At 35.8% G+C, this 144,179-nt stretch overlaps 2 pseudogenes; one reads left to right on the forward strand and one right to left on the reverse strand.

Annotated features, from left to right (window-relative positions):
- Positions 1-6,126: 6,126 nt before the first annotated feature.
- On the forward strand, positions 6,127-73,796 carry LOC148110737 (uncharacterized; annotated as a pseudogene).
- Positions 73,797-110,755: 36,959 nt separating this feature from the next.
- On the reverse strand, positions 110,756-111,673 carry LOC123783274 (ATP synthase F(0) complex subunit C2, mitochondrial pseudogene; annotated as a pseudogene).
- Positions 111,674-144,179: the final 32,506 nt, after the last annotated feature.

A 144,179-nucleotide genomic window follows, 5' to 3' on the forward strand; every position in this document is an offset into this window, starting at 1 on the left:
AGTGGAAGCTCAAACAAACAAAAATATTTGAGTTTCTTTAAAATGGTTTGTGAAACATTTATATATGTTGAAGGAGTCAGTTAAGTAGCTGGAATGTAATATTCTTTCAAAGCCCACAGTGGATGCAACAATCTTCATCTTACAAAAGCAAATTCCACTCAAATCTAATATAGAGAGAAGTGGTTTTCAAATCGAATAATGTTTAAGACATAGTGGAAGGTTTAACAACTCAAGGCAGCATTTGAATTTATCTTTATAAACTCAAATTTATATTCTTCACTAATTCTATTTGGAAATCTGTTTTTCACAGTGGACATTACCACGGTAAATGCGTTTGCAGTGAACTGATTTTATGATATTCTACATATAAATTTTTAGTCACTAAGCATGCTGACTTTTCAGTGCCTGCATATAGAAAGAGAACAAACATATCAGAACAAAAGGGCTGTGCGGTTTCCATTAATGATTATACTTCTCATTGTAAATTTACAAATGGGTATTTTATTTTTGCATGTCCATGCCTAAAACTGTGCCTAGCTGTATAATAGGTGCTCAATATACATTTGTTTATTTAATTTTTGGCGTTTGTTTAATTTGTTTACTTCTTTTTGTGTAGAATGCTCTAATTCTTTAGCTGGCACTAGGAATCTCAAGTATCTATGTGAAGGCACACTGACATGACTCATTTTCTGAGTTGCCAAGTAGAGGGACTGATTTAAGGCAGTACTGAGTTCAAGTTAAATGCCATCTTGGGGAGATGTCTTTTGGTTGTCAGTGATCATTTCCTAGGTGATACTACCCAGTTTTCATGGTGACAGGACACCTGGACACTGTAAGTAGAGGGAGCATGGTTTAAAGGTTTTATATGAATATGCCTCTGTAAGAAGTTTGTTACTCCTGGGCAAATGGAAGGTTCACATCAATATATTTAATTATGAAAATGAGAATTAAAAAAAATAGAATACCCTTGCAACTTATTAAAAGTTGTGAGAGATTGAGAACATAATTTACTCTCCTTTTCATTCTGCACAACACGAAAATGGGCAAATTATATGATACAATGTTTTCCAGAAAAAAGGCCATCAGACAATGAAGGACAGTGATCTCTAGGTAATGGAAACAAACCAATGGTGCCCTACAATTGTACTAGCTTACTCCCTTGAGTTGCCAGGTTGGGGAACAGGGAGAGGGGACCTGGCAAAGGCCAGAGGACTCCCCAAGTTGAGCAGATGAAGATAGAGTTCACAAGAGAAGGTTCAGGATTGGCACAGTTAGTTAAGCAATGACTTTTGGCTTTAGCTCAGGTCATGATCTCAGGGTTGTGAAGTCCAGCCCCACATCAGGTTCTGTGCTCAGCACAGAGTCTGCTTAAGATTCTCTCTCCCTCTGCCCTTCCTCCCTGCTCTTTCTCTCTTTCTCAAATAAATAAATAAATAAAAATCTTAAAAAAAAAAGAAAGAAAGAATTTCAGAGAAATGGAGAACGTTCCCTCAAGTATTCAGATGAATACTAATCAGCAAATGTATGTGAGAAAACCACTGAAAAGGATTAGAGGGAACAATAACAAGACATCCCACAGGGCTTAGAACAGTGCCCGTTCTCACCAGGAAGATTGGAAAACTCATGATTCACAGACCGAAGGGTAGAGTGCTCAGAAAGATTTTGTCTCAGTAATAATGAATAATTACCTCTAGACTGACTACTGTTTTGTTTCTGACTAATAAACCTTAAAAGCACAACTCAAAGGTTTAAACTCTTTCCAAAAAACTTAATTTTGTCCCAAAAGAAATACCAAGAATATTTATAGAAATACAAAAATGCTCAAAACCCAATAAGGTAAGATTAACGATTTATGACATCCACTCAAAAATTACCAAAGATGAAAAGAAACAGGAAAATACAAACCATAGTGAAGACAGAGGCTGAACCTCAACTGACAGATGTTAGAATTAGCAAAAAATGACATTAAAACATTATAACTGTATTCCATTCCATCTAAAATTTAAGGACACATAGAAAAGATATGAAGAAAAAATAAACTTCTAGAAATTAAAATGACACAACACAAGGCAGAAAGTACACTACATTAATAGTACATTAGCTACTGCAGAAAATAAGGTGAGTAAAATTGGTGAAACAGCAATAGAAATAATCTGAACTGAAACAGAGAAGAAAAAAAAAGAACAAACAAATAAAATGAACATAGTGCCAATGAGCTGTGGGACAACTTTAAGAAGCCTAACATATGTGTGGAGTCCTTGGAGCAATAGAAAGGAGGGAGACAAGAGAGCGAAGGGAGAGGAAACAAGATATTTGAGAAAGTAGGGACCAAAGTCTCCCTAAATTTGACCCCAACTGTAAGCCCGTAGATCCAAAACTATCAATGAACCCCAATTACAAGAAATAGGATAGAAACTACCTCAAGGTAAATCATAATAAAATTTCACATACCAGTAATAAAGAGAAGATCTAAAAGCCATCATAGATAAATTATGAACAGAGGAACAAAGACAAGGATAACTGATTTCTGGTTGAAAACAATGCAACACATACTTGTATACACATATTCATAGAAACTTACAACATCAACAAACTGGAAATAACCCCAATGTCCAAAAGAAGTGGAGGGTGGACAGAAGAAAGCCATTCAGAGTCGCAAGGAAAATTCCTAAGGTAATGGATTTCTCATTATCTTCATTGTAGTAATGGTCATGGATGTATAAATTTGTAAAAACCTATCAAACTATATAGTTTAAATATGTGCAGTTCATTTCATGTCAGCTCTAATCTGATGAAGCTGTTAAGATGGAAATGATTGAATTTAATGGCGGAAAAAAAAAATCACCTCATAGCATTTTCCCAAAATATGTATGCAACCAATGAAATGTCAATTAAGGTTAATCCAATTATTGGTAAATATAATTATAGTTAAGAAAACAGGAGATTTTTAAATTTTCAAAACATGTAAAAATATAGATTTATGGAATAATATAATTTTATAGCTGGGAACAACCTGAGAGAGTATCTAGTTTGAAATCCTCAATTCTTGAGTCATAGGTACTAGGGTTTAAGAAAACTGGAAGGGGCCATGTAGGACAGCGTATCTGCGCTTATTATGATGTAGTTACAGAATTGAAGTCCATGGAAGTTTAATGATTTGTGAGAAAACGTCTCCTGATTCACATTCTAGAGCAGTTTCCATTTTTATTATAATTTTCATTGATTCATATGTAATTTTCTTGTGCATCTTTAGTTATGTTTTTCTCAGAACGTAATAGTATACAGTGATATTGACTTTGGCTAAATTAATGCCAGTTGTTGAATTACTATTATTTGTGGGTTGGCAGAAACTTATATGTTTCATTTGGGGGCACATCATAATGTCAGCAAATTTATGAAATTTTATCTCTATTTTCACATGACCTTGAGCCTCACATGTCTAATGAAAAGTGTTTTGGGAGTTCTTCTGTCTTAGACTATTTGAACAGCCACAATTCTTGGTTTAGCCATTCTTTTTCTGGCCCTATTACTTACCCCTAAACTTTTTAAAAACCTCAATTCTCTGTTTCCGGTTTCTCTTCACTTTAATTTATAGCTGTGACACAAATTCCCTAAAGCTTTAATTGTGTCAATCTATTGCTCAAAACCTGGCAGGGATACATTATTTCTTCTTTTAAGTGTTACATTTTCACCTGTTATTAAAGAACTTCCATATTTAGACTCAAATTACCTTTATGGCTTTCTTTATTCCTATTTTTCTTCATGTACTAAATTAGATGCTTGTATATCCCTGAAGGAAAGCACCAGACATTTATCTCAAGTATTTAGAATATCCGTCTTCTTGACATAGACTTGATGAGATCTCACGAGGCTTGACATTCCAGATTAAATATCACTATCCATCATTTCTAACATGTGTCGCCTGTTCATACAAACCACAAGTGATCTCTCCTTTTCTTGGATTTAATTATACATCCTTGCCTTAGAATATGCATTTAATTTTGACTAAAATATCTACATCTGCCAACATATAAATAGAAATAAAATTTAAACTTGGGTTCCTGAATGTTCTGGGAGGGATAGTGAATGTTGCCTGTGATTGTAACACCAGAAGCTACCCCAAAAGGGTGCAGACTACATTAATGCTGAGTCCCAAACCCATAAGTTATTCCCCAGTCTCCAAAAACCCAAATAGTTTATGTAATTCCTCTATTTTCCCTCTTTCTGCTACAAAGTGTAAAATAGAGAAAAGTGCATTTCTGGTGCTAGCAGATAGCAGCAAAAGTTGATCGCAGAACTAAAGGGGAGTTGAGATTCCTGATTATCCATAAAACTGTGTGAAAATCAACAGGTAAAACAATACTCTGTGTATATTTCTTTGATGGAGACTCAGTAATAAAGCCAAGAACTTGAGAAAGTATGGACAGATATTGAAAATGTTCAATTTTTCATATATCTTTTTTTAAAAAAATATTTTATTTATTTACTTAACAGAGAGAGAGACAGCCAGCGAGAGAGGGAACACAAGCAGGGGGAGTGGGAGAGGAAGACGCAGGCTCCCAGCGGGGCATAGAGACTGATGTGGGGCTCGATCCCAGGACCCTGAGCTGAAGGCAGACACTTAATAACTGAGCCACCCAGATGCCCCATTTTTCATATAACTTTGTACAAGTATGAAATACACAATGGTGTCAGAATTAGTTCACTAAAGAGGATGATCCAGACAAGGACAGAATGGAAGCAAGTGTGTTATTCTAGTGAGAATTTTCCTCACTAGAAGACATGATAGGGAATGAGGATGTGTTTCATTTGTGTGTAAAATAGCTCATAATAACTGGCATTTTGCTCTGGACAATGATTTTTTTCTGAGTCATGAGAGTTCAAGGCAGAGAGGTGGGGACAAGCAGTAGTGGCTACTGGTCTTGCTTTGATTCCAGGTCTCCTCTCTTTCATCTACCTACCTCTCACCATAAGAAAGGTATTCTTCATGTGATCCTGGTGTTTGTCCATGATTGCACATTGTCATTTTAAGTCAAAGACCAGAATGATACAGCATATACATTTATTGGTCTATTTCCTCTGTGTGCTTTGTACTTCACGTTGGGTGAAGAACAGGTTGGAGATAACTAATATCTTAAACTTATTTCTCAAAATAAGTATAACACCTTAAATTTCTCTATTTCTGTAAGTTTGTGAATCTTTTATACATAAATAATCTTGTTTGATCCTCATAACAATGTTTAATATAAATAGATGAATTATTTTTATACGCAATTGGCCAATGTTCTGAGCCAGGCCTTGTGCTCAGTGTCAGAGATACAGCGGTGTATGGAATGGATATGGTCCCTGGCCTCATGGGCATTATAGTCCCACACAAAAACTAGAATTATATGCCTACAAACTGTGGTGAATTGGATGAAAAAGGGATAAGGTTCTAGGAAAGAGAATAATAAGAGTGAATTATTTGTTTTCGTGAGTCATGAAGACCTTCCCTGAGAGAGTGATAATGAAAATGAGACACGAAGGACAAGAAGGGTTATATGAAACATTGGGGAAACGTTAGGGAAAAAGCTTTCCAGATCTAGCCAATCACTTTAAGGATGTTTCAAAGTCATGCATCTAGTTAGGTAGCAGAACTTAAATTTAGGAAAAAAAAATTCTGGCAATGATAATTAACATTTGTGCAGCTCTTTTCAAAGTGCTTTCATGTGTATAATCTCATTTAACAATCACACCGTGAGGTGGAAAACATGGAAAATGATTGATAGGTAGAAAATTTGCCATCCTCCTTTGACTTAGATTCCATTATTAATTGTGAGAGAAAAAGAAATCTGAGATTAGATTAAAGGCACCCTGAGTGACACATGAATTGTTTGTAGGTAAAATATTCAATAAGATATTTCCCATTTGAACAATGTTGAGAATGAAAGCATCATGCAAAAAGTCAGAAGCATGTGATTAGAGACTAGTCATTTACCTTTATTGCACCTTTACTGTGTTTGCACTTAGTGTGAGATATTTTAAGAAGAAAAATGACTTCATGGAGAAATAAGTTTTCAAACATTGTAATTCTCTCATTCTCTTCGGGTACGAGGTGCTTCGAGAGCCGTGGGCTTTGGTGCAGACATGGCCAAGACCAAGAACCACACCATGCACAATCGGTCATGAAAATGGCACAGAAACAACAAGAAAGATATGAAGATCTGAATCTCATAAGGGGTTAAACCCCAATTTCCTGAGGAACATGTACTTTACCAAGAAGCACAAGAAAAGGGGCCTGAAGAAGATGCAGGCCAATAGTGCCAAGGCCATGAATACACGTGCCAAGGCTATCAAAGCCCTTGGTAAGCCCAAAGAGGTTGAGCCCAAATCCCACAGGGTGGCAGCTGCAAGCTCAATCGACTTGCCTACATCGCTCACCCCAGACTCAGAAACATGCTTGTACCTACATTGCCAAGAGTCTCTGGCTCTACCAGCCAACAGCCAAGGCCCAGACTTCTGCTGCAGCTCAAACACCCACAAAGACTCCATTGTAGAGGCTTCCGGCTGCTGATGTGAGGATGGAAGGCCTGGTTTGACCCTTGGATTTCTGTCTGCATGGAGTGGCTGTCTTCCTGTGCTATTTGTACAAATAAAACTGTGGCAGGATATGTCCAAAAAATTCTCAAGATCTTTCAGTGAAGACTTCGTATATACACATGCATATTTGAATATTTCTAGGCAATGTACGTGTGTGTCTCTAAGCATTATATACTATATATGTGCAAATGTATAGAAATAAATAATATTCTTCTACTTATTTTAAAATGTATCTATATTCAACTGATTAAAAATGTTTTAATTAATATATTCTGTACCAAATTTCTCTCCATCTATTAAAAATGACAATACATACTAGTTTATCTAAAATGTTGCTAAATAAATTAACAAATCTTAGTAAAACCTCTGACTAAAGAAACACCATTAAAGTACACTATTATGCTGAAACAACTGTATATCCATGTGCAAGAAATGAATCTAGATGTTCACCTTATACTCTTCACAAAAATTAAGTCAAAATGGATAATAGGCCTTAATATAAAATTTGAAACTCTAAAACACTTAAATGATACCATAGGAAGAAAACCTAGATGACCTTGACTATAGTGACCTTTTTAGATACAACATCAAAGACACAATATGACAAAGAAATAATTGATAGCTAGACTTCATTAAAATTAATGAACTCAATAAAATCTTCTGCTCTGTGAAAGACAATGTCAAGAAAATAAAAAGACAAACTTCAAACTGGGAGGAAATATTTCCAAAAAAATATCTGTTAATGACAGTTATCCAAAATATGCAAAGAACATCTAAATTCAATAATAAGAAAACAAACATCTAGATTAAAAATGAGTCAAAGACTAACATATATCTCGCCAATGGAGATACACAAATGGCAAATAAGCATATGAGAAGATGCTTCACATCGTATATCATGGGGAAATACAAATTAAAACAACAATGAGATACCACTACACCTTTATTATATTGGCCAAAATCCGGAACACTGACAATAGCAAATGCTGACAAGGATGTGGAGCAAGAATAACTCTCATTCGTTGCTAATAAGAATTAAAAATGGTGTAACTACTTGGGAAGACAGTTTGGAAATTTCTTACAAAAGTAAACATACTCGGGGCACCTGGGTGTGTCTGTTGGTTTTGTCCAACTCAGTATCAGCTCAGCTCATGGTCTCCCAGTTGTGGGATCAAGCCCTGTATTGGGCTCTGTGCTGATTGCTGAGTCTGACTCAAATTTTTTCTCCCTCTCCCTCCCACTGTCTCTCTCTCTCAAATAAATAAATAAAATTAAAAAAAAAAAAGAGTAAACATACTCTTACTATATGATCCAGAAATCAGGATCTTTGTTACTTGCCCAAAGGAGTTGAATATTAATGTTCATACAAACATCTGCACACAAATGTTTATAGCAGCTTTATTCATAATGCCAAAACTTGGAAGCAACTGATATGTTCTTTAGTAGGTAAAAGGATAAAAAGACTATGGTCCATCCAGAAAATGGAATTTTGTTAAACACTAAAAAGAAATGAGTTATCAGGAGATACAAAGATATAGAGGAAACTTAAATGTCTACTACTAAGTGAAAGAAACCAAGTCTGAAAAGGCTACACACAGTATGATTCTAACTATAGAATCTAACTATAGTATTCTGGAAAAGGCACAATTATGGAGACAATAGAAAGATCAGTGGTTGCCAGGGATTGTGGTGGCAAAATGAATAAGCAGAGCACAGAGGATTTTTAGATCAGTGAAAATATTGGTCTGTATAATATTGAAATGATCGGCATATGCCATCATCCATTTGTCCAAACCCATAGAAAATACAACAGCAAAAATGAACTCTAAGGAGGACTATGGATGCTGGGTGACTGTGGTGTGTCAATATAGGTTCATCCTTGGTTAAAAAAAAAAAATGTACCATCCTGTTGAATAATGTTGATAAGGAGAAGAGTATGTATGTGTGAATACAGGGAGTATATGGGAAATCTCTATGCCTTTCTCTCAATTTTCTTGTAAACCTAAAACTACTCCCCAAAAAAATGAAATCTCTAAAAAAAAATACATTACTGAATTTCAAAATCATCAAGCTGTGTATTTTTTGAAGTTATTCATGTACTTAGACTTTCAAAATGTTATTTTTGTATGAACATTCTGTGTATTTTATGCTCAAATGTAGAATGCACACCTATCCATTAGATTGCATATGTTTCTCACATACCATCCAAATCATCTCCTTTTCTACACCCTTGAGCTTTTATGGTCTTTTCTCCACTCAGGAATAGAGTGGTATTTTAAAACATACTGAGCTTGCAAATCAAAACCACAATGAGATACCACCTTACACCACTTAGAATGGCTAAAGTTAATAAGACAGGAAAAAAACAAATGTTGGCAAGGATGCAAAGAAAGGGGAACCCTCTTATGCTGTTGGTGGGAATGAATGCAAGCTAGTGCAGCCACTCTGGAAAACAATATGGAGATTCCTCAGGACATTAAAAATAGAGCTACCTTATGACCCAGCAATTGCACTACTGGGTATTTACCCCAAAGATATATATGTAGTGAAAAGAAGGAGCACATGCACCCCAAGGTTCATGACAGCAAGGTCCATAATAGCCAAACTGTGGAAGGAGCCGAGATGACCTTCAATAGATGAATGGATAAAGAAGATGTGGATCATATATACAATGGAACATTACTCAGCCATCAGAAAGGATGAATGTCTACCATTTACATCAAGATGGATGGAACTGGAGGGTATTATGGTAAGTGAAATAAGTCAATCAGAAAAACACAATTATCATATGGTTTCACTCATATGTGGAACATAAGGAATAGTGCAGAGGACAACTGGGGTTGGGGGAAAACTGAATGGAAAGAAATCAGAGAGGGAGACAAACCATATGAGATTCTTGACTCCAGGAAACAAACTGAGGGTCATGGAAACGGAGGTGAGTGTGGGGATAGGGTAACCGGGTGATGGGCATTAAAGAGGGCACGTGATATGATGAGCACTGGGTGATATACTCAACTAATGAATCATTGAGCATGCCTTGGCTAATTGAATTTTTTAAAAAATTGCATAAAATTTATTAAAAACATATGCATAAAATGAGTTAGAAGATTACCTGCATGCAGATGTGTAGAAATGCTAAGTATGATTGGTTACTTTAATTGTCGCTATGATATTTAATTGCCAAGTTCAAAATACGGTGCTGGCAGCCCACCTCCCTCACAGCAAAAGCTAATGTGTTTCAGGGGCCCACAACATCATGTTCTTTGCACTCGTATTTCATCTCTCACTACTTCCTGCGTGCACACTCCACTACAGCCAAGGTGTCAGCTTTCTTTCATAGAACACACCACAAGTTCTCCTATCTCAGGGACATTATACTTGCTCCCCCTGCCTGGCTTGCACTGTCCTTCTCTTCAGAACTCTGGTCAAATGCCACCTGAGCAGAGATTTTCTTCACACTATTTAAAAGTTGAACTCACGCTCTCCCCATCTCGTCTCTTCTTTTACTCTGTTTTACTATACTTCATGATGTTTATTGCCATCTGACAAATAATTTTATTATTACTATTGTTATTATTAGTTTTACCTCTACTGTAATATAAACACATGAAGTCAGGGTTTTTGTCTATCCGCGTGTGTGTGTGTGCACGCACATGTGTATGCCCACATGCTATAATCCTAGTCTAGGGGAAAGTGGGTGCTCAGTAAATATTTGTTGAATGGCCAAATGAATGAAAATATTACAACAATGTGTTATAGAAAGAAATTCTGATAAGTTTTAGTCTCATAGTTGATACCTATCTATATAAATAGCTTTTTTTAAGTAAGACTAAGACCATGCTAGCGGTTATTCTAGCACTTTCCCCTGGGGTAACAGTGATGTAGTCAGCATTCACAGTGCAGAAGCAAACAGTGAAGTAAAGAGGTAAAGAGGATTTTACCCAAGGTCTTCTTTTGTGTAATTCAACTTAATGGTGTTGAGTTTTAGAAATGTACTCAATGTTTTATAGAGAGATACTCATACTATGCCTTTTTATGCATGAAAATAAAATATAGTGTATTCAAGTTAAACAGAAGAAAAAGACATGACAGATAATATTTCAAACGATATAGAAGAAGCATAAGATACCAGCCTGGAGCAGGAATGAAACCCTCATTTGGTCAAGATGGAGATCTTTACTTAAACATCATTCATCTCCTATTACAAGGAGTTGCCAACACTAATAAATACAATGGGAACAGCAGCCTATTTTCAGAGAAGTACACCCATTCATGTACTTTTTAATTCCCCAACGAAGAGGAAAAAAATCAGACTATTAGACTGGTAAAGGTCCTGTGAGGTCGCCAACAATCGCTCATTAGCAGAACAGGAAGCTGACACCTAGAACCATGAGAAAGACACATGAGGGGAGGAGCCAAGGCTAGCTTGCTGTTTGCTCCCGGTTATCAGTCCCCGCCACACCACTGAGCCCTCATTCTCATCAGCATGCAGAATAAAATTACAAGTCAATCAAAATAAATCTGACAAGTGATAAATAAGTATGGGCAAGGGCAAAGCAGTTTGTATCAGGCAACAAGAAGATAAACACAATAATTCACAATAAACAGAATAATAAGAGTGGCTTAGAAGGAATGGTGATAAATTCGCACATTCAGAAGTGCCAAAAATGTTCTTGTTTGGGCAAGTATCTGTTGATCCTAATCATTTGACATCAAAAGTTATTAATTTTTACAGTTTTAGGTGGCCCAAAAGCTATCTTCATATTTGGATAGGCCTGTTTGCTAAAAACCTTATGGCGAACTTCATGGGTTTTTTGTTTTGTTTTGTTTTGTTTTTTACTTTTATGTGTAAAGTTAGCTTATAATAACTGACATAAATATTTATGCTTGAATTCACATTTATGGAAATGTCTCCAGTGTAATTGGAGATAAAATGAAGAATCACAAGAATATAAAGTGCATTTTTCAACAGATCTTTTAACAGTAAATCTCGGAAGATTTGCATTGAATATTTCGCTTGATTGTAACAGAATGTTTGTGGCTAGATAATCCTTTAGGGCTAATCATCTCTTCTTTAAAAATATGAAGCAGAAAGCCTAATCCTTGTTTCTTCATGTGCCAGCTGTTTGACCTCAGACAAGTTACTTGGTAAATCTCTCAGCAAAATCTTTTCTCCATACATTAAATGGGGGTAATGATAACGTCTATCTCAAGGAATTGTGATGAGGATTTATTGATTTAGTATATATATGAAGTACTTAGAACAATGCCTGGCACATGGTAAGTACAGTTACTACTATTACTGTTACTACCATTACTGTTGGAAGTTCTTGTTTCGGCCATTCACGGTACTGGGGAATACAAGACTTTTATTCAGTTATTCAGAAGTTTTGTCCCTCTACTTTGCTTTACTTCTAAACCTAGACTCTCTCTTACATCAAAGAAAGGGAGCCAGAAAAGAAAAGGAGGACGATAGTAAGGGTAGAAAGAGAAGGAAGAAGAGATGACAAAGAGCAAGAGGAAGTAAAAGAACTGCAAGAAGAATCCAGGCAAGAATTGGGAGGAGAGGAGGGGCAGATACAGAGAAGGCAGGAAGGGGAGAAACCCAGAAATGCATTCGGAGAGTAGCCAGATCTCTCTGTTAAAGTAACAGGACCGGTGTCTCTTTGGCATCCTAGCCAATGGAAACTCAAAGCAGGTTCTCTGGTTTAGCATGGGTTTGACCCATATGGGCTCAGATTGGTATCTTTAAAGAATGGGCTGCAAAGTCCTCCAGCTTTCAATCCCTGGAGGAGGTGACACCAAACTGTCACTTCCCAGGACTGCAAAGGAAGCTACAAGTCCTTCCCTTCTGATGCCTTGTATGAATGTCAGTCCGGACCAGGGGACATGTAAAAGGACTATCACTGGACTCAACCGCATGGTTAACTATTTTCCAAATTGCCATGCTAAGTGAATTGTGCTTACCTGGAAGTTTTATCAAGATTTGCAAAATCATGTGGTATATGGAGGGGGGAATCATAGATTGTATTATGGTTTAATAGCTGGACCCAAATTTCAAGAGTTACATGCAAAATGAGTCCAGATGCTAGCAGGAGGAATATCTGATACATCATGTAATTTTTAAATAATTGCATTTAATCTGAGATAAAAATATGTAACACTGTAACATAATGAGAAACACTCACACACCTTGGAAAGAGACGATGAAAGCAGGAAATCGAGGAGCTTATTTGCAGGCATGTTGATTCATACAGATGAGGTACTGAAAATAATTACATAGAAATTCAGGAAAAAGCATAGGCATTGTGAGAAGCTGACATTTTGAGATAGACATATATTTTAAAAGACTGACATCTATTAGATTAGAAATATCTATAAATGAATTAAAATTGATTTCAACAAAATTTTGGAGATGATGAAGAACTACAGAAATAAATACCATGTTAAATTCAGAACAAGCTTTATTTTTTTAACTCTTTTATTTTTATTTTATTTTTATTTTTTACAGCTGAGAGTAGGAAGCAAAATTGTAGTTCACTCTTAATTATAGAGTTGCAAAAGCAATGCTGTAATTAGAGCTGTGAAAATTGTCTGGCGACAGATTTTCTTTGTAGTTTGAAGGAGTGAAAAATCCTATTGATAGTATTTGATACGAGTTTCATCAAAGTGCACTAAGGGGATACACTAACTTCTTAATACTTCTCCAACACTTTGAATGTGGCAACTGCTAATTGTCATCATTTTAGTATGTGGTTGCCACTTTTAAATATTCAGGCTTGCGTTTATAAAAGGTTTACTGCTTTTCTTTTTTATATATCTAGAACTTCACATTTAGATTAGAGAAGTGAACAGGGTATAAATAACAACTGATCCCTAGAGTCAAAGCCTTTAGACCCTAATTTTTATATTGCGTCAAAGTTACTCAGTGCTTGTAGTAGACTTTGAATGATTTGTAACTAGTTATCATCCAATCAATTTCCTGATTTCAACAGAGCTTACCCAAATAATGTAAGACGGATAGCTAACAATCTGTGATCTCAAAGTCTTTAAGAATGTTAATGGCAGCCTGTTCCGGTGTTGATTATTTTTGAGAGAATGGCTAATTCTCTAATCTATTATAATGTATTCAGTGAGTCGACTAAGTGGAACTCCAGAAATAAGATGAACTTAATTTTTTTGAAGATGAATTTAATTTTGATTTAAACATTTTGATTTTAAAATTAAATTTGTTGATTTGGTCCTCCTAGTTTTATTAATGTAAGCTTAAAAATATGGAGATATATTTTTTTCCATATCTTCTCAGCTTATGATGCAAGCAGGAGGGTATTAATTACGTTCTGGTCACATACTAAAGTTTCTGAAAATGAATGGCTTCCTTTTTCACTTTCTCTTCAACATTGTTTAAGAAACAAGGAAGAATCAGTGAAGGCATATTTGTTTTATATTAAATAAAATTAACTTGTGCTCTCTTGGAAATACCAATGAATTTTGTCCAACGGGTCTTATCATCCTAGTCAAATATATTTTTTTAATTAAAATGTCCTTGTCTTATATAGAAAAAGGCAAACCAGAGAAAACTTATCAAGTTTTCCCTTTCAAAGTTTTTTTTATTTTTTTTCAAAGCTTTTTTTTTAAAAAAAAGATTTTATTTATTTGAGAGAGAGAGAGAACATGAGTGGGGGGGGCAGAAGGAGAGGGAGAAGCAGGGAGTCTGATGTAGGACTCGATCCCAGGACCCTGGGATCATGACCTGAGTGAAAGGCAGATACTTAACTGACTGAGCCACCCAGGCACCCCTCAAGTTTTCCTTTCAAAGCACACTTATTAGAAAATTATTATGAGGGGACAGATATAAGTAACACCACATTAAACTATTCCAATAAAAATATATCCCAAGATATATTTGATAATATTTATTTATTTTATTTATAGAAATATGGGCATGGAGACATCTGTGGTTAAGGTAACATGATTTTTCTTACCCTGTGGGATGGTTATACAGGGATTTTTTTTTAACTGTATTAAACTTCATCAAGCTTATTTTTCTCTGTTATGCATACTTTAATAAATGATTTAATTTTAAAATCTTAATGGTGTTCAACATAGCTGCTTCTACGCATTTCTATGTAATTATAACCACACCTCCAGTTATTTTTGGAAATAGTTCTTACGTCTGTTTTATATCTTTGCTTAATTTGTACCATTGCCTCTTTCCTCCCTGCTAAATGGCAGCTACCTTGAAATCCTCTGAAACCATAAGACTGACTAGAGGGGCATGCTTTTTTAATCTATTTATCTATGTATTTGTCACAAAACTGAGTGCCTTTCACTTGCTGTGTCTTCAGGGGCTTTTATTGCTCAAAGCCCTCCCTACTCTCCCCTTTTTGGTTCTTCTCTGGGGTCTTTGTTGTTCAAAATCTTTTTCGGTCTCATATTTTGCTGTTTGGGCTGCAGGAAAAATTGGCCTTTCTACCCTGGGAAGAGCTTAAGTTCTGGGGTCTCTACATTGTCCTCAATTTGTTTGCAGAAGAGCTGGTTCGTTCCCCACCTCATTGCTTTCTGGAATATCATGTGGAATCAAGAAGAAGCCAACATATGCCAAATGCTGACTCTTTTTTCAACATCTAGGATTATACACTCAGTAGGGAGTTTGTAAGCCTTCCATTTATCTAAAACTTATCTATTATCTTTCTGCTGCTTTTCCAAATGTTTTGCTATGGTGTCAAAAGGATTTTCAGCTTTCCTGTTGACTAAATCTCTTTTCCTGTTGCCCAGTAACTGACAGCTGAGCCAAAGTCATGACTTTTATTTATTCATTTTTAGCTCTACAGCTTTAGCATGGCTTTTACACTAAATTTCTCATGTAAAAGAGGAATCTTTTTCCTTTTCCCTTTTATTTTTTTTCTAGTACTTACCCATAAAAGTTAAATAGAGCATAAATTCTTGTAATATGTCTAGGTAGTTATTTGAAAAATGACATATAGTATCTATTCAGAGATTTTTTTTTTTAAATCTCAAGTCTTAATGCTAAATATCTTACTAGCTGTGGTTTAGGAATGTGGTATATGTATAAAGGAAACTTATTTTATTTTTAGACAATAGTGATTAATAGTGATTCCTTGACATTTGTTCATAAAACTTTTAATTGTAAAAATACTCTTGATTTTTGTCTTTTGTGTTTAACAAAATTAAATTAGTCACACATATTAGTTTATGTAAAAGAAACTAAGAATTTATTTAGACTTACCCACGTAGGTGGCAAGGTGTATTTATGCTGTGTTAGAAGGAAAACTGGGGGGTGCCTGGGTGGCACAGCGGTTAAGCGTCTGCCTTCGGCTCAGGTCGTGATCCCGGCGTTACGGGATCGAGCCCCACATCAGGCTCCTCCGCTATGAGCCTGCTTCTTCCTCTCCCACTCCCCCTGCTTGTGTTCCCTCTCTCGCTGGCTGTCTCTATCTCTGTCGAATAAATAAATAAAATCTTTAAAAAAAAAAAGAAGGAAAATCTATATGACATTTTAAGAGAAAATCTAAGTATGTCAATAAAGAAGATGATTTTGCAAAACTTATCCCACAGAGAAGCACATCAAGCCTTTTAAAGCAAATGTCAGGATTAGTTGACAGAATGAAAGATGTCACAGAGGTGATTTATTATTTTTTTCCTTCTGTTATTACAAATAAACCACCTACAATCACTGGGTAAATGAAGCAGGTACGTGAAATCAAATATATTTTATAATTGAGAAACCGAGATGGTTACTCTGTCATGTTACCTTAGAAATGTTTCAAAATCAATTTCAAGTGCCTATTTTTTATGAAAACAAAAATAAATTAAATTAAAACGTGTAAAGCAACTTCACAAGTTTAATGAGCTTGATGTAGAGTTCCTGGAATTCAGTGACTTTTGAGGGCTTATTAGTATTAAGAATGGGCTTGAGGCAAAGTTAAGAAACAGAAATAATGCCCAAAAAAGAGGGGGAGGTGGTGGGATAAGAGAAATAAAGCTAAAAATTGAAAAAGATTCATTCAAAAAGGCACCATTAACTAGGTCTAATAGGCAAGAACTATAATATATCAAACCTAAAAACAATGGTTGGGATGCCTGGGTGGCTCAGTCATTAAGCGTCTATCTTCTGCTCGGGTCATGATCCCAGGATCCTGGGATCCAGCCCCGCATTCGGCTCCCTGCTCATCTGGAAGCCTGCTTCTCCCTCTCCCATTTCCCCTGCTTCTGTTCCCTCTCTCGCTGTGTCTTTCTCTGTCAAATAAATAAAATCTTTAAAAATAAATAAATAAACGAACAAACAAACAAACAAGAGAGAAATACAAAAGCTGTGTTTAACATTTTTTATTTAATTTTCTTTTAAAATTTTATTATTTTAAAAAATGTTCAATGACTAGGTTTCAAGAATGAGTCACCAATCCTATAGATGCAAGGCTGAAAGCAAAGGATTTTCCCAGTCGAGAGCAATAGCATTCATTTTAAAAAGGATCTTAAATACGAATAGGCATGATCTCACAAGAGGCCATTCTCACTGCCTGTCTTCTTCCCTTGCAATGCTCAGAGAGGACATGCCTGAGGCCACAGCGAATGAGCGGTCCTACTTCATGACTTAGAAGGAAACTCCTGGACTGTGCTTTCCTATTCTCCAATTATAAAATTTTGGTCATTAAATTTCCCAACCTTCAGCTTTCCTCATGAAGATATTAACGACTCCATTTCTGGGTGTTTCTGAGAACCAAATGAACAATTTATCACTATACTAGAACATACCAGCTGTAACCAAACTCATAAACAAGTGAGATGCATCAGATGAACAGAAAAAGACTATATTCTCTGTCCATATCAACACAGTCTGTCCTGACCCAGGGGTGAAATCTAGGAAAGCCTTACTGGTCATTCTCAGATAATGAAAAAAAAAAAAAATCCCCTTCAGAATTTCAAGATTCAAAACTACTCTCATTTCCTTAATTAAAATGTGTGTTCCACACAATGGCCAAATTTCGGAGTTTACTTAGAGTTAAAATCATTTTTCTTTCCTAGCACAGACTTGGTTATGGCCGGAACTTGAGATGGAAACATGGAAATGGGGTGGGGGTGGGGGGACAAAGAATGCAATTGGCATCTTCTGTCTTGAGAAGGCCTGCTCCTCCTTCACCTTCCTAAGCTACGACCCCCACTGTGTCGCGGCAAAAGTGAGGAAAAGGGCCAGGATACTGAGAGGGTCTTACTGGCCGTGGTTAGAGGAGACACACTGGGGGCTTGGCAGGCATTTATGGGAAGAGCTTCATTCTTGGAGAATGTCTCACTCTCTCTCTCCATCCCACCCTTCCTCTAGATATTCTGGCAGCAAGCCCACCTGAAACACAAATATTCTACTTCTTGTTGGTCAGAGGATAGCTGTTTCCCTTTCACAGTCCCTTCCTCTGCTGTAATGGGCTACATCCTCAAACTGCTTGCTCCTTAGGATTTTTGCTAATATTGAGGTAGATACCTACCCCCTTCCGATTGCCCACTGCAAACTCCTGAGAATACTTATAAAGTCCTCACCATGGCCTCTTTGGAGCCCTCTTCATTACTTTTCTATAAGGAGGAAGCACACAGACAACTCTCTCCACTAAAATTCCCTTTCTTATACTCTACTTGTCTCTTGATGTTTCCAGATTCTTCTATAGGCTGGAGCTGGGAGTTAGCTGTAGGTAACACATTTAGTTGTATACATTTGAATAAATAATCTAGTCTTTGGAGGCGGTGAGTATGTTCTAGTTACCTATTATAGTCTAACAAAACTTAGTGGCAATGACAATTTATAATTATTTCTTAGCATTCTGTGATTTTTTGGCTCAGCTGGAGAATTCTTGTTTGAGATCTCTCATGGGTTTGTGTCAAGTAACAGCTCAGACTAGCATTATCAGAAGGCCCCGCCAGACAGGAAGCAGAAGCTGCCAGGGCTGTAAGGGACCGTATCTGGAAGTGAATGAAATTTTATTGGTTATAGCAATAATAAGTCCTGTTCAGACTTGATTAAAGGGGTAGAGGGGTGGATGCCATCTTTGCATGCAGAAGTCACAAGTTGAAGAGCAAGTGACATGGGAGATATTGTAGCCATATTTGGCAGATATTTGGAAAATACAATCTGCCATCGAGTACTTGCTGCTAATATCCTTGAAGCATACTTGGAGCAGAAACTTTTCAGTTTAAGTTCCTGACATGTAGTCATTCAGAGGATGTTAGTTACCTATTCGTCCACACCATCCACATTTTACTATATCTTTCATGATGCTAAGATGATTTGATTATCCTCTTAGTTACAAACCTTGTGAGTGTCTCAAAGGGTAGAAGTCAAATTGTTCACAATATTTGGAACAAGTATCCCATGAAACATTATGCAGGAGGAAATCGTTTGGAATGGAAGAGAAGAGAAATTTATTTTCCTTTATCCTCAGAGTTTAATTTATTTTCTTGAAAATTAACATGCATTTTTGGTGCAGAATGTTATGAATTCTAACATATACATAGATTTGTGTGGTCATGACTACCACAATCAGAATTCAGAACAATTTCATGGCCTCCCCTGCAAAACTGTTTTCTGCTATCCCTTTGCAGTCACACCCTCCCTCAACTCCTCAATTTTAGCAATCCTTAATTCCTTTTTCCCCCCCTAGATTTTATTTATTTATTTGAGAGAGAGAGAGAGAGCAGGGCAGAGGGAGCAGGAGAAACAGACTCCCCACAGAGCAGGGAGCCTGACCCAGGGCTCAATCCCAAGACCCTGGGACCATGACCTGAGTTGAAGGCAGCCATTTAACCGACTGAGTCACCCAGGTGTCCCATCAACCCCTAATTTCTTTTCCATCATTGTAGTTTTGTCTTTTTCAGGATGTCAAATACATGGAAGTATATAGTATATATATATATATATTATAACTCTTTGAGACTAACTTTTTTTACTCAGCATAATTCCCTTAAGATCTATCTGAGTTGTTGTGTGGATGCCTAACTCACTCCTTTTTATCTCGGAGGATTAGCTGGTTGTATGAATGTAGCACGGTTTATCCAGTCCCTTGTGGAAGACCTTTGTACCGTTTCTAGTTTTTGACAATTGTGAATAGAAATGTTATGAACATTAATATACAAGCTTTTGTATAAACATTAAGTTTTAATCCTTCTGAGTAAATTTCTAGGACTGAGATTGCTAGGTCATGAGGTAAGTATAGATTTAAATTCCTAAGACACTGCCAATCTCTTTTCCAGGATGGCTGTCTCATTTTTGCATTCCCATTAACAATATAAGAGAGTTCTCATTGTCCTCACCAGTACCTCCTGTTATCAGCAATATGTATATTATACAAATATATATATAGTAATATATCATTTTAATGAGTCTATTAGGTAAATAGTAGTGTCTCATCATGATTTGAATGTGTAATTCTTGAATATCTAATGATGAATATAATTTTATGTACTATTTTACATTCATTTATTCTCCTCAGTCAAGTGTCTGTTCAAAGTTTTGTCCATTTGTTAACTGAACTGTTTCTTTTCTTTTCTTTCTTTTTTTGTTTTTAATATTTTATGTATTTATTTTAGGGAGAGAAAGAGAGCAAGAGGAGGAGCAGAGGGAGAGGAACAAGCAGACTCCTGGCTAAGCACAGAGCCCAAAGGATGCGGGGCCCAATCCAGGACCCTGGGATCATGGCCTGAACCGAAATCAGGAATCAGACACTTAACCGACTGAGCCACCTCGTCACCCCAAGAGCTGTTTATTTTTTTAATGTGGAGTTTAAGTATTTTTTATATATACTAGATACACATTTTTCATTAAACATGTGATTGGCAAATATCTTCTACCAGTTTCTGACATTCTTTTTTTTTCTATTAACAGTATCTTTAGCAGAGCAAATTCTTTGACCTTGTTTAAGAAGTTCTTGCCTAACCCTATGGCATAAAGTTTTCTTCAATGGATTTTTCTTTTGTTTTATATTTTAAACTAAAATTTATAATTGATTTTGAGTTAATTTTTATATAAGGTATCAAGTTGAAAATAAGGTTCTTTTTTTCTGTACATTTAACTGTTTTAACATCATTTGCTGAAAAGGCAAACTTTTTTTCCCATTTATTTGCCTTTATACTTAAAAAAAAATCATTGGTCATATTTGTTTGGGTCTGTTTCTGGACTCTGTTCTGCTCTATCAACCCATGTGTTTATCTCTTTACCAAGTCTGTACTTTCATATTCACCATAGCTGTACAGAGAGTCCTAAATCTAGGTAGCCTGATTCCTCCATCTTTGATCTTCCTTTATTAAAATTGTTTTGGCCAATCTACTTCTTATACCAGTTCATTGGTATTTCCATATAAATTTTCAAGTGATCTTGTCTTTATCTACCAAAATCTTGCTGAAAGGGAGTTGATTATAATCATGATAAATCCCTAGAACAGTTTAGGGAGAATTGACAGCATTAACATGCTGAGTCATCTGATCAATTTCAGATTGTATCCTGCAACCTGGATCCAAAGTATAAAAATTTAAGAAAAATGACAAACAATATGCTAAGTGAAGTAACTAGAAGAAATTAGTTAGTCCTTAACTCTACTTGATTTAGTCCTAAATGTATATTTAGTGCATATGTCATCTATATATTTAGATAACCTGTCATGCTTTCTTCTTTTTAGGATCTTCCTTACAAGGAGGATTATATGAGCATTGTTTTTACTATGTAAATTATAAAATTAGATACCTATTAAATTTGTGTTAGAATTAATGTACTGTCATCTTGTTATAGCCTGGTGATTGCTAGGAACCTCTGGCCTCTGCAACCACCACATCTCTAATAATTGTAGCCAGTAGAGTACAGAGAGGCTTAGCTGTCTTCATTTTAATTTTACTTCTAAACTTTTATCATTATCTCTCATCATGTCAAGCAGGTGGAATGAATAATAGCTTCCATCTGCGACATTCAGTGGCTTATGAAATTCTAAGGTTGATTTAGAGTGATGCTATTGGCCCACATCCCATATGTTATTGTGTGGTTCATAATAATAACACTGGCTTATCATTTCTCATCCCCATACAAGATTTAATCTTATAAAATCATACTGCTGCTGTGCCATATGGACAATATAATTATGCACATTTCCATTTTGTATTTCAATTTGCAACTGTGAGTATTCTAAATTGTATACTCTTCTAATCTGCATGTGTATCCCAAATATTAGTAAAGCTATGTTTAAGGTGCATTTAATAATGATAGCAGGCTTCTATCTTTAGTGATGGTTCATGTGGGAGTATTTGAATAAAGCTGGCATGATTTTCCTTCAGAGAAACTAACAGCAGTTAGTAAGTTGATTGATCAATTTCTGGTTCCTGACATTTTGATCCATGATGTGAGCACAGGATGCTTACTTACCATCTGAATCTCCTGGGGACTTAGAACACTACTCATCAATGCATCATTCTGGTGGGAAGGGGAAATGAGGCAGCAGAGGAATAGAGAAAGCCAGTTAATTGTGGGCTCATAAAAAGGTTTAAACTCTTAGTTCTTGGCAGGGAATTAATAAGAGGAAAGAAGAAAACAACCATGGATCTGTGTTTCTGAATAATCATATTCTGCTCATCTTGATTCAAATAACACATAATTATGGATTTCCCTTTCCCTAACAAAACGTGTGCACACACACACACAAATGGATCCATCTGAAAATTTAATTCATGCAGAATTTTGATGTACTTTCGTTATGTCTAATAACATATTGATTTAAATAAGTCATAGTAGGGTGAATATCACAAGACCCAAGGTTTCTTCTTTTAGAGTTTTTAAATTTTATTCTCTTTGATCTTTACGGATCATAAAAACCTATGAAAATTCTTTGGGTCTCTCAGAGCCCTGAGAAACTGGTTATCTTGCACTGTTCCACTAGTTTTCTTTGATGGCTTTCATGTCTGGGTTCACAAAATGTTTCTGTCCAATTTCTTCCTTTAAACTTGAAGCTTTAAATTTATCATGCAGCTGCCTTGGTACTACCCTTCGGAGAAGAAAAAAAATAATTCAAAATTCCAGTGAAAAAAGTTGTGGTTTAAATTATTTTCTTCTAGTAAAATCAGTATAGTTTAAAGCTTTAAATCTTCTTAATTATCATTCTTTTTCTCTTCTAAATTGATCCATATTTTTCTTACTTTTTCTTTTATTTGATTTCTGTAATGTTCCTGTCCTGTCTAATGCACTAAAATTGTCATATTAGCCAACCATTGACTTGTTCATGTCTTCTCTGTATTTGCAATTATCTACACGGAATTTAATTTTTAGTTAATGTTACTCCTTAATATATAAAGAAGATCTAACTTCCATTTTTTTAATTCAAAAATGTATCAATTCCTACTAATGTCACTATTATCTTTAAGCCAGTGCCTTAGATTCTGAAGTATCTGTGTATGCACACACATGCGTGTGTGCATGTGTGTGTATGGTTTACAAGTGATCCGTTTCTAAGAAGACTTTAAGTAACCCATGCTTAGAACACATTGTTGATGGGGCACCTGGTGGCTCAGTTGGTTAAGCATTTACTTTGGCTCAGGTCATGATCCTAGGGTCCTGGGATCAAGTCCCACATTGGGCTCCTTGCTTTGCTCAGCAGGGAGCCTGTTTCTCCCTCTGCTTACCCCTCACCCTACTTGTGCTTTCTCTCTCTCTGACAAATGAATAAGTAAAATCTTTTTTAAAAATCTTTAAAAAAACCACATTGTTGGAAGGATAAGTAAATTAAGGGGTTAACCAAAATGAAATACATTTATAGAAAACAGAAGGAGTAAATGTTTCTAAACACTTGAAGATAAATTGATAGCTACAGCATGGCACTGAAATTTATTCTTAGTTTTCTTGGAACAAAGGAGAAGAGAAAACATTGGATTATAACCTTTCATCTGGAAGCATATGTATACATCCACAAAGACAAGATATCTCTATATCAAAATCTGAGGGAAAACAATATCCGTTCAACAAGCCTGTGATAAGAACTTATTTTTAAAAGTTATTTGTCATCAAAGTACAGATCTGCCCCTCAAAAATAAGACACTTGAGGTAAGGCCAATGTGAATGATAAAAATATAGACTTATTTGAAGACCCTACATTCCCCTGGGGGAAATGAAGGGTTTTGGCAATCGTGATTAGACCTATAGCATACCAATATTAAGATTAAAAAGAAGAATAAAAGCAAAACACTTAACAATTACAAAAAATATAGATAAAAGTTATTCTAATTCCTGAGAACTCACATCAGGATTATTGACAAAGTACCGAGCTATGGCAGTCAGAATACACATTCTAAGGGCGTTGAAGATTACTAAGCAGTCAAAACACAATGGTACCACTTAAATAGACTTTTTGGACCAGCCCCAGTGACATTCTTTAAATTCTCCAAATGAAAGAAATATTTTATAAGTTTGATTGAAAAAGAAAGTACAATTAAGAATCATCATGTACAAATCTTTTTTTTTTATTTTTTTTATTATATTATGTTAGTCACCATACAGTACATCCCTGGTTTCTGATGTAAAGTTCGATGATTCATTAGTTGCGTATAACACCCAGTGCACCATGCAATACGTGCCCTCCTTACTACCCATCACCAGTCTATCCCGTTCCCCCACCCCCTCCCCTCTGAAGCCCTCAGTTTGTTTCTCATAGTCCCTAGTCTTCATGCTTCTCAGATTCAATACGCGAGAAACAAATAAATCATAAAATGGGCAGAAGATATGAACAGACAATTTTCCAATGATGACATACAAATGGCTAACAGACACATGAAAAAATGTTCAAAATCATTAGCCATCAGGGAAATTCAAATCAAAATCACACTAAGATACCACCTTACACAAGTTAGAATGGCAAAACTTGACAAGGCAAGAAACAACAATTGCTGGAGAGGATGTGGAGAAAGGGGATCCCTCCTACATTGTTGGTGGGAATGCAAGTTGGTACAGCCACTCTGGAAAACAGTGTGGAGGTCCCTTAAAAAGTTAAAAATTGAGCTACCATGTACAAATCTTCTGATCCCAGCAGAAAGTGCCTGAGTTGAATAGGGCCGAGTAAGAACAATGGCTGCCAATGTGGGTACAGGTCATTGAGCAGAGGACCATGGTATCTGCAGAGGAGAGCCTGCCACGGTGTTCATAGCTATTGGCTTGCTACAAAGGTGATGCTTCCAGAAGCCTATTAGAGCATAGTGGTAACATATGCTGGAGTATTTCTGTCTCCTGCCTGCACTACATAAAGGAAAATATGCTTTTGGTTCACACACTTGTGTAATGGGAGTCCTATGAATATAATTTAAAGTCCCCATAACTATGGAATACGGGAATGGGGAGTTGAGAGGGGAATTTGAATGGTAGATTGCTATGATTGCTAGATTGCTATGATTTGCATTTGCAAGTTTCATTATTCTCATTACACCTATAGTCTGTTGGAAAAGCGTTCAACCAACTTTAGCAGGCATTATATCGTGCAAGAAATAAAGGTTTATTTTAGTTAAGAAATATTTATTGAGCAACTCACATATACCAAGAACAGTGCTAGAAAATGCACCGTCTCTACTCTTACAAAGCTTCATTTTGAAATGTGGGACAAACCGATTAAAAAAAAAAATAATCCCATGATTTAAAAATGGGATAAATGTAATGAAGGCAAACCTGAATAAGAAAATGGCATGATGATAGAAATAATGCAGTGGGAGATTACTTATATAGGTTTACTTATATAGGAGATTACTTCTATAGAAAGCAATGGCAAAAAGGAATCATCCTTGTAAGAGAAATATGTGTTTGTGTACATGTGTATGTAGGCAAGGTTTGGAACAGAGGACTGAGAAGAAGAAAGACTGCAATTTGCTAAGACGACACATGTGTGAAGGCCCGAAAGTAGGCACAGCCATGGGTAAGGAACTGAAAAAGGACGGTGAGCGAAGAAGGACAGAGGAATGAAGTGGTGCAAAATCCAGTTGGCTTATGACCGAAGGCTGGCATCACCAAGTTCATTTAGGGCACGATCATTATCAGTTATGTTCAACTGCAAAAGATACTGAAACATTCTGCAAATGATAGTAGTATAATCCAATTTATTTTTTTTAATATTATGATGGGATTTTGAGAAACAGCAGCTATGCCAGTGTAGTTTTCTTTCTTTTTAAAAAAATTAATCAAATTCCACAATAAAAAATACAGAGTAAAGAAAAGAGCAAAAACAAAACACATGGACAACATGGATCGAAAATTAGTTCTGGCATGTGAGCTTCTCTATACTCGACATCAAACGTAGATAACGAATGAAGAAATGGGGAAAAAGTAAACTCCACTAAGCCGAGGTGTTGAGAATAATTATAAAGAAATTGAAAATATTTAAATGCCCTGTGTGAAAGGTTATGTGCAGTCATCCAAAGGCGAACAATTTCTTAGTAAAAGTATTTTGATAACATTGGGCAGATGTTTTATATATAAATTTTACTAGGGATCGTGGAAGGTCTTTACATCAAAAGTTGTGAGATCTTTGGATTTCACAATCTAAGTTAGTTTTGTAGAGATAACTTAAGTGCATCATTTAAAAATATCTTAACTAGAGTTTTAGGAACCAATGTGGACAGATTAATAGACATCCTACAAGGAAATCTCTTCACTCAGAAGATTGTATATTAATTAGTAACTTGATAGCATGTTCATTTTGTACTTTGAGCATGTCTGGTACATTTATTATCAAGCAATACGGTGATTCAGCTCCTGACTGGAAAAAGAGTCATAGAATAATTTAATTAACTGAATGTTAGGAGAAAGAATAATATCCAAATTTAATCAAAGATTACAATCATGTACCTCACACTGAAATGTCTATTTTTAAAATTTTTAATAAATCTTTGAGAAGTTTCTTATATGGACAATTCTGGATTCTATATTGGATTAAAAGTTTTTAAAATGAAATGAGATAAAGTTTTAGATATAAGAGCAATGTCATATTTTTAGGTATTTGGGGTGCCTAATAATAAGTGGGCACTGATTTACGTTTAATGGGATGAAGCTAGTCAGTTTACATGCTTAAATAGATATCTCTGAACATCTATGTTATTGGACATAACCAAACCCAGAGTATTTTCTCCAATATCCAATTCCATTGATCGTATCCACTTATTTAGATCACTGCCTAAAAATACAAACACATCACAGGTTAGCTATTAGCACCCAGTAACAAACCTTATTAATCACATTAGCTAACCATAAAAATGAAGATCATTTGGAAATAAAATTGCTAAGCACTTAATTTTTGCTCCATATAATGCTGGTTGATTGATGATTCAGAAAAATCTCTTACTTTGTATCCTGTTACTTAATGTGACAAGTCCCCATTATTTCTTTTGGCTCTCTAGTGCTCACTTCCTCTCCCGTCCCACATCCCAGTTATTTTATCATGCTTCCTAAATACTCTTTTATCCACTTACATAAAAGACACATTTTAATTTCCACCTCCTTTATTACGGTTTCGCCCTACTCTTTCCTTGAATAACTATTGTTTTCCCAGTTAGATTGTGAGTTGTTAGGAAATACTAATCACACTTTGTATAATTTTCATGTGCACCTGTGAGCTTAGCCTAGCTATGTATCCACATGTAGATGAATGTTTTTGGAAAAATCGAAGGAGGGTGATAGTGTTGGGACATGTCTGCCACAAAGAGTGAATGTTCTTGGCCCATCCAAAAGGCTCAGAAGCTTTAGGTTCTTTGAAAGAGGTTGAATGAGGATCAAAAGCATCAAAGAAAACGTTTTCTTGGTTCAAATTTTTCTTATGTAACACAAAGGAAACAAAATACATTACTGTTAATAATATTGATTATACTAAAATTAGCCTAACGGCTTTATTGACTTTTACTTTATTAAAAATGAACTAGAAAACTTGCTCTCACCCCTCCCTTTTCATCAACCTCTCCATTGTAATAATAGAATAAAAGCAGTAGGACTCTGAGAGTTTCTCTAAATCTATTTTCTTGCATTCAATGGATCATCTTGTAAAAACTACTCAAGAGACATGCATGAGGAATTACAATGAAATTGATAAGTAACTCATGGTTATAATAAAAAATACAACAGTATTAACATTATTGGCCCAAGAATGAAAATAAATTTTGTTACATAATTCATGTTGCCAATCAGGAAGTGGCACCCACTATAATTAAAAATGTTCCTTAAAACTAACCATAATGTAGAAATCTGATGGATATCACCTTAGCAAAGCGATTAAGGTTAAAATTACCAACAATAAGTCATGTTGATACCATGGTCTCCCTGATAGGATGGATGAAAGGGTCCTTCTCTGTCATATTATCCCCAGTCCAATCATGAGAAACAATCAGACAAACTGGAATTGAGGGGTACTTTATGAAATACCTGCCCAGTACTCTTCAAAAGTGTTAAAGTCTTGAAAGACAAATAACAACTGAGAAAATGTCACAAAGGGTTATAATGGCAAAAAGCAAGGTAGTATCTTGCAGTATTTAGTTAAAAACTAATGTCTACATAAAAACCTGCACATGGACATTGATAACAGTTTTATTCTTAATTACCAAAACTTGGAAGCAATCAAATGTCCTTCCATAAGCGAATGCATAAATAAACTGTGGGGCATCCAGACAACAGAATACTATTCCGCGCTAAAAAGAAATGAGCTACCAAGCCACGAGAAGACATGGAAGAAATTTAAATGCATATTATTAAGTGAAAAAAGGTACTGTGAAAAGACTGCATACTGTATGGTTCCAATTATATGACATTCTGGAAAAGGCAAAGCTATGAAGATAGTACAACTATTAGTGACTGCCAGGGGCGGGGCAGGGAGAGGGGAAGAGGAGGAATGGCTAGGCAGGACATAGAGGATTTTGAGAGCAGTGAAACCAGTCTGTACGATCCTACAATGGTGAATAAGACATACATTTAACAAAAACCATAGAAATGCACACCAAGAGCAAACGGTAATGCAAACTCTGCATCTTGTGTTATATGATGGACCAATGTAGGTTCATTGATTGTGACAAATGTGCCACTCTGGTGGGGCATGTTAATAATGGGGAGGCTATGCATGTGTGGGACCAGGGAGTATATGGGAAATCTCTCTACCTTCCTCTTGATTTTGCTGTGAACCCAAAACTTCTCTAAAAAGTTAAGTCTTAAAAAAAAAAACTGGTGATATCTATGTAAAGTCTGATTACTTAGTTAGGTGTAAAATGCTAACGTAAAATTTTTCATCTTACTAAAGGAACCATGGTTATGTAATAAGCTAACATTAAAAGAAGCAGTGGGAACGGTATACAGGAGCTCTGCACTATCTTTATGACTTTTCCATAAATGCAAAATTATTTAAATATAAAAACCTCAAAAAATAAAAAAGCTTTAAATAGACAAGAAAAGGCATTATTTATGACCTTGGTCTACCCAACAACAAAGATATCATTATTATAATATGTGCCATCTATATTGAACCAGAGAATATTGAGATAGAATGAAAACTATTGCAATCCCAAGAAATGTTTTATTAAAGAAAACTCATACAACTTCATAAAGAGTCCCATGTTATTATAGATATCTACAAAGTGGTACTTTGGAGAAATCTCTAAAAGCTCTGGTATCCTCTCAATAGTTCACTGTTACTTGTTACTCAGTGTATTTACACTAGTGCTGAGCCACTCTTGCGGCTAAGTTTCAGTCCAAGGCAAGCCCAGGGTTTCCCGACCTCATAAATGTGCTCATGTCAGTGGTTCTGCCCACTGCCCAGCTGTAGTCCTGTGCTCAGCATCCATTTCTTCACATCTTCTCGGATACAGAGGGTGTTATTTTGTTGTTGCTCCTTTTCTAGGTGTGAAGGATTTTGCCAGTGCCATGAGGGAAACAAAAAAGTTTCCCTCCCACTTCCCTGTTTATTCCTCTCCCAGGGCATAAACCACAAATGACTCTGTATGACCACCGTTACCAGTATTTTTTGTGTGTGTGTGAACCCCTTTGAGGTTTGTGGAGTGGAACCTATGAATAGATACGTATTCTCCTTATATATGTGGCCTCTAGGGTTTCTACCCTCTTCCACGGCCACACACTACATTTACCAACTCACTGCCATTTTTGCCTAAATTCTTACTACTGTCTAGCTGCACCTGCTTGAGGGATGTAAGTGCTCCCTACTTGGCTTTCATTTTTGCAGGCACTTGCCTTTCCTTAGATTTCAGATCGGTTCTTTTGCCTGTGACCTTCCAACCAGGATCAGTTCTAGAACATTTGTGACAATGCAAGTTGGTTCAGTTTGTTGGTTGTTTGGTTGAAGAACGCAAGCAATGCTTTTATCAGCTTCCTGTATTCTAAGAAGGAACCAGAAATAATAGCACTACTTAAAAGAAGGGAATAAATTTAATTAACAACATAATATCCACAATTTCTCATGAATATTTTAAGAAACATAACGATATAACCCATAACTAGGTATATTAGGAATCAATAAAAATGGATTTAGGAATGACTTGATGAGGAAATTTGCATAAAATATTAAAACAGCTATTATTAACATTATTTAAAGGAAAAGATGTACATAATGAGTGAGCACATATAGACTATAAGCCCCAAAACATAAACTTTAAAAAATGGAATTCTTAAATTAAAAATGCAGTTTTTGCAAGAAAACTTTCCTTGAATGGGCTTAATAGCATATTGGGGCTTCAAAAAAAAAAAAAAAAGTCTAGGAACTGGACGATTTTTAGTCATTCATAATGGAATACGGTCTTCCTTTTATAAATTGGGTTTTATAAGTCATTCATTTAAAAAATAATTTAGGTCCATTATTTTCCTAGCACTGGGCTAAATTTAGAATGCATAGAAATAAAGGAAATCTTACCTATTTAAAGTTTTAATAGTTTCTTTGTATAGTGATGAAATGTATGAAACAATTAGCAAATCACTAAGTACGTGAATGTGATATTACCAAGTGCTTTAGAAATTCCAAAGAAATCAAAGTCTGAATAAACTATAGTAGTTAGACAAAACTGTTGCTCAGGTTGGCAATTGAAAAGCATAAAATTGGCGCTTAAAAGATGGAAAAGAATTTGAACAAAGAGTTGAATAAATACCCATATAGCACTTACTGTGTATCAGATCTTATTTATTTTTATTTTTTACTTTATTTATTTTAAGATTTTATTTATTTACTTGACAGAGAGAGAGGCAGTGAGAGAGGGAACACAAGCAGGGGGAGGGGAAAAGGGAGACGCAGGCTCCCAGCAGAGCAGGGAGCCCGTCATGGACCTGGATCCCAGGACCCTGGGATCACGCCCTGAGCCGAAGGCAGATGCTTAACAACTGAGACACCCAGGCGCCCCCAGATCTTATTTTAAAATTTTTACATATATTATAATTTGCACACTAACCTTGTGAGAAAGTAATGTTATTATTTCACTTGACCATGTGGAAACAGTCTCAAAATAGGTGCCTGCCAAAGTCTAGTAAGTGGCAGCCTTGGGACTTGAATTCAGGCGGTCTGCTGGCGGGACGAACGCTCTAAAGTACACAGCTGGGCATTTATCTGCCGCGTTTGGAGGGCAGCAGAGAGATCACTCCGACTGTAATAATGATTGCAGCTTGGACTTGGGAAATATCGGCTGCGTAGGATAAGATCAGACTATTGCAGACCTTCTGTATTGTTTGTCAGAACTGCTCAGAGTCTTCTATGGGCACAAATAGGATTCCCTGTTCCTTCAATCCCTTTCAATTGATTTCTAGGCTAAGATAGAAAATGGAAACTGCATTAGTTAAGAGATGGATGATCCCCTTTAAGTGATGGACTCAGAGCTAAAAATATCAGAAAGGAAATTCAATTCACAAAGACCTACTTCACATGACACAGAGCGAGCTCTTAGCCCAATTGGTATTTTTCAAAGAGTTAACTTTTGTGACTCCATTATTGCTTCTCAGAGGTCATCTAAATGATTTGTTTTAAGGCAAGACCAAAAAATGTCTGCGTTTGAGAAACAAAGCTTTTCCTAGGGAAGAGATTTTTTTTTTTTTAATTGTTTTTTCTCTCCAATTGCAATAATGTAAGAGCTTTACCTTTGCTTTAGAGCTCTGAAAATGGCACAGGGAAGGCATTGCTGATACACATGACGTCTGATGGGCATATATCCTAGTACAGCCTAGCCTTGTTTTGTCTGCTATCAATCGCTTTTGACACACTGGAAACTTCAACTCCATACAGTATTATGCATTTTGTATATATGTGTATAGCCATTAGAGTATATTTACATGACATTGCTACTAAAAATAAGTGTAATCATCATAAACACTATTGATTCCTCAAGAAAATAATGATCAGCTTTCTTTTTGAGAAGTTGTAATATGTAGTGAGGGCCCAGTAATTTGCCCAGCAACACACTGTACCCAGCAGTAAACATTTGTATCAACGCCAATTATTTGAAATGGCGTGAGGAAAAATGAAAAACCATCCAAGATTCAGGGGTTTTCGAACTGTTTCTGAATGCTATTTTGGATAAATTAGAAGGTACATGTTATTTCAATAGATTGAGCTTAAAAACTGATGAAAATAGTTAAAAACAGTATCATATTAAAGTCTTAGGTGAGAATTCATCTCCCCTTGCCAAAATCAGGAAAGCTTTTTACTCTAGTCTATAAAACTAAAGTAATTTTAGGTATTTAGCATGGTGTCAATCTTAGAACAGAAATAGAACAAATAATTATTAAATAAATATATTGGTGGAAAAAGAACATATGAAAAAATAAATGGGTCTTCAGTTATAAATGCTCATGATACTAATATGCAATTTGTATCAGGCCTCAGGGTCAGTAAAACTGCTTGTGCTGCAATAGTGAGGGACATAATGCCTCAGCAGCAGCAAATTATTGCTCAAAGCAATATTCACCATTTTGCTCAAGGCAAGAAATACATATACTGAGGTACTTCTTTTTCCTATAGAATGAGAGTTGTAAAACCTGTTGTTTTTCTTCTGGCTTTGACTCATAACAATCATATTAACTTAAATGGTTGATATGTCTGTTTTCTCTGTCTATTTATTTGTATGTTTGCCTTGTAATTTAACTATTATTTATACGTATTTCTTTTATCATAAGCTAATTTGGCCAGTGCTTACTGTGTTACATTATCTTGGATCTAAGCTATTCAATGTTTTAATCAAACGCTCCTTAGGGCCAGAGATGGAAACTTAATTTATAAGAGATTCATTTATTTATAAGAGATTTATAAGCAATTAATTGCAGTCATTTTATGATTAATTTTCCTACCTTATTCTAGTCATATGTAAAATCTGGAGAAAAAGCAAGTCCAGAATTATAATATTTCCAGGGACATTATATTTTTATTTATAGGTCAGATTTTTTTTCCTTTTTAATTAACTAAGCTCTATGCCCAACACGGGGCTTGACCTCATGACCCAAGATCAAGAGTCGCATGTTCTACTGACTGAGCCAGCCAGGCGCCCCTCATATTTATAAGTCAGGCTTGATTTTCGTTATAAAAACGTTTGTATGCTGACTGACTTAAAATTCAGTAGTTAGTAGTAGTTAGTTCCCTCTTGAGAACCCGAATTGTGATAGGTACTATGAGTTAGCCCTTCTGATTCTAAGATGAATATATGTTTCATCCAATAATAAGTAAACAAATGCACACAAATCCAATCCTGTGGAGGGAGACACGTTGATTTATTCTTTTGAGTTTTTTTAATAATAATTTTTTATTATGTTATGTTAGTCACCATACAGTACATCCCTAGTTTTTTATGCAGTGTTCCATGATGCATTGCTCACATATAACACCCAGTGTTCCATGCAATATGTGCCCTCCTTAATACCCATCACCAGCCTATCGGTCTATCCCAATCCCCCACCTCCTCCCCTCTGAACCCTCAGTTTGTTTTCCCGAGTCCATAGTTTCTCGTGGTTCATTCCCCCTTCTGTTTACCCCCCTTCATTCTTCCCTTCCTTCTTCTACCGATCTGCCTGCTATTTCTTATGTTCCATAAATGAGTGAAACCATATGATAATTGTCTTTCTCTGCTTGATTTATTTCACTTAACATTATCTCCTCCAGTCCTGTCCATGTTGCTGCAAATGTTGGGTAATCATTCTTTTTGATGGCTGAGTAATATTCCATTGCAGATATGGACCACATCTTCTTAATCCAGTCATCTGTTGAAGGGCATCTCGGCTCCCTCCACGATTTAGCTGTTGTGGACAATGCTGCTATTTGCCAGCGCTCTAAAGCTACACTTTAGTATGCCCGCAGAGGATACTCCCCAGTCTGATACTTTGTATCAGATACAAAGATACAAAGTATCTTTGCTTACTTTTCTCAGTCTTTCCAAGTTCCATATGAAAGTCTCTGTGTCTTTGCCTTCAAATCCTTAGGAATATCATTTATACAGATGAAATGAATACCAAGTTTTGGAATTTCCAGGAAGCTTGTCAAAAATCTTAATTTCTTTTTCAGGACACATCTGCTCACAACAGGGCATCCAATCACATACATTTTTAGTAGCTGGTCTAGATACTGCAAAATTCCTCAAGCTAGAGAGTAATGCTAAGAGAGAGTTTAGATTATACTAAATTTGCATTTACCTCAATCGCAATAGAACATTTCCAGCAGCACCTGCTGTGCTGGGGGTAGCAGGTATTTAATACCTTTGTTTCAGCTTTAGCAGTATTGGGAACAGATTAGCAATGCTAACGATGTTGAACAGACTTGAAATGAAGGTCAAAAGAACACCAGAACTCACGAATTATAAAATTAGTTTCAGATTTGGAGTAGGTACATAAATGTTTAGTACTGTGTATAATCTTGGGTTTTTAACAGTTGTCATGGCAGAACATAAATTATCTCATGTTAATAAAGGGAGCATACATATATCCCTCTACATAGGAGAGAAGAAAAAGAAAAACTCTAATAAGATACAACTAAGATGGGGCACCTGGGTGGCTCAGTGTTCCGCTGGGAGCCTGCTTCTTCCTCTCCCAGTCCCCCTGCTTGTGTTCCCTCTCTCGATGGCTGTCTCTGTCTCTGCCAAATAAATAAAATCTTAAAAAAAAAAAAGATACAACTAAGATAACAACTCAGATATGAACTCAGGAGTTATTAACATAAAACCCACACACACATTAAAATATAAGCCGGGAAGTGGTATCAATCTATTCTTCAATTATAGAGTGCACACTCGGAATTCTATTATTTTGTTGGTACTTTCTATGACGCTTGATAGCCTTTTACTTCTCTTCACACGGTAAAAGTGAAATTCATTTCACATTATATCTCTTGGTCTGAACTACTACTTCTCCCATTATTTTCTATTACTCTTGAGTTTGTTTTTTACTGCCAAGTTTTCCATAAAGAAAGTGGAATTGCATAATATTCACTGATTTTTGGGTGGTGAACACAGCAACCACAAGTTTCTTGAGCTAAAAAGGGGGTCCCTGCATCACTGCAGGGTCTGCATGCAAGAGTATCTCGGACCCTATTTCTCTTTAGAATTGCCCTACTTTAAGTGACAGGGTTTAATCATCCAGGAAACTCGTCCTTGGGGATGCTATTTATTATTTGGAGGTTAAACTAGTCCAGAAGTTGGCTCCCTGAAAATCGAGAGTTTCAGTCCAATTAACAGTATAGAAAATGTTCTAAATCTCTCTGTTTCTTATACACATCTAGGCCAGATCAGAACGACAACAAAATCCTCTGTTTATCTGGAAATGACTTCTACACTATTGGACAGGGATTTAAGTAGTACAGAAAGGCAAAGCTAAAATCCCCTTCCTTAAAGTATTATTAGCTGTATATTTGTTTATATTGATCCAAAATGCAAGGCACTGGTTAACTTTATTTATTTATTTATTTATTTATTTATTTATTTATTTATGCCATTTTACTATTTATTTCCTATCATATCTTTTCTTGTAGCTTCAATGTATAACTGACATACAACGGTATATTAGTTTTAGGTGCACAGCATATTGATTTGACAGCTCTATTACTCAGTGCTCAACACGGTAAGTGTAGTCACCATCTGCACCAAACATTATTATTGATTATATTCTCTGTCCTGTATTTTTCATCTCCATGACTTATTTACTTTATAACTGGGAGTTTGCACCTCTTAATCCCCTTTACCTATTTTGCCCATACCCCCACCCACTTCCCCTCTGGCAGCCACCCGTTACTTCTCCGTGTTTAAGAGTCAAGGTTGACATAATTTTTTCAGAGTTTCTCTATATACAAGTTTGCTAAAAGGACCCACTTCCCCTTATATTTCATTTACTCTGCACGACTGACTCCACTCCCAGCAGCACCAGGAACAACTGGAAAACAAGGAGACCACATTTAGATTATTGACAACCATTAAAATGTTTTACCATCACATTTTTACTCTCCACAATTCAGGAAATAACCCACAGGTCTTCGTGGATACTTGAGTGTGATCAGGAGAGCAGAGGGTGAAGCAAGGAGGGGAAGGAGGTTGAAGAATCCATCTTTTGTAAGAACCTTTGAAAAGACTCAAACTTTTCAACTGCTGATCTTTCTAGGATCCTAAGGCAAATAGAGGGAGCCATGACCTCACTCTGTTTACTAACTTTTTATAAAGATTTTATTTATTTATTTGTTTGACAGAAAGAGAGAGGGGGAGAGAGAGCACAAGCAGGGTGAGTGGCAGGCAGAGGGGAATCCCCGCTGAGCAAGGAGCCAGATGTGGGGCTCCATGCGGGCTCCATGTGGGGCTTGATCCCAGGACCCTGGGATCATGACCTGAGTTGATACAGACGCTTAATCAACTAAGTCACCCAGCACCCCTGTTTACTAACTTTCAATAATCTTCTATTTTTTTTTAGACTTACTGCTGTGTAAGTCCATAGTAATAAAAAAAGGGAGAGTAAATCCCCTAAATACATGGGGAAAACTTCCTTAGATAAGCTTCTTCCTCAAGTACTTCACCCAAATTAAAATTTTTGTTCTCTGATTTCATTACGTGAAGTTTTTAAGCAGGCTCACGCAAATATATTCAGTTCTCATAAAATTATCTTATTTTCCAATATGAAACACACGCACACGTGTGTGCATGCACACACACACACACACACACACACACACACGGGTGCAATTGCTGGTATCTGGGAGAAATTTGATGCAAAAGAGCCCGAAAATCCTGTTGCTGCTTTTCCGGATGTTTCCGTCTGTCCCCGTGTGAGTGCCAACTCGAATCCACTAGCAAATAATGAATTCTTGTGAGGCAGAAACTCTATTTTGTTTTGATTTTTCTCAGTAAACTTTTCTGTAATAATTGTGAAATATTTATAGCAGTATTTTGATTCAAGTGAGCTGAGGGGGAACCATTTCTGCTAGGGACATCTCTGTAGAGTCTGCGTCGCTGGTCAGCCAAACACCTGCCTGGAAACGAGGTCACTTTGGGAATTGCCGTGAAAAACACGCTGTTTTCTCTGAAGATTGATGTGCTTGTATTTCTGACTAAGGAGTTTATATTCAATAAATAAATTTTGATGTTGATTTAAAAATAATATACACAGACTTTTAAATGAACTACGAAGCTGAATGTAAACTCCAGTGTACCATAGACTATATACTTGTCCCCCCAAAAAAACATGTACTGCATAATATATGTAACTAATGTTATTATATTACTCTAGGCATAATAGGCACTCAATAAGTATCTATTAATCATATTAAGAGATTTATAAATATTTTTGCCATGTCAGATTTAGATAGAATATTAAAAAGCTTTCCATGATAAGTTCTTGTTAAAATTTCCTCAATCAAGTCAGAACTCATGGTTTCACTTTTTATAAGTACATTTCAGCAGATTCATAGATTACAGAGACCTACCAGCTTTACCAACACATGGATTTTAGTCCCAAAGGACTCATTTTAGACTTCTGACCATCAGAACTGTAAGAGGAAAAAAAAGTGTTTTTTAGACCATTAATTTTGCTATGATTTGTTAAAGTAAGAGGGAAAATTAATACAATGACTATACTGGGATTTGGTATTTGTTTCTTTTTTACATCAGTTCTCAGAATTCTTTGATTTGCTGTTCAGGGTCAGATCTGTGTATGCAACTTGGAAGTGAGCGAGACTATTCACGCACAACTTTATGGGGTTATTTTTTCTTCTCAATCTCTGCAATCTCTCTGATATTGACTGGTTCCTTTTAGTCTTCAATCAGAAGGTGTGTGCTTTAGTTATCTTGCTTTGTTATGTGATTCCGAAAATGCTTGCATATCTTTAGGCAGTAGCGGGAGGGCAGAAAGAGAAAAAGGCAAATGGGTGGGGGGTGTTGCCCCCCACTTTTGGAACTACAGCTCCACCAACCGAGAGGAAGATTACCCTTCCCTGGAATTGCTCTGCACTTCCTTAGCTGCTGAGGTCCCCGCGTCCACAGGATTGCTTAGGAACCAGGACTGCAGGGAGTGGAAAAAAGAAACAAGGAATTTCACACTCTGAGTGTTAGCAGTTCTATTGCCCTCTTCTTGAACCAGAACTAGAAGGGTGCTCTTGGAACTGTCCATGTCTTTGAATTGCTGGCCACTTCTAGATTTTAGTGTCTGTTGAGATCAGGTGGGGGTGGGGGGTGAGGAGTCAGGGGAGTAGGGAAGAAAAAAATAAATCATAAACCCATTCAGTGATACTCCCAATTCAGGTCTTCTTCCTCCCGATCTACCTTACTATTTTTTTCCCCTAAATCCTCAAATTGCTACTCTGTGCATTCTCTCCACATTTAGCTGCATTCAATGAGAGAGACAGAGCACAGTGTGCTCTTCATGTGCCTATGTACTTTTTCTCAGTCTTAATATATACTTTTATCTATATTCCATATTTTATAGTTTTTGCAAGGAGCTATCTATTTTATTGGCTTTATTAATTTCAGCTTATAACTCTACTTAATTTTTTTCTTAATGTCTTTTATATGTTATGATTAATTTATTTTGATTAATCCCCTCCTTTTTTACAAAGATTTAGGCAAATACAAACTTCTTTGTTTTCCTTATTTTAATTAAAAAATGTTTCCTCTGAAACATAGATATTTTGATGTTCACAGCTCCATTTTATTACCTTTCATATCTTATTTTACTTTGATTTCTTTTTTGATTAAAGGTTTTCTATATGTGTGTTGTCTGATACTAAATAGCTAAGAAATCCTGTTTACTTTAAAAATATTTATTTATAATTGCATCTTTTATCAAGGACAAGCTTTACTTTGTATGGAGTGTTTACTTAAGACCCAAGTGGATCTTGAGCTTGTGATCCAAATAGGTGGTTTCGAGTTGTGGGAGGTCGATGACAAGCCATCTTGCTTACTGTAAAGATGTTGGATTGCCTTGAAAATTGGAATCTAAAAAAATCCCTGTGAAGTGTATATCCCATTTCCTTTCTTGGAACAAGCTGAGTCCACAAAAGTCTGTAGGAAACCATCCTGTCACCACTGATATCCTTTTAATCTGTCATGTGGTGCCTTAAAAATAATTCAGTTTTTTGAGAGGGTGAGGGGTAGACAAAACTATACGTATGCTTCATTAGAACCACACAAATACTGCATGAAGGTGCCAGGGCTGTAAGTATTGGGAGTTGAGCTGAATCCATAGGAACGCTCTCCTCCTATGCTTATTTCTGGGTTTGGAGGTCACAGGAACCCTTCTGTATCTCAGTCTCCAAAATCAAATCCAGGTGAAAAAATTAAAACTTTGGAAAAATCCTCCATTTCACAAAATGATTTATGAAAAGAAGCATCTATTAAATTACACTATATTAATTCAATTAACTTCCTTTAGGGTAACACATCTGTATTGTAAGATCACAGTTTATTCAAACAAATATAACTTTAAACATGCTTGGTGTTTTCCAAGTATAGACTACATACGAAATGCACTTTTGGTTATATTTACTTTTTATAGTTTTCTCAGTTGTTAAACATTTGATTCAAATTTGATCATGTTTAAGAGCAAAGAGGAAGATTTTCTCAAAGGCAATGAGCTCCTTTTATGTACTTTTTAACATCATTGTCTATATAAGAACTGGATAGAAGCCCAATGTCAGTGTGAACATATTTCACAATATGAATAGAAATTTCAAAATCAATAATTTTGGTTAAAGGTAATTATCAAGTGTACTGATGTTCACCTATCTAGCTATAGGATAATATTTATTTTCAATTCATTCTAAATCTTTTCAATGTTTGCTATTGTTAATATATAACGAGATTTTAAGTTCTTCACATGTCCCTTAGGAATCACCTGGCAGGGATCAAGGCAAGTTGCCCAGTGCCTGGCATATAGTGGACACTAAATAAATGTCAAACAAAGATGAATCTGGATCCGTTAGAGGGGGATCACATTGGTATTATCAAAGAGAAGTTTAATGGTAACAGCTCATATATACATATGGAAGCATTTTCTCCTGCCTTTTGCTGTGTTATATTAGTCTAGATGGAGACTGAGACAAATCTGAAGTTGTATCGGCTACAGCTGAGTTGTTATATGAATTGCTCTGCAATTTCTCCACCACTGATTTAAAAATTGACTTTGATCAAATCAGGTCTATTTCCAGATAAAGACAGTTAGAATCACTTGTATCTGGTTTGGGTGGAGAATTCTTGCAAACATATTTGTAGAATGTTTGCAAAAGCAAATATGCTGTAGTGAATTAACAGGAATGCATGTTAAATGCTTAATTAATTAATTAATCATTTTTTCAACAAATGTGTCAAACATTTGCTTATGTTCTCCATAAATAAGGTACGACTTTCCTTAAAGGAGCCTAAGAGCAGATAGATGACCACACAACCACAATTAATGTGATAAATACTAAAAGGGTGTAAAATAAACAGAGCGAGTCATTCTCACTTCAGAGGGCATGCAAATTCTTACAAACATAAACTTTTCAGCGGGGTCTTACATGAGGTATAGAAGTTTTCTAGGGTTATGGTGGGAGAAGAAAATATGGAGGGCATTCCAGGTAGTATCTTGAAGAAATATGATACATTTCGGGTATTATAAGTTGTTCAGTATGTTCGAAGTATCAGTTGTAGAAAAGGAGCAGAGGGAGAAACAAGCATGGGCCAGATGGCAGAAAGCCTTGATGACAAAAATCCATCTATACCTTCATAAAGATAACTCTCAAATATTTATCTCTAGGTTTGGACTCTGTCTTGATTTTCAGACACATATTTACAACTGCTTTCTGATCCTTTCTCATGTGCACTCCATCATTTTTTTAAAGATAATATGTTCCAACTGGAATGCATTTTCTCCCTTTCTCTCTGTCCCTCTCCCTCTTCCTATTCCAGACTTCTAAACCAGAAGCCACTCAACACGGTAATCCACACTGAAAGGAATAGACTAACTCGCCTGGTCTTGTGTAGTAGACACACGAATCTTCATCTTTGAATTTCAGGGTATGGTACAGTAAATGTTTGTTGGAAATAACTTTATAAGGAAAATTCCATTTTTCTGAATTTATTTTGAAGACACTTGAATCTGATTACATCCAAAAAAGTTTAAAATTGACACAATATATCTTAAGAAGTTGTTTTTAGTTGTATACATTGCCTTTACCGTTCAATGTATGCGTAGAGTTAAAAAAAGATAACTGTTTTCAATTTTTTAATGTTTGTCTCACTCCATGAAATGTTTAATATTAATTGGTATACTCTTTTATGTAATAAGCATCTATTAGAATGTTCTGTATGAAAAAGATACTCTCCTTATAAATCATCTCAGAATGATGATTTTTATAAAGTAAATAAGAGATTTTTCAATATTTAGTTTTTCTGTAGGTTTTGATTTTCCTGAAATCAATATTATTTCTTTTGTATAAATTACAAGTATAGTACATCATAATACATTTTTGATGATGCATTGTCCTCCTTTATATTAAATTTAGTTTGATGTGAGAAATAAATCTTTATTTTGATTGTGCTTAGGTTTGATTCCCAGCCTTTATTAAATACACCATGGGCAGAATTTACTTTTTTTTTTCCAATAAATCATCACATTCTATGTCACGAAGTCACAACAACATTACCCTTACAAGATTTTTTTTCATTATTTCACATAAATTATATCCTCTTAGACCATTACAAAGTGAAGAATTGCTTTTGTTTAATCCTTCCACTAATATTCCTTGCATATAATGATTGATGTGTCTTAAATGTATGTGTATTCTGCTGACTTACTATTTTTATTATTTTGTAGTTATTGTATTTCTTCAATAACAATGAATTTTATTTTATTTATTTATTTATTTTTTAAATGATTTTTTATTATATTATGTTAGTCACCATACAGTACATCCCCGGTTTCCGATGTAAGGCTCGATGATTCATTAGTTGTGTATAACACCCAGTGCACCATGCAATACGTGCCCTCCTTACTACCCATCACCGGTCTATCCCATTCCCCCACCCCCCTCCCCTCTGAAGTCCTCAGTTTGTTTCTCATAGTCCATAGTCTCTCATGTTTCATTCCCCCTTCTGATTACCCCCCCCTTTCTTTATCCCTTTCTTCCCCTACTGATCATCCTAGTTCTTATGTTCCATAGATGAGAGAAATCATATGATAGTTGTCTTTCTCTGCTTGACTTATTTCACTTAGCATTATCTCCTCCAGTGCTGTCCATGTTGTAGCAAATATTGAGAACTCGTTCTTTCTGATAGCTGAGTAATATTCCATTGTATATATGGACCACAACTTCTTAATCCAGTCATCTGTTGAAGGGCATCTCGGCTCCTTCCACGATTTAGCTATTGTGGACATTGCTGCTATGAACATTGGGGTGCATATGGCCCTTCTCTTCACTACGTCTGTATCTTTGGGGTAAATACCCAGTAGTGCAATGGCTGGATCATAGGGTAGCTCAATTTTTAACTTTTTAAGGGACCTCCACACTGTTTTCCAGAGTGGCTGTACCAACTTGCATTCCCACCAACAATGTAGGAGGGATCCCCTTTCTCCACATCCTCTCCAACAATTGTTGTTTCTTGCCTTGTCTATTTTTGCCATTCTAACTGGCGTAAGGTGGTATCTCAGTGTGGTTTTGATTTGAATTTCCTTGATGGCTAATGATTTTGAACATTTTTTCATGTGTCTGTTAGCCATTTGTATGTCTTCATTGGAAAAGTGTCTGTTCATATCTTCTGCCCATTTTTTGATTTGTTTATTTGTTTCTCGTGTATTGAGTTTGAGAAGTTCTTTGTAGATCTTGGATACCAGTCCTTTATCTGTAGTGTCATTTGCAAATATATTCTCCCATTCCGTGGGCTGCCTCTTAGTTTTTCTGACTGTTTCCTTGGCTGTGCAGAAACTTTTAATCTTGATGAAGTCCCATAAATTCATTTTATCTTTTGTTTCTCTTGCCTTTGGGGATGCGTCATGAAAAAAGTTGCTTTGGCCGATGTCGTAGAGGTTGTTGCCTATGTTCTCCTCTAGAATTTTGATGGATTCCTGTCTCACATTGAGGTCTTTCATCCATTTGGAGTTTATTTTTGTGTATGGTGTGAGATAGTGGTCAAGTTTCATTCTTTTGCATGTAGCTGTCCAATTTTCCCAGCACCATTTATTGAAGAGACTGTCTTTTTCCCACCGGATGTTTTTTCCTGCTTTATCAAATATTAGTTGCCCAAAGAGCCAAGGGTCCATTTCTGGGCTCTCTATTCTGTTCCATTGGTCTATGTGTCTGTTTTTGTGCCAGTACCATGCTGTCTTTGTGATCACAGCTTTGTAGTACAGCTCGAAATCCAGCATTGTGATGCCCCCAGCTTTGTTTTTCCTTTTCAACAGCTCCTTGGAGATTCGGGGCCTTTTCTGTTTCCATACAAATTTAAGGACTGTTTGTTCCAGTTCTTTGAAAAATGTCCTTGGTATTTTGATCGGGATAGCATTGAAAGTGTAGATTGCTCTGGGTAGCATGGACATTTTAACTATGTTAATTCTTCCGATCCATGAGCATGGAATATCTTTGCATCTTTTTATGTCTTCCTCAATGTCTTTCAAGAGTGATTTATAGTTTCTAGAATATAGGTCCTTTACATCTCTGGTTAAGTTAATTCCAAGGTAACGTATGGTTTTTGGTGCTATTGTAAATGGGATGGATTCCCTAATTTCTCTTTCTTCGGTCTCGTTATTCGTGTATAGAAATGCAACTGATTTCTGAGCATTTATTTTGTATCCCGCCACGTTACTGAATTGCTCTATAACTTCTAATAATTTGGGAGTGGCTTCTTTTGGGTTTTCCATATAGAGTATCATGTCATCTGCAAAGAGAGACATTTTGACTTCTTCTTTGCCAATTTGAATACCTTTGATCCCTTTTTGTCGTCTGATTGCTGTTGCAAGGACTTCTAGTACTATGTTGAATAATAGTGGCGAGAGTGGGCATCCTTGTCGGGTTCCTGATCTTAAGGGAAAGGCTTCCAGCTTTTCTCCATTGAGAATAATATTTGCAGTAGGCTTTTCATAGATGGCTTTTATGAGATTGAGAAATGTACCTTCTATTCCTACACTCTGAAGGGTTTTAATCAGGAAAGGATGCTGTATTTTGTCAAATGCTTTTTCGGCATCGATTGAGAGGATCATATGTTTCCTGAGTCTTTTCTTGTTGATATGATGTATCACGCTGATTGATTTGCGAATATTGAACCATGCTTGCATCCCAGGTATGAATCCCACTTGATCGTGATGGATAATCCTTTTAATGTACTGTTGGATTCTATTAGCAAGTATCTTGTTGAGGATTTTGGCGTCCATATTCATTAGGGAAATCGGTCTGTAATTCTCCTTTTTGAGGGGGTCTTTGCCTGGTTTGGGGATCAAGGTAATATTGGCCTCATAGAATGAGTTTGGTAGCTTTCCTTCTGTTTCTATTTTTTGAAATAGCTTTAGGAGAATAGGTATTATTTCTTCTTTGAATGTTTGGTAGAATTCCCCAGGAAAACCGTCCGGGCCTGGAGTTTTGTTATTTGGAAGGTTGTTTATCACTGACTCAATTTCTTCATAATTAATTGGCCTGTTTAAGGAATCAATTTCTTCCGGTTTCAATCTTGGTAGTTTATAGGTTTCCAGGAAGGATTCCATCTCTTCCAGATTGCTTAGTTTGTTGGCATATAGCTGTTGATAAAAATTTTTAATAATCCTTCCAATTTCAATGGTGCTCGTCGTGACCTCTCCTTTTTCATTCATAATTTTAATAATCTGGGTCCTTTCTCTTTTCTTTTGGATAAGTCTTGCCAGTGGTCTGTCAATTTTATTGATTCTCTCAAAGAACCAGCTTCTAGTCCTGTTGATCTGCTCTACTGTACTTCTGGTTTCTGCTTGATTGATTTCAGCTCTAATTTTGGTCAACTGCTTCCTCGTGCGTGGATTAGGCCTGTCCCTCTGTTGCTGTTCCAGCTTCTTGAGGTGAGAATATAAAAACTGCATTTTAGATTTTTCTATTCTTTTGAGTGAGGCTTGGATGGCTATGTATTTCCCCCTTAGGACTGCCTTTGCAGTATCCCATAGGTTTTGGACTGTTGTATTTTCATTCTCATTGGTCTTCATAAATTGTTTAATTTGATTTTTGATTTCCTGGTTTATCGAGTCATTCTTGAGCAGTATGGCTCTTAGTCTCCATGTGTTTGAGTTTCTTCCAAATTTTTCCTTGTGGTTGAGTTCCAATTTCAGAGCCTTGTGGTCTGAGAATATGCAGGGGATAATTTCAATCTTTTGGTATCGGTTGAGACCTGTTTTGTGTCCCAGAACATGGTCTATTCTTGAGAATGTTCCATGGGCATTAGAATAGAATGAGTATTCTTTGGTTCTGGGGTGTAGTGTTCTATATATATCTATGAGGTCCAACTCGTCGAGTATGGCATTCAAAGCCTTTGATTCTTTGCTTAGTTTTTGCCAGGGTGTTCTGTCTATTTCTGATAGTGGAGTGTTGAGGTCCCCTACTATTAATGTATTTTCATTTATATGTCTCTTTATTCTGGATAAGAGTTGGCTTGTGTATCTTGCTGCTCCCCTGTTGGGGGCATATATATTTATAATTGTCATATCCACTTGTTGAATACTTCCCTTAAGAATAATATAGTGCCCTTCTGCGTCTCTAACTATAGTCTGTAGTTTAAAATCCAATTTATCTGATATGAGAATTGCTACCCCAGCTTTCTTTTGAGGACCATTTGCATGAAAGATGGTACTCCATCCCCTTACTCTCAGTCTGAATGCATCTTTGGGTTTGAAATGAGTCTCTTGTAGACAGCAAATGGATGGGTCATTTCTTTTTATCCAATCTGCAACCCTGTGGCGTTTTATGGGATGGTTCAAACCATTTACATTAAGACTGATTACTGAGAGATATGATTTTAATGTTGCCATGTTGCCAGTAAAGTCTTTGTTTGTATTGGCTGTGACTTTCTGTTCTGTATCACTCTTGGGGCCTTTTTACTTTTATAGAACCCCCCACAATATCTCCTGTAGGGCTGGTTTCATAGTTACAAAATTGGTTAGTGACTGGCGATTCTGAAATGTCTTTATTTCTCCATCAATTCTGAATGACAGCCTTGCTGGATAAAGGATCCTCGGCTGCATGTTTTTCTCTGAAAGAGCTTTAAATATGCTCCCCCAACCCTTTCTCTCATTCCAGGTCTGTGTAGACAGGTCTGACGTAATTCTGATGCTTTTGCCTTGGTACGTGAGAAATTTCTTTGCCCTGGCCGCTTTCAATACTGTATCCTTGCATCTAATATTTGCGAATTGCACTATGACGTGACGTGGCGTAGGTTTGTCGTGGTTGAGCTTGGGAGGGGTCCTCTCTGCCTCTTGGACACGAATGTTTGTTTCCCTTGCTAGATTAGGGAAGTTTTCAGCTACAATTTGTTCAAATATCTCTTCTATACCTCTGTTTTTCTCCACCCCCTCGGGGATGCCGATGATTCTAACATTGGATCGTTTCATTGAGTCAGTAATCTCCCGTAACCTACATTCGTGGGCATGGATTTTTTTAAGACCATCTTCTATTTTCATTTTTTCCTCTATTAACCCATCCTCCAATTCACTAACCCTTTCCTCTGCTTCTGCGACCCTGGCTGTCAGAGCCTCTAGTTTTGCCTGCATTTGGCTCATAGAATTTTTAATTTCTGTCAGATTCGCTCTCATTTCTGTCCTTAGGGATTCTATATTCTCAGTAACCTTTTCGTTTATACTTTTTTCAATTCTACTCATCATTTTGACCATCGTTACTCTGAATTCCATTTCTGATAATTTGGTTACATCCATATCCATTATTTCTGTGGCAGAGGCCACAGTCTCACTGTCTTTTCTTTGCTGGGGGGGGCTTCTCCTTCTTGTCATTCTGATGAAGAGAGGTTGCGGGGTTTCCAGAGCCCAAATTATTGACTGGGTCCCAGGCCGTGCCCCTTGTTTTATAGGGATCTTAGGGATGTGGGCTTCTTCTTTAAAGATTTTATTTATTTATTTATGTGGCAGCCAACCAGCGAGAGAGGGAACAGAAGCAGGGGAGTGGGAGAGGAAGAAGCAGGCTCCCAGCGGAGGAGCCCAATAAGGGACTCCTTTCCGGAACGCCGGGATCACGCCCTAAGCCGGAGACAGGCGCTCAATGACTGCGCCACCCCGGCGCCTCGGGTTGTGGGCTTCTTGATTTTTCAGCCTGCCTTCTGGGGGAGGGGCCTGCCGCGCCGATACTCAGGCAGCCCTGTTTGGGTAGAGTCTCCATGTCCCCTGCGAGGGAGGATGGGGATGGGCACTCCCTGAGCCGGTATTTCCAGGCTTTTGTTCTCTGGCGGCTTTCCCTGACGGTTTGCTGTGCCTCTTCTGAGAGTCAGAGCAGCAGCGGCCAAATTTCAGCCTCTGTCACGGAACAGAAGGATTGCGGCCCGTTCACTACTAATGTTCTGGCCACTTTAACTCTGTTTCTGTTGGTGCTGCTCAACCCTGCAGCGTCCCGGGATGTGCGCCCCACACCCAGCGTCCCAGCCCTCACTTCCAGGGCCGGCGCGTCTCTGTCCTTTGTGTTTCTAATGCCGCCAGCCGCCAGCCGCCCCGCGCGCGCTCCCGGATCTCCCGGTCTCAGTCTGGATCCAGTGAGCGCACCGGGATTCCGGGGTTCCGCGAGATGCCTGGTGGCGCGCGCACCCGGCTCACGGTCTCAGTCTGCTGTTTTGCCGGTGCCGACCGTGAGCCCCGCCCGCTCTCCCGTGCAAGTGGCTACCGCTTCCCGGCGCCCAAACATGGCGGCTCCCTCCCCCTTCCGTTTATCTTCCGATATCTGTGCACAGTTTCATGGCTCCCCGCTTCGTACCTCAATACTCAGCGCTGGAGATGTTCATTTGTAGAGATCCAGATGCGTCTTCCTGCGTCTCCGGCTGGTTCCATGGTTGTTTAGGCTGGTCTGGTACCTATCCAGCTCGACTCGGAGGACCGGCTGAAAACGGTGTCTCCTACTCCTCCGCCATCTTAACTCCTCTCCCCTGGAGTGTGTTTAATTAGTACTTGTTTAAGTACCTAATTATACTGTATTTGGAACTGTTTGTGCATGACAAACTTTCACCCCATTACATTATAAGCTTTTTGAAAAAAAAGAGCCCTAGTCGCCTACATTTATATCTGTAAAAATACCTACCTATAAAGTGATATAATCCAAGTGGATTGAAAAACACAAGAAATGAAGACATTCAGAGTTCTTTTTCAACCCTGGTCATTGACTCCTATGAACTATTATTATTTCTCTTCTCAGTGGTGACCAACTGCAACCTTGTCAGATGAATCTTGAGCAGTAGGAAATAACCAGGGATCTCCAAGTCTTTTATTTTTGTTTAGCATTTGGTGAGTGCAACGGAACCATAGGCACTTCACTGAATACCAAGGACATTGGGACCTTCCTGTAGGACCTTGCTTCTGTCTCGCTTCTGCTGACTCCCAGTAACCCTTGGTGTTCTTGGCTTGTGGCAGTGTGACTCCAAGCTCTGCCTCCTTCACAAGGCCTTCTCCTTTTAACAATGAATTTTAAATGTAATTTTTACGTTTACCTTGGATTGCTATCTTGATGATTATATGGACACATTTTAACATTTAGCTAGAAAACACGGGCTGTTTTAAAATGGTATTTATAAGAGCTGTAGTCATTCCCCCTCTGCGGAAACAGCATCAACTTGGCCCCAACAATTGCTATGCCATGCCAGTGCTAGTGGATGTATGTGTTTTCCCCGAGAAACTAGCTATCTGGACTTTTCTGTGAAATGTCCTGATTGTTATTTATTGGTTCAGATACAGTTAAGCTAATATGCAAGGTGAATTAACTAGTCTGTGGACCGGGTGTCTACTTAGAGATCTGTAGACTCTGAGAAGTGGAATATTATCTTATACGGAATAAGAATACCATGCTATCAGAAGCACGGTCAGACTTTCTAACCAATCAGCAGGCAGAATGTAGAGATGGCTTCCCAGATGAGGCAATACTGCATTGAATCTAAGGGATGAAGTGTAGTTAACTAGGGAGAAAGAAAATGAAAGGTCATCTCCTGTAGAAAGAACTGCAGTTCTGCAAACCACGGAAGTAAGAGAGATTATGATAGTCCAAAACTGCTAACTTGTAGACTTAAAAGTTGGACACCAGAATTGGCAACAGCAAGGGATTACAATGAACAGAGGCATTGTGTTCCTTATACTCAAAAGCTATAGCTCAGCATTGTTCTGTGTTGAAGGCATTGCCCAAAGAGTTCCTTGTTTTATAGGTGACCATATTCTATATCCCATGGCCCTGACACTGAGCCTGTTAGGCTGGGCATTTGAGCAAAGACATCCAATTTATAGAATTGGGTTTTTCAGTATAGCCTTTCTGGATCTCTGGGAAATTAATATATCTTGTCTCCTTTTATAAAAATACTTAGAAATCGTGACCATATCAATTTACAACAGAATTTTGAATGTATTGGCCATAGAGAAAAACTCTTGAGTCTGAAAATCAATAGCACAGCAAGAAGAACGTGAATGTGCATACAGTGGAGAAGTATTACGTGATCAAGGTCAAAAAGTGTATGTAATAGGGGCGCCTGGGTGGCACAGAGGTTAAGCGTCTGCCTTCGGCTCAGGGCGTGATCCTAGCGTTCTGGGATCGAGCCCCACATCAGGCTCCTCTGCTATGAGCCTGCTTCTTCCTCTCCCACTCCCCCTGCTTGTGTTCCCTCTCTCTCTGGCTGTCTCTATCTCTGTCAAATAAATAAATAAAATCTTTAAAAAAAAAAAAAGTGTATGTAATAAGCCAAAAGGAACATTTTCTTCCATTTAATAGACCTGACAAACTAGAGATGTAATTTACTTTACATAACTGATATATTTATGAAAAGTTGAGAGCTAATTAAATTTTTATTAAATCATATTATGAGACTTGGGTTGGTACTGCAGTATTTATGTGTGGGAGCACTTATAAAACAACTTTTGAAATTTCAGGAGTCAATCCTTACTTCATTGATTTAATTAGTTTGAATTAATTAGTATATAATTACTAGGTGGACTTCAAAGAATCATACATATTTTATTCAAGAATAAAGCTATCTGACTTTTAGTTGTGTGATTAATTTTCTAATACATCAAAAAGTAAGAACACTTTGGGAGAAAACCGGCATTCACAATGTACCTACTACATTATTTCTTGTTACCTTAAATTAATTTTCAAAATGACTCTGGTCGATTTTTCTAATTTAGAGAAGAGGAAATCAAGGTTTAAGGAAAGTAAGTAACTGACCCAATATTAAACAGTAAAGCCTGTGTTTCCATACTGGCCTGATTTAAAGATAATGTGTTTCAGATATCATTCTGTAGAGTATTTCATTGCCTATAGAAATAGGCATTTGTGCCCTTAAAAAGAAACATACTTCTAAGATGTAATGGTGTTCCAACTTTTTTGAAATTATTTTTCTTCACCCTGACTTTCTCCCAAATGTGAAGTGCTCAACTGGTATCAGAGCAAGCCATTGTTGATAATATTCTGCAGGTCTAGGAATAGTGGGTATAACAAAAATTTATTTTAATCAGAAATATGTTAAAAGTAAACATATAGCTGACTTTTAAGGCAATGTTGCTCAACTCTGGCTATGTTTTATACTTAGGGCAATAACTAAATAAAAAAATATACTCTTGCCCAGAGTATACTCCAGAGCAGCCAGAGCATTTATACCAAAATTACTGAAAAAACAAAACAAAACAAAACAAAAAACACCTCAGGCGGCAGAATTTTAAAAGTTATCTAGATGATTCAATATATCAGCCAGAACTGAGAACCACTACTTTTAAATTTGAGTCTGAAAAAATGTTGTCCAAAATCTTATGTAAGATGGTAATGTAGGCAACTGATAATTTCATTTTTTAAAAATGTTTTGGTTGCTTATTATGCTGTGCAACAGCAAATTGCAACGTGGTGCAGTTGTCATCTGTTATAATTTATTGGGTTAATAGATTCCCCTGAAGGGGAAAATGTTTCATATTGTTCTGCTAATGTATCCAGTGTATGACTTTCAAAATGACATATGGAATTTTGCCAATTTAAAACTACTTAAGTGACAGACACTTCATTCCATTATGATGTAGAGACAAAAATTTTAATTGTTTAAATTACAAATGCACATAGTTGAATTAACTTTTTTATAGCTTTTAGTTTTCATAAATGTCTAATATGTATTTGGCGTAATGCAAATATATTATTATGTGATTTGTTATTTTCAAAACATTGATTTTAATGGGTAAATGAGTGATCTATTGTTGAAAATGCATATGTACTTACAAACAGAGATTTAAAATAATCGTGTATAGGGAGCAATCTCATTTTCTCCCTGCAGGGAAAATAATATTCTTTAAGCAAAAATGCACCAATGAATTAGGAAAAATAAACATAATGGAATTTTGAAAAAATGGCCATATTAGATATAAAATCAATGGAGCTATATGATAAAAGCACAGGAATCTTAAAATCTTATTAGCTTATAAACTTTGCATAAATGCAGATAAAGTATATTTGGATTTCACAGAATAGAGAATTTTTATTCTTATTTGTGCATTTAAAAAATTCCTAAATAGAATTGAACTGCAACTTTATGGTGTACTGTATAATTTCTATATAGTTTACTATTAGTAATATCCCAAGATGCATCAAGAAATAGAATTTATAACTCATTTATAACTCAATAACTTAAAATCTCTGCTATTCTAAAATGCAACATGTCTAAGAATTCAATATTTGTAACTATTTCCATGTATGAAATCCAACATCTCTTAGTACTTCTGGTTAACTGAATAAATTCTGTAAAATAATATATATATATATATATATATATATATATATATATATATATATAATATATAACTATTGGATACTATCTCTTACCAAACTATCAGCATATTACTCCTTGAATTATTTTCTATATGTTAATTGCTGTTTACTGTAATTGCTTTATTTGTATTCTTTATTTTCATGAATCTTGAAAATAAAAAAAAAAAACTGGGGAAAAAGCATTTTTGCCATGGAAAACAATCAAATAAATCTATTATTTTCTTTATGAAAATAATGACACTTTAGAGGCATGTACTAAATAGTCTATGAGAAATTGACTTTAAATAATTTGCATAAGGAAAGAGGGACATCTTCATTATGGCAGAACAAGAGTTTTCTATATTCTTCCCCACAAAGAACACCCATTTAGACAAATACCCATCGACTAGAGAACCTTTGTGGAAGTCCAGGAGTCCAGCAGGACACACTGGATCAAAACATTCCTGGATTGAATTCATTGAAGAGGGTAAGAGGGATAGTTTCACTTTACTCATGTTACCCCTCACCCACAGTGGCACATCTTGAAGACAGGAGAGACTTCTTGGCCTGTGATTACTCTTGTAAGGGAGAGAGAGAGAGGCCCACCTTTTTCTCACCTTATTCAGAATACATCTAGATATGCTATATATGGGGGGGGGCGGTAGCAGCAAGAACAGCAGACAAAGGTTTTCACTGGCATCAAAGGGACATGGATCCTACTAACTATGTCAAGGGCTCCATCAGGAAGCACACAAGACACCAGGGTCTGCTCACCTACAGATCCCATCAACTGGCCATGGGCACCCCAAAACACTATGTGCCTCACTCACACACACACCACCCTGTGGCTAGCTCCCTGTGTGCACTCCCATGAGCAGCAAGAATGAGCCTTTGCAGATGGCTGATGAGCATGTGTAGAATGCTGGCCTGACTGCAGAATTAGGAGAAACCACACAAATTTGAGCATTCAGAACCACCCAAGAGAGGCCGTCAGCACCCAGGGTGGATTTGCAGGGTTGAGAGGAGGCATAGAGTCTTAAGAATTCCCCCCACAAGAGGGAATGAGAAGCATGGAGCAGGAATACCCATAGAAATGGTCTGAGAGATGCTCAGTATTTCTAACAGGGTTGGTGGAAGGTGTTTCTGTCACAGTAAAGACTAAAGGAGATGCCTGCTTCTTCGTAAATAAAAACAGCAATGCAAGGTGTCAAAGAGTATGACAAATCAAATAAACATGACGCCACCAAAGGTACACAACCATTTTCCAAAAACACAAAGTAATGGAGATCAGAGATTTTCCCTGCAAAGGATTGAAAACAGTTATTTTAAGGAAGGTCAGTGAGCTGCAAAGCACACAGAAAGACATTCAGTGAAATCTGGAAAATAATTCATAAACAAAATGAGAAGTTTAACAGAAAGATAGGAATCACAAAAAAAAAAACCAAGCAAACACATAAGCAGAAATTCTGAAATTGAAGAATACAAGGAATGAAATGAAAAATGCAATAGAAAGCATTAACAACAGACTCAATCAAGCTATAAAAGGCATCTGTGAAATAGGAGGCAGGTCCTTTGAAATTATCCATTCACAAGAGAACCAAGAAAAAAGAATGAAAATAAGTTAAGAAAACCTATGTAAAATATGGGACACCTTTAAGAGGAAAAAAAAAATCTATGTATCATTTGAGTCACAGGAGAGAAGAAAGGGTTTGCAAACTTATTTAAAAAAAAATAATGGCTGAGAACTTCCCAAATCTGGGGGGAGATTAGAACATCTAAGTTCATGAAGCTCATAGGCTCACAATCAGTTTTAACTCAAAGGGATACCATCTAAGACAAATTATAATACAATTGTCTAAAATTAAAGACAAGGAAAAAACTTTAAAAGCAACAAGAGAAAACAGTTACTCACATGTAAAAGAGCCCCGTAAGGCTGTCAGTGGATTTCTCAACAAAACCTTGCAAGGCAGGAGAGAATGGGATGATATATTCAAATTCTGAAAGAAAAAAAATATAAAAACTGTTAAATAATTTACCTGTCAAAGTTGTCCTTCAGAAATGAAGGATAGATAAAGACTTTCCCAAACAAATAAAAGCTGAGGAGTCTATCCTCAGTAGATTTGCCTTACAAGAAATGCTGAAAGTCTTTGAGCTGAAATAAAAGGATACTAACTATTAACATGAAAACAGATCAAAATATACAACACACAAGCAAAGGTAAGTATATATATACAAATTCAGGATACTCTAATACTATAATATGATGGTGTATTAAACACTTAGCCCTAGTATAAGGTTATAGAACTAAAGTATTAAAAATAACCATACTTATAATAATTTGTTGATGGATACAAAATAAAAATGCAAATTTTGACATCAAAAACAAAATATTGAGAGGGGAGTAAAAGGGTAAAATTTTTGCATGTAATTGAAATTAAGTTATCAGCATAAAATATAATGTTATATCTATAAGATATTTTAGGCTAGTCTTAGGGTATCTACAAAGCAAAAGCCTACAGTAGATGCACAAAATATGAAGAGAAGGGAATCTAAGCATATCACTATGGAAAATTATCAATTCACAAAGGAAGACAGAGAGAGAAGAAGAAAGAAACAACAGAACTACAAAACAACCAGAAATCAGTTAATAACATGGCATTAGTAAGTCCTACCTATTAATAATTACCTTATGTGTAAATGAATTACATTATCCGATCAATGGACTGAATGAATAGAAAAACAAGACCCAACCTTATGCTACCTACAAAGGACTCACTTTAGCTTTAAGAACAAGCATAGACTTAAAATGAAGGAAAAGAAAAAGGTATTCTACACTAATGGAAACAAAAAGAGAGCAGAGGTGGTCATGCTTATATCAGACAAAATAAACTGTAAGTAAAAACACTGTAACAAGAGATAAAGAAGATCATTATATAATGATAAAGGAGTTAATTCATCAAGAAGATATAACAATTGTAAATATGTATATACCCAACAGTGGAACATCCAAATATATTAAGCAAATACTAACAAATCTGAAAGGAGAAATAGAGAACACTATAATAATAGTAGAGGACTTCAATACCCTGTTTTCAACAATGGATAGATCATCCAGACAGAAAATCAATAAGGAAATATTGGATATGAACTACACTTCAAACTAGATGGACCTAACAGACACATTTAGAACATTCCATCCAACAACAGTAAAATATTTTTCTTAAGCACACATGGAACATTCTCCAGGATAGCACATTTATTAGGTCATAAAACAAGTCTTAGCAAATTTGAGAAGATGGTATGAAATTAGAAGTCAATAACAGGAAGGAAAACTAGAAGTTGAAATTGCAGAAGACACAAACAAATGGAGATTTACCTTGTGTTCATGGATTGGAAGAATTAATATTAAGATGTTCATTATACCTAATGTTATCTGTAGATTTAATGAAATCCCTATAAAAGTTCCAATGACATTTTTTACAGTAAAGGAGAACAACATTCCTCAAATTTCTAGGGAATCACAAAAGAACTTGAACAGCAAAAACAATCCTGAGAAAAAGAACAATGTTGAAGACATCACAATTCCTGATTTCCAACTTTATTTCAAAGGGTATTATACTAATCAAAACACTACGTAAATGGCATAAAAACAAATACGTAGATTAATGTAATAACATTAAGATCCACACTGTTGGCTCTTTAATGTTTTGTTTTCCAAATTTAAAAGATCCCCCTTTTCTCCTTTCTTTTAGGCTATCTATAACTCGCAGGAATTTGGAAAAGCATAGTTTTGAAACATTTATATTTTTCTCCCTGCCTGATCCCTCCAGAATTCAGAAACTCATATGAAATATTCTTATTTTTCATGGCAAAAAGTGTAGTTACATATGGTCAATAAGAATCTGTTCTCTTTATAGTAAGACACAATTAGGTAAGTCTTTAGCTTGGACTCTTAGCCTAAAGGGACTTTGCAAGGTCTAATTTGAGACTCCTTATTACCAAACAATTTTAAAGAAATAAGGTTGATTTTATGGAGCCAATAAAGCTCCTGAATCTTAACAAAACTTTGACTGGAATGCCATGTTTGAGAGTATGCATTGAATCATACTTGTTACATTTATGTAAATAATCAGGTGAAGCTTAATAAGACTAGACTTATTTTATGAACAATATACTTTGTAATTATCTTTGACAAAAATGAAATGACTATAGAAAATTGTGTTTCACTAGAAAACTGTAGTATTCCTATTATCAGATTCTAGTCCTGTTGTTTTTGAGGTCTTATTATCCACTTGCAAACTTCAGAGAAACCACTACAACAGATCACATACAGGCAACCTACATGTCTGTTGCTGTGTAAGCCACTCAAGAGAGTTAAGCAGAAATCAATGACATTATCAAAGACAGTCAAACTACAAACTAGGAAAAAGCCATCAAATTGAAACTGACATCCTCATTCCATCACCTAAAAATGCTTCAAACTCAAATCTAGAAACTTTCTCAACTGGCTGTGCAAACTCAGAAACTGAGTTTATACTTTGCTTGAACTATTAACCTTAGCTTTTCTTTCGTTTCTACGGAAATGCTTCTTATTAAACTAACTGATTGCTCACATCATATAGAGGCCTGTTTTAGGTGGAGCTCACCTGTAACACCATCTCCTGAAATCAAACATCCTCGTGTTCATCTATCTTAAGAAATCACAAAGATATCTGATTGCTGACGCATCATGTGGTGCCTATGTAAATAACTCAGAAAAAATAGAAATCCAATTACACATTACTCACAAAAATGTAGACAGATTTATAAAGATAAAACCTGAATCTGATTATAACCCATTTGTTTTATTTAATTGATTAAGTCTTGGCTCCTAGGGATCTCTGCTTCGGGGAATTTTTAAATCCTTGGCTTTTATTCTCTTTAGAGAATATATTATATTTACCTGTCTAGTATGCTATATCCTCTGAAGGGGTCTAAATGATGTTCAGCACCAGTCACACATCAAATGATATCTATCAGGACTAGACAACTGGAAGAACTCAATGATCTGACTCATGTCTACAGTGACAATGCAAATATTGGTAATGGTGCTACATGACCATCTGTGTTGAAACCGCGATATAAGGGGCTTTGGCCTGACCACACCAACAGTGGTGACTGGGAGTGATGTTGCACTAGATGGTCATGATTATAGCGTACCGAGGAAATGATCACATGGGGGAATTGTGAAAATTAAATACAAAATGGAGACCAGACTTGAAAAACTCCCTAAACGGACAAAACTACTTCAGTCACATAAATGAAACAGCGTAGTTTATTCAGCCAAACAAGTAAAATTTATTTTGGTCAGTTTTTTGTTAAATGTCTCTGATAATCAAAAAGAGATTTAAGTCAGCTTCCTAAAAATGGTATAAAATAATCACTTTTCAACAAATCCTCTGCATCTGGAAACCCCATTTTAATAGCTAATCATTGAAAAGGTTAAGACAACTTTCTCATCCTGTAATGTCAGGCCCCTGTGTTTCATATCGGTCTTTGAATTCGAAAGCTTCCAGTTCCCCAACTACTCTTATATGCACATTCAACTCTAACTAAATACTCTTCACTAATTTGGTGGTTTTCATTTTGCTGTTTCTGGATTTTTGATAGAGCCTTACGAGCAGCTGTAGACTGTGTACTTGGAAGCATACCTTGGATTCCAGCAAGAAAAGACTGCTTTTTCCCCTAGGTCCCACTTGCGCTAAGAAAGGCATTTCATTCAATAAAATCATTGCACAGAACTTGTTGTAACGCTGTAAACTCTGCCACAGTTCATGGTACCAAGCCATTGTTTTGGAAGTTTGATGTGTGCCAGTGAAAAGCAGGCACCCCCTTGACTATAAAGACTGAGGTTCAGTAAAACTTTCTCTAGGGCACTGGTGTGCCATCTTGCCAGTCCCCTGTCAGACCTAGATCTGCATGTGCCCGAATGATAGCAGAGCTGCATGCCCTGCTCCTTTACCTGTCAAAGGCACTCGGCAGGGGTTGGTGACAGTCTGTGGTTTGTGTGGAGGTAGAGGCAAGTGACCTTTGGAGGGCATTGTACTTAGTTCTGCAGGAAGAGGAGAAAGAGGAAAATGGTGAAAGACAGGCAGGAGAATATGGCCAAAGCTGACGGCCCCGGTTAGTATCCACCAGGCTCCCATTCGTGTCCTCCACTAGCCCGACGTACCTTATTTTCTAATTTCAGAATGGAGCCTTGTGTTCAGTCACGGAAGCTTTGGACCACAGCACAGGTTAGATTGGGGAAAAAATAGAAATCCAATTTCTACGTCACCTGTCTCATTGAACCCAACCAGCTGTTTTAATATTGAATATTCTTAAAGTTTTTGATAAGGAAGTGCTACCTGGAACTTTGCATTCACTAATATTAATCGAATAAACAAAGTTATGTGTTTACTTTAGAGTGTTTCATTCTTTCTGTTATTGGTGGTAAATTCTTTTCCCATCACTATGCTCCACCTCTGAGAGCTGCTTCATTTCTTTTTGTTGTTGTTGTTGTTTCTAACTTACTATGGCCTGGGAATCCAATTAAACATGAGGGCAATGATTGATGTCAATGATTATTTTATCTGTGGAAGCTCTACTTGTTAATTTCTTTTATACTTGGGTACTTGATTATGTTCCAGAATTTTGAAATTACTCCAAATATGAACATATCTGCTATTTTCAAGCAGATCATTGGCATTTTGTATAAATATAATTAGAATACATTTTCTGATTGGTAATGTTTATTTGAATATTTGCCAGAAGTAAAAAAATCTAAATCTATTTGTGCAATCAAGGAACATATTAAGAAATCTTAGAATTTGAGATCAGTTCCTTGAGGATTAGAATCATTTTTTTTTATTTCCATGTAAAAGTATTCTTGCTTAAGTATAAATCATTGATAACTTAAAAATCTAATTCAGTAAAGGAAATCTGAATATTTATAACATTAGAGAAGAAATTTGTCTTAGGTTAAGCAAACTTGGATCTTTTGTGTGAACTTTGACCCCCCCGAAAAAAAAATAACTATAGACAAATAATCATAAAATCAGATCACAAAATCTGATCAGAACAGTTAACTAAAAAGGTTGGCATTCTTTATTCCTTCCTTATCTTCATACTTCAAGAAGTATTACATACACATCTATTTTTTTCAGTTACTCTCTTTCCAATTCATATTTTTCTCTCACTCTGACATATTGTGCACAATTCCATGTGTAGCATGTCTTCAATCCATCAACAGTATCTTCCTCCAAAGCTCTGCTGTCCAGTCATTCCTTAGTATCAACATGTGCTTTGCTTTTATGTGTATATTATTTAGCAAAGCCAAACAGTGAATTTGGGGATGAACACCTTAATGATGCCGTCTGTAAGAGAAGATGAGATGTTGAAAATTAGTTTTAACGAGTGCCAGTTGGGAAAGAATGATGACTCTTGCAACATTTGACAATTCTTAACTTAATAGCATATTAATACTCTTAAATCTAAATTGAACTGTAAGACCAAACATTTAGCAGAAATTTTACAAGAAAAATGGCAAGCACATTAAATCATACATGTGAGAGTGTTCTGTAAAGTATAATTGTTGCACAAATGGAAATTACTATTGAACTCCATCTACAAATCTTTCATCAAAAAACACTTCTTTGATGAGAAAGAAAGAATAAAACACCATTTTAAGGCTTACTGAATTTGTTGAATTGTTTTTATCTATTATAATGAATTCGTAATCACCACATGAACTTTCTAATGCTTCCCTCATGATTCTCCTCTTCAGGAGTCCCTTTCTAATAATCAACCAGAATTACCCATCCTTTTCTCCAAGATCTTACCAAAGTTCACTCATCTTTCAGTGTCTTCCAGATGCAGGATTATAAAGATTTTCTGATCTATTGGAAATAGACTGAATATGTTGCATTATAAATAATAATAAAAAATACACTGTGGCTGGGCGCATGGAAGAGAGATTTGGGGATCTGTGAAAGTATATCTTTCTTTTCAATTCACTGAAGTTTAAACTTGACACACAACCATGGTTTGTCTCTATTTTTAATTCTCTGACAATTTTTCACTTTTACAGTTTTCAATTCCTCTTTTAGGAAAATGATATTGTACTATATTTAAAACTATAATCATGGGTGCCTGGGTGGCTCAGTTAAGCATCTGATTCTTGGTTTCGGCTCAGGTCATGATCGCATGGGTCATGGGATCCAGTCCTGTATTGGACTCCATGCTCAGCGGGGAATCTGCCTGAAGATTCCCTCCCTCTGCTCTCTCTTCCTCTCTCTCTCAAATAAATAAACAATTTTTTAAAAAGAGCTATAATCAATATCTATACTACTGGAACGAGAAGGTACATTTTTCCAAAACAGGAGTAATACAACCTGATTCCCATTTCATTATGGATTATATTGTTCGCCCCCTTCCTTATTCTTACCAGATCTACTTGGAATTAAAAATGGACATTCTATGTCTCTATTTTCAATGATCATCAGAGACCTGCCCTTTCAAGCTTATTACATTGAAGCCATTCTGTCAGTGATGAGGGGACAAAAAAATAGCCTGTCGTGGTGAAACATTAATACTTGGTAAAACATGCTTTTTTCACAGTGTAATTTTCCCAAGTATAAAGTAAGGAAAATTGCTAAGTACAGCCTAAAAGCTTTATTAGTGGTTTTGATATTTCAAAATACAAGATATATAGGTAGAAAAGATGAGTTCATATTGAGCACTACATGGAGCTTGAAAAAGAATAATCCATTCTCTTAAGCAAAAGTACAAATTCTTTATTCAAGATAATGTAAGTAATGCAAAATAATGGAAAGATCAAAACTGACAGAACTAGCTCAACCATGTTGGTAACTTACTGCTAAAAGAAGATTTTGATTCTACTTTTATGTATTTCACAGATAATCAAAAGAAGTAGTGAAAAGCACTGCCCAAATATCAGTATAAAACATCTAAATTGTTCAATGAATGTATATATATATCTGTGCTTATGTCCTTGTCTCCTGAATGTGTGTACATCCCAAGGAAGAGAATTAGACCAGGCTATCCGAGCTCTAAGAATAGGCATAAGGTAAACGTAATGTTATTACGTTTCATCAACATCCCAATTTTTCTTTTTAAAAATATGCTCCTTTAGAGTTGATCTATTTTTAAAGTCATGGTTAAAAAGATTAGTGAGATATAAAGACTAATTCATTTTTAACTTTAGGATATTCAATTGTTAAAAGAAAACCAAGACACTGATTAATTGACAATTAGCTTTAAGTGGCTATTTCATCTGCATATTTCAAAATATGTATGTTTTTGTGTCAATTATAATAATATTCTTTCTTTATCCCTTTCATGTAAACCTAAAAATAACACATGTAATAACTAGGGGATACAGAATTATTTTTTCTCTTTTATTTATCTCATAATTTATTAATCCTTTTTATGGAATAAATCTAAGGGCAAACAGAAAAGGCAATTTCTATGTACTTCCTTAAGAAGCATAAAATTATATTTCTAATTATTTTATAATTTTTTGCAAAATGACTTATTGTAATTTAACTAAAGCAATATTTTTTGAAATGCTCTGTGAAAGTGTAATCTATTAATTCTCTTTAAAAATCCATAGAAAAGTTTAGATTTTCTTAAATGTCTTTTTTTTAAATACATATATACTTTTAAAGTATATATATTATATATATATCTGGGAGATAGTAAGGGTAGGAAAACTTTCTTTCCATTGTGTATCCTTGGTGCCTTTCTAATTTTTTACTAGGTGCATGTCCTACCTTTTAAAATGAAAAATGATAGGGGCGCCTGGGTGGCACAGCGGTTAAGCGTCTGCCTTCGGCTCAGGGCGTGATCCCAGCGTTATGGGATCGAGCCCCACATCAGGCTCCTCTGCTATGAGCCTGCTTCTTCCTCTCCCACTCCCCCTGCTTGTGTTCCCTCTCCCACTCCCCCTCTTGTGTTCCCTATTTATTTATAAATAAATACAATCTTAAAATAAATGAAAAATGATAATAAGAATAAGTTGGCTGACCAATCTTGTGAAAATTCTATCTCATATGCATAATAAACTAAGCAAAATGTGTAGTTTTATAGTCAGTCAGACGAGAAGTAGAAGAGGAGTCCTTGTGAGAAAGTAGAACTGGATGAATGGTGATAGAAGAGGAAAGGCCCAGGAAGATGGTATGAGATTGAATGGAAGTTAAAAGATCTCTGAGTATTCATAATGGTGATGAGATGATATTTATGAACAGGGCTATCTATTTACTGTATGTTAATTTGTTCCTGATATTCCCTTTCCCTTCTGCCAACATTGGATCAGATGGTATTTTTCAAATTACAGATGCTATGACTTCTTTTAAAAAAAAAAAAAGGTTTTATTTATTTTTTTGACAGAGAAAGACAGCCAGAGAGAGAAGGAACACAAGCAAGGGGAGTTGGGGAGGAAGAAGCGGGCTCCTAAAGGAGGAGCCTGATGTGGGGCTCGATCCCAGAACGCAGGGATCGCTCCCTGACCCGAAGGCAGACGCTTAAGGACTGTGCCCCCCAGGCGCTCCAGATGCTATGACTTTTATCCAACTTGGCTTCTGCAAAAAAAAGTATTCACTGGATCAGGTCAACTGAAAAACTAAGAACTGGAGGCCACTTCAGACATGGGGTTCAGACCTCAAATAGCACCTCCAACATGCACCTCTGCCTTCTGCTACCTTTGACCTGATTGGTCTGATGTGTATCAGGCACTCAGAGAAGGGAATGTTAAGTTTGGCTTAGCTGAGGCCACATGACTATCCCGTGGATCTAGGCGTGAGTGAGGTTTACTGAAGCATATTGCCTAAATATTGAAGATGAAACATCTGGATACTATTCCCAAAAAAGGGAAATGAAATTCTGGGCAATAAAAATAGTAATGACCTACTTTATTTAATGAATTTCTATTACAAATAGCTAACTTGTATAAAATGTATTTGGGGAAACTATAGGGAACATAGGTTTGTTCCACACTCGGGCTAATAAGTGGAAAAGAAAAATTGGGATGTCGATGAAACGTAATAACATTACGTTTACTTTATGCCTATTTTTAGAGCTCAGGATAGCCTGGTCTATCTTGTTTGTAAAACAAGAGAGACTGCTAATTTAGCAACAGTAAGAAATCAGAACCAGAAAAAAACTAGAGCAAATCTAATTCCCTAAGAAGAAACCTGAGGACTTGGGGCACTAACTTTGTTCTATGTGCACAAAATTTTTCTATAGTATGTTAGTTAATATCACATGACTGCATATCCTTAGTAACCAAGGAAACAGAAGTACAAGATTCCTGAGACTCACACTATAATAAAATTAAGCTTAGGGATTCCACGTAGGTTTAACATTCATTGGGAGAGAATATTCGGATTTAACTCTGTTAGATGTAGTTTGGGTTTATTGGAAAATAGGTGGATATGTGCAAATAGCCTCAGGCAAGCACATCACAGAACCTGGCGGGGGGGGGGGGGGAGGCAGAAAAAAGTATATATAATATTTCCCCCAAAGACTTTCTAGATAAGTGAATACCCCAATGAGAAACTCTTTTCATGTAAGAAGGGCAGATATATTAGGCTTGGAGTCTAAGAAATTTAAATTTAGGGTGATCTTCCTATCTTTCACTATTCTCAAAATGCTCTTCCACAGTTTTCTTTGCTCTTGTTTTTGTTTTGTTTTGTTTTTTGCTTTTTTTTTTTGTTTTTATATAAAACTTATTTAGTGGGACTACTTCAAATAGAGTAGGTTTTTTATCTATCAAGACACCTAAAGTAATGAAGAAAGTTGCAGTCATTTTATTTAACCCTGGAAACAAGTAGTAAGAAAGGGTAATTAAATTACATCCGTAAGTGAAATCCGAACATTTTATATTTGCCGTCTACAGTGGTCAGTCATGCACTGTCACTGCCTGGACCCAGGTTTTTTGTTTTTTGTTTTTGTTTTTTTTTGAAGATTTTATTTATTTATTTGACAGAGAGACAGCCAGCGAGAGAGGGAACACAAGCAGGGGGAGCGGGAGAGGGTGAAGCAGACTCCCAGTGGAGGAGCCTGACGCGGGGTGTGGCCGAAGGCAGACACTTCACGACTGAACCACCCAGGTGCCCCTGGACCCAACTTTGACAAATTGGCAGAGTCAGGAGGTGCAGTGCGGAGCAATCAGGCCTCACAGTGACATCTGGGCCTATGAACACCAACACATACCCAGCTCTGGGAGCTTGGGCAAGTTCCTGCCATGTATTTTAAGTCTCAGCCTCCTTTGCTGTCACATGGCGAACGTGGTAATTTTAACTATATGCAGGTTGTGCAGTGGTTTTTAAAACCACTCAGCCCAGCCCTTGAGCGTGGACTCCCAGACAGTACGCTCGCGGCCGTCCCAGTGGAACTCCTTTCTGTGCCTTCCTCCTCTCCGTTGTTTCTTCGGCTTTCTCTTCTCCGGCTCCTCACCTCGGAGGAGATGCCATTGTCTGTTGGACTCCAGCTCCCTGAACCACAGTTGGGAAACTATCCTCAGGCAGAGACCTAGGGAAATTAGGAGGGAAATCATGAGTTTTTCTTTTTCTCAGGACTTTCCGTCTTGAGCTGACAATAATTGTGAAGGTCTAAAAAAAATTGTCGTATATATTTTACCCAATTTGATAGTCGTTTATGACAGGAAGTTTGTTCCAGTAAAAAATTATTGCTGAAGTCAAAGTTCTTCCAAAAAAAAATTGTATATATACAGTTTTTTCACCACAGACGTATCTTAATATCTAGGTCATTCCAGAAATACTAAAATATGTGTGTATGTATATGCAAAAAAAATAAAGATTTATATATTATATATATGTCAAATTTGATTTTGCTTATGATCAACAGAAAAAAAATTGGTTTGCTACACTTACGTAGGTAATAAGCATTTATGCTACAAGAGATAGGATAGATAAAATATAAAATATTTTGCAGTGCAAATTTATTTAATGTAGTCACATGTGTGCTCTTTATAGCAGTAGTACGGCAGAATGTTCCTGATTCTCACAACTTTATGTAGAGTTGAGAGAGACACTAAGGTGACTTCGAATCTAGTCTAGGGTTGTGGTTTGATTCCCATATGAACCAAGTGCCCAAGGAGGGAAGGGGAAATTCCATTGTACCAACTCTGGTAAAACTTCAAGTACGTCAATAGGACCAGTCGGGAATGTTCAGGAATTAACACAGCTAAAATATCACATATATTTGCAAACAAACAAACAGACAAACAAAAGGATCATTCTTTAAAATAGTGTGTCAGATCTACATGTGGTTAAGCGGTGAACCAAAGCATGTGATATACAAAGATCTTTTTCAGGAAAAGGACTCATTAAAAGATTAGTTCTGAAAACAATCTGAGTAGGAAGCTTTGTGTTAATCTAGGCCATGAACAAGCTTTGAATTTCTAATAATTGAAAGATGTTATAAAGGCCAGCAACTCTTCTTCAAATAAGGAAACCAAGGTCCAAAGAAATCAGGTGAAACTAAGTCTCACAAAAATTAAATAATTTGAGCACTGCCACTATGCTAATAAGTGGTAGAGTTGAGTGGAGAGTCTAGTATGTTTATATATAACACCAGGCCATTCTATTCTAGTCCAGATTTTCCCTATTTGTGATTAAGAAGGGAATAACCTGTTCTATTAATTTGCTGACTTCTTAATTAATATAAAAATTTGTTTTTTCTTACTTTTTAAAAAGATTTTATCTATTTGACAGGGAGAGAAAGAGAGAGCACAAGCAGAGGGAGCAGCAGGCAGAGGGAGAAGCTGACTCCCTGCTGAGCAGGGAGCCCAATGCAGGACTCAATCCCAGGACCCTGGGATCAGGACCTGAGCCAAAGGCAGGCACTTAACTGACTGAGCCACCCAGGCGTCCCTCTTACTTTGCTTTTAACTTGCTGAGTACCTTTTCTTTTTCTTTTCTTTTTTTTCCTTTATTAACATTTCCTTCTGTTCTCTATTTTCTCCTTCATTTATATCTTTCAATTATAGATACAAGGCTATGCATATTTTAGGTATTGTTAGTTCAAGGACTCATATATAACATAGAGAACAAATTTTTCTTTAATATTGGATTCTGTGAGCTTAAGGGAGTTTAACCAATATCTTTAGCTGAGTCTACATTTCCGTGGGAGAACACTCTGTAACTGAGTGGTTTTATAGACCCAATTTACTGTGACTATGCACATTGTGTCTTATACAGCTGAGACTGTCACATCTAGCTTCTTTGTTACTGGGAGAATCATGCGGACTCTTTGTAACAAATTGACCCCACTAAAACATATAGATCATTTTGATTCAACTACATACGTATAGGCTCAGCCTGAATCTGAAAGCTTTATTTTTTAATTGGGCTTAAATCTCTTCTTGTCACATTTACACCAGGAGAAACACAGTGGAAATTCTAGGAGTCTAGAGAGAATATGATTCTCTAATGAAAAATGGTTTGAGAACCAAGCAAATCTATAGTTGCCATAGTTGAGATGCAGTTGAATATCTGAAAAGGATTTTTAGATTTTTTGCATCTTGTTATTTGAGCTTTGCGACAAGCCATATTCCCAAAAGATTTTAATGGAATAATGTTTTCTTAACACCTTAATATTACTCTATTTGTGGATATAGGTGTGTGAATAATATTTGTGGCATAGAATAATAATTTTGTGTATGTTAAGAATTGATTTCCAGTGGCTAAAAGTTCTGGACAAACCCAATTAGGATGAATAATTCATCTATACCAAGCCCACATAATGTGCACACCAAAGTAGAGACACAGATACAAGGGGTAGAGTAGCACAGCATAAATACCATGTAAAAGAAAGAAAAACAGTTCAAAATGAGTAAAATTCTTTACTAACTGAAACATTAAGATAAGATACCTTGGCGGAGCTAGAGCTGGGTTTTAGGGCCAGAAGATGGAGGATACTAGCTGCTGCACTCAGGAAACTGGAGGCTAGCTTTTGTAAATTTTAAGCAGAGTAGTGACATGATCAATATGGTGCTTTGGAAGCTCATAGGAAAAATTGAGGCTTGTGGTTTTTGGTAGTGAGATTTGGTGTATGCAGTGCAATCCTAGGGGATAATTAATTGAATTTTGTTTCAATGATTTGATGATGATGCTGGCAATTAGTAGTTAAACGCCATCGATATAAAACATTTTGCCATGGTTTGGGCAACTTTAAACAAGAAATGATGGTTTCACATCCCACACAACTTTCAAATGCTTTGATGCATAACCATGTACATTACAAATCTGTAAAATCTATCTTTTAAAACGTAAATCCACAAAAAAATACTTTTTCCTGGCTTTAATGACACTTAACTTTTTACAAATAAATATAGTAAATAAATTAAGGAGTGATTATGCTCTAGCTAGTTTCAGATTTACCCAGTGTAATTGAATACATTAGAGACTGTATCACTAATGGCAAAACTATTTGAGGGGTTTTAGTTGCCTGTGCATTTCACTCATGCTAGTCTCTGTCTTCACATGACTTTATATTAATATTTGAAAATATTACTTCTTAAGAAAAAGAAAATATTTATTTCTTATGGATTTACTACTTATTCCAACATATTAACTACAGATAATATATAACAACCTTTTTGGTTGTGTATTTCAAATTGGGTTTTAAATGCTTGCCACGAAAAATAGTTATCAATGTACTTAATCTGCTGACTATTTTTATTCTAATGAAGTAATTAAATATTAAGTTGAATATATTATATTGCAATGAAACATGCTGATAAAGTTGGCAAATGGAAATACATTCAAGATTTAGAGAAAACTTTAAAAAACTCTGTAACTGTCATTTTCATGTTAAAAAAAAAAAAGAACCTTAACATTAAAGAAAAAAAAAAGAAGAGACACTATTGTTTCTTCAGGAATAGCACAAATGGCCTTGGACTATGCTGAGCCACACACTATTAGAAAAAAGATTAAAATTAAACCAGTTTCCCCATGATTTCTTAAATGACCACTTTGTCCACCCTACCCCACTCTCCCATTCCCCATTACATCTTCTTTTCCCTGCCATCAGTCTAAAGATATGATCTCTGAGGTGTTTTTAGACACAAAGAGACAGAGTATATTTATATCAGATGGTGATATTTCATGATAGGAAATATAGGTCAGGAGACAATCTGTCACTATTTTATCCTATGTCACAATATAAATAAGGGAAGCTTGCCTTTGAACACATCATATTTCATTACGTGTCACTTCGTGGCAATGGTCTGTCACGTGTTTTGGAATGTTTCTCTGATTTGAATGTTAGTTCACTCTGTCTTACTGAGCATGAATTTAGTCTGTTATTTTATATCTATTGTTTTTAAAATTTTAATTCATTTTCTTAAAGTTTACATATAGTAAAACTCACTCCCTGAGTTGAACAGTTTTACATCAACATGATGTCAGTATCAACCATTGCATTTAAGAAATGCAAGCAGTTGTATAAAGATCACCATCAATCAATATACAGAACAGGTCCCTCCACCCCATAAATTCCCTGTTGCTGCCAACAACCCCCGTAAGCCACTGGCCTATTTTCTATTCCTCTACTTTTACTACCTCCTGGATATCATACAAGTCGAAAGTGGACTCATATAGTTGGTTAGACATTGGAGTCTGGCTCTTTCACTTAACATAACATGTTTGAGAGTCACCTATGTTGATTGTTATGTGTATCAATTGCTCATTACTGTTTATTGCTGAGTCATACTCCACAGTATGGCTGTACCACAGTTTGTCTCTCCATTCACCCAGTTGGAGGACAGTTGGGCTATTTGAAGTTTTTGGTGGTTATGAAATAAACTACTGTAAGTATTCTCATAGGTTCTTTGTGATCATGAGTTTTTACTCTTCTTGAGTAAGTATTGATAGTATGGTATTGATGGGTCATATAATAAGTATATGTTTAAACCTCAGGAGACACTGCCAAATTAATTTCCAAAGTCAGTATACCATTTTGTGTTCCCAACAGCAATGTATGGGAATTCTACTTGCTCAGTATCTTCTTGTCATTTGTTTTCTTACTATTGAGAATTGAAAGTTCTTTAACATTCTGGATATTAGCTTTTGTCATATATGCAATTGCCAAAATTTTTCCTAGTCTGTGGCTTGTCTTTTCATTCTTAAGAGTGTCTTTCATGGAGGAAAAAATATTGTTTTGTTGAGCTCTAATTTATCCATTTATTTTTGCCTTTGGTATTGTACCTAAAATTTTTTCCTAATTCAAAGTCACAAAAATTTTTCTACTAGGTTTTGTCACAGAACTTTTTAAATTTTAGGACTTATATTTCAATCCCTGATCCATTCTAAATTAATATTTGTATGTGGTGTGAGGGTATGGGTTGAGATTAATTTGTTTGTGTATAAATGTCCAATTGTTTCAACACTAGTTTTTGAAAAGACTATCCATTCTCCAATAATTTGTCTTTGCACTTTTCTTGAAAATCAAATGATCATATATGTGGATTTATTTCTAAAATCGACTCCACTGATAGATGTGTCTATCTTTTTGTCAATACATACTGTCTCAATTATTTTAGTTTTAAAGTAAGTCCTGAGGGGCGCCTGCCTGGCTCAGTTGGTGGAGCATGTGACTTTTGATCTTGGTGTCATGAGTTCAAGCCCCATGTTGGATGTAGGACTAACAAAAAAAAAAAAAAAATTAAAAATAAAGTAAGTTTTGAAATCAATTAGGGAGAGTCTTCAACATTGTTTTTATTCTTTGAAATTTTTTGGCTATGCTAGTACCTATGGCCTTTTATATAATTTTTGATTCAGCTTTGCAGTATCTACTAAATAGCCTGATGACATTTTGATTTGAATTGTTGACTGTGTAAATCACTTTGAAGAGTCTTGGCATCTTAACTATATTTGGTTGTCCAATCCATGTATGTAGTATATCTTTGAATTTATTTAAGCATTTTTTTATTTTCTTTATTAATGTTTTCTAATGTTTAGCATACATTTTTGCTTATGTATTATTTGAATCATATCTAAATATATCTGTTGTTTTTAAATTTTGACTTTCAAATGTTCATAACTAATGTATAGAAATAGAATTGTTTTTTCAAATATTGGCCATATCTAATATTTGTTTTAACTATAGAGTCTATTCACTCATATCTCTCACTGTACATTTTCCTATTCTTCTTGTATGGAATGGCTTCTGATGTTCATACTTAAATATTTAATCATAAAGGCAGAAGAAAGCAAATCTTAAGATTGTTATATATTCTAATACACATTGATATATTTTTATTATATATCACTTTTAGTTTATTTCTCTTTATCACATTTTTGTATTTGCAGATATTTTCCTGCCATATTGATAAGCCAGGAAGAGTCCATTTTTCCTGTTCTACTTCTCTGAATGGAATAGTTCCCCCATGTTAATAATTAGCCTTACAGTAACAACAGTATTTGCAATGCCATTTTTTATAATGCCATTTTTTAATTTAAAGTTTTTATTTTAATTCCAGTTAGTTAACATACAGTATTATATTAGTTTCAGGTGTACAATATGGTGATTCAACAATTCCATACATCATCCTGTGCTCATCAGGACAAGTGAACTCTTAATCCCCATCTCATATCAGTCCATCCACCCACTACCTCCCCTCTAGTAACCATCAGTTTGTTTTCTGTCATTAACAGTCTATATCTTGATTTGTGCCTTTCTCTCTCTTATTTTTTGCCTTTGCTTCTTTGTTTTGTTTCTTAAATTCCAGATAAGAGTGAAATCACATGGTATTTGTCTTTCTCTAACTGACGTATTTCACTTAGCATTATACTCTCTAACTCAATCCATGTTATAATGTCATCTTTATAATTTAGGTTGTTGATTATTTTCCTAAATAGAGTCCAAGATTCACTTAAGGCTTTCAAAAATAATAATAGAAATTAGTTGTCTTAAAATATTAGTCTTAAGAAATGGAGATATTCATTATCAGATGTTTCAATTTCAGAACAGGAGGGGATTATTTAACTGAAATATAAAAGTCAGCATCTAAACAAACAATTAAAAATATTTATGTATACCTTAGTATATATCTGCCAATACTAATTCCAAAGCTACACAAAGGAAACATTCAACAAAGTGAAAAGAGAATGCTAAATTGCAAAACCACCTGAGATACTCTTTTTGCTTTTCCATGTACATATGGTAAGAATTAATTAAGAAGAATTAATACATATGGTAAGAATTAATTAAGAAGAATTAATTCAATGAGAATTGTATGAAATCTAATAGTTATTAACTCATTTTCCTTACACTATCAGTCTTATTCTTGGGATGTTTCATCTTTTGAATTTATTTGCTAAGACAGTAAAATACATACTTCTAGCAGAATTTGAATTAAATAGATATGCCATTCAAGAAATCTAAAATATTGCTGTGCTGTTTTTAAATCTTGAAAATTGGTTTGTTTTATAAATTAGAATATGTTTTATTTCACAATCCCATTTTGATTAATTCTCTGAAAGCACTTGGTTATAGCATCTCAAATAATTGAAAATGGGGTGAAGAGACTCTGTTTCTGTTACTTAGAAAACAATTCTAGGACAAGAAAGAGTCTCTCCAAGGTTTTAATTTAGGAACACAGGAGGGTCTGACGACTTTGTTCTCTCAACATTTAGAAGACAAATCTGGATGGACTGGTAGTCTCATTCACTCACCATTTTGAAAAGTTAAACAAAGAGCTTGCTCAAAAGGTCTCAGTTAACTCATTAAGGAGAAGACTTATACCAGTCCATGAGCTCCAGTATCTTCCCTTCCTGACAAGGCCACTTTACTAGCCTCGGAGCTTCTGTTTTCATGGGGTCCCATGGATGTTTTCCTGTTTCTCCTCTTGGAAACTGCACTAGATTTGGGCATGGTTCAAGCAGGCCATGAGGATGAACTAGGTTGTGGGATAACAAAAGCTCAGCAAGGTGCTTGCAGAGCAATCCTTGGAATACACTCAACACTATTCCTTACACAAAAGATCTTATTGTAACTTTCTACATAAAGTAATTATAGTAGAGGCAAAGTGTTTGATAAAATTATATAAGGTTTTTAGGTGGGCAATAGATTTGTGTGATTATTGTGGATTCGAATGACTGCTTGTAATGAAAGAAAGCAAATATTCATAGAATGGAAGGAATTTTTTGGGGAAAAAAAAGGTAAGAATGTTCCTGACATGGTACACTCACTACTTTTAACATTGAAAATAAAAAATAGTTAAACCCTGAATTCTAAAGTCATTTGAACCATGTTTCTCAATCTGTTTTTATAATTTTATTGAATAATTATTCTCATATTGTTAGTGTGTTCTCATTCAATAAAGAAGTTATGGGGGGTGCCTGGCTGGCTCATTGGACTGAACAGGCAACTTTTGTTCTCAGGGTCGTGAGTTCAAACCCCATGTTGAGTGTAGAGATTACTTAAACAAACAAACAAACAAATAAATAAATCTTTTTAAAAAATGGTTGTGAAATGTTATAAAAATGATTATTTGACCTTATTCTCATCATTTGTCTTAGGCTTCCCCCCCACACCTTTTTTTTTTTTTTTTTGGCTTAAATAGTACCAGAAATGTTTCTCAATAGATTAAATAGCAACATGAGCAGGAAAAAGAAATGATCCAACGGAACGCAGCCAAACCATATAAAGATAGAAAGAAATGAAAATAAAGGAAGCTAGTAACTGCTAGTAATCTTGGGTAACAGAAAAAAGCGTATGTGGTATGTTTTTCACAGTGCATGAGGTACTTCTTGATGGGAGAAAAGAAATGTGTTGTATGATAATTCACGTGTTAAAACATCCTAGTAGTATTTTCTTTGAATTCCTCATAATAACAAACTATAGTTAAAGTGAGAAATGGATATTCTTCAAAACAAATAAAATCATACGCACATGTGCTTCAGTGAGCTATTGAACTTCTTTCATTCAAAGAAGTGAGTTGAAAAACCACTTAAAAGATGAAAATCCAGTCTCTGTCATTTGTATAATAAGGCAGCTTATACGGATGTCTCCAAGTGATTTACATATCAAAACAAACCAAGAGCATAACACTTCAAATGAGGCTATCAACTTTTAAGATGATTTGAAATTCAGACGGTAGAGAGGATGGGTAGTTTAAACCCCAAAGACGTGGAAGCACCACATAAAAATGTATTCAGTGTTTCTCTCTTTAATCCCTCAAGATCCAAACTGCCACTGGTTTGGGGAAAAACACAGGATGGAAATAACACATTATTAAAAGGCACTGCAACAAACCGTACTGAAGAGCTCTCTCAGTGCCTCTCCTGAGAGAGAGAATCAATTTGATTCTCTTAGTTATAAATGTATAGAGCTACTCCCTTAACTGGATCGCGCATGCATAGGCATTAGAGATTATATAAAATAACTTCATTTTCACCCTCTCAACTAAATTGAAAATCAGGAATCTTTAAAGTGCTTTTCAACAACCACCACGAACCACAGCTTCTAATACTTTCATCACGCGATCTTATCAACCTCATTTTTTGCTGTTGTTATTTGCAGAAGAAAAAAAGATGTATAGACACATTTAAGTTTGGTGATCTTTTGGACATCAAGCCATCGATGGCTACAAAAAGGCTTGGCAGACATGTGCAGTTGCCCGAGCTGTTGGAAAAGAGGCTGCTGCCCACAGTCTCCTCTAGAGAGGCTGCGAGAATCCGCAAGAAAAGAGAGTTCAGTGATGATATTGATGATCCTCTACAAATCCAGGTGGAAATTTTCTATAAAAAAATATGTCCATGACACCACTTCCTAAGATTCTAATAAGCTTAAAATGAGGAGTCTGTTTTCTGAAATGCATCCATGCTCATTCTGATATACAGCCAAATTTGGAAAACAATGGTTTAGACTATTTGGGGACAAAATATTTTTTAAATTTTTTATTTTGGGGCACCTGGCTGGCTCAGTTGGTAGAACATGTGACTCTTGATCTCAGGATCGTGAGCTCAACCCCACATTGGGCATAGAGCTTACTTGAAAAAAATATAATTTTTATTTCAATATAATGTTAATAAGTATTATACAATGGCATAACACTTTTATTAACTTTTCTCCCAAATCCATTACCAAACTATGGATATTTACTTATTTTCATTACAAATAGGTAACAAGGTTGACCTTTTCATTGAAATACACTCAGGAACATTTCTTATGAAAAAAATATTATAAAGAATAGAATTTATATATAATGAATTTATGTGACTATAGTATTTATGTAAATGCACGTATTTTTTCAGCTTGTAATAGTAAATAGGATCCTTTGAGAAAATTCCTTAGATGAGCAAAGCCAATATCGTATTTTATCTATACAATGGCTTACATATTTTTAAAGACCTTGGAGTTTTGAGAAGGCAATAAATAGTTTAGAATAGCAGCTTTTGTGACATTAATGGAAGGCTTTCTTTAACAGTTACAGCAATAGCTCGTATTCAGTTTGATTTTTGCTCCTCAAGGGGTGGAAAAATGATGAAGGTGTTTAGTTTAAAATGCTTTATTTTATAATGTGAAGAAGCTTTTTTCCTGTATATCCATCAAATAATTTTATATAAACCCTGTATGCAGACACCTCTGGTGGCTTTATTGCATAGAGTTCTTTACCAAATACTGGGGAAATAAAATTGGAAAACCCTTATTCGGTATCCAAAACTCTATAAATTTGCTTTTGAGACCATTGCATTTAGACCACTTGATTCTTTGGGCAATTTCTTGTGTTGATTCTTAGATTTTAAAAAATGACTTATTTACTCTTAAAGTCTTTTCATCCTTAATAGCGCTCAATATTTTATTACAAATAAAATACTTGTTATAAAAGCATTTGAGGATATGGTTACAAAATCACAGCATGGATTATGGGAAGTGTTTAAGAGTCTGTTTAAATAGTAAAGATTCATTTTTGTTATAATGGTCAACTAATGAGTGCTCATTCATAATAAAGATACTAAGAATTTAGAACACGGTATAAACTCTTTTAGGTAATTTGCTATGGCTTTGAAGAACAGAGGTAAATTTTCAGCATCCTGCTATTTATGTACTTTTTTAATGATTTTCTAATTTAGAAATATGATTTCTATAATAAAAAAATTGAATCTAGCAGGATATTCATGTTATAGTATCTATTCTGTTGCTAACTCCCTATGGGATTTATATGTGTGACTTTACTTCTCTAAGCTACAATTTTTTCATTGTAAAAAATAGTCTGTTGGACCAGATTATAACTACCATTCCTTCCATCTCTAAGTTTTTATAATTCTGTGGCTCTCTTTATGCTGATTTGCTAGGAAAATCAGAGAATTATATAATATCTAGCAAGTGAGGTGTGATAACATATTAATATTTTTTCTAATTTTGCACGTATTATGCTATTCTGATGACTTTCATGCTTTCTGACCATAAGATTCCTCTCCAGACCATTCTTAAAAACAGAACCCTTCTTAAAAAACGAAATCCCCAGGGAAATAAATACCAACTGATTTTTATGATCATGCAAATTTGAAGACACTGAATTACGACATTGGGCACCAGAAAGAATTATATGTTATGTTAGAAAAATTTTTACTGCAAATGACAGAAAATTGAACTTAGTTTAAGCATCCTAAAGAGAGAGAGAGAGACATTTATTGGATCATTTAACTGAAAAGCCCAGAGTAAAATATTCTTCAGTCTCTAGAAAATCCAAGCTCAGATGATGTCATCAGAGTATGATTTATCTTTCTTTCTCTCTGTGTATATTGGTGTTTCATTTATGATTCTACTTTCCTCTGTGCGTTATTTGCTCTCAAATGAAAGTGGTATATGAGGGCCCTAGCTGCAGTCTCCTGAATCTCCAGGCATGTTTCCATACTGTGGCTCAGTCATTAAGAGTCCGCCTTCGGCTAAGGTCATGATTCTAGGGTCCTAGGATGGAGCCCTGCATCAGGCTCCCCGGGGGAGCTCAGCCTGCTTCTCCCTCTCCTACTCCCCCTGCTTGTGTTCCCTCCCTTGCTGTGTCTCTGTCAGATAAATTAAATCTTTAAAAAAAAAAACAAAAACATCTCTACTGGTTGCTCCACAGAATCCCTAGATCACCTTTGATTGCCTTTGATTCAGACTCTTGTCCGGGAACCAACCTCTCTGGGCAGAGTGTAATGCAATGCTCCCCACACCCCCCAGGAAAAGTCAGGTGTTTAAAGAATTGATCTTAGGCAGCAAAACTTTAACTGTTTACCACTGAGGGGATCCCTGTGTATGTTTCTTAATATAATTAATTTTATTGTACATTGATAACTGGCATGTTTGGGGACTTGGGGCTCTGGTTGAGATGGGGTAAGGACACTCCACCCCACCTGTCCCAGACTGCCACTTGAAACCCAGGGCACACCCAGGAAGCAGATACGCAGAGGGCCCTGAACGGAAAATAAGAGTAGGTGGATGAGGGAGGAAAATCAACACAAGGAATGACAAATGCAGCTATGTTTTCTCATTTTCTTTTGTCCTTCCCAAATCCTGGCTTAGACTTTATGGAAGCCTAAATTCCAACACTGTGTGGACATAGGAAGTTCCAAGAACCATTTTCTGGCCAGAACACTGAAAGGGGAAGCCACTTGGGGAAGGAGACTGTGTGGGGGAAATCCTTGATTTTTTTTTTTTTTTCTTTTTCTTTTTACTTTCCTGGCCCAGTTGCAAACAGCCTCTGTCCAAAGCTGCGCTTCTGCGACCTCGGGCGGCAGGGCAGACAAAGACTGTCACTCACACACCTGAAACACCCAGAGAAAACATGCTTCTCTGTTCAGAGGTACTGGGAAGAGGGACTACTGTTGTCTTAAATGTGGGAGAAAAAAAAAACCTGCCATTTATTTTTTCTTTCTTTTCTCTTGTCACTTTGTCCCAGAGGGAACGTGACAGTGTAGGGAGTTCTGTGCTATTCAGAGGTTTAGGCAAGGGTGCTCTTCGGTAGGGCAGAGCGGGGCTCTTAGTGAACCAGGGGGAGAAGACTGCACATGGGTTGCCAGCAGGTGGGGAAGACCTGTATGGTCTTGGTTTGCGGGTCACTGCATTCAGCGGAGGAGGTCATGATTCTGGAAATGTGCAGGGCACGACCCCTGCACTCACTTGTGCAACCCCAAGGAGGGCTACTTTTATTTTCCACCTGTCAAACCTTTAAGGAAGTTATCATTTACATGAGGAATCTAGAAGACCTTGAACTCCTAAAGGCAGAGAGTAGAATGATAGTTACCAGGGGCTGGGCATAGAGGAAATGGGGAGATATTGATCAGAGGTCGGTTATAGCACATGAATACCTTCTGGAGAGCTAACGTGCCTCCTGGTGACTGCAGTTAATGCTACTGTCTTGTATGCTTGAATGTGCTAAGACAGTAGATCTTTTTTTTTTTTTTTTAAGAGAGTAGATTTTAAGCATTGTTTTTTTTCCTTCCCACACAAAACGTGATACCTATGTGAGAATGACCTCTATGTTAATTAGCTACATTGTGCCAATCCTTTCACAAAGCACACATATACCAAAAAACATCACACTGTACACCTTAATTTTATGCAATTTTTATTTGTCAATTATACCTCCATAAAGCTCAAAAAATGAAATATTAAGAAGTATAAAAATTCAACAAGTAGCAAACAACCAAATTTTAAAAATAAGCAAAAGATTTGAACAAATACTTTACTAAAGAAGATATAGATACCAGAAATTCACACGAAAACATCTTTAGTCATTAAGGAGATACACAAATTAGAACAACAGGAGATTCCCACACATACTTTTTAGACTAGCTAATATGAATGGAAAAAATGAATAAATGAGTGATAAATGAAAGATCGGAGTACTAACTGCTGGCATGGATACAGGACAGTTGGAAATTTTATAAATCACGGTGGGAATACAGATGCTTTCGAAAGTAGTTTGGTATATTTTTATAAAGCTATACATATATACACTTACTATATGACTCAATAGTTCTGATCTTAGTATTTGCATTAGAGAAAATACAACTTTTATTTATTCAAAAGCACAATTGTATATATCAGCATTATTCATAATCATCACATATTGAAAATAACCAATATCCTTAACAGGTGAATGGATAAGCATACTAGTGCACCAGTAAAATATAATGTGTTTCATTTCTTCTTTTTTTTTTAACATAGTACTTTATTTTGTTTATTTCTTTTTTAAAAGATTTATTTATTTGAGAGTGTGCATGTGCCACAGGGAGGGGCAGGAGAGGGAGTGAGAGAATCTCAAGGAAACTCCCTGCTGAGCCCAGAGCCCGAGGCGGAGCTTGATCTCACAATGCTAAGATCATGTCTTGAGTCGAAATCAAGAGTCCCACACTTAATGAACTGAGCCACCCAGCACCCCTATAATACCTTTCAGAAATAAAATTGAATGAATAACCGGATGTCAAAAATACGGCTGAATTTAAAATGCATTATGCTAACAAAGGAAGTCAGATCTACTCACCCACCTATGGCTTCCAGAGAGAAAATTATATGACATTTTGGAAAATGAAACTCTGTAGGCACTGAGAAATAGATCAGTGTTTGCCAGGGGTTGGTGGTAGTGGTGGTGGTGGGAACTGGGGGTGGGAGGGAGATTTGATTACAAAGAGACAGCAATGGGTAATTTTTTGGGGGTGAAGAAATTGTTCTGTATCCTTACTGTAGTGGTGGCTACATGACACTACGTACTTGTCAAAATTTACAGAACTGCATGCTGTAAAAGTTAATATTGTTGCATATGAATTAAAAAAATAAAATAAATGTATTCTTGACAATTTCTTCCCTTGCTGTTACATCATAATCTCAGTAGATACACAGCAGAGAGATAAATATACCATTATCCCTTTGATGGAGATTGTTCATTTACTTGGGTAATATTACAAAACATCAGTTACAGCTAAAGTCTTATTAAAGAAACTGCTTATCCCCTCCACCCCACCCCCATATGCAGAAAGTCTGTTTTTACCGTTTTACATAACAGGTATCAATAAACTCACAATTTCAGTGTTTAATACTACTCAGTGACAATGTAGCGATTTTTAGAAGTCAAATTTCATTTTATAGCAATTTACAACACTTTTCAAACTTGTTATCAAGCAAGAATATTTTAGTTCAGTTGCTCTTAAAATTTGGTATGCTTAATGTGTGTTTTTGACTCACAGGAGAAACAGGTTAATTTTTTTTTCCCAGTTAGTTCCATTAATAAAGATTCTGAGTCAGCAAGGAAGAGGCATGCATTTTTTATGAAGTCCACAGATGAATAATGCACATTATAGTTTGGAAGTGTTTTAGTTAAAACTTTATGCTTTAAATATGCTTCAATGTTGTCTCATATTGATTCATTACAATATACTTTATATACAGAATTTTGGGATGGGATTAAAACAATGCACTAAGCTTTAATTATCAAACAGACAATTAACTTTCAAGAAGAAAGACGAGGCTCTATTAAGAAAAGCACTCTACCATACTCATGTCTCAACCACCTTTTCCCCAAGTCTCATTTACCCTTATCGTTCCAGGAAATTATGCTACAATGAGCAGACAATTTGTCTCTGAATTACAATCACTGACAGTTCATGTAAACATGGTTTTAGGAAAATACCCACAATAAATTTGGCTCCTAATTCTCTACGTTGTTTGAGAGCATGTATTTTATTTTATTATAAACTTATTTGTCAGTCTGACCTAGATAGCCCTAAGTTAAAGGCTGAGGAAATCACAGATTTCATCATGGAAAACTCAGGCCACAAAGAATCAGACATCTGTAATGTACCTCCATGGTCTCAAAAAGAGAAATTCCTGAAAACATTGAACTGTGTGCTTTAAATTACATTTTATTTTGTAAATTTAAATGCCACATGTAATCATAAACAGATAAATTTGGGAGCAGTTGTGTAGAAATACTTTAACAAGCAAAGAAAAATGAAGTTGCATTTCGAAAGTAAGCCGGGAGCAATCTCAACACCGTCCTTCACACTGGCTCGCTGATCTAGCATTGCAGTTCAATTTTTAGAAAAACCATGACATGTCTAAGCAAGTGGTAACATTCTAATTACATTTCCTCTAAATACGGCTTCCACAGTATTTGAATGAGTTTCTTTTCAGCATGCATTATTGCAATGTGATTTATTAAGTTGAGAAACATTGGCAAAACACCAGATAGAAAATTCCTCTATAGTATTAGAATTACAGTTGACCCTTGAACAATGTGACGGTTAGGGGCACCAACTCCTACGTGGGGGAAAATCTGAGTATAACTGGTAACTTCTCCAAAACATAACTACTTGACTGGAAGCCTTACCTATAATAAAAACAGTCAAAAAACACCTATTCTGTGTATGTATTATATACTGTATTCTTATGATAAATAAAGCTAGAGATAAGAAAATGTTATTAAGAAAATCATGAGGAAGAGAAAATATGTTTACAGGATTGTACTATATTTGTTGAAAAAAGTCCACATATAAGTGGACCCATGTAGTTTAAACCTTTGCTGTTGAGGAGTCAACTATCACTTATTTACATAGAAAAACATGTGTTTTTGGATTTCCATTTGTATTTTTATGGTTCCTTTTATTCCCTTTCCCCCTTTTCCTTTTCATCTCTCTCTGTGTGTCTCTCTCCATCTCTCTCTCTCTCTCTCTTTCACACACATGCACACAGAGAGAGATATAAAAATATATGTACAATCTCAACTGCCATTTGTTAAGTAAATATTCTTGGAACTTTATTTAACTCACATGAGACTGAATTTTCTTAGAGCAAAAATTATTTCACTTAAAGAGCCCACATCTACATAATTCAGATTGTGTGACACATATTCATTTTGCTGATCAATATTTTTTATGTACTCCAAAATTGGCCTAGAGCGCTGTCTAGCTCTGCATTCATCTTTCGAGCACATGTGCTCTTGGGGTGCCTGGGTGACTCAGTCGTTCGGTGTCTGCCTTCAGCTCAGGGCATGATCCTGGCGTTCTGGGATCGAGCCCCACGTCGGGCTCCTCCGCTGGGAGCCTGCTTCTTCCTCTCCCACTCCCCCTGCTTGTGTTTTCTCTCTTGCTGGCTGTCTCTCTCTCTGTCAAATGAATAAATAAAGCTTAAAAAAAAAAGCACATATGTTCTAGATTGTTTTTTCTTTCGTTTTTCTATTTCACTTATATTCTAGAAAAGAAAGGAGTGGATGTATCTCTTGCCAAAGTGAGAGTTCATCACTCCATCATCCTACTCTGAGGTGGTAGTTGCTCTGTGCCAGGCATAGCCAATCATATTTTTTATCTGCTGGAAATCTGGAATCTTGAAGGATTTCTAGAGTGTTCTGTTGGTTATTTAAACACTTTCAGGGCAACTTTCATTTTTTTCAGTGCTCATTTCATCACTCCTGTCCGTTATTGGTTATGTATCTCTTCTTCTAAAAAGAGACATAAATTGGAGAGTCTGGGTGGCTCAGTCAGTGGAGACTTTGGTTCAACCTTCGGCTCAGGTCATGATCTCAGGGTCCTGAGATGGAGCCCTGCACTGGGCTTCCTGCTCGGTAGGGAGTCTGCTTCGCCTCCCTCTTCCTGTGCCCCTCCACTCGTACTCTCTCTCTCTCTCTCTCAAATAAATAAATAAAATTTTAAAATAAGTAAATAAATAAATTCATAATAAAAGGAGATCTAAATCTACAAATTCACCACAGGAGTTCTCAACCTCTAGAATATAATCAACAACATACGCTTTGACCACGAAAATCTCCCCTACACTTGAGATCTATTACCTACCTTCCTACATGACATTGTCACTTATTGTTCCGGGAGATCTCTCCAGCTAAACCATACCAAACTCAACTCCAGCTTTCCCCACACCCAGTTCCACAGGTAGCCTTCTGAATTCAGTTGTTGGCAATTGCAATCGCTCAAGCCAAACCCTTGAAGTCAACCAGTTCCTTTTTTTTTTTCTTCTTTCATTGCACATCCATTCTTTCAGAAAATTTTATTGGTCCTCCTTCCAAATACCTCATCCAGACACTTATGATGAACACAGCATCACGCTGTAAACCACTGCCCTAGTTTGCCTGAGGGGACAGAATAGCCACATCACTAACTCCCTTTTCTGACATGTCAGGGGTAGGGATCCTTCGCAACACGAATGAAAGAGTTATGCCTATGGCTGGAAACCCTATGATGCTTTCTATTTCATGCACAGAAAAGTCAAGGTCCTTACATTTGCCTACAAGTTCCTACATAATTTGTTTGTTTTTCATATTACTTTCCCGACCTCTCAGGCTACTGCTCTCCACCAGCCACGATTCACTGCAGTCCAGCTACCTTATTCTCCTTACTTTCTTAGTACACCGTGGAGCCTTTGCAGCAGCTACTCCCTCTGGCTGAGATGTTCTTCCTCCAGATATTTGCATGGAATTCACCAAATGTTATCTTTCAATGTTCTCTATCCTGACCACTCAATATAAATGATCAATTCCACCCACCCCCAATCCTGTTCCAACTTACTCTGCTTTATCCCCCCTCTAGTACTCATCTCCTTCTAAAATATACACTTGTTACATTTATTGCTTATTGTCTGTCTCCTTTTGCTACACTGTAAACTCTGTAAGGGCAAAAATATGTATCTATTTTGCTATAGATATGTCACTGATGATCATTTTGTAGTAAGGAAGATGCCTGCACAGTGACCAGCACCAGAAGATGCTAAATTACTATTTGTTAATGCAGCTGTAAGAAAAGTGACCTACCAAAGATGTCCATGACTTAATCCCTAGAATTTGAGAATATGTTACCTTACGTGGCAAAAAGGAATTTGCAGGATATAAACAAATTAAAGAGTTTGGGATGCAGAGATTATCCTAGGTTATCCAGGTGGCCAATGTAACCAGAAAGGTCCTAATAGAGCAAAAGAGAAATACATGACTATCATAGACAGAAAGATTTGAATATAATATGCAGCTGACTTTGAAGATGGAGAAAGGGGTTGTAACCATGAAGCTAGAAAAGATAAGAAAATCGGTTCTTCCTTGGAGCCTCCAGAATGGAATGTGGCCTTTACAACACCTTAATTTTAGCCCAGTGAAAACTGTATCAGATTTCTACCATCAGAAAAGAAAAGATAATACGTTTGTTTGTTTTAAGCCACCAAATTTTGGTAATTTGTTACAGTAATAGTAGGAAACCAGTACAGTTAAATTAATATTTAATCTTAATTAAACATTAATTTAAATCTTGCCGTATATCTGACTTGTCATATAAAAACATCGTTTTTGCATAAAAATTATACTACCTGTGTGTTATTGATATGGTCCATTGCTTTAAAGACAATAAATTGGCAAGGCCTTTGAGCATTATAATAATTTTATCTTTGCAAATCAATATTATGCCATTTGGAATAGAGTAGTATATTCAGCTCGAGGTATTAAATTTGAAATTTGAAATGGAAGGACATTTCCTTAAAGGAATAAAATACAATAGCGCTGAGTGTTGATCTAGGAAAAATACATTACTACCCAAATATTTTTCAGTTAAACAATTGTTAACAAATGTCTTCATTTTAAGAGTTCTCATAGCCTTTGATGTATTAATATTTATAAGTCACATTTTAATCTTTATTTCGGCATGAAATTCTATTTTACTAATCATATTATGGGATCGGTGTTTCTTAAAATATAGTTTGGGAAACTTTATTTAGACTCAATTTTCTGTTTGTTAAATATGAACATGAAACTCAGATACAGAGAAATTATAATGGCCTCTGACTTATATGGGCCCGAAGTCACTTCTTTGGATTCACAGTTTATTTTTGTTTCTTTGGGGAAGGCTGCTTTACTTTGGTTAATAAACCCCCTCATGGTAAGGTCAGGTATGTTTACCTTTATTAAAATGTTCTGACATAAATAACATCAAACCTATAAACATCATTTACTCTCCTTTCTGTGTCCTAATTTGGTATTTATTTTTGAAATATGTTTTTGTTGAACATAGATTTTATTTTTTTTTATTATTAATTATTATTGTTATTTATTTTTTTTAGAGAGAGAGAGAGCTGGAGGGGGTGGGCAGAGAGAGAAGGAGGGAGAGAGAGAATCTTAAGCATGCTTCACACCCAGCAAGGGGCCTGACAGGGGGCTCCATCTCAGGACGCTGAGATCATGACCTGAACCGAAATCAAGAGTCAATCGCTTAACCGACTGAGCCACCCAGACGCCCCTAAATATAGATTTTAGATTAAGGTTTTTTAATAATCATGACAAAGATGTCATTCCATTTTATTTTGATTCACATTGTTTTGATTAGAACCTAATGAACATGCATAGAATTTCTCTGTACATATATTTTCTTCCAGCTCTTTTTCAGGTTTTCTGTTTATCATTAGTTTTTGGAAATCTGATTATGGTATGTTGCTGTTGGTTTATTTATGCTTGTTGAGAACATTGGGTCTGTGGGTTCAATCTTCCATTCAACTTTGGGAAGTTTACAGCCATTATTTCTTGTATTTCTGCTTCCCTCTCTGTTTCTGAGAGTATAATTACATATATTTTAGATTCCTTGACATTGTTGGTCAGGTCATTGAAACTCTGGTCATTCTTAAATTTTATTTACTCTTGTTTTCACTGTACTTCAGTTTTGATAGATTCTCTTTTCCTGACTCTAAATTCAGGTATCCATTCTTCTTGCGCCTTGCCTTCTTTTGAGCCTATTTCACAAATTTTCATTTCATTCATTTTTTAATAGTTTTTCTCTCTTCTTTATACTTATATTTCCATTAATTTTTGACAGTTCTATAATAGCTATTTGTTTCCAAATCCTTGCCTGGTAATTTCATCATCTCTGTCATGACTAGCTCTCTGTTTATTTGATTAGCATGAGTTATGAATCACATTTTCCTGTTTTTTCACATGGCTCATAATTTTTCCTTGCATACTGTCCATGACGATTTATAATGTAAGCATCAGAATTCTGTTGTATTTCTTTGAAGAATGAACTTCAAAGGAGGGTAGAGATGTTTTGTATATCTCGGTTGTTGTGATGGCTTCACAGGTACATACATTTATCAAATTCATTGAACTGTACACTTTAAATGGATTTATTTTATTGTATGTAATTTATCCCTCACTAATGTTGAATAAAAATACCTACAATAAATTACATGGTTAGCAATTGACTTGTACCACACACAAATAAACCATAAAATTTTGTGTGTTTCAGATCTCAGGAGTTTCTGATGCAGGAGTGAGAAGATGAAGAGAGGTGTACGGAGACAAATATGTTTATCATCTGCACTGAGGGCAGGGAGACATTGAAGGGCATCAAGTACAAAGTAGGAAAACTTCACCTCAAAAGGAGGTGAAACTCACATCCTAGTTTTAACAATTTCATAATCAATTTACTTGTTAATATTGAAAATAAATCACATCTCCATTCTTTTATCATGCCAACTTGTTGTGTTATTTGAAATGAAAATGTTTAAAAAAGTTGGTGTAAGTAAATGAATTCCACTCTTCCTGGGTTTTGTGATATCAACCACTTTGATATCCTTTTCTTCTTTCTTTTTATTATATGTTTGGATTTCACATGGTCTGCTCCCAACTCTCTCTTCTTATCACTACACATTCCCTAAAGTTTATCCTACCCACCACCTAGGATGATTCAATCACGTTATATATCGATGGCCTTCAAATCAAACCTGCATGTTGGGGAGCTTACTAGATAACTGGCCTATTTTTAATATAGACATTGCAAAATATTCCAAATATGACTCTATTTTCCAACTTTCATTACTGGTTTCCTATCTCAATGAATTGCAGCATTATCTCTTTGTTTCTAAGTTAGAAACCATAACACCTTATTTATTTTTTCTTCCTAATACTATGAAATTGAGCAATCACATTTTCTGTCTATATTTTCTTCTAAATAACTCTTAAAACCATGTATGGTACTTCCCTCCATCTCTCCTGACACTTTTAGGCCACAAGCATTGGAAACTTGCTACAACTTTTTACAATGGCTTCTGGGTCTCTATTTAGTCCATTCTCCAAGCTACAGTTATATTAACTACCTGAAGTTTAAATCTGTATTTGACTCTTCCCTGACTTGAAAGAGAAATAGAGTTGAGAGAGAGAGAGAGAGAGAGAGAGAGGGAAAGGGAAAGAGAGAGAGAGAGAGAGAACAGTGTGCTTGGGAAAATGCAGACCCTTATTATGGCATATACATAAATATCTTTTGAAGTTAAATCATTTTCTTTTGGGCCTCATCTTTGTGTGTTTAATTATTGTTTTGTGATAATTATTTTTTCTTTGAATATGGCAGCAGTATATGTGAAATATTGAAACTTTGGCGATTTCATGCTAGTCAAATATAACAATTGATACTAATGCTATCATGTAAGTATCTAACCTGGAAATTTTTGTATGCATTTCTTTTCTGCATGTGAATAAAACATATTGATCAAGATATAAAATATAATCAACACTTCTTTCTCTCTCTCTCATTCCTTCTTTCTTCTGTACTTTAAGATATATAGCAATATTTTTAAATAAATTGAGATCATACTGTGAGTTAAGGAATCTTATACCTGGTTATATAAATCTTGCACCATCAGACAAGTATGAACTTTCCTATAACAATTGAATTAATTTTATTCAATTGGCATTTTGTTCGCCATTTTAGCTAGATTTAGATAGGGTTATTACTTCAATAACCTTATTTCAATGCCATAGCTATTCATTTGATGAATAAATGTGGACTCGTTTGTGACATATTTCCTTTTATTTTGTCTTTAATGTGAAAATGTTTTAAAAGTGAAATGTTTTTCCTTCGATCATAAATTTGAAGGGCTTGGGAGATATGGTTTACATCATTATATTTTTATTTTTTATTTTTATTTATTTTTATTTTCTTTTCTTTATTTATTTGACAGAGAGAGAGGCAGCGAGAGAGGGAACACAAGCAGGGGGAGTGGGAGAGGGAGAAGCAGGCTTCCCGCCAAGCAGGGAGCCCGATGAGGGGTTCAATCCCAAAACGCTGGGATCATGACCCCAGCCGAAGGCAGACGCCTTAACGACTGAGCCACCCAGGCGCCCCCATTATATTTTTAATAATGTCAAATCTATGATTTTTACTCATGAAGCATTTGATATATATATTCTAATTAGCAGGAAATAATTTATTTTCACTTGGTATGATCTTTCCAATTTATTTTACAGAACATTTTCATCTCATAAAACATTGATGCGATCACAGCAATGAATTGGGCATGATTATTGAATGTTTTTCTATTTCTTAAAATAGGTGTTATTTTAGTAACCTGTAAAGCTGATTCTGTTCTGGTATGGATGAAAAGATAAAATTCATTTTTAGATACAAATATATTTTTAAATAAAAGAACTCATATTCAATATTTCAATATGGGATAGACATAGATATTAATTCCTCTCTCTCTCTTTCTCTCTCTCCCTCACATACACAGACACTTATGGTAGCTCTTTAAACTTACTGCCCACACAACACCTGCCATTTCAATATGTATTCTGCAGTGCACAGAATTATTTAGTCATGGTTTCTTGAAAATGTTATACAGTACAATCATTTATTAGAAATTGTAATTTGTCTTTGCTGCTCCATAGGCCTGCATTGAAAATGAATAAGTTAAACCTAAATATAGCTTCCTTCATCTTCAATTTGTCTCATAATTCATTTTTCTATGGAAGCGTATATCCGTCTACAGTCTGATTATTAAATGGCTTCTTCAAATTACTAACCATAGACATACTGATTTACTAAAAAGCTTTTGAGAAATTAAAAATGTTAAAACCAAATATAGTCTTTAAAAATGTCTCTTTACTATGTAATTACAGGACCAGAGACTGATTTTGGGGGGGGGGAAGAAAAAATGGAAGCAAAAGAAGACTTTTAGGATAAATTTTAGCAAGAAAATACTTCTGGTGTATTCATTACAAATTTGGATTTAAAGACGTTGTGTTATAACATTTGTGTAACATTTGTGTTACAAAATGTGACATATGACATCACAGAGCATATTTGTAGCTTAAAACAGCACATTTTTTTAAATTAAAGTATAGTTGACGCACAATGTTACATTAGTTTCAGGTGTACAACATGGTGATTCAACAAACAAGTCTATGCTGTGCTCACCACAAGTGTAGCAACCGTCTGTGATCACACCCTATTACAGTACCATTGACTATATTCCTTATGCGGTACCTTTTATCCCCACGGCTTAATCATTCCATACCTGGAAGCCTGTACCTCCCACCCCTTGTTCCCCTATTTTGTCCATCACCCGCCTCCTCCCCTCTGGCAATCATCAGTTTGTTCTCTGCATTAATGGGTCTCTTTCTGCTTTTTAAGATAATACAAACTTATTATCTTTTTTTTAAAGATTTTATTTATTTATTTGACACAGAGATAGCCAGTGAGAGAGAGACAAGCAGGGGGAGTGGGAGAGGAAGAAGCAGGCTCCCAGCAGAGGAGCCTGATGTGGGGCTCAATCCCAGAACACCGGGATCGCACCCTGAGCCGAAGGCAGACGCTTAACGACTGCGCCACCCAGGCGCCCCACAAAGTTATTATTTTAAAATTCTGAAGGTCAGAAGTCTGAAATGGGTCCCACTGGGCTAAAATTAAGGGGTTGGCAGGGCTATCTTCCTTTTTGCAGGTTTCTAGGTAAGCAAGTGTTCTCACTTTTTCCAGCTTATAGAGGCCTCATTTCTTTGTGATCCCCTTTCATCTTCAAACCAGCCATGGCCGGGTGCATCTTTCTCACATTGTATCACGCTGCATCTGCAGTAATACAGTTCAAACCTTTACTGTAACCGTTGCTCGTGATCACGTGCTGGTATGTTGATTTGAATGTCGATAGAAATATGCTTGAATCTTTTGTTAATGCTCTATTTGGCCCATGTAGAGCATCAGCATAACCCAGAAGGCAAGGCCTGTATAATTTTTTTAATAACTCCTGAAAAATAATGTTTTGTGATGGGAATAGTCATGATACAGATAATAATGCTATGATTGCCCTGAGTCCAAGTCTTGATAGGTGTATCAAGAAGATCGGGATTTAAATCTATTACAGTTTATTGCCTTACAGCGTAATAACATTTCCATAAAAATTGTGACAGTAAAACTTTTTTTAACAAAAAGACTTGAACGTGAACATGTGCACCCATGCACAAAATGTTGCCAGTAATTTGGTAGAGTCATGAACCTCCTAAAGTAAATCCACAGATGCTCTAGGAGTCTAGAAAGCTCAGTTGAGAGCCTTCGAGTTAGGGTAAGCAACATAGCGTCTTGGTTTAGTTCAGACTGAGAAGGAAGCTGGGATACAGGTAGGTCAGAGGCTGTTTGGTTGGCAAGGCAATGCCCTGGGGTCATTTAATGCTGATGGAAATAAGGACTACAGATTCTCTTCATTTTTGAGCAAGACATAGAGGTCTGAAAAGGAGTAAGATTCAGGAAAAGAGTTACAGAACTTAAGAGAAATAAATCAGGCAGAACCGAAGCCAATCTAAGAATTCTACTTGACAAAAGACAATAGGCAATGAGAAAGATTCCATTTTTGGGAAATAGAACTGGCAAGAATAAGCCAGGGAGAAATGAATTCTCCCTCCTGTGACCCCATTCAACGAGGAGTGCTGCTCAAAGCAAAGACTGCAGTGCCTGCCGGGAAACCAGGAGCAGTAAAGAGATTAATATCATCGTGGGTGTTTGGAAATTTTACAGCATAATAATAATATTATCTCTGGAGTCCAAGAATGGAAGAAACTTGCTTGTGTTTGTGTGCATTTTTAAATTTTCTAGTTATTTTATTTTATAAAAGTCTCAATGCACAAAACCAATACATTAGAAATTACTAATAAAAAGAATTTTTTTTCCCCACCACAGACAGCTTGAGGAGTGCCCATCTAAAAGGAATCAAACAATCCTAGGCACCCAGGGACGCAAAAGTCAAGAGGGTAAGGCATATTTTCTCTGTTCAAATGTAACGTGGGAGATTATCAGAAGGATGGGAAGAGCCTGGTAACATCTGCATCAGGTGCAGAACAACAGAATGAATACATTCTAAAATCCTCTGCCATTCAGACCAAGTGGCTTATTGACTCTCTGTTTGATTCCTTCTGAGAACCAGGATGCCTGCCTATAATATGTGGTCATTAGAACCAACTTGGAAAAAAGCAGTTATGGAGCATAAGCAGACAAAATTATCTTCTCCCTTTTTTCTGCTTGGCATTTTACCCCAAGTATGAGAAGGTTCAAATTCTTCCAGTATGGTTCACAAATATTTTGCAAACAGAAGATAATTTTGCCTGACAAAATATAGATATATTTTTCCAGTCTCCATTCCTGTGAATTCACAAAACAAATGGAAAGGGTTGCCAATTCATAGAAAATTGGATATTATTTCAATATGTTCAGCTTTGCTTCTCTCATTTTTGAACACTATCAAACTTGAAATTTTAAATATGTATATTAATAAATGAGATCATCAGATCGATTTCTCTCAAATAAACACATGATTTTTATCAGGAGCTTGATCATCAGAATTCTTTTAGGTGGCACGTATTCTCTAAAGATACAATGAAACTTTAGTTAGAAGTTCTTAAAAGGCTGAGATCATGTGCAATGGAGTAATTGGGTTAAACTATAATCCTCTTTCAGCTTTGAGTTTCAAATGGCATTGCTAACATTCCTAATTATAGCCCTTTAAACACATTATTATGGCATTATAATCATTTTGACAAGAAATGATGCTTGAGTAACTTTTTCAGCTAAAAATATAGGATGCATTTAATGTGCGTATGAATGATCAATTCACAGAATTGGCTGAAGCCACATATATTGAAGACAATTGCTTTAAATGAGCACTGTTAATTCAATGCTTGAAAATCACACACACTTTAAAATAATAATATTAGATGTTCAAAATTTTAAAACATTTTATTAGGTATTAAAATTCCTTCTGGTTCTTTACTCCACCAAACATCATCTATGAATGGAATCTAGAATAATGGATAAAACTGAATATAGGCCAAAATAAAATTGAGAGACTAAATATCCAGTCAAAAGAAAAATGCACATTAATTCAGAAAGTTTTCTATTTCAGGTTCTTGCCATTAATTCTCTGAATGATCTTATGAGCTTTGAGTCTTCATCCCTCCGACCTTTCATTGAGAGCCATTGAATCAGACAAATCCTAGTTTCTATTTCAGCTCTAAGACTATACTCAGCCAACAGTAGCACCATATTTGTGATTGTAAGATTTTCAAATGGTGCCACATTTTCAATAATTCGTTGATATCTGATTAAGTTTATAGTATTTTTTTTTCTCTTCAGCATGCCAGGCAATGGTGTGAAAAGTGTGGGTTTAGCAATTTAGTAGCAATGAAAGACAAATATAAAAGCAAAAGAAAAATTACTCTGAAACCTTTCTGTTTTATATCCAAAATAAACAGATTAAGGAGTCATTACATTTAGAACTTTGTATCATTGTTTGATTCAATTGTCCTCAACTATTTTTATTGTAAATTAGTGTAGTTACATGTTGCCATGCAATTGTAAAAATTTAGTTTTGGAAAATACCTGATAATTTCATTACTTATGCTTTTATATCTCTCCTCATTTACCCTGAATTTAGAAAAGCTCTGTGAGCAATTTGCTGTCTGATTGAAGAGTATCTTTTTCAAAGTATAGTTGATTTTCCCCACTTATTTCTACATATGATTGTTTATGTGAAATACTCTTGAATAATTTCAATTGAATTCGTTCTACAATTAACTAAAAATTAATTTTTGATAGAAACGTTTCCATTGAAAGCAACTTTACAGAAATGCATACAGACTTGAAAATTTTTGATGCCATCTCTATAGGGTGCTTTTTTGGTTATCCTTTTTTTTTTTTCAGTTGACCTTTAGCATATTTTCATTATCAGGATTACCCTGCTATAGTATCAAGAAGCCTGTTACTTTTCTTTGAAATATAAGGATGTATAAAATGATATATAAAAGAGGCTAAAAGTGAGGTTAATTTGTTAATTTAGCTTACATATACAAATATAAATCAGTATATTTACATATTTGTAAACATAATCACATTAGAATTTGAATTTTTCTTAATTCACTGTGACCCAAGCTATTGATCTTTATATTTAAAGAATTTATAAGATGGGGAGAACTTGGAACCATTTTTGTGACTAATATCTTGTATTCATTCAAGGGATTTATACTGACAAGTACTTCAGACTAGAAAAATGGAGTCTAATAAAATCTATAGCTTGAAAAAATATTTAAATATGATGTTATTTCATAGTTTTTAAAATAAAAATTTAAATTCCACTTAAAGGGTAATTATTGCCTGGTTTTTAAGAAATGAAGCTAGAAACTACACATAACATTTAATATGACCTTCATTTTTCTGCATTCTCCACACATGTGTCCAGCCAGGGGCAGATACATTCAATCAATCTGGTACAAAGTATAGTTTTGCCACTCTTTGAGAAGCAACTCAATCTGCTATTCCATACGGAAGCTTTTAGCCAAACGAGCTATTTTCTTCAATGCCTGTCATTATTTTATTTTTTTCTTCAACTCCTCCTACTTCATTTTAGTATTTTAAATATTTTTCTCAATCTTTTAATCTTCTGCATGTTTAAATTTGTGTATGTCTTGCTTAATGTAATATGTCAATTTTTAAAACAGGAAAGGTACAGTAGACTCTCTGTGTATGATTCTGTGTTTTAATCAGATTTCCATCTTTCATGAACTCAACTTTCTCTGGAATATTTTTCCTTACCCAACACTTACAACTGCATTTGAATATATCACGTTAAGCTACATAAGCAGCAGGCTTGGATGAATGTAACACCTCCTCTCTGCCGTTTTGTTTCTTCCAATTTATCTATTGATTGTCACTCTTTGATATAGCTTATAAATGATCAATAAAGCAAAAGAAGTTTTGTTGTCACTATAGGAAGGAAAGAGCAACATCACATACGCTGCAACATGAAGAGTTTAACTCCAACTTTGTCCATGACCTGAAGTCGTTGCCTTCTTGCAGCTGCTTTCAGGTATCTCAAGAGACTTGTGTAGAAAGTAGGATGACAGAGCTGGGGACCTGAACTATAAATAATTAGAATACAACAGAAGTGTGAGCAAAATTCCTCTATGTAATTATTAACTGTTAAACAGAAAACAGCACCTGATGCCTGTCTTTCTCACAGCCCAGTCCTCCTGACTCTCTGCACAATTACCCGCCCTTGACAATGCCAGATGAGACTTTAGTTCAAGTGCCTTCATGCTCTCTGTCTTGAGAATGATTTAAAGAACGATGGAAAAGACCCTAAAGTAATATCTGAAATTAACTTGCATTGGTTTGGGATGAAGAAGTTCTTTAAAAAAAAACCTTCAAAAAAGGTGTAATCTTCATTCATGCCTTTTTATGGTACTTACTAATTTTTTTTTCAAATGACACTAAAAGTTACAAAGTCTCCATTGGAATATATGCTATGTAATAGAACACTGTATCTTCATAAACTAGAATAAGGTGCCAGAAATGTGATCATCAAATGTGTAAATGAACCTTTAATTGTGTAATTCGAAAATTCCTATAGCTACAAATTATTTTAACTTCTTTGGTTAAACTAGGCAAAATAATGGTAGCTAATATGACAGTAACAGTTCACAAGTAGTGCTTCTCTATATTTTAATCTATTCACTTTATTCAAGTGCTTATAACACTTTTCTGTGGGATCTTATCACCAGTAGTAATCTAAGGAATTAACTAATACTCAGAAATTTAAGTAAATTTTTGAAGGCCGCATGACTAAGAAAAATTAGTACTAAAACACAAGTTCAAGGATTTTGGTAACAAAATCTGTGGTTTCCCTCTTTGCTGCAATTTCCTTCTGAACCACTGCAGTGCCTGCCATCAGGATGTACAAAAAAATAGACAGTCCCAACACCTGCTTCATGTTCTTCTCATGCAAGGAAAAATGATGAAGAGAGGAAGGAAAGAATCAAGGACAACAACAAAACTTATTGCTGTTCCTTCCTATTATGAATCATACACTTTGCTCTGCTCTTTACACGGACAACATATTTTCCAGAGTTCCTACACGATGGGTCTATAATACTTTGTATGATTGACAATGCTGAACTTGCTCTAGATTGGAGCAATTGCAAGTTAATTAACAATCTGCCTGAATGAAGTTATAAGACACTTAGAGAGGAAGAGTAAATAAACCAGAGGTCCAATGAGCAGAAGTAAATGAATTACTATATTAGGGATTACATGTCAAGCATTTTAGAGCAACATTGGATATAGACGGATAACAAGAGAATCAAATCTAACTTTAGAATAGTTCTCTTCATAAAATATCTATATTTTAACAATGATCAGATATGAGAGGCACAGGAGATCATTTCAGTAATAATAACCATGTTTCATAGGATTTGTAAAATTTGGGGTATAGAGTGAGAATTACATTTTTGTATAATACTTAGCTCTAGATCTTAGCTGATTACATATGCTAATTTGATTAGGAGATATGATGACCAAAAGACTAAAAATTATAGTCATTTTGCTCCTCATCCACCATAGTACTGACACCTGACTTTCCTTCTGTTCTCTAATAGCCAAGGTTATTCGGGTTCCATATTTTAGGTGTACTCTGACCTCAAGGAGGCTCTTTTTACTTTTCTATTTTATGCATTCTCTCTGACAAACAAATTGGCCTATGATTTAACATATTTCCAATGCTGAGATATGTTTAGCGTATCTCAAATATCTCAATCTCCTCTTTATTGCTTTCCACCAAAGCCTCCAGGGATCTCGAGAATGTCCTTAGGTTTAAACTTTCTCACAGTCAGAATCAGGAAAAATTAGAAAACACTTTGACATTAATAAAAATGAAGACACAATATAGCAAAACTTATGAAATACAAGTAAAACAATGTTTGGAGGAAAATTTAAAGCAGTAAATATCTATAATAAAAAAGAAGAAGGATCTCTAATCAGTAGCCTAAACTTCTATTTTAAGAGAGTGAAAGCATAAGAATGAATTAAACCTAAAACAAGAAAAAGGAAAAAAAATATTAGATTGAAAAACTAATAAAATAGAGAATAGAAAACAATAGAGAAAAAACAATGAAGCCAAAAGTTAGTGCTTTGAAAAAATCAATAGAATATATAAATGTTTAGTTATATTGAGGAAAAAAAGAGAGGGGGAAAAATGAAAGTTGCTAGCATTAGAAAGGAAATAGAGGAATTGTATTGCAAAAATTAAAATACGCACACATATATATATATACATATGCTATATATATATGCATATGAATGCTATGCACGACTTCATGCAAATAAGATCACATAACCTTCCAGTGAAACCTTGCTCAATCACAAAAACAAGTGAAGTACTAACACATGATATAACATGATGAACTTTGAAAATACGGTGTCAAGAGAAAGAACTGTCACAAAAGATCACACATAATTCCATCTATACAAAAGTCCTGATAGGCAAATCTATAAAGACAGAAATTATATTAAACGTTTTCTAGTATTTGAGGTCATGCAAATGATAACTAAAGGTTATGGGCTCTCATTTCAAGGTAACAAATATGATCTAAAATTGATTACAGTGATGGAGGCACAATGCCGTAAATATTCCAAAATGCTATGGCATGTGAATTATGTCGCAATAAATACACAATACATATACATATATATATATATACACACGTATATCCATCTATCCATCATCTAGGACTTTCAGGACCAATGTAGTGATCTAGTGGGTTGATGCATTCCAAAGGGAAACAAAATCTGAATTTTCCATGTTTCTGTGTTTGAAAAAAGTTAACAGTGACTTACACAATTACTTTGAGGACCCAAGTTAACTACCAATACTGACTAAAACTTAATCACCAATAAGTACAGGGAATGGGGGCTGGTGTGGCTTAAAATACGGGGTATCATGGGAACACTTAGAGCAAATGGACTTAACTGGAAAAAAATCTCTATGAAAACAGATTAAGGATTTTTTTTCCTAAATTATATAAAAGCAGGCTTTTGTGATACAAAATAAATTATTAAAACATGCTGATAATACAAGAGAAATAGAAAACGGGGTTGCCAGCAATAGGAAGGCAACAGATACCATAGTGAGTACTTAGGGGGAAGCACGTTAGTTATTTAGAAAGCTTCCTGAATAAAGTACTTCAGGGCTAGGAACAAAATGGGTGTGAAAGGACATAAGTTAGGAAATAAAACATAAATGACATGAGACACTTGAATATATAAGTGGAATGTGCATTCTAGAGATACAGACCGCAACTCGAGTCAGATGAAAGGATATATGCAGAAACACTGGGAGAGGTATGTTTTCTGCTCCAAAGAAGGACAAGCAGCGCTGCCAACGCCAATTTTGATGGTGCTTCATGACTTACTCATGGGTTCCTTCCAGGGACCATCGTTGCTCTTGCAGGACCCTTAATACCCTGCAGCATTTTAAAGCTCTGTTTATTTATTTGAGGGAAACAAACCATCAGAAACCCTTAACTGTAGGAAACAAACTGAGGGTTGCTGGAAAGGGGGAGAAGGGGATGGGGTAGCTGGGTGATGGGCATTAAGAAGAGCATATGACATCATGAGCACTGGCTGTTATATGCAACTGATGAATTACTGAATTCTACCTCTGAAACTAATAATACACTCTATGCTAATTAATTGAATTTGAATAAAATATATTTTTTTTTAAATTTTAAAAAACTGTATTTATTTGAGAGAGAGAGAGTGAGAGAGAGAGAGTGCATGTGAACAGGAGCAGAGGGAGAGGGAGAGGGAAAGCAGACTCCTCATTGAGTGTGAAGTCCATTACAGGGTGTGGATTCCTTGACCCTGAAATCATGACCTGAGCTGATACCAAGAGTCAGAGAGTTAACCAACTGAGACACCCAGGCGCCCCAGACTGCAACATTTTATTTTGGCTGTTCTACTTGATACTAACACTGATGCTTGTTAGGAAAGCAGGGTGATATCTGTGGGAATTAGGAGGATATATTTGTGAACCTTACACTACTCTATGTTAGTGATGCATTTAATGTCTTAAAACAATATTGTTTGTAGTCCGATGTTTTATAAATTTGTTTTTACTTATGGTTCCTCACATAGATAGGCTGGGTAAGAAGAAAAATCGAATTAGTAAGCATTAAAGTTTGTTCAGAATTATTGTTCCTGTCTATAATTTTATTGGTGTTATTATTATAGGGTGACATCTGTAGAGTTCAGGTCTTTCTCACCTTAGAATTCATTTTCTTTCAGAAGAGCCCTCAACACCTCCTCCTACAAGCAGCTAGACTCTTGTCTGCTTCTCTAACTAGCCCAACAGAGAGTTCTTTAACATGCTTATATATGTCTAAAAATCTCCTACACCCATTCTTTTCTCAGGATGAGCTTCCAGAATTAAAAATATTTTGGTTCTAACAGAATAATGATGAAGGCAGTAAAAGTGAAATAAGTTCTTAGTGTTCTGAATCCTAAAGAATTTCAGAAAATAAATACTTATTTTAGCAAATTATTAATATATAGTCTATATTTTCTTCAAAAAGCCAATAAAAGAGTTTATAAATTTCTAAAGAAATTCATAACACAGAGTATACTCTGGGATTATGCCTAGAAGTATCTTGGTTAATTAATCATTTTTCGGTTTGGAAATATGGTCAGATGTGTTTTTTTAGAAAGAGCATTGTGACATGTTTTCTGCTTAATTGCATGTGATATCTAATTGGGTTTCCACACATGAGTTTTTAAATTTTATATCTACTATTTAAATAGTTGTTCTGACATTCCTTCAAGCATTTTTATTCAGTAGTTTCAAATAATGATTAGTTGCAATTTGTAGGAAGAACAAAAAAATATAAAATATAAAATTAAATTATGCAGTTGATTCATAAGCTGTTTTGTTTATCGAACAAGTCTCTACATGCTCATTTACTCAGAAAAAGCCACACACCATCCCTCCATTTGTTTTTTCACTTCCTTTTCTGATTACTCATTATGCTCATTTTCCCCCCTGAGGATGTAGTTACCTTCCTTCAAAGACATTCTCCAAAAACCAAATATCACACTGTCCACAGGGCATTTCGGATACAACTGGACATCCACATCTGTACATGATTATGCTTGTAAAACATTGTCATCTAACACAAAACTTTTCCATAGGCCTACATGTGGGATAAATTCAGGAGGGAAATATAATGTAATTGCTTGGGAATTTCAGTGTGGTTGCTAATTTCTTCATGTGGTAGCACGTTTCACTCCAAAACCTGTTATCAAAATGTTTATTACTTCAACTTTGAAGGAAAGAAAAAAAATTACCAAAAAACTCAAACTCCAGATGCTTTATTTACTAATCAATGAAAGGTCAATCCACAAAATCTTAATGATTTCAAGTATTTTTCAAGGTTCATAACCTTAGACCTTTAGACCAAAACCGAATATTGAAAAACTTGTTATTAACCCTTATATTATCCCCTAAGCATGCCAAAATTCTTGTAATGTGGGGGAAATAAGGAAGGTAAGTTTCACTTGGTCATGAGATAGTGTATATTTATAACTACTCAAGGTCTGGTTGAACAAGACCACAAATGGATGGGTATTCATTTAAGAAAACATAGTTATTTCCCCCTTGGTTCTTACTCTTGATGGCAGACAAGTTTCACAAATCTAATTTCCTAAGAGTATGAACTGCTTGTTATGTAAGTTGGAATAAAACATTTTGCTCTTATTTTCCATATGGGAGATGTTTTCCTATGATCTTAGATCTGTCTATTCCCCTGAAGGAGACAGTGAAAGCTCTTACTCTTGATTCTGCCTCTTGTTAAATTTACTTTCTAGTCACAGGCAGGACAGGCCACATGTGGCTTTAACTGTAAAACAGATTACAGAAACAAGGATTTCTGTCAAGGCTCTCTGAGACCCTGTGCTTAACGGCATTGCATAATGACTTACATAACCTTCTGGATTCATCACCAGTTTGCCTGTCTTTGTCTTATGTCAGCAGACTCTGGGTTCTTGGAATTTGTTTTTTTACCACTGATAGCTCTCTGTCTCTCTATATATCTCTTCATTTACTCTTCATTTATCTATCTATCTATCTATCTATCTATCTATCTATCTATCATCTATCTATCTATCTATCATCTATCTATCTATCTATCTATCTATCTATCATCTATCTATCTATCATCTTCTATCTATCATCTGTCATCTATCTATGTATCTATCTATCTATGTATGTATCTGTCTACCACCATCATCTATATATCATCTATCTATCTGTCATCTATCTATCATCTATCTATCTCTAGGAATTTTTTCCTAAATCTTGGTTTTCAGTTTCTTATTAATTACTTAGAGCAGCTTGAAACAAAATCTGCCAGTCTCAAGGTAGAATATTCTCTGGCTCATGCATACATTTGGCCATTCCTTTAGTATTTGCTCAGCATGTCAGAATTTTCCTGAAGCTGCTGGTTGATTTCTAGACATTGCTGATATGATTTAATGTCAGCTGAAACCATGTATATTATGGTGTTTTGTTTATTGTACTATGATATGTATACCTTTATTTCAATTTATTCATACATTGTCACTAGGGTAGTAAAGAAAAAAATTGCAGAAGTGAAAAAATTTAATTTATGCTTTAAGGAGCTTAGAGTCTAGAGTGAACAAAAGATACATGCAATAATATTACAACGTGAAATGTTGCACTGTAGCACTTATGGTCTACCTAGGAAAAAATGCTCTATTGCAGGTTACTAGCTGAAGAACTTTAAACATATTAAACTCCACACAAATTTACTGACACATGATAAGAATTCAATCAATATCTCTGGCTACCAAAGTTGCCGAAAATCCTAATGAACAATGGCATTCCAAGTTATGGGAAAATAAGGGTGTATCAGCATAATTAGTTAGATTGATATATCATTTTATTATCTTTGTCACTACAGGTTGTATTCTCAGTATGATCTATCTAGACTTTGAGTTGTTTTGTTGCTCCTTATATTGAAACTGTCTTTCTGCCTGGATTTATGGCATTGTCTCATCCTTCTCTCATAGACTGATATGTACTTCCCTCATATTCACTCTTTTTTTTTTTAAGATTTTTTTTTTTGAGTAATCTCGACACCCAACGTGGGGCTCAAACCTACAACCCTGAGATCAAGAGTCACACACTCCACCAACCGAGCCCATCAGTTGCCCCATCCTTGTATTTACTTCTGATTTATTTTCTCTAGGATAAATAGAATCAGGTATCATTTTCAAAATAAAATTTTAAAATACTAAGGTATAAATATTTTCTCCTACTACTTATAACCAAACCTATAATTAATAACTTGCATACACTATCTAGAAGTACCAGTAAAATGATTTTCGATAAAAAATAGCAGCAGTCCATTTTTAATAGATTGCAGTTGAAAATTTCATTGGTGATGTATAAGTTAAAAATAGAAAACAAAAGAAAAATATTCTCTTGAATGATCTGATAGATTAAAAATGCAGAATTTACTTCTCACATATTTAGGGTTTACGTTACATGGCTCAACATTTATGTATACATGGTGATAGCAATTTAGAAAGTTCAGTGTGCTGGTTGTAGAACAATAGTTTCTTCTTTTCTTATTTTTTCTCTGATGACAAAGGCAGGGTTTGGAAGGCAATAAGGATAAAATCCACCATTAAAATCTCCTCCTTTAGAAAAAAAAGAAAAGGAAAAAAATGAGATAACAGTTGTACTTCAAATCAAACTAACCCTTCCTTTTATCATAATCAATTGGAAAAATTTTCATGTAATAATTATTAAGATTTTTTTAGATTTCTTCAACTTTGAATAAAGATCAATCTTTTGTAATTTGTTATGCAAATCTAGTGAAGATCAACAATTCTTTCAAAATCAAAACTCGAAGGTCAATTTTTAGTTTTGATTCCTTTGAGTGTTCCACACTGAGGACACTGCTGATGTGTGCTACTGGAAACTGTTCTTTCTTGGTCTCTATGGTGAGGTTCATCACCTATCTCTCTATCTCTCATCTATCTATCATCTATGTATCATTCATCTATCATTTTACCAACATCTTTGAACATTTTTTTTATCTCATTCATGAATTAATGTAGTCCAGATCTATGGAGGCCCTCATGTCTAGCAAGCTTAGCTTCCACTTCTTTTCTGACAATGTATTTATCTATAAGCCCTAGCTTAAGTGGTAGTCAAGACTTCACTGCTTTCCTAGCTTTATTTCCCAGAATTCCACAGGGTTTGGAAATGCATTGCTATAATAGCAATCACAATGCAATTGTTAATGTAATGCTATAAAAAAAAAAAGGTGGGGGGCCGCCTGCGTGGCTCAGTCAGCTAAGCACCTGCCTTTGACTCAGGCCATGATCCCAGGGTCTTGGGATCGAGTCCCACATCAGGCTCCTTGCTCAGCGGGGAGCCTACTTCTCCCTCTGTCTGCTGCTCCCCCAGCTTGTGTTCTCTCTTTCTCTCTCTGACAAATAAATTTAAAAAAAATGTAATGCTGTATTCCATCTTTTAATCTCTAGACATAATATAATGTCTGTCACATAAAAATTATTGAAGGGTTAGTGGACAGATTGATGAATCAACTATCTTACTTTGCTCTGTGGCCCATATGTCAACATTTTGACTTTCAGATAGGTTGGTAGGCCTATAGCGGGAGAGAGGCAAATATGATCAGGGTGTTTATTCTACTAACCTCCCACTGTAGTTTTCTTCTGTCAGGGTTGCTATGATTTGAAGGTGACCATCAGTCAGGTGGTCATTTCCATATAGCTGGGTGGGAGATCGTAGTCCATTTGTATTGCTAATTGGCCTTACCCGAAGGAAACGTAAACTTTCTTATATCTTTATAAAAGCAGGTAATATTACAACTTGGAGCAAGGCACTCACTGAAGTTAGGCTCTTACCCGCACACAGAGATTGGAGATAGAGATGCTATCTTCCTTAATGATTACATTTTGAAGGGATGGCTCTCAGGTCCTTGAGAAAGAGTCCTGGGATGTAAAACAGGTAAGAAGTTTTATAAAAGCTGTACACCTCAAAGGGACAAAGAAAGAATTCGCAGTTACAATTTTTTTTTTTTAAGTAAGTGCTCTAAGAAAAAGGAAGCAATAGACCTCTGTGGTTAGGTTTATAAGGTTTTGTAAAGATCTCTGTGATAGAGAGGTCAGGGCTTAGAGGCAGGAATTAGTCTGTTTAAAGTGTGGTCAAGCTGAGGGAAATTTTAAGGCCATCTTGCTGAGCATATTTTAAAAGGAAAGTACAAAAGTCTCCATAGAGAGGATGGCTCACACAGATGTCACAGGCAAGCAAGTAAAAGAAGCTCAGTAAGTCTGAAGCATCATCACATGAGAACAAGTATTCTGGAGATAAGTCCATAGCAGTAAGAACATGAAGAGTCTTAGAAGTAAATTGAAATATAATCTGGTTCAGCAAATGAAAATATGCTTTAAAAACTAAGGGAGGCACAAATGTATCACGAAAAAGCAAAACCAGAAAAAAATATGATATCACTGAATCTAAGAAAGGAGAGAATTTCATTAATACAAATGTGAATAAATCATGCCAGAGGTGAGGGCTCAGAACAATTCATGGATGTAGCAAACTTGCAGTCTCTCCATGATCCTTAGGACTGGAATCTTACTAAAGTGGTGAAGAAAGGAACCAGATGTAAAGAGTTGAGAAAGTGGTGAATTACAGTTGAAGATATGGAAGCAGGACATTCTATAGAACTTTCAAGAAGTCTGGCAATAAAAGGAAAGAAAGGTAAAACGTGATTCTTCATATCGAGTAAAGTTTTTAAGAGATATTTCTGTATTGGTATATACAAGGATAATTTCAAAGGCTTGGCTGTTTGGTATTTTTCCTCTTTGTTCAATCTACCTGGTTGATCAAAAATTTGCTTGGTGAATAAAAATGAACTTCCCATCAGAAATACATCCCCTTCACATGGGTTTATTCCATGTTGATCTTCAACTCTCTGGACTAAACCCTATCTAAATGCATTTGTTCTCTGTCCTGATACTTGGACTGCTTGATACCAGTGGCCTAACTAACTAGTTGTATTTTCAACAGTTGTTCAGAAATCTCTGAATTGATTGGGCACTTCCCAAACAACATTATAACTCAACCTTATCCAGAGGCAAAGTTTATTAAGATCTTTTGTACAAATCCTTCTAACCTATGATGGAGTTATGTCAGTGTAAATGCATTGTAAACCGAAAATATTGTAGGTAAAAAATATATTTAACAGCCTACCAAACATCATAGCTTAGACCACCTAACTTAAACGTACTCAGAACACTTACATTAGCCTACAGTTAGGAAAATCATCTAACACAAAGACAATTTTATAATAAAGTGTTGAATATCTCATGTGATGTATGAATACTGTACTGAAAGTGAGACACAGAGTGGTTGCAAGCGTATCGGTCGTTCACCCCTGTGATCACATAGCTGACTGGGAACTGCACCTCCCCCCCAACTGCCCAGTGTCACCAGAGAGGATCGCCTGCATGCCTCCAGTACGGGAGAAGATGCAACAAAACTCAAAGTACAGTGTCTACTGAATGCATATCACTTTAGCACAATCATAATGTTGAAAAATAGTCAATTGAACCATCATAATTTGGGGACTGTCTTTATACTGCTCAAAGCTGCCGTGTCGATAAGGCATTCTAAGCTTCAAGTTCACCAATAAATCTGGAAATATCATTTCCAAAAAACTCCACTCACTCTAGTACTCAGTCGTTCTACTGCCTTGAATGGAATAGTGATTGGTAGGTAAAAGGACCAAACTGGAGGCACAAAAAATGTGTTGAGCATTGGGATATTAGAAAGTTAGTGGGACAGAGTGGGGAAAGACAACAAAGAAGTTAGGTGGAGAGCATGGGGAAATGGACTATGTGACAAGGCAGGTGTATTGGACATTTCAGGGCCTATGGCATGCTGCTCCTTCAAGGGAAAATGTAAAAATGAGAAATGTGTCAGTCATAGAGTGAGTGACTAAAATAAATCATGGTCCATTTGTTTTCAGGATGTATTCTCTATTCATTGTAGATCTATGTTTGAGAAAACATTATAGTATGCTTGTCTAAGAAGTATTGTTTTTTAAAAGTTTTATCTCAGAAAACTACTTTTTTTCTAGTTTTGCAAATGATTGGTAGTTTGTTTTCCAAGGAATCATTATATCATACGATGAGATATATATATAGATATAGATATAGATATATAAAGCATTATATATAGATATATAGATATAGATATAAAGCATTATATATATATACAATGTTACTTTATTTTTAATCCTTTTTGTTAAATAAATGTTTAGCTGTATTAATATTGGAGTCCATAAAATTGATTATAATATAATATAACTGAGGAATTAGGATTGAGTTTTAGTCTGAAAAATACTATATACCTAAGAATAACAGAGTTATACTATTAATTGATAACTACATGCATGTTTTAGTATAGCTATTTATAAGCCATTTTTTAAAGGAAAGATTTCTGTGTTTCTATGTAGCTAACAATTAAAGCATGGCATAGGTGCTCTACAAACTTGTGAAAAGAATAGAATTATTTATTAAAATCATCTGCATATTTTATGTTACATAATAAATAGAAAAGACAACAGTTCAGAGTCTTAATTATGCACTTTTTGTTGGTTGCTAATGTCCTATATTTCAGTCCTTGTATTTTAAGTGTCTTCTCTAGAGTCTTTACTATAATAGCCTTTAAATTGTCTAGCTTAATTGTAAAAAACAACAAACAACAACAGCAACAAAAGAAAACTTTGTTAAGTTAAGGAAGTTAATATAGGTCTTTTTTTTTTTAGGGAAGCATGCATACCGTGATTAAATATCAGCCACCAGAGAAGAAATAAACATTGATAAATACAATCAAACTCTACCACAGTTAATAAATCTTTCTTTTTTATTAACATTTTATAAACATGAATTATTTTATGTTGAGATCTATGGTTGATGTAAAAATTTTGAAGTTATCTCTACCACTCAGGAATGCCTTATAGGAAAATAATTTGGCAACATAATAGTTAATTTAGATTTAACATTTAAATCCTGCAATGCTCATGCTCTACTCTAAATAACTACGTTAAAGGCCTGTTTTATAAAAAAATGGAGTGGAGACTACAATGCAAGTATAGATATTTTGGTCACCAGGAAAAGTTATATAATCTGTAATGATATATAATTTATCATAATTTGGCATAAATAGGTCCAACATAGATAAAGGGGTTTTTTTTTGTTTGTTTGTTTTTAAGATTTATTTATTTATTTTAGAGAGGGAGAGATAGAGAGTACCAGCAGGAAGGGCAGAGGGAGAGAGAATCTCAAGCGGACTCCAGCAAGTGTGGAGCCTAATGCAGGGCTCGATCTCACGACCCCGAGATCATGACCTGAGGGGAAACCAAGAGTCAGACGCTTAACTGACTGCGCCACCCAAGCACCCCTAGATAAAGATTTTAAAGTATAATAAAAGAACAGCAAATTCAAATATTTTTTTAAAAAGTCTTAAAGACAAAATTGATTAACATCACTACCCAAATTTGTCCTATTCTACTTGATTTTGATCAATTTCGAATGATGTCGAACAGCCTAATAGAGGGGCAGTTGGTTGAGCATATGCCTTCGGCTCAGGTCATGATCCCAGGATCCTGGGATGGAGTCCCTGCTCAGCGGGGAGCCTGCTTCTCCCTCTCCCCCTGCTTGTGTTCTCACTATCTTTCTCTCTCAAATAAATAATAAAATAAAATAAAAACAATTTAATATAGTATTAAACTATACATTTCTTTTAAAAATACTTAAAAATAATCCAAAATCAAAATAAATAGCTTTCATATTACCTTTCACCCAAGATAAATTTCTCTCTGATCACTGCTTATTATTTAACGAAACTTTCAATATTAGTCATCTGTTGGTCCAAATGTTTCACGTTGAGCTGTTATTTACATGTGCTGTCTTTTCTCTTGCCCACTAAACCTGTCAAAATGCAAATTGCACTCTCTGACCAAAAGTACAGCAGGAGCACAGCCTGGCTCTTTTTCATACAAAACCACCAACAGATTTGTTAACAGCTGCTCCTGGGGTCTGTGCACGTAATGGAAACTTCAGAACCTTATAGGAACCTACAGTTTCTCTGTCTGCAGCACAGGAATCATTTAACAGTAGGTGACACTTTTGGCAATGGATAATTAAAGGGCTTGTTTTAGCAAAATTACACACTGTGAAACACACAATAAGGGGGGGGGGTAACTTGCATGAGTGCACGATTTAGATTGTGGCAGAGAATGAGCAAAGCTGGAAGCTTGACAATTTTGTCCTGAGGTCAGATTTAGAAAAACAAATCACTGTATGTTTCAACATTGTTCAGGTAACGAATAGATCAATAAAATGATTAAAAATATCTTTCCTCCTTATTCTGCTAATTGAGACTGGGAAGACTATAAGCGGGTCCACAGTCTGACAATCCAGAGGTCATCATTTAATTTGGATGCTACCATCGCCTTGTCAAGGTATTGATATTTGATTTATAGGGGAATAAAGCAAAGAGAATTTCAGTGAGTCTGACTCGCATTATTCTGAACACCTACATTTCGATTCTGATTCAAGAGATGCAATAGATCTTTAAAACGGGTTAGCTTTGGATCAATGGGGCTAGCATATTGGTTCATATTTCTTTTAGAATCTACTTGTTAAGTGTTCTTCATCATTTGCTACTAAAGGCAAAGGCAATCTTGTAGTTTAGAAACTCTATTTAAAAAGTATATTAGGAACTAAGAGAAGAAATGTAATATGTTCCATTCCTGACAGTTGTACATCCCATTACTCATGAATAACTTAACATGATTAACTGTGTTTCACAGTTACTGCTTCCACCATGAAAGATTACCCTCTTTGAATGTCTATCACCACTGACTACATCTGAAATGCGTATAAATGAAATTATACCATATGTACATTTTGATCTAGCTTTTTTGCTTAACATTATGTTAGTGAAATTTATCAATCTTGTTATACATAATGCTAGTTCATTCATTTTCATTGACATAAAGCTCTCTATAATATGAATATGTCAGTCTATATATAGCTAATAGTGATGGACATTTTATCTATTATGAGTAATGTTGATATAAAGATTGTTTTTTCATGTATTTTGATGAGCATATGTATTCATCTTGTTAGGCATATACATAGATATAAAATTGTTGCTTTACAAAATATATATGTACGCTTAGCTTCAGCAATATTGTCAAACAATTTTCTACAGTGAGTGTCCAAAGTAACACTCCCACCATCAATATATGAGAGTTCTATATCCTTGGACCAATGCTTGGAAAGGGAAGTATCTTGTTATATTTAAGCCATTCTAGCAAATGTAGAGTAGTAATTCATTGTTGTTTTGATTTTCATTTTCCCAATGATGACTAAGGTGGGGTATCTTTTCATGTTTGTGGATCACTGGATGCTTTACCTGAAATACCTAACTGAATCATTAGCCTATTTTTTTATTGGGTTGCCTATCTTGATATTGTTGATGTGAAATACTTCTTTTTGTATTCTCAATATTTGTCATTCATTCATACATGTACACTACACACATGTTTACATATAATCTTCTCCCTATGGCTTGCCTTTTCAAACTCCTTCTAGTGTGTTTTGAGAAACAGAATTTATTAATTTTATTAAAGTCCAATTTGTTAGTTTTCCTTTGCCTTAGTTAATTTTATTCGAGACATAATCAGCTGGCTGTATGTGTGTGGGTGTGCCTCTGTACTTTGTATTCTGTTCCACAGGTCAACTTATACATGTGCCGATAACCCACTGTTCCCTCACACTAGAATTTTATGAAAGTTAAATATCTGGTATTACAAGCCCTCCAGTACCTCCAGTTGTCTTGGTTATTAATGATCATTTGCATTTTTGTGTATATTTTATAAATAGTGTGTTAATTTTCACAAAACAATCTACTGGGAATTTGTTTTGAATTACATTAAATCTATAGACCAGTGTGCCAAAAATTGATTTCTTTACAATGTTCTGTCTAAATCCATGAATATAGCATAATCTTAATTGATTAGTCTTTAATTTCTCCCAAACATGTTTTGTAGAGTTTTTTGTTCTGTTTTTAAAGATCTTACATAGGTTTAATTTTATTTATGTGATGTTTTCATATCTTTTTATTGGTAGTATTTTAATTTTAGTTTAATTATTATTTTAAATTTTATTTTCAATTTGCTGCTGGTATTTCTGATCTCTTCAGTTTTTGTTTCCTTTTTGATCAGTCTTATAAAATATAATTTTATTAAGCTTTACAAAGACTCAACTTTATAATTTCTGGATTTCCCAATTTTATATTTGTTTTCTACTTTGATTTTTTACTCCTCCTTTTTAATAGTTTCTAACTTCCACATTCATGATCTTTGATTTTTTTCCTTTTGTTTCTGATTTCTTGAAATACTTTAGTATATCAATTAGTTTTCTTAGCTTTTTAAAAATATTAATTTAGTTCTATCTTATTTTTCTTTCAAATTGAAATAGTAATATCTATTTCTTATGCTTTAGAATAGAAAACAAACAGGCTTTTTTTTTTTTTTAAGATGAGACCTTGAATATTTGCTCTTAAATCAAAACCCATTTGTCTTTTATATAAGAGGTTCTAAAAAGATTTGAAAGGCCAAAATAATAATATGGCACTTGAAAATCGGTAGACTATCAGAGTAGTTAAATCTACCTGGTGTTACACAACACTCAGATTATATGAGAAACTTATATTATATTGCAAACTTATAAAATTCATTATCTCAATAAGATTTACAGAGGCTTGAAAAGAAAAAAAATATGATTTTAAAAATACTACTTATGTGTAATTTTTCTGTATGTATAATTATTTACTGAAAATTTCATTTATGCTTTATATGAATATATTTAAAACACAGTCTTAACTTCCAATGATTGATTTTGGTTAAAATAAGTTAGAATTACTGGAAAAATGTTAGACTTAACTATTAACATAAGATTAATAATAAATTTCAATTACTGAAAGTGGCTCAAATAAATAAACAACAGTTGGTGAGCTGTTACTCTACCATGCAAACTCTGTACTCCGTACTTTCATATGAAATTTTACTTCATTCCTGTAAGTTCATATGAGATGGATACTTTATGAATCTCGTTGAAGAAAGTTGATTTTCTGATCTGCTTAGAGATTCTCACAAGATCATAGAGTAAATAGATGGAACAGTTGGGAATTTAACACAGGTTTAGCTGTCCTGGGACTACAGGATCTAACAACTCAAGTAAGTTTTTTTATAAGAATAAGAATACTCTTTATTCTTCTTAGAATACAAGCATGAAGTTTCCTATAATTTTCACCTTGCTTTTTTTAGAATTCTTATCAGTTTGTAGACAATAGTAATATGTTTCCAAATATAGAATCTGAAGTTGTTTTCAGATCATAGAAGAGGCTGAGCCTAAAAGGCTGCAATTATTAGATCACATCCTCAGAGGAAAATTTTGTGCTAGTTTTTCTGAGTTTAGCCATGAGTTAAGAGCTGAATCCGAATGTTGATCTCCAAGATCTTGTTTCCATGTTAAAGGCTTGGCGCTAAGTCCATACTCCACTGGACCTGCTTTTCTCTTTGTTTAAATTACGGGGTTTATTTATTTATTTTTTCTTCAGGTAAACATGCAGGCTTAAACCTCTTCAAGGAATAGAATCTATCTGACTGATAGGCAGTGGAACATCCCTTTATTATCCTTGTCATTCTCTGTGTTTTCTTCTTCTAGTTGGCTGCCTAGGAACCAAATGCAATTCTCTCTCCCCTATTGAAGCCTACCCGTACTTTTCATTATCAAGAGTATTGCTTTCAATCTAATCGATACTTAACAAGGGCTTTCAATTTAATCAGTACTTAGGAATCATTGGTATTGATTTTTAGATAGATTGTTAATCCATACCACCTCCTGCCAATAAACTAATGAAAACATTTGGACTACATTGTTCGCTGTGCTGAAGAGCATATTGCAAAGAATGATTTCGGGTGTGATTTCCTGGGATTGGACAGATACCACGGAATGGGATACCTTGGTATATCATTTTCACCTGAATAAATATCAAAGGATTTAATTGACTGCACTTACTGACATTTAAAATTTGTGAGGGATATTAGAGCTTACAGATACATTTTCCCATAAGAAATTGATTACATGGTTATTCTCAATTATTTCCACCCTAGATCCTCTATCCTGATTGGTATAGCTTTTTCTACCTCATAATTCACGTGTTGTTTTTTTTAACAGAGATTTTGGAGTACAGGGGATTGGAGGAAGATAGTAAATTTTTTTTGAGTTGTAACTAACTCATTTGTCACAACTTCTTCGGGATTTCTGTTGATTTCCCGAGGGAAACAGACTGACAATCAACTGTGCAACCAGGAGGTCTAACGGGGGATCTTTGGAGGAGAAAATGCCCATGTGAGGCCGGGGAGTAGGCATAGACAGCAGTAACAAAGCTTCAATCACTCATTCAGAGACCCCAGAGCTGCGGTGCCTCTCAGAGTTGTTTTTTTTGACACCGGGGGGAACAGGCCTTTTGAAACGCCCCTATGAACAGTCCTGAGATGCTGGCTGCCCTGGAGAGCGCATGTCACTGTGGATGAAGTATCTTCCTTCAGATGCAAGGAAATTCTGCCGAGGGACTGGGCTGTGAGCTGTCAGATGATGCCTGGGTTCGGAGGGAGAACCTGAGCAATGCACTCCAGTATCCGACAGTCTTGAAAGGGCCTGTTCGGAATCAATATATCCACATCTGTCTATTTGTATATTTTATGTTCTGAATAGGGATTTCCATTTTTTGAAACTCAAACTTCTCTCGGTTTTCTCTAAGTTTTGGTATTCACTGTTTATCTCAAAATACCTGAAAAGGATTCTCTTGTTTTGTTTCTTTTCTTTGTTTTTTCCTTACTAATACAGTACTTATTTGTCTTTCCTCTGACAAACCCTGAGCCAACTGCTTTCCCCAGGCTGCCTGGGGAGGTATAAGAAAAGGAACATACAGGGCACATGAGACACTGGAGAAAGACCTGTGGGAGGCCGAGAAGGCTCCTTCACAGGGAGAAGAGGATGTGGAGGCCACCAAGAGGTAAAAGAGCCTCATGGCCTCCCAGAGAGCAAAGCCCAGAATGGCGTAGAAGAGCTGTTGCCTCAGAGACTGGTTCCTGACATAGCCAATGATGAGGCTCCCAGACTCCCCAGTTCTAGCCCCAGAGCCAGCCACCCCTACTGTGACAGCCCCAGCCACAGTGAACTTGGCCGTTGTGTGGATGTCCCTTGAAATGGCGCTGGTTTGGAAGTTGTGGCTAAAATAAGCGAGGTCAGGGGACATGGGGCTGCCAAGCTGCTGAGGCTCTCATCTGTCGGTGTCTCCAGTGTTTTTAGCACCACGGCAGACAACGATCAGCTCACCTGAGGGGTGCTCCTGCCCAAGAAGGGGGAGGAGATGAACTGTGCACAGCCGTACATTTTTAGGGGATGAGGGACTGTAGCAGGAGAGCTGCTCCCAGTGCAGAGAAAACTGAGAGGGACAGCTTCTCTTGTTTCTAATATGTTACATAGTTTTAATCAAATAGGGCTAGATGAATGTGAAGGAAAACAGAGTACTGTACCAAATGCAAAATCAAATATATTCAAAATTAATAAAAGAAAAATCGCAATTTAAAACAATGATTTTTCACATATAACCCAAAATAACTACATCGTATAAGTAACTAAACTGCAAGTTTAAGTGATGTTTCTCCCAAGTGATGTTTCTTGGTCTTTTGACTCATATCTAGATAAAAAGGTATGTTGATATGCTTTTATCTACAAAAATTATATTCACTAACATTATCTAAAATAGGAGGGGTTTTTTTAATCGTTAAACAACTGAATTTTTACTAGGCATTTAGGTAAAATCTGCTTCACACAAAGTAATTTTAAAAATGTTCATTTTCTCTCATATAAAGCAAGTCTGGATCCATGACTTTAAACTCTAGGATGTGCTAAGAAATAATTTGAAATGAATACAGAGCAATGACTTTCAGAAAATATTCAGAAACAGTTCTCAGCAACTGCTAACATTTATGGGATACTATATCCAGGAACTGTGCTGTCTGCTTAATGTATCTTATCTCATTTAATTCTCTGCAGGACAAAAAGGTAACTCTATTAATGTTGTTTACCAGATGAGAAATCTGAGACCCAGAAAGTTTAATGAAGTTGCCCAAGGCTACAAAGATAGTAAGTAGACAAATCAAGAAATAGATCTGTCTTTATTTAGGCCCAAAACACAGGCTCTTTCTACGATTATCGAACAATGGAATTCAACAAAATCCATTAGTCACTCAGTTGGAATTTGAGGATGAGGCAATATAAATAATAGAAGCAGGCGAAGTTTTTGAAACCTAGTTCTCAGAGCCCATTTCTACCTATTTTTGGAATGAGTGATAAAAATAAATATAGATATAGTGATGATTGTTCTGAAGTGTATTATGTAGACTGGTATATTAACTATTATGCATCCCTACAAAAAGAGGACAATAGTGTGATTCCTTTCCAAAGTCTTTCAAATAAGAATAAGAGATGGTGGCTTATTAATATATAATAATAAGTTAATATATATTTTTTAAACTGCAGGAACTTAATGTAATAATGTGCATTGTAAACACTGCCAAAAGAGTCTCTGGTATGATTTATAACTCCAAATAGTTTTGGCCAAATAATCCCTTTTTGTTTGAATTGGCCATCTCTCAATATTCATTTTTTTTAAGATACCTCTTAGATGATTCTGTGATATAATGTTACATACAAATAGGGACTCTAGAAGAACAGGTGCACTAAAACTATAGTTATAAGATGACTGTATTGTCATTATTTAGCACTATATCAACTGAAAGAACAATATAAAACAAAAACTGTATAACAGAATTAGGAAGTTTGTCTGGGTTTAATTTAGGAAAAAAACACCTAATATACAGTCAATTCAGTCTTATTTTTTTTTTAAGATTTATTTATTTATTTGAGAGAGAGAGAACATGAGCAGGGGAGGAGCAGAGGGAGAGAATCCTCAAGAAGACCCCCTGCTGAGCGCAGGGGCCATTGTGTGTCTTGATTCCACTACTCCTGAGATCAAGACCTGAGCCAAAACCAATTCAAAACCAAGAATCAGCTGCTCAACCTACTGAGCCACCCAGGGGTCGCTAGTCAATCCAGTCTTAACTGAATCACTCTGTTTAGACAGATCCAAACTCCCTAAATTACTTTTTCATCGCAAGCCAGCCCCAAATTTCAAATCATACGCCTTACTGAAACAATGTACAGGTTTTGTCGTTCTGGGTTTTGGCAGACATCAGGACAGGGCCGATGGAGATTTGAGGTGCAGAGGAAGGGAGGGAGCAAAATATGAATTCAGCAACATAGAGGTGGGCAGAATTCTTTGAGATAAAGGAAGCAAGCAAATGGGCAGTGTAAAGATGGGCGGGGCGAGAGAGGACCCCAGGCTCAGTGCAGGCTATTTGAGATCAGGACCCAGGCATAGGGCACTAGGAACAACCGGATACGATTCAAAGACTTTCTGAAAGTGGAGGTTTTCCTCTTCTCTTTCTGTCCAGAATCACTTCTGAGCTGCCTACCAACTGGAGAATATTAAGCACACGTGGCTGAGGAGTGAGATGGAGGAATAAAAGTGAATGCTTACAACAGTTCTCTTTGTACTTTGAATACAATAGGATATTGTATGGGGGGAAAAGACGTCTAAGATTAAGGACCAAGAAGAAGAGGGGGGCTCACATGATTCAAAACAATATAGTTACTGTTGCTTCCTTCCCAAAGTCAAATTCCTTTATTCTTTTCTGTGAATTCCTGAAACCTGCTCCCAATTTATTTCACATTTTCCCATTTCTGAAGGAACCACTGTCAAAGTTACATGAAGGATAATTTCGCTGGAAGCTTGTACTAGCTCTTCTCAATGATATATAATCATAACCTGGGAAAGTTAATATATTAGATATTTCCCCATTTTTCTAATGACTTTTCACCCAAGATCAGTGCAATATGATCACTGGGTATGAACAGAAACTAAAGAAAATATAATTTATTAAATATTCCTGGGGAACAAAGCCACTCCAGTTAATTCTACATCTGATTGCCAACTTTTAGCCTAATGTGTCATTATTGAGCGATTTTTTTGAGCATTTGTAAAGGAAAAAAATACATTTAATCTATATATTGAAGTAGATCCGTCATAGACAATTGGTAAATTACAATACCTCTTCAAATGTTAGTCAATAATACAATATAATGTGAGACAATTTTAAGCTAATATAATATTAAAATACCTAAGAGTGATACTTTATCATTTTTTTAGGATCTTACTAAAATTTCTCTTAGATTTCCAGGCTTCTTTGTATTAAGTTGGCATTTCCAGAAAATTTTATAGATAATATGTGACACCAATCATTTCAATTGCTTAAATGTACTATTTAAATGAACACACAATTTGTAGGTTTAAAAAATGTGAACAGGTCATAATATCTTTTTTAAACTAGATTCTTATTATTTCATTCCAATTTGTCAACTTCCAGACATTTTGGGTGTATTTCTTAGTCAGTTGAGGACTCAGGTAAGAGTCATACACATTTTTGATCTCAATTGAAAATATTTATTAACATTACTTCATAAGTCTCTCCAACATTTGGAATTCACCTTAAGTGCTTTGATCCTTGTTTATATTGTGTATTTTTTGATGTTGAAAAACTTCCAATTTTATTTGAATGGAAAATCAGAGGTAAAATTTGAATTATAAGCAACAATCTTTTTCCACTAACCCTCCACACTTAAATTCTTCCTATATCTTTGTGCTTTTTAAGTGACAACCCTCAGCCATCTTTACCAAATCTGATTTTATTAAACGTTCAGCTCATTGCTTTGTTCTCTTTTATGCCTACTACGCGGGAGTTATTTACTTTTAGGAGAATTGAATTTGAAATAACAATGGGATTCCATACATGGCTTTCGTTTTTCATTATAAACAGGACACAATGTATTTATATTTGTGTATGTATAATGCCACCCAAATAAAAGTCTGTGTTTTCTTTTTTTTTGCTGAAATTGACTAGATGATTTTAAAATTTATATAGAAATGGACAGAACCAAGAATAGACAAGGCAATCTTGAAAAAGGGAAAAACAAAACAAAGTTTACCAGATAATTAAAACAATATGGCATTTGCTCTATTGTAGATAAAATGACCAAAACAACAAAAGAATGAGTCTAGAAAAAGCCTCACATAAATGGTCACTTGACTTATGAGAAAGTGACAGTACAGTGTGTTAGGGCAAAGACAACCTTTTTACTAAAATGTATTGGGGCATTTGTATAAGCATACCGGAAACAAAATGTATCTTGACTCTTACTTCACACTATACACAAAATTTAATTTCTGAGAGATTGCTGAGCTCAATGGCAATTACCTTATAAAACAATAGACCTTATAGAAGACAATAAAGAAAACCAACTATGTTAATTTGGAATAGACTAAGGAGAAGAGAGCTAATCATCCAGGGGAGAGTTGATAATTAAATTATGCTAAGAATTTTAAATTTTTGTTAAAAAAAATTTAAGAAAATGAAAAAGCCTCTCAGAGAATTGGAGAAGATATTTACATTCAGATATCCAAAAAAACCTCATATCCAAAATATACCAGGAACTACTACAATTCATTATAAAACACACACACACACACACACACACACACACACACACACACACCGTCTGCAATGGTGAAACTTAGGAAAGTCTACCTGTGGTAGAAAAGCCAACACAGAGCCATGATACAAAAAGGTAAGCGGCTGCACAGAGATAAAAATATTATGTAAAAACACAGAACATATCCTCAAATCTGATTTATTGTTGGATAATGTTCATAGCAACATGACAAAAATTATAATCAATGGCATGCTTGCTAGTGAAAAATTCCAGGTGTGGCTTTTGTGATATCCTCATGAAACTGTGCTTGGATACTTAGTGACATTTCTTTTGTTCCAGGGAAGACTAGAGAAGCAGCACTGACTGGAGACCCTCCAGCATCCTCCAAATTCTGATTCTCCTATTCTTTATATATGTATTTCTGCACCAAAAAAAAAAAAAAAAAAAAACCTGTATTTCACAAAGATCTTGGGAATTGCATAATTGAATGTGACACAACTGAAGGGAAAATGGGAAAAAGATTTGAATAAAGTCATCAGAGAAAGGAATAAGTAAGACATAAAGGAAGATACCTGACAACATTAGTTGTCAGAAAAATTCAAATTAAGAACATGAGGTAGTAGTACTACTACACACATTAGAAATGCTAAAATTTTTAAAAATCTGGTAATACTAAGTGTTGGCAAGGATGTGAAGGAACAAGAATTCTCATGTGCTTCTGATGGGAGCCAAGTGTGATAAAATTAGTTTGAAAAAAGATCATGTAGCGGTATCTAGGAGAGCTGAGTACACACATCCTCTCTGTGCCAACAATTCTACTTCTAAGTATATACCCAAGAGGACATGTATTTATAGTCCCCAAAAGACAGATTTCAAAATGGCCACTTTAGCATTATTTGGATCCACCAAACACTGGAACCAATACAAATGTCAATCACTAGGTGAATGAAAAGTAAATGTGGGCAGAATCACACAATAAAACTAGTGTATAATTTCATTTCCGTAAAGTAGAAAATATGGGAAACTGAAGTATGTTTTTAGAAGTCAAGAGAGTGGTCACACTTGTATTGTGTGTGGTGGTTAGTGACTACAAGAAGTTCATGAAGGGGGAAGCTGGGCTTCTAGTAAGGTGTTTCTTAATCAGGGTGTTAGTTATACAGGTATATTCTGTTTATGAAAATTCACCAAACTGTACAGTTAGTATAGCCACACTTTTGTGTATCTATTCAAACCTCAAAAAAGACTAAAAATCAAAGACATCATCTGTTACATATTTCTTAATTTGTTCTCTGTAAGTTTGGTCTCAGAAAGAATACAATCTATGCCAATTTTCTTTTATTTTGCAAAATACAAGCAATTTAGAATTAACTATAAAGTTTTAGAGTTTAGCTTGGCTTTTTATTTATCTTTCATTAATTTAGTAAAAATCAAATTACATATATCTTCTCTAAATCATGTAGCAAGGGGCCAGACTCTCATGATTTTTTAAGTTAAAACTTCTGCATCAATACCATTTCAAAATTTGCTAACATCTTTGCCTGATTAAAAAAGCAATTTCAAGCCAAATTAAGTTATCAAGGTAGATCTGGAAAGGAAAGAAATACTTTTAAGTTTCTACTTCTTCCTTTTTAAGTTGAGTTTCTTGCCCCTCCTCTGCACCTTTCTGAGATGAGGAAAATGAGGTAGGACTGACTTATTCAAATTTAATTTGTTAGTAAATGATAAAAGTAAAACTTGAACCCAGTTTCATTTTATACTATGTAGAAAGAGTCCGTCTTCTCACTCATAGTTACATGCCTTTTTTATTTATTTTATTTTTATTTTAGAGAGAGAGAGAGAGCACTCAGGGGAGGGGCAGAAGGAGAAAGAGAGAGAAACTTTATTTTTTTAAAAGATTTTATTTATTTGAGAGAGAGCACAAGTGGGGTGAAGGGCAGAGGGAGAAGCAGACTCCCTGCTGAGCAGAAAGCCCGATGTGGGGTTCCATCCCAGGACCCTGGGATCATGGCCTAAGCCAAAGGCAGACACTTAACCTACTGAGCCACTCAGGTGTCCCCAGAGAGAAACATTATCAGACTCCACACTTAGTGCAGAGCCTGACACAGGGTTTGATCCCAGGACCCCCGAAATCACAACCTGAGTCCAAATTAAGAGCTGGGTGTTTAACCAACTGTTGCATCAAGGCATCCAATAGTTACATGCTTTTATCATAATACCTAGATACCTTTTCCCTTAACTATATAGTTCATCAAAATAAAGAACGATTAATATTAGATTATATTATGTATTATGTTCTTCAGGCTCAGGTTCTTTGTAATTTCAGCAACATAGAAACAAATTTAAGTATTCTGGATTACTCAAGGCCATACAAATGTTGGACTATGCATTTATTCAGTAAAGAAGTAAAGATGGTACACAATTTCCAGAACCAAGAAGAAATCAGAAATAAGTGAAGAGTAAATTTGACCATAGGTTCATTAACAAGTAGGAAGTAGCGTAAAAACATAAATGCAAGTTATTGGAATAATTCTTTTTTTTTTTTTTAATTTATTTACTTGACAGAGAGAGAGAGCACAAGTAGGGGGAGAGGGAGAAGCAAGCTCCCCACTGAGCAGGGAGCCCGATGTGGGGTGTGATCTTAGCATGCTGGGATCCTGGGATCATGACCTGAGCTGAAGGCAGACACTTAACTGAGCCACCCAGGTGCCCCTTTATTAGGATAATTCTTCCAAAGACTGGAAGATACACCCCATGCTTACACACATTAAATGCTAATTTGGTGCAATAGTTTAGATTTATATAAGGCTACACAAACCAAAAAAAAAAAAAAAAAAAAAAAGTTACCTAAACTAAATAGAAGAAATTGTGTGTGAAATGGTGCACATAGATTTATATGTACTAAGATATTACCTGAAATACTAATCAATCTCATTTTGTTTGATGGTTGTAACTCTATGTATTTGTTGAAGAGACTACACGTAGTGGTAATGGAAACAACCACCTCAGTGACATTGGGATATTCGCTTATCACAGATTTTATGAGGTAGATGCAAGTTTTATCGAGTACTTACTTTTCAAAATACTCTTAAGGGTTTCTTTGCTGTTATAGACAATTAGTTAAGAATTCAAGCCAACACACTGCCCTTGTGTACACAGCATATGTTGTAAATGGCTCTTGGCTGACTTTGCTGAACAAGTTTATAAAGTTGTTGCAGTGTATTTTCTGTGCCAAAGAGAAAATAAATAATACTTCTGGAGTGTTATTTTAAGAACATTATTTTACAGTCAGTACCATTTCTAATGGAAAAACTTTTTGCAATGCAACTGTGGCAACCTTGAGATAAGGCTAAAAATATCAAGTGAAAAGAATAAAGATGACTTTGTGAAGCATTTAAAAACATGAAAAATGTATTTTTGGAAATAGCTTTATAAAAGTTTACTCTGTGGGGAAATGACCATATGGTAAGAAGATGAAGGGATGTGATTAACGAATGTCATGAATTACTATGTCATACAGAGGTTGGATGCTTTTTGCATAAATCAAGGATATATCACCTTCTAACTCAAGCCAAACTTCAAAATTATAACTTATCACAAGTTAAAACTCGATCATTACAAATGCATTGAAAAGAGTAAAGAAAACAAAGTGTTTTTTTCTTTTTCTATTAGCTGTCATAAAGAAGTCTTTTTTTTTTGAAGAGATAGAGACAGCCAGTGAGAGAGGGAACACAAGCAGGGGGAGTGGGAGAGGAAGAAGCAGGCTCCCAGCGGAGGAGCCCGATGTGGGGCTCGATCCCATAACGCCGGGATCACACCCTGAGCCGAAGGCAGATGCTTAACGACTGCGTCACCCAGGCGCCCCGAAGAAGTCTTTTTTAAAAGAGATTTATTTATTTATTTGAGAGAGAGAGAAAGAGAGTGCACGCACAAGTTGGGGGAGAAGGAGAAGGAGAGAGAGAATCTCAAGCAGACTCCATGTTGAGCTCGGATCCCGACCTGGGGCTGGATCCCATGACCCTGAGTTCATGACCTGAGCCAAAATCAAGAGTCGGGCGCCCAATAGACTGAGCCACCCAGGTGCCCCACAAAGAAACTTTTTTGAGCTTTGTTCTCTATTAGTAAATATAGGTGAATTGTACATTGCATTGGTAGATACAATGGCTTTGAGCTGAGAAGGGAAGCCAATTCCAGGAAAGTCAATCATGTTTCAAAATATGCAAAAGCTTGCAAAATCAGGTACTAATATCTGCCTTATTTAATTTATAGAAGCTGGATGTAGAAGAGTAGTTATAAAATCAATTGAGAATATCAGATGAAAATACTTTCAGTAAAGTACTATAAAAGATAGGAGTAGCAGGATAGGAACTGAATGACTCAGACCTTGGGAAGCAATGCTCCCTAGGTCCTAAAAAAGAAACACATTTATTGAGGAGTAATTGATCAATGATAAAATTTACAGGTTTAAGTGACCCCAGCCCAATAAAATACAGAACATTTCTATCTTTGCAGTTATGCCCTTTCCTCCACTCTTCAACCTCAAGCTATCATTGTTCAGGTTTATGTCACCATAAGTTCATTTTGCCTGTTCAAGAATTTCACATAAATAGAATCATACAGTGCACATTCTTTTGTGTCTAGCTTCTTTTATTCAACATAATGCTGGAGAGATTCACCCATGTTTTGCAATATCAAAAGTTTGTCCATTTTTATTTCTTAGCTGATTTCCACTGTACAAATGTACCACATTATAAAATCCATTTCATTTAAATTTAAAATCAATTTTAGGGGCGCCTGGGTAGCGCAGTCGTTAAAGCGTCTGCCTTCGGCTCAGGGCGTGATCCTGGCGTTCCGGGATCGAGTCCCACATCGGGCTCCTCCGCTGGGAGCCTGCTTCTTCCTCTCCCACTCCCCCTGCTTGTGTTCCCTCTCTCGCTGGCTGTCTCTCTGTCACATAAATAAATAAAATCTTTAAAAAAATAAAATAAAATAAAATAAAATCAATTTTAATTCATTTGGTTGAGGGATATTTGTGTCATTTCTAGTTATTTTTTAGTTACGATGAATAAAACTCCCGTGAACATTTATATGAAAGTTTCTCTGCAAACATATGTTTTCATCTGTCTTGGGTAAATACCTAGGAATAAAATTACTGGGTCACCCACCTGGTATTTACCCATGAGAAATGAAAACATATGTCCACACACACCAAAATAAAGATCTCCATGCTAATGTTCATAGCAGCTACTTTGTTTGTTTGTTAATCTCTTTATATTTTGAGGATCTCCTCTGGGCTGGAGGATGAGACTGGCTATTATGAAGCAGATATTCTCTTTCCCTTGTTAAGGGGATTGATGATTCCATCATTGAACATTCTGTGAACTAGTGAATTCTGGGTAGAGCAACTAATAGCTGACTGATACGATAGAGGAAGGCAGTTCTGTCTCTGGACTCTTGACGTACTACCCTGGGCTCTGAGACATGAACACCTGGAACACATCTGCCGTGGGGTGTGATAGAAGAAATAGTAAGCTATTATTATTGTATTGATGTGGAGATAGACTCAGTACAGAGAGCCTCAACAGCAACTCCCACTTTTCACAGAGCAGCAGTGGCAAAGGACTGCAGCAGCTCAGGGATCAACCGGGAGTCCTGAGGCAAAAGTGGGAGCACGGGTTGTGTTGAGCAGCTGAGGACGCATCTGTCCAAGAGAGGGGTCCTGCTGTGAGGGTCCGCGTTGGTACAAACAGCAGAGAGAGCCAGAGTAAAGGAATCTATTCAGAGCACTGCACCTTAAGAACACCCCAGAAATACAACTCAAAAGATGACTCTTTTTGCAGGAGATTAATATCTGGCTGGTAGGCTTTGCAGGCTTATAATTGAATAATGTGGATATAAAAATTATATATGTTCTAATTTTGTTGTCAGTGATTCAGGGCAGCAGTGGAAATGGGGTTTGCTTTTGTTAATGTAAACAAGTCACATGTTTAGGACTTATAATACTCAACCTTACAGACATTAACCTATAAGTAATCAACCCAGGACATATTTTTAGTGATTAACTCTACTAAGTCCATTCAGCTTTGGAAACTCTTAGAAAATTAGTGGTAAAACTCTGTTGGAATATTTCTACCATGCAGGCTTAGAAAATTATATGAATCTGTACCCACTAGTTTCAAACATTATTTCCATTTTTCCAGGTACTACATTACACTAATAAAAATGTTAAGATAGTCTTTTGGTCACTGGAGTTAATGTTTTTTTCTGGAGAAGTCCAGAACTTTTTCCCATTTTTCCTTGTCCCAGGGAATCTTCCCACATTTCTCAATTAAAAATTCCAACTATCATGATCACTAATTATCTTAGCAGAATTAAAATCCAAGTGTTGCAAGACAGACATTACAGTAATAACTTTTGAGTAGGTCTTAACCATGCTATTACACCCACAAGGTAACTGAGAATAGGAAACCCATTGCTGGGCGTATCTGAACTGGCATACTAAATTATAGATGTAGAATGTAAAAGAACATGGTTCCATCCTTTTTTTTTTAACAGGTATAATTTAATTTTAATTTTGGCTCTTCCCTGTCATACGAAGATCTCCATGCCTTAAAATGGTAGTATCTCCCTGTAATTATAATTGGTACACTTGAAATTACAAAACTATAACAAAGAGCATCCTTCTAAAACCCTCCATAGAGTATAGGTTATCACTGGCCATGCAGGCTTACCTCCCACTCTCATCACAAGGCCATGAATAACTAAAAATGATCCTCTAATATGTGGCTGCTGTAACAATACGTAAGTGCAGGTATTTTTGACTTTCTTGGTTTGAGAACCAGCCAGAAATCTTTACTCAAAACAAAGCACCTTCTTTCCAACTACTGCTTACCAGGTGCAACTGTCTGCAAGGTCCCTCGGTGTCATATTTGAAATATGCTCAAAACTTTATCCATGCACGTTCTTTTTCATTTCATGCTATATAAGTTCCTTGACTATCAATCCTTCACACGGTAATAAGAAAAGAAATTATTATGCCATGATCTTCTCTAACTCCTTACAAGGCATCATTAAATCTCTTATATTTAATACAAATTATTGACTACTTGACTTTCTAAGTTAGGAAGATTTTATTTTATATCCTGCTTATGACAGAGAGTAGATGCCCTGTCAATCCTATTTGATTCAGTCATTATATTTCTTAGATATTTGTTCCTTATTGTCCTAATTTTGGTTTTATGAGGGACTCTGAAGTCTCTAATATGTTGAAACTGAAGGGAAAAAAATCTTAACAGTTCCAGATGCTGCATGTGGGTCATACGAAGGGCTTCTTCTTGGGCATCTGGAAACTGAGAGCAACATTCAGTATCAATGTCAGAGATACAGTCAGATCCTCGGAGAAGAGGAAGATGTGAGGAATATGTGATACTCCTAGGATTTTATCCTATGGAAAGCAGCTGTGATGTTTGTAAGATGATAAACAAACAAACAAAAACTGCCAAACATATTGGATTACTTCAGGTATGCCTCAAGGATTACCACCTTGACAAGAATGAGGAAGGCTGGCCATCTTACTTACAATAAATGATTCAACACTAGAAATAAAATTATGAATGTTAATGTACTTTTGAAAATTTGAGGGAAAAAAAGGCCTCATTAACCTTAGCGTGGTGTGGGAGCGTCTCCAACATTCCAGTCTAATTTCCCTGTTCTGCTTCATCTCCACCGTCACTGGGGAAGCAGACAGTACACAGCAGGTAGCTACCTGGTCCCTCGTGCGCCTCCACAGATTTGACAGATGCAATGATCTTTCAGTCCCAACTACCCCACCTACTCTCAGTCTTAAGATCTTTTTTTCTGAAGTTCCCTTTATAGAAGGCGGAGTCAGCGTGCTCCTTGGCTCCATTTTTTTTTTTCCTTTTATAACTTCCTAGGCAATAGTCTACCATAGAACTTGTCACATCATCTGGTAACTGTTCATTGGGCCGTCCTCTTCATCAGGCTGAAAGAACCTTTGATGAAAAGCTGGATCTTATTTGCATATTAATCTGCCATACTTCACATATTCTTGACACACAACAGATAATCAGTAATTCTTTGTGGAATAAATAGAATCATACCACCAAGGCTGCACAGGCTATGGACATAGAAACATACATCTATATATTTTTAATTGGGGCTGTCTTCAGAGCTAGCAGTTCAAATTTATATAACACTAACATTGGTTCAATCTGAAGAACTCTCTGGTATTAGTATGATTCAACATGTTACTAAGCTCCGAGCTATTTATTTAATACTGCCTAGAAAGGGGATGCTATGATCTGATCTGTGACTGAGAAACATTACTTACCAACTCTGTAAAGGCAAGAGATAAAGGGAGAGATTAGATTCTTTATAGTGGTGTTAAACTCTCACAAATGTACATATCAAAGAATTTGTGACCCTTGATGGTCTTCCTTTTTCTGATAACACAAGACAGAACTTGGTGATACTTCCATAATATTTGTTCCTTTAGGAACCAGATGAAATGCCCTGGCTTTTTTGTTTATTTTAATGGACCATCAAATGTGAATCTTAGTGTAATATCTGAAAATCTACATTTTAAGAAAACGAATTCTACATATAAGATTGCAAATAAAACTAGAATGTTTTACAAGTACTAGAGAAGAAATAATATCAAATGGAATCAATATTTTTAAACTCACTATCTTACCCAGGAAAGCAGTAGACTCTTATATAGCTAAAACTTCACTCCAATGTGTTTTGGCATAATTTGATCAGCTAGTATAAAACCAAAAAAAGTATGATTTACAGAATTAAATACAAGAAAACTTTCATGAGTCAGTGTTTATTCACTTATAAAATATTCACAGAAAAATAAAAACATACCTTTGAGTGTGGCTGAGAAATTAATACCCAGCTCAGGATATAACTAGAAAATAGATAAATGTATATAATTTTAAAGCAATGGTTTATAAAAGGAACACTTTAATATAAAATTTGAAAATGCTCTCATTTTCTTCAAAATTAACGTATTTGCATTTGCTTTTCAATAAGGGCAAATTTATTTTGCCCAAATACTTGTAGGAAAAATAAAGCAAGTACAATATTTAAGTAAACCAATACAGTTTTCTGTTGTTGAAAATTGGAAATAACATATGGAATACGCATATGATTAAGAGCAATCACTGAATAATTAAATGAGACTCACTGCAAATCATTTGCCCCTATTTTCAATAGAAAGAACGTCCTTATAAATGAAGGCGACACTGATAATGAAAAAATTGCCTTGTGTCAAATTTAGGAGAGCCAGCTGAATGAAATGATGCAGTCTTACGTGATGAACGAGTTAGCCTCAATCTGAAATTTGAAACAAAAGGAGAAATCCCAATGGTATTGAAGCATTAGAGTATAGGCATGGTATGTTATAAGGAATAGCTTATACCTAAGATGAAAGATAAAATACTAAAAACAAAACAAAACAAAACAAAACAAAAAACCACAAAGGGAATTTGCATTACCAAAATAGGCACACCAGTGTATTTCCTGACTCAGCCTGGAGAAACGAGGAAAAGAGGGCACATTAAAGCCCAGCAGTCCTGGTGACTGCCATTTCTATACCACTGGGACTTTCCTTCTCAACCCTGCACACACAACAGTAAGAAGAAATCTTGTTTGCGATAGATTCCGCAGGGAGACGAGGAACGCTGAAAAAGTTTGTGCTTCGACTCTTCAAAGAGTTGCTACAGCACAGAGAAGTGAGAAACATACATAGACACAGCGATAACTGTAACTCACTCCTGGAAATTGGGTGAGAACCCCTACCACTGTGCTCAAGTAGTTCTGAGTCCTCATCATACAGGGGACGTGATTTTAGAATGCGATTCAGAAGTTCTACACTTCCCTTAGAGGTGAGTGTCATTACAGTGTTTCGGCAAAACCAAAGCGCTCGGAAAGAAATGTAAGAATCAAGAAAGGGAGGGAATCAGGAGCCCTTAAATAGAGCAAAGATTAATAGACGTTTCTTACTTTTCCCGTTCAGAGCTACTTACTTATTTATTTTTGTAGAAACTAATAATAACAACAAATGAACACAATTACATTTAAGGGCTCATCAGTGATGTTTTACCAAGATTTGAAATGCTGTTGTGGGACTGCAGAGTGTGGACAAGGAGGGGGAAATGTTAACGTGGCAGCCCTCCTGACTCCTCTCCAGACACCTGGGCTCATGTGCTCCGATCTAATCGAGGGATGTGCTGAGCTAATCACACTGGCAGCCGGTCGCTCTCCTCCTCCCAAACTCTCCTCATCGCCTAAAACAACCTCTCAACCCTTTCAGTTTCATTATTTTCCTAAACCTCACTACACTGCAAACGCCCAGAGAGCATGAGATACAGCTTGGCTTTGAATCCATGGGGTCTAACTAATCCAGTTACATGTTAAATAATGTAATACAAATTACTGAATGGATGCTAGATCCGATATAGACATAGAGCTAGTTAGACAGCCCTAAGTATTTTCCACAAATACCTTGCAATGCAGGTTTCATTTGTTTCCTTGAGTTTTTGTTCTGATCTGGGATGACTTTACTACTGCTACCATCACATCTTCCTCCACCACTGTCTTCAATACGAAAATTCTACTCATTTTTGAGGTCAAGCTTAAATAATAATAAATAGCACTTATCGAATGTCCTGCATACCAGTCATCTGGCATAATTACATGTAATTCTAATTGGAAACATGCTACAACAATGGAGTTTTATTAGCGCAATCATAGTAATGTATCTTCATCAATAGAGCTCAATTTACCTGAGACTGTAGGCTCCTTTTTCTTAAACAGAATTAGATTCCCCTGTTCAAACAGATTTTAAAGCAGAATTTTTGCTCCCAAATTGGAGAATAAACTCATTTTACCCCCAGAGAAACAATTAAATGTTACCATTTGAAGTAAGTACACTTTGAATATTTTTCACATGAGTAGCTACAATACCAGAAATGTGTTGAACATGAAATATGCACAATTTCTCCTTGTCAACCACTTAAAATTCTCTAAAATGAAAACAAACAGTTATTTCCTTGTTTCTGTGGGTTTACTTCCTTCTATCTCATTTACTTGTGGGCAGTTAACTTCAGCGCCGTTCTAATACTTATTTTGCATATGAATTTTGTGGAAAAAACATATCACATGCCCACTTTCTAGATCCCAAAGTTTTTCAATATTTCTGAAACGGCTTTCCAAATCTCAGTTTTGGTCCATAGTTTCTCTGGAACTACTCTAACCAAAGTTACATAGAACCTCTTTGTTCCTAAGGACAAAGGACACATTATATTTTTCCCATACTTGAACTTTTTCAGACATTGTGGTAGGTTTGCTTTCCTGAGTGTATGAGTTTTAGCTTATGGGGAACAGATACCCTAGATTTTCTCCTACTTTTTTTTTTTTTTTTTAACTTGCTATCTAGTCTCTTATCCTTGTTCATCGGTATTTCATGATAGCACTTCTCTCTCTTTACATGCTCACCATGGTTGGCTTCATCTAGACCAGGTTTTCTGATTAGTTCAATGCTTATGACTCCATCTGGCACTTATTACAGGGTGGAAATTCACCATTAAAGTCAACATCTAAGTTTACGGAACACAATTCTTCATACTTGGTAGCACTTTTTAAATCATTAGAGTTTGTATACAATAAAAATGGTAATTTAAATGTGTGGAAAATGGATTGTTCAGTGTATAGGACAATTAGCAAACTATTAACATAACCATAGATTTTTATCTCAGGCCACATGTAAAAAAAGTTCCATATGGATTGAACATTAAAAATATTATGTTATAAAAATATTATGAGTTATGAGTGAGTCATATACAAAAGATAAAGCTGAGGTCAGGTTTCTCTTATGGAGAGTGAAAGAAGGACATTTATTTTTTAAAACCTCATTAACAACATTACTTACTTTTAGATTAATTGGTTTTAATTTGTAATTTTAAAACTTTGACACAAATTTAAAAGGATACTGTTTAAATACTGAAAATACTTGTAATTTTGAAAATATTAAAATGATTCACTTATATGACACTCTTTTTTAAACAGAAACATAAGTTGTTTTACTTTGGTAATATATCAATTATATGTTCCTTTTAAGAGTTTGAAGAAATATGTGATCACAGCACATACAGTAAATATACCTAATAAGTGCTTTAATGTCATATATGAACCATAGTAAGGCTTCTTTAAATTATTGGTCTCCTCTAACTAAGAAGGTGATTTAATAAAAAATCATGCTCAATAATCATGTGCACTGCATACCTTCCCACGGAACACATTAATGGAAAGAAAATAACGTTCTACAGCAGTAAAAGGTTTTCAAATATTTTTGACCTTGAGAAACTTTTCTAGCAACAAAATCTTAAAACAAAGATCAATAAAGAAGACAGATAAAAGGGGAATTGTTTGTGCTTGAGTGGGCTTGAGAGGTAAAGAGCTCAAAATACTAGGGGCGCCTGGGTGGCTCAGTCGTTAAGCATCTGCCTTCGCTCAGGGCATGATACTGATCCCGGTGTTCTGGGATCGAGCCCCGCATCGGGCTCCCTGCTCAGCGGGAAGCCTGCTTCTTCCTCTCCCACTCCCCCTGCTTGTGTTCCCTCTCTCCCTGGCTGTCTCTATCTGTCAAATAAATAAATAAAATCTTAAAAAAAAAAAAAAGAGCTCAAAATTCTTAGTAATATGCAAAGCAAGCCTGACGAACCTCGGAGCTCTGTGGACTGCAGTTCTATCATTTAATACCCCAAATGAATCATTGTCCAACATTATTCTAACAGACCATTAGTTACTTTTACATATCACAGTAATAGCTTTAATGCCTGACCTCTTTGTATTTATACATACCGTTTTAAGTAAGGGAACACTGATAATTTTATTATTGTAAAATACGTACATGTAATAGGCAAATAAAAACGGATATTTATTAGGGCATATAGGATGCAAGTGAATGAATTTAGAAATTAATTTCAACCTTTCACCTGTATGGTATATAAAAAATAGAGCTGTGTTTTAATTTTCTAAGCAGTGATTTGAAAAGAAAATTAAGAAATTGCACAAAAACAAGACACAGAGCAAAAATCAGCTATAATTCAATCTTATTTTTATATGGAGAAGCTTCCCTAGTTAAAAAGAGATTCTATTCTGAAAGACTGTTGATAACAATTTCTTCATAAACACAAAGCAAAACTAGATAACAACAGCTGACATAGTCTGGAGATCCACAAAATCTAATCATAGATTTTGCCTCTTGATTTTTTTTGTTTGTTTGCTTAGTTGAAAGCTGGTAAACAGAAAAACTTGAGTGTACAAAGAAAGATAAAGAAATCCATTCTTTTCACCATTAATCTTATTATTTTAAGATAGTGTATGATTTTTTTTTAAAGATTTTATTTATTTATTTGACAGAGAGAGAGACAGCCAGCGAGAGAGGGAACACAAGCAGGGGGAGTGGGAGAGGAAGAAGCAGGCTCATAGCGGAAGAGCCCGATGTGGGGCTCGATCCCAGAACGCCAGGATCACGCCCTGAGCCGAAGGCAGACGCTTAACTGCTGTGTCACCCAGGTGCCCCAAGATAGTGTATGATTATTATACTATATTCACCAAAACTTTGTTATATATTTATAGTTTACATATACAAATATATGCTTATATGTACATGGGAATATATAAATGTCCATATTTTTATAATGGAAGCATTTCAAAAATTTTTCAAAATAAGATTTAGTGTTCCAGCAGTACAAATTATGTTTGCTGCTGTTTAACTATAATAATTTTTACCCTACTCAATTGTCTGTAGCTCTTACTTACAATGAGGAAACATTCCCATACTAATTGTAAAGCATTTTTTTCCCCAATGGTATAAATTACAGCTATTGCCTTTAAAACTTCGACAAGAAGATGATGCATAAAAATCAAAGTCTATTAAGCTTATGTAAATTAATTTTTTTAAAGAAAATTAAATGAGACCTTCATAAATTCCATAATCTACATCTAGATTAGCCTCGCTATTCTAGAGACACAAAGAAATCATTCCTCTGACCATGTCCTCTATTTTTAAGGCCACGTTCTTTTTGTTATCTTAAAAGACTACCTCAGTCTGTTCCTCCTTTTCACTGACTCCTCGTGGTTCAGGAATGTGGAATGCTACTTCTCTTAATGCTTTTTCACCTCTGAACCTAGAGGATATTCAGTAAGTCTCACTGGCTATGTGATTATCCCAGTCAGCATGTTATCTAATTGAGAACTAGACATTATTAAACATTCACATACCCTAATTTGTCCACGTGAGAAAAAGCACATTTTACTTAATATGCATTAAAACTGCATTGAGATAATCTGTAGTATAAAATTGGTTTTCACTTTTGGAGGTATGGACCATAGGTCAGTAACTTACATCTTTTCAACCTAAGTTTGCAGAGCTAACAATATCTACCCATCAGAATTACTGCAAAGTTTAAAGATATCTATGTGGAACTTTTTTGTCAATATCTAAGTGCTATATGAAAATAAAAATTATTAAAATATAAATAAGATGAAATCAGACATCTGTGCCTAATTTAAAGAAATTCAATGCATGAAATTCCAGTCATATACAATATACTAGCAACCAAAATTTTATAGGCATGGCACTTTTTATTTTTAAAGACAATTCAAATTATGAGAAAGCTAGGACAAGAATTTTGTTTTGTTTAATTTTTTGTTTTGCAATTGCAAAAGTGACAACTCAGAGAGATTAAGTTGCTTATCAATAGTCACAGCCCAGTAAGTACAGGGGCCAAGGCTACGACGTGGGTGTTACTAGCATATCAGAATTCCTTTTATTTCACAAGGAGGATTTACATAAATATCTCTATACAAGGTAATATTTAAATGAGTCAAAGTAAGGGTGGAGTCTCTGTAAAAGTATTACTTTACTTTCTTCTTTTAAACCCCACCCTAACCCCCCCAAAAGGTAAAGAAATTTCCATATCCAAGGAAATAGGAAAATAAATCATAACTTCAAAGCATTATCAATGAAGGATATCTACAATATGCTGTGAAACCTCACACACAGGAGGAAAGAAAGTTAAAGGTGATTCATAGCTCCGCCATGTCTGAAGGTGGCCCACAACTCAAAGCCACGTTTCTGACACTGTCCTTAGAATGATGGGACTTAGGGGTATGGGGAGCACCACGGGAGGACTGAGAATGGCCCCGAAGCCCCCACTTCAAAATGCAGAAGAAGACAGAGTTGGAAAAGGAAACAGGTGATGTCGCCTACACATTCTGGAATTTTCCCTTCTCATCTAGAGTGCAGTGAAAGCCAAGGGAAGATGAAGGAGGGGCGGTGGGGATGCAGAAGAAGGAAAGGGAAAGATTGAAAGATCTGTCAAAGGGTAGGTGCGCTGAATATAGTAGCAAAGAAAAGACACAAACTTAATCAAGTGAAAAATGTTAGGACAATACGCTGAGGCTGGCTGAAGGTAGAGAAGCAATAAGCGAAAGAGAGAAAATACCAGAGGCACCAACTGCTACGTCTGATGTTGTGGCAGAAGAAATATTGGTGCTGCTTCTGAAGAAGCACAAATTATTCAAAACCTATAAAATTCAAACTCGAGGCAAGGCGCAGGGTTTCTGAAGCAGGCACTACAGACGTGTTTTTCCTCGCTTGTGTCCTAGGTGCACGGCCTTCAGATGCACGAAGGCGGCTTCCTTCAAGCATCTGCTCAGAATGATTATCTGGCTGAGACCAAAGCAGGGACACAGCAGAAAACAGGAGACAGAGTCCACAATCCAGGCAGCCCAGGATGTTCAGAGCACAGATCTAAAAGGAAAATGCACATATCGAATGTGTGACAGAGATGAAAGTCTGCCTCAAGTATGCCTGGTAATGTTGCCTGACACCGTATCTGAATTTAAAACCTTCGTGCGGAAAGCGTGGGAAATTCCTTTTGCTGAGTAGGGATGCTGACAGCGTAAGTGCGTTCTGTTTTCCTTCCAGAAATGGAACTTTTAGTGGCATCATTAACCCTAAAGATGTCAAATTTCCAAAAGAACTGAATCTAAGATTTCTGGGTTTGGTTTTGTTTTGTTTTGTTTTTCATACCGTCTCTGCTTTGTGTTTTAAGATGCCTTCGAGTCTCCACTTTGGTTTTGGAAAAGAATAGCCTGGGCCTGCATTGTATAAAAATCAGCCCTGGTTCTGCAAGTATACATTTGCTTTTAGTAACTGCTTTAGGTACTCGAGTATTTTGCATTTTCTTAATTTCTGCATTTAATGCTGTGCTACAGTTATGAGTAGGACATTGGAGACATTTGGGGTTGATCTGAGTCAACCTCAAAGGACCTGAGAAATTCCACTCATTTTGGTGGAACACAGCTTACGTCGCAGTTGCCAGAAGCAGCCGGACTCTCCCTTGGCATCAGGGCAAAACCTCACTTGCCGGAGATAGAAAAGAACAATAGAATGGCTAGGAAAATATTTGCTTTACAATGTCTCTGAACTAAATCTTAATGAATTTGAATTTACAGGGTTTTTTAGTTTTAAAACTCAAAGAAAATACATTATCATATCAGCCTTGACTACTCTTTGAGATTTGGATCTTCAAAGGGGATTCATATTATTCCTATGTGAAGCATGTTGCATGGCTGATTTATTGAATGAAGTGCATTCAGGCTGTCCTTTGAGCGTGCTGCACGGCTTTCTGTGAATTGTATGGATATGGCTTGTATATTTTGAGTGGCAAATAGAACAGAGAGGAACCTTTTGACTTAGGAGCAGCACAGTCTTAGAGTTAGCTATTCAGACCATTGCAGAGCCTTCTTGTGGTAAAAGCTAAGCTGCTTACTGGGATTCGGGAAACCAAGAGAAGCAACGGACAGTTCGGAGAGAGAGCCTCATGAAGATACCTTCCTTTCTTTTCCCCTGAAGAGGTTAACTATTGGATTAATGGTTAACACAAATTGAAGAAGCCATAAAACATTAGGCACATTTATCACTTATGTTCATGTGTCAAAGAAGAAACTTCCATTCCATTCTAATTAGAAGGAAATAATAATAAGGAAGTTATTTCTGTTCTTTCAAACTTCTTTTGTCACTCCAATATCCACTGAGTAGGAATGGCTTCCTAGTGGTCAACTTCAGGAAAGACCTGAGCTTGGATAATTAGGTAGGTAGGTCTCCTCTCTCATTCTCTGAGCTCTAATAGCCCACAGTAGGCACACACCTGCTGCTACTCTATATCCCCCTACACACATATATAAACAGCCTACTAGGTCTTCCTCTCCTGGGGAGAGCCTTTAGTTTAGAGTGCAAAAGTTTAATAAAGCTGATACATTATTCTACATTGGTCAGATTATTTGTTAATTGTGCAGAACGCACAAAAGTAAATTGATGTGATGAATTTTTGCTCTCGCACCTCAGTGGCAATGTAGTTCCTCCATTTTCAATGCCTAACACCCTTCATTCAACTTGCAGTTTTAGTTAGCTGCTGAGCCCAATTCATATGGCCTCAGTTCTGAGGAAATGTTTTTGGAATGTCTGGCACAGCTGTTTGCTCCAATTTCACTGATGACAAAACCCTCTGTTGTGTATCTTTCAGATTCCCCTACTTGATCTATTTGCATATCTGTCTCGCAAGAATATATGATAAACAGCTCAAAGTAGTACTTACCTATTTTTATATCCCATCCACATAACATTTAACAATTATTTATTCAACAGAGTGATCATACCCCACATTCACTTTTGATGTCATACCTGGCCTTCTCGAATGCACAGATTTATAGGAAACTTTTAATTGAATCATAAGGACAAAGCTTTGGAGAAAAAAAAATTCATTCTGGTTTGACTTTCTTGTCTATGTAGAGGAAGATTCCAAAATTTTAGAGCCTGATTTTCTTCATCTCTACAAAAAGAGTAATCCTCACTCAATTAGTTATTTTTAGAAACAAAAGGGACAATGTATAAAGGTCCCCACCCATAAACTGCCTGGCACATGGTGGGCATCACTAGAAATTTGTCATTGCAAACCAGGATAAAAAGAGATTGCTGGCATGCCTGGTGCCTCAGTCAGTTAAGTGTCTGACTTCAGCTCAGGTTACGATCTCACGGTTCTGGGATCGAGTCCCACATTGAGCTCTGGCTTAAGCCCCAAGTAGGGCTCCATGTCAGGCTCTGTGTTCAGCTGGGAGTTTGCGTGTCCCTCCCCTTGCATGTGCTCTCTCTCTCTCAAATAAATAAATAAAGTCTTAAAAAAAGAAAGGCCATTGCTTTTAAAGAGGGAGATATTTCTACTTCTTGAGATCAAATTGCTTGATTCTTTATTTAAAGATACATTTTTCTCACATATTTCTAATAAATGGACAGTCTAGCTAAACCATCCCATCTGAAGAATACCTTCTCACCTTCCCCCATTTACATCTGGGTGATTTCACAAATTAGGATATGATGCCTAGAAGTTGTCAGCTCTAGTCAGGAAGGAAAATGCATTTTTATTTGGTTACATGAAATCAACAGAAAATTTTAAGGAAATATAAGTGTTCTTCTTCCCAAAACTATACATTTAAAACTACAGGATGATTTTCTAAGGAGTAAAGGAGAACAGGTAATTTTACAGTCTCTAACATGTTTTCATGAATGTATTTGGTGCATAAAAATATATTCAATACTTTATAAAATAATGTAGAGAAAAATCGAATTTATGCTCCCAGTAATTTAAGTAAAATCTGAATATTTAGTTTTACATGTGTGCTTTTCCTTTTATTGATTAATTTTACATTGAATACAAAATATTTCTATCATTCTACCTGTGAAGAATTCATCTCTTTTACTGAAGAGTTAAACCAAAATTAAGCAACCATAATTCTCTCTCTCTTTTTTTTAATATTTTATTTATTTATTTTAGAGAGAGAACGAGAGGGAGCACAAGCAGGGTGAAGGGCAGAGAAAGAGAAATAGACTCCTCGCTGAGCAGGGAGCCCAATGCAGGACTCGATCCTGGGACTCTGGGATCATGACCCGAGCGGAAGGCAGACACCTAACTGACTGAGCCACCCAGGCACCCAACCATATTTCTCTTATGTGTTACTAAATTTGTTATGTGCCTCTGTGTTTTAGGTCTTTAAACTGCCTTACATGCTTTAACTGAAAACTTTGTGGTATATTTGTGAGTGACTATTTACCATGAATTTTGAATAGATATATATTCAATTTCCAAAACCATTACAATATCTATTTTATAAATGCTCCAACTCAGAGAACAAGGCTTTTCTCTGTACAAATGGCAATCTCAGGCAAATATTTGCATACAGCTCTTCACACTATGCAAGCTGTGAGAGCTGAAAGCAGAACCCTTATATGAAAACTGGAGAGAAAGAAGGATGTGTAAGACAGCTGACAGTCCCCTACCTCATTTTCAAGGTGCAGATAATAGATTTAATGACCCACAGTGTTACAGGCTAAGCATCGTGACTTCTTTCACTTTTTACTTATTATTCATCAATTCAGCAAGTATTTTCTAACTGCCTACCATGGAAAGACACTGTGACAGGAGCCAGAAGCACACTAGTAAGCAAAACTAGCCAGAGTCCCCCCTGGCTCTCAGAGCACTTAAGTCTTGGGGATGGCAATGAATACGGCAGACTTAGTTTTTATACCCAAGATCATACAGTCTTGTGGCTGACAGAGATGCACTCAGTCATTAAAACTCTTGTAATTAGCAGTTGTGAAAACAACACTGAAGAAGTATAGAGACATACAAACACATGACAGGGACGTCTCTTCCAGAATGGGCTTCTTTGGGAAAGTGATCTGTGAATTGAGATCTGAAGGATGATAGCCATTGTTAATTGGAATTGGAAGGTAGTCAGCCTTGAAGAGGAAAAAAACCCAGCTTGTACAAAAGCACAGGGGAAAAAAAAGTCATAATGTTTGCTTGAAATTGTAATCAGAAGGTGTGGAGAAGATAAGAGTTTGATCCTGCAGCTTCTTACAGAAGTTAACTTCATTAAGAAAGCACTGAAAAGTTTTAAGGGGAGGAACTATATGATGTATTTGAATCATTTTAAATAAAATATTACTCTGTCCACACAGTGGAAAACAAATTGGCCTGCTGGAATTTCAGTAGTAGCAATGGAGGGAACTGAAGCAAGGGACCCAGGTAATAGACAAATGAGAGATGACAGTGTCTTAGAATCAAAGGTAGTAATGGAGACAACAATCATGAATTCAAAGACATTTAGGGGGCGTCTGGATGGCTCGGTTGGTTAAGCAACCAACTTTTGATTTCAGCTCAAGTCATGATCTCAGGGTCCTGGGATCGAGCCCTGCATGAGGCTCTGCGCTCAGAGTGAAGTCTGCTGGAGATTCTCTCCCCCTCCCTCTGCTCATCCCCTTTTTCTCTCCCTCTCTCTCTCTCTCAAATAAATAAAATCTTTTTAAAAAAGATATTTAGGAAAAGTAGCTCGAGGTTGCTGATTGATATAGCATGGCAAGGCCTGAAGTCTGAAATCATTTGTACTTTTCCATGTTCTAGAACAAGAGATTGACCAATGCTCAACTTTCCCTAACCTTTCACTTCTCATCTTCTGAGCACTTCTCATTGTTTGGAACAGTTTCATAAAATATGTAGTATGAATAGACTGACTTTCTTCATGGGCTAATCTAACAAACTAGAATTTGTTACTTCAGGAGTGACTTTTCCTATACACAGGTAGAGGATGATAGATACAGTTGTGGGTCATCACTTAACCTCTCTCACAATCCCAATGCCTCATTCCCGCAGAGAAACCCCCTCGCAATAAGCGCAGAGTTCAGAATTACCACCCCCCTAACAAAGTGATAGATGACTACATGTTGTGGATGCAAAGAGTTACTCATGAATAATTGTCCTTGCTATGACTTACAAAGCTCAATTTTGTCTGATTTGAACCTACCTCAGTGAGCTCTGCCCCAGCTCTGCTCATCCTGCTCTTTGTGCTGATTCTTCCACCCGCCAAGTTTGTGCCCGATTTAGGACCCCTGTGCCGGCTGCTCCCTCTGCTGAAAGCGTTTCTGCCACATGCACTGTTGCTTCTCTCCCTTGGTTTGTTCAAGTTTCTGCTCAATAACTGCTCTTTGCGTCCCTGTTCATATGATCTTTAATGGTTGCTATGACTCAATATTCCCTTAACTTGCTTACTTTTCATCCATGGCATTGATTAGTACCGGATATTATTTTATATTTCAAAAATGTTACTTACTTTGTAGTAGACTGAAAATGCCATATTTCCACACCCCACAAAGTATCCATGTCTTAAGCTCCAGAACCTGTTACCTTATACCTATTAAGGCGACTTTGAAATATGATTAAACTAAGGATTTTGAGATGACTAGATATCAAGACATGCCTAATCACAAGGGTTTTTATAATATAAAGGCAGGAGGATCAGAAGACTAGAAGACATGCTAATGGAAGCAGGAGGTTGGAGTATCATGAGGAAGAGGTCATAAAATAAGGAATCCAAAGAGGGTCTGGAAGCTTAGAAAGGCAAGGAAGTAGGTTCTTCTCTAAAGCCTCCAGAAAGCACACAGTTCTATCTTGATTATAGACAACTGACCTCCAAAATAATAGAAGAATAAGTGTGGATTTTTTTTTTATGTGTGTGGTTTTAAGCCACTAAATCTGTGATAACTATTATAGGAGTTATACTATATAATTGTATAACTATTCTACAGTTACTTTCTACCTCCTCCACCAGAATATAAAATTGAGGATATTAGGGATGTAATCTTGTTTACCACTCTATGTTTATGTGTGGTCAACGTAGGAAATTAATAACCATTTCCAAAACAAATAAATTATACTAGGAATTAATATTTATTAATTAATGTACACACAGAAATGCACCCACATACCTGCACACCACAAACACTCATATATCTGGAAAATACCACAGTACTCTTGGTTAATTAAATATAATCTATACATACATTTCTTTTTTTTTTTTTAAAGATTTTATTTATTTATTTGACAGAGATAGAGACAGCCAGCGAGAGAGGGAACACAAGCAGGGGGAGTGGGAGAGGAAGAAGCAGGCTCATAGCGGAGGAGTCCGATGTGGGACTCGATCCCATAACGCCGGGATCACGCCCTGAGCCGAAGGCAGATGCTTAACGACTGCGCCACCCAGGCACCCCTATACATACATTTCAAAAGCAATCAATGAGACCTCTTTTAGTCCTCACAAATGTACAAAGACTGCAAGCAAGGTAAGAAATACCAATTTAAGTATAATAACCATACCCTAGTGCGTTGGATGGACCATGTTAATCAAGGAGACGAACTTCTGTACCAACATCTGGTGTCTCCTGTTGCAATGCAGTTGAAATGAAGGTCACATGGCTATCATAGCTTAGAGTGAATATTCTTTCCTGACATAAAAAAGAAAGAGAGAAAAACCCTCTTTGCGGCTCAGCTAGCTTTTCAGCGCTAGGTTTTTCAACAATGGCAAGGGATTGACTTTTAGGGAGAAACAGCGAATAAACATAACTCAGCACTGAACAAGAAAGCACATTATCTCACTCTTCCTGAATTTAAAGGCTGATTTTTCAGCCCTTTGGGGGAGCGGGATTACCACTGGAGCCAGCCAGGGGCTCAGCAAACCACTGCGGACTGCCCTGGCAGCCACCTACAGTGGTATCCTGGCAACCCTGGATGTTTCATTCAAGCCAGAAGCCTAGAATAGTCCCACTTTGGACTTAAGAGTGATATTGTGATGCACAATTTGTTTAAAATTAAAATAAAAAGCCCATAATCAAATGTAATTCAGCTGCTTATATCAGTAAGTGGTTTTATCTCACTGGTTACACACTGCAGCTCCCTTTGTGCGCTAGTTATGTAAAGAGGACAATCTTCAGCTTCTTCCTCTGCCAAACAAATTCCTTACCTACACAGATGATGTGATTTCCTTGTCCTCCAATGTATTCAGCTATCAAAATAGAATAGCAAATGTTGGAAATTTACATAGAAGCGATCAGCAGTGTTCATTTTTAGAATAGCTAGGATTCCAAATTGAGATGCTGGGGAGCTGCAATCTGCCATTTTTATGTTTGAAAGAAAGGCCTATTCATTCAATGAGTAGAAATGAGAAATCACAGAGCAATCATTTTCTTTAAATGTCCTGGTCAATATAAAACTGTTATGTGCTTTATTTTACAGAAACACACTCATGAACAATTAAAATCCTTTCGCTTGTGTGTTTAGTTATAATATTTTAAGCAAAGCTGGTGCAGATAGAACTCAGAACATTTAATTTAAACAATGAAGATATATCAAACCACAATCTAGCCTGACAATATTACCAAGAAACCTGAATCATAGTGTAGTTAAAAAGTATTTTGGGAAATGTAACAGAACAATTGGGTCTTGAGCCTGTTAGCATTTGGCTAAACCAAATTACTTATAACTCTAGTATTATTTATATATTTAATTCCATTTATCTCTTTAAAATTAAATATTGGATTTAAACTCCCATGTAGTAAATACTTTTTCCAAGCTCAATTTAAATATACTTATGTTATCAAGTCATTTTGATTTTCTGTTTTTCTATTTTATTTCTCAGAAAGAACTTGTGCTTTCTAAATGAATTAAATGTTTATCTTTTAATACATTCATTTTAAGACTTTAACATAATTTATTAATTTAGGCATCCAGGTTATAGCCATTCCATGGGATAGCTTATAGGCACTAGTTTCTGAAATATGATACCAAAAACAAAAGGAAAAAAAAGAAAAAAAGTAGAAAAAACACAGTTTAGTCATTTCTTAATAAATTAAACATAGAATTGCCATATAATTCAGCCAAATCCACTTATTAGGGTTATACCTAAGGGAGTTGAGAACATAGGTCCACACAGGGAAAAAAAAAATATATATATATATATATATATATATTCTTAGCACCATTGTTCACAATAACCAAAAAGTGGGAAGAACCCAAACGTCCTTCAACTGAGGACTAGGAAAACGAAAGGTGGCATATCGATACAATGGGTTATTATTTAGCTATAAAAAGAAATAGACTACTAACACATGGTAGAACATGAATGAACCTTGGAAACTTTATGCTTGTTGAAAGACACCAGACAGAAAGGCCATATATTATATGATTCTATTTATAAAATGTTCAGAATAAGCAAATCTATAGAGAGAGAGAGTAGATTACTGGTAGTCGAGAGACAGGAAAAGGTGGAATTTGTACTGACTGCTAATAGGTAACAAGATTCTTTTTGGATTGATGAAAATATTCTGTAATTACATATGATGATAGTTGTACAATTTTGTGAATATACTAAAATTCACTGAGTTTTACACTTTGAAGGATGAAATTTATGTGAATTCTATTTAAATTTAAAATAAAGGAAAATGAGAAATTTCTGGCTTACTGAAACTTAAAGAATCAATTTATTATTTTACATTAAATTTTAATCTTTTTTTAAATTGAATAAGAGAAAAAGAAAATTTAAGTTCCATGTTATGTCTATTAACACAAAGAAGATAAAGTCAATGGAATGCAACACTGATCAAGTTTTTATTTTCCTTTAAAGATGCCGTATTACATAATCAGAAAGAGAAAATTTTGGAACCAAATAAAATTTGTTTGGAATTGTGGAATTTGGGTTTGACACCTGGACAAGTCCTCTAACACTACTATTTCTCTATTTCCTCACCTGTAAAACTGGAATCTATATTACTTTCAGAGTTATTTTTTAGACATGGGAACAATGCATTTAATGATCTTAACATAATGTGCAATACAGAGGAGGTTTAAATAACAAACTTATGATAGGTATGTGGTTCCCCGTGCTAGGAGTGGTCATTTGGTACTCGGAAACAGCTGCTATAACGCTTATCAAAATAGCAATATCTACATTGTAGCTTCAATTTCTTTCGGCTAGGGATATGTTTTCTTAAATATCGGTAATATTTTCCCCCAAACAGATAAGTCAAGAGAGAACTTAAAGATTGCAATAATGACTCCTTCTAATTAAATAAACTTATTTGTACTGAGATTACATGCAAGCTTATGTAAGTTATCACTGATATTCTGTAGACTTTCATATAATGATATGGGGTAGTTTGGGCCCATATGCAATATCTTAACAAGATCATAGAAGGTCCCTGTAGAGACTGTAGACAGTTGATGAATGTACAAAACCGTATGCAAAATGTGGGCTTGAACGTTTTTTAAAGGATAGTTTGTACTTTTAATCAGGCTGTGAAAAAACTTGACACAATCACTTTAATACCCATGTTCATGGCATGTACTTCCTGAGTCTGCAACACACATTTATGACTTAACCTCTGTATCAGAAGCTCACGGCAAAGATTTGACAAAAATTTAAGAATAGATTGAAAATTTTCCTGGGGTGCCTGGGTGGCTCATTTGGTTAAGCATCTGCTTCAGCTCAGGTCATGATCCCAGGGTTCTGGAATCGAGCACCATGTCAGGCTCCCTGCTCAGGGAGGAGCCTGTTTCTCCCTCTTCTGCTGCCCCTCCCCCCACCTTGTGCTCCCTCTCTCTCTGTCTCTCTCTCCCAAGTAAGTAAAATCTTAATAAAAAAGGAAATTCTCCTTATGTAGCTTGCATTTTAATTTTTAAGACAAATTAAATTCCATAATTATTCAGATTTAATCAAAGTGTGTAAAGTATATTAATATAGGTCCTTAAATTGTCCATTTGGCAATTCAGGTCTATTCATAAGTAATATTGGTTTATTTGGTAAGTAAACTACTATATTCATAATCAATGCACTCATAACACTAAACAAAATATTTATGACTTTTTATAAAGTTATGACTTTTCAAATTTATACTCTGCTAAATGCAATCTAATATACATTTCCAGAGGGTTTGCTTTAAATGAAGCTGGGTTTCTAGAAAATTAAGCTTATTAACATCATCCATTTTTATTTCAAATGAAGCTACACTGACTGCATTAATTGAAGGATTAACTCATTGCAACTCTGGCAGTACCCTCTGCCTATTGGGAAAACACTGTAATCCAGAACTGATCAAAAGTCTGAAGATCTGGAGAATCCCATTCTAATAGAGACACTTCAGTCTAACTTCCCTCAAAGATGTTGTACTGTTAATGAGGCCGTGGAAGGAGAGGAAACCCAAAATATTACAAAGAGCAGCAGATACCCCCACTTGGGTGCCAAGTGCAAATGCAGTCTGCTCTGTGTTGCAAGGAATTTCTGTCTCCAACAAACATCAAAGGCAAGTCAGATAAAAGATAAAACATTTGGAGGCACATTTGACACATAAAGCTGTATGAATGCCAACAAAAGAAGAATTGGAATGACGTCAATAAGAGGTCCAAATAAGGCATATGAACAAGGGTTCATACCCTCCAAGCCCCCAAACAACAGTTTGGCATCACGCACAGACAAACGTGCCTCTGTGGCCGCTGTGGGATCCATGTAAGAGATTATGAAACTGTAGGGCCATCCAGAAATGAGGAGGGCCATGTTGAGAAGATGGGACTGAACTCTGGTAGCTGACTCACCCACTGAAGTCCCAGCAATAGGCCCAGAAACAACTTCACAACTCAGAGAACTTCACTGAAGCCCTGTTTGTGTTTGATTCTGTCATCATCAGCACCGTACGCAAAGGGACCTGGGGAACTCTGACCCACTGGTGGGCGGGTATGGGTATACAGATCTTGGTTATGGCTCTAGACCCTGAAGCGCCTAAGAACTGGCTCCAGCCCCACTTGGCCACCGTGTGAGTGCTCCTGGAACACTGACTTGAACCATCACCCATGGACGACGGAGAGCCTTTTTGGAAGTCCAGGATTCCATGAAGAAGTTCTACCATACTGTTGGATAAAAAAATCAAGATTAGACACATTGCAGAGGGTAAGTAGAAACAGTTTGACTTTAGCTGCATTTTCCTACCCCCAGGTGGCACAGCTCAGTGCCAGGGGGCCCTTCTCCACTGGTGACGTCTCCTGCAGGGGAAAGTGAGAGCGTGTGAATGAGTGTGTGAGAGAATGTTGTTTTACTGCCGTGAGTGATACTGCCGAAGAGACCTAATTAGCTTTCACCTCATCCAGAATACTGATCGTGAGCACAGCAGCCAAGGCTCCGAGCAGATCATATCAGAGAAAAGCAGATCCTACTAACTGCATCAAGGACCCCATTGAGGGGCCTGTCCACAATCCACTGTGGATGCCCCCAGATAGCCCATAGGCATCCCCAGCACTCCATGCACCTAACTTACTTCCCCTCCCCCCACCCTATGAGCAATTTTCTGTGCGCACTCCCAATGGTGGCAAGAGCAAGATTTTGCAGACAGCTAGTGAGCATATGCAGAAAGCTGGCCCGAATCTGTGGGCCTGGAGGAGAATGCCATTGTGAAAGTAAAAGAGGTTGTCAGCCCATGGCCTGGCTGTGCTTAAAATAGACAGTTATATCTATAAGATGTTTTATGCAAGCCTCATAAAAACTGCAAAGCAAGCCCTCTAAAGTGGATACACAAAAGATAAAGAGAGGGGAATCAAAGCTGTTTCTTCAGCCAGATTTGTTTATCAGAAAGGATCGTATGCACTTTCATGCTCTAAGACATTCTTTATAAGCCAATTATTTCTGTTTTCCACTTCTCCTTTGATTGATCTGTTCACTTACACATAACTGGTTCTTGACCTCTGTTACTGAGTTCACTATTAATAATCGCTGTTCTCTTTTGAAAAAATAAAATAGTTGCTATAAAATTATGTTTGGAATTTACTATTTATAATTCCTATCAAAATTGGTCCTGTAGAAACAATTAGATTAACAGAAGCATAAAGTGACATATTTATACACGTATTGTTTGAAACTATAAAACACTACTAAATGAAGTCATGTGTTCACAGAGCTCATCATAAATTAAAAAAAAAAAATCAATGTAGCTCAGAAACCACAGAGTACCTCTCCTAGGTACACTATGAAACCCTTAGCTTTAGGTCCTCACTAACTAAAATGCATTGGTGTAATTTATTTCTCAGAGATTATTGGCCAGAATCTGCAGCTACAATATATTTTGCTCCTCAGTGCAAGGAGCTGTTATTCCTCCTTCATTTACTGATTTATTCACTCATTACACACTAATTGATCATTTACTCCAAATCAGGCACTATACTTGGCCAAGGATAAACATTTAAGACATGCACTCTATACTTGTGAAGTTCAAAAATTTTCTAGGATGACGGAAAAGTGAACATATGGCTTTATAAAACAC

The sequence above is a fragment of the Ursus americanus genome, chromosome 1, assembly GCF_024610735.1.
Source record: "Ursus americanus isolate L20-20 chromosome 1, mUrsAme1.1.p, whole genome shotgun sequence".
NCBI lineage: Eukaryota > Metazoa > Chordata > Mammalia > Carnivora > Ursidae > Ursus > Ursus americanus.